The following is a 144,179-nucleotide window of genomic DNA, read 5'->3' on the forward strand; positions in this document are numbered from 1 at the left end:
TCATCATTAAGGCAAGATGAAGATAAAAATCATGACAGAAACTTAAGTAGAGAACAATGTAAAAACCAAAAAATCACAAAAACTTGAATTCTAAAATTAAATATTTAAAATTTAATAATAATAATAATAATAATAATATCTTACTTATATATTATATATTAAACTGATATATAAAAAAAAATGTTTATAAAAAATATCAATATATATATTGATTTAATTATTAAAATTTATAAATATATATATATATATATATATATATATATATATATATATATATATATATATATATATATATATATATATATATACTTTTTCATTTTATTTTATTTTTTATTTCCTTCGAATAATATTTTTAAGGGTTTATTCCAAAAGGCCTCACATCTAGTCGACTCAATTACCCTAATAGATATAAGGGGAATTGAACCTGCTATATATCGATTTAATTATTAAAAATTACAAAGATATATTGTATGCACTTATAAATTTTAACTTTTGATATTTTTTTTTTTTTTAACTTATAAAATTATATATTTTTAACTATGAAACCCACTTAGAATATAAAAAAATATTTATACCTATTAAATTTAAAAAACATCAACTATAAAAGGTATCATTTCTCATGAGCACTAGGTATAAGTGATGTATATTCAATCTTCATTATAAATCACATGAGAATGCACTCAGTAAGGTAATGTAAAATAGAGGTATTGGAAGAAAGACCTAGATGTACACTAGTAATTCACTTCTTAATAATGGAAAAAATTTATTAAATTAATTGTATGGCCTCTAAATCTTAAATCTCGTGCTTACAACTTTGAATATGAAATGAATGAATGGTTCCTGATTTGCATGTATGTCCCTTCCACTATCTTTAGAAAACACATATTGTGAGAGCTGCATGGAAGTACCTTCTATTACTTTTCAGGGAAAAAACAAAAATCATAATATGGTTGTTGAGAAAAATCTCCACAAACATGAATATATAGAATTAAATTGATAAAAGTATGCACGTCAATGAATATATAGGGTTAAATACGCAATGTGGTTGACAAAAGTATGGACACAGATTAATATATGGCATCAACAATTTGATTGAAACACCACTTGTGATCCATAAACAAATATTCTATATATATCACCTGGACTTGACTTATATTGTTTGTATTTCTCTTTACCAGAAGAGCTGCCTTTAATTCAGAAAAGTGTCTTTACTGGAAGAGCCGCCTTTAAAATTGAGAAAAGTGAAAGTATTTTATTGGCCAGAATTTAATTATATTACGAAGAGATGCATTTCGTTGACGAAAAGAGAAAAGAAACCTTTACGTATTATTTTGTGGCGATTTTTTATTAAAGGGTTTTTTTGTGTTTGGAATTGATTTATTTTTGTGTTTAAATTTTTAGAGGCATCATTTATATGTTCATAGTGCAAGAAGATACAAAACAACATGAAATCTGCAGTAGTTTCATTAGTGTAGACAGATTTCTTTTAGTAAAAGTATTTTTATAAGTGAATTATTTGTTAAAATGATTTATTATAATTTTCGAATGATTTATTATTATTTGTTATAATGATTTATTATTATAATAGATGTGTGGAATTGGGTTTTAAGAATTTTAATTCAATTATTAATAATTAAATTATTTTTTAGTAAATGTGGAATTGATTTATTATTTGTGTTTAAATTTTTAGAGGCATGTTTATGGCATAGTTACCAAATTCGAATTCGAATACGAATTCGAATTCGATTCGATACGGAAAAAATTCGATTACTTAAAATACAATACGGAAAAATTCGGAAGTAGAGATATTTCAAAATTAAATTATTTTTAAATTAAAAAAAAAATCTATATTCTAATATATATTTAAAAAAAATCATATTCTCAAATCCTAAATTTTAATATAACCCTTAAAAATAAAAAAATAACAACATTATTAATTAATAACTAAAACAACATAATTCTCTCCTTGTAGATTTAGCGTTTCCAGTAAAACACACTTTCAAAGAGTTGTTTACAGTGTAGATTTTGTTAGTCCAGATATGCATTCTACTCAATTCAAAACAGAGAGGAAGGGAGAAACATACCCCAACAGAGAGGAAGGGAGAAACACACCCCAACTTTAATTCATCATTTCGATTTTGTTACTAGTGGAAAATAGGGGAAGTATAAAATTCAAATAGAAAAAATTGGAGACTACATATTTTATAAATATTTATAAATAAGAATTTATTTTTCTTTGTTATAGGAATTTATTATTTTTAACACATATAAACTTACTATTTTTTACTATATTTTAATATATAATTTATTGTTTTTTACAACTGTAACTTTTTTAATATGCAATTTACTATTTACTATATTTTTTAATATACAAATTTCTATTTTTTATTTTATATATATATATATATTAACAAAAATCTTTATCAAATTAAATAGTAAATGTAATTTTTTTTAATATAAAAATTTATGTTTTAAACAATATAGAAATTTCTTTTTTTAAATATTAAATTTTATACTAACAATTTTTTTTATTAAATTCCATCATAATTGTAATATTAGTAACATACCATTTTACTAAATTTCATTATAATTATAATATTCTTAATATACCATTTATAGTTTATCATAATTGTAATATTCTTAACATACCATTTTACTAAATTCCATCATAACTTTAATATTCCTGACATACTTTTTTGATCCTGGGTCTGTTCAGGATAACTCTCACTAGTTACCGATTATCCTAGATTCAAAAAAAAAAATATTCCTGTAATACCTTTTACAGTTTATTATAAATTTTTTTAATATAAAATTTTTTATTTACCAAATTCCATCCATCATCATTGTAATAAGTTAATAAGTTTAACCTACCATTTAAGATTTATTATAAAAAAAAATAATATAAAAATTTTATTTAAAAAAAAACCTTACCGAATTCTAATTTCCGAATTTGCGACCAAATCGGATCGTACTGCCATATTTCCGAATTTTTATGGCCAGTACGGCCGAACTTGGTAGCTATGGTTTATAGTGCAGGAAGATACAAACAAAATGAAATTTGCAGTAGTTTCACTAGCGTAGACAGATTTCTTTTAGTAAAAGTATTTCTATAAGTGAATTATTTGTTAAAATGATTTATTATAATGTTCTAATGATTTATTATTATTTGTTATAATGATTTATTATTATAATAGATGTGTGGAATTGGGTTTTAAGAATTTAAATTTAATTATTAATAATTAAACTATTTTTTAGTAAATGTATTTTTATAACTAATTTATTTGTTAGAAATTATTTATTATTATAATAGATACGTAGAATAGGGTTTTAAGAATTTTAATTTAATTATTAATAATTATTAGGTGAATAGTAGTGATTTATTTTTTATGAAATATTTTAGGATATTTTAGTAAACTGCACAAATCAAAGGTTGAATTTTATTAGTTATGTTTTCTTTTTAATTAAATTGATTAATTAGAAAAAATGATATGAAATGTGTTTTTTTTTGGGCATGTGATATTGATAAGCCATAGTATTGGCTCATCATATTTCCCTAAAGCTTATTTAAGATTATGAATATCCATGGTAATGTCAAAAAATCTCCATAATTAATTCTCTTGCTACAAGTTTTTTTAAATGTACCACAAAGCTTATTTACCATTAAGAATCTCCATAGTAATGATCTAACATGAGGCCGAGAGGGATCAAATTTCTTCATGTGCAAAGTCTTTTAGAGTGCAAAATACAATGTGTTATTTTTTATCGTTTAAATTGTATTTTTGAATGGTAAATAGAGTATATATAGGACCAAATAAAGATTTTAACAATAAAAACTTAAATTTTTTCTATATATATAGATATATATGAGTTGATATGGACATAACTTACTTAATATAGATGTTCAAATAATTTATTTAAATCTATTGTTGAAGTATTTTTGAAAAATATAAGATTTAAATATCTGATTCACACATTTTTGTTTTACTTCTAATTACTTTACAATATATTCAATTTTTTTAATTATAAGCTACATTATTTTTCTATTTATAACATAATTTTTAATTTTAATTTTTACAAACATCCCTCATACAAAAAATAATAATAATAATAATAATAATAATAAAATTACATAAGCATAATATTAAAATTATAATGCTATTTTACATTTTATTTTTATTTTTATTTTTCTTATTATTATTATTATAATTTATTATTACAATATTAATAATAAATTACATGAATATGATATTAAAATTTATAATATTTTACTTTTTTATTTCACTATAATTATATAAATAAATATAGCAATTCCGAACTATGTGATAATGATATGATTGAATTTCATGTATTTTATGCTAACAAACCATTATAAACACACAAAACCAAATTTATGAGGAGACAAAAGACTCCTTACACTATCAATATTATAATTTTTAATTGAACTATAGTACATTCCATTACTAGAGATGTCCAATGATCGTGAATTAATTTAATTTCTAAAATTAGAACTACTCTCCATTGTTTATATTCAAAAGCCATGGTTTTCGTAATTCTAAACTCAAAATTGTTCAACAATATGGTGTACGGTCAAAACTCAATTATGAAAGTGATTCTACGTACCTTTTCATATTCTCTGGTTGTGAGGTCAAATTTTCAAGTATTTAATGTTTCGGGTTTAAGATCTCATTCATATTTAGCATTGAAAGTCATTTATTTTTTGAGTGTTAATTCAATTTGATTGACTATAGGTAGGAATATTGAATGGATATTGCTATAAATCTGGGAAAATTTTAAGGTTGAAAATTTGTTTTAAAGTTTGGAAATTTTAGTGAATTTTATTAGTCTCCAAATTACAAATTATAAATCTTTTTGTTGATATTTCTGTAAAAACATGCAAATTCCTAATAATTTTATATATAGTCTTTGTAAAATTTTGATAATTTTAAGGTAAAATAATTGTATACTATAAATTTTGGGCGAATCATTTTTAGAACAAAATTGAAAATGGCCAATTTTTTTAAGAAAAACATGGAAAATTAGCCCACTTACAAATATTAACCTTTAAGATTTTCCATGTTACAAATAATATATCAAAATCAAACTTCAATCACAAGATACAAATGTCACGCCTTAGAATGTCAGAACACAAAGTCTTTATAATATTTTGATATAAAATTATTAAAATTTCTGTAGGCTTCAAGGACATTGGGTGCTGAAGAAAAATCATATGAAGTTTCTTCTTCTTTCAATCCTTTAAGATGCTTTATTACTCGGATATTAAGGAACAATATCACTTTTAAGTTTGAAAGTATTAAAACAAACAACTTTATAAAACTTCTCATGAATTGAAAATAAAAATACTCGGATGTTAATTTTTGTAGGGTGAAAGATGCATTAGACTCCTTTGATTGTAAATTGTAATGAGCCTCTGATTCACATAGAGGTGTTAATAAATGTGAGTGGTTAATAAATTCATAACTAATGTTATTATTTTAATTTAGTTCTTATTTTTTATTCTTTTCAAACTTTGTATTCTTTATTATATAATCGTTTCTTTATTCAATTGTCTTTTAATTTTGCAATATTCTATTCTTGAAAATATTTTTTTTTGGTTAATTTTGTTATTTTCTCTTTCATTATTGGTAACATTGTTTCTACCATCTACAACAACTTTATCTTAATGGTTTTTACTAACTCTCATTTCTTCCTCTTATCCCCCTACAAATGTTTTCTATAATTCTACTTTTAAATCCCCATCTATGATGCAACTTCTATATTCCTGTTAATACTATTGAACCTTTTTTTTAATATTGGACTTTATTTTTTCCCACTACTACTCTTTTTCAGTTTTCCACTCTTCAACAATTAATCTCCATAATGATTACACTAAGTTTTTTTTGTTCCTTCCACATATTCATTACTAAATTTTTTTCATTGCTAGGATAGAAAGAAATTCAACCAAAGTTGGGGATTTTTACAAAAATCATTATGACATTTGATAACATGAGAAAATTATTCATATAATTTCTCATCATATAAAATAATAAAAGATCATCTATGTGTACATATCATTGACCAACTAATGTCCTTAGGATAAGGTTGATTATATCAAGTTTGATCACCGAAGTCAACTTAAAAAAGGTTAGACAATTTACATTTCCTAATCTTTTTTCTTGTTGATTAGTTATAATTGAGTTGGTCAAGACAACTTAATCAATCATATCTAATCAATCTAAACCCTTCAACGGGTAATCATCTTAATTGATCCATAAACTTACACCATAAATTGGGTTTAAATCCTAATAATTTGATTTTCTCCTCTATTACATCACAACTCATCATATTTTCCCTTAATATCTTCTTCACTTCTGATTTTGCAACATACTTGGTACAATAATTCTCTAGTCTTCTCCACATCATTATCCATCTCTATATCATTTCTACATTTTACAACACAAAGAATTGAGGGAACTAGTCACTTCGCTTGCACTTGCATTACAGGCATATCTATACTAACACCATCTTCTTGTAAATATTATGTTGCAACGCCATTTTTACTCTCTTTTTGCTTGCTTTCTACAATATTTATTTCCCTTACACATTCCTTTGAGAAACACAACCTTTTCATGTATCCTAATTTTTTCTTGGTGTGGGTTTACTTGAATGTATGCAAAGTGGGTACTCATTGAATGTGAATTGTAATTCTACAAGCAACTAGTTCTCACACTTCAAAATTTGAGTAAATGTATAAGGATATAAGTCAAAAATAAAATTAAAAAGTAGCTTTCTTCTTTTCCCTCCAAAAATATTTACCCCTTGGAGATGAAATCATCATCTTTAGTCCTATTGGTTCATTTAAGGTTAATTTTGTTTGTACATTTTTCATGTTGAGGTCTAATTTTGAGCTCAAATTCCCCCGAATTTCAAGGAATGAGATCATCATATTGTATCCTTCTGGCTCTTTTAAAGTTGATTTTTTTAGTACATTTTTCATTTTTAGACCTATTTCTTACTTTAAAATTTCCCTAATGAAAGACACAACATAACTAAAACACTAATTTTAATAGGTTTTTAGTGTCTAATTATATTTTAGAGGAGGTAGATTACCAAATTTTTTGTCAATTTCCATTTGGAATACTTGGAATTTAGAAGAATAAGTATCTGATATATGGAATAAGGGATGATAAGACGAGAGGTAAGAATTTGCACATTCACCTTAAAAAAATTGCAGCAAGTCTCTAATTTTCCCATGTCAATGTTGCAATATGTATGAATAAGGGAAAGAACCCCTAAACATCTAGTGTAGTAAGAGTTTATTGTAATACTAACAAATTTTTAGGTCTGCAAAGAGTACCACGAGTGAATGGATATCAAGATCTAGGGAAATATAATGTTTTAACACTCTCCCCTTCCATTTAAAAATTAGAAGAAGAATATATTCCACCTTTTGAAGGGAAAGGATAGATCTAAGAATTAGCTAGTGGGTAACCTATCTTTTAAGGAAATTATGAAGACAATCCAGTGGTTGAGCCAGTAAATTCCACATCAAATGGAAAATAAAGGCCTGTAGAAAAACCATATTTTCTAGAAGTCACCATTGTAGATGAGTAATTAGCCTCTAACATGGCCTTTGAATTCTTCCTTAAATATTTATAAAGTGAAGCCTCAACGAAGAACACTCCTCTCTCTGCTCTTCCCAACTTCCATGGGTTATCCAACAAGGATATTGACACGTTTTTCCTCAACTTTGATGTACTATCCATAAGCTATGATTGTATAAAAGATGCCAAAAAAATGAAATTATTTCGTACTACTCTTAAGGGTGTAGAATTATATTGGTTCATGGTACTTGGTGGATATACCATCGATACTTAGAATAACATGAAATAGAAATATCAAGACTACTATAAGGGGAAATATCCTAAAGAGCAAACCTTTAGAATGACCCAAAAGGAATATGATAGTTTTGAGGACTATATAGAAATATTCCATTATGACCTTTAGAGATCCAAGATCAAGTTGAACAAGGATAATTTACACACCATATTTCTAAAAGGGATGAAGGATGAGTGCATAGATATTTTAAATAACATAGGTGGAGGAGATATCTCGCAAGAAAAGTATGATTATGTTTTTAATTCTCCCTCCCACCCATTTAAACTTTATTGGGTTATGGAAGGTGTTACTTGTTGGAAACTATATAAATTTCTACAAATCTAACTCTGATACAATATAGAAATTCCTTGTAGACTAAAACTACTTATGTAATATGCTAAAATAAAAGACTTGAATCTAGTTTACTCATCAGCAAAAACAATTAGTTGATCGATAAATCACAACATAAACATGAGACAAGATTCAATCACATATGCTCGAAGATTTTAATGGGAAATAAAATGATCAGAAACCCTTCCTATATGTATTTCATTAGTCAGAAAATAGAGAAGAAATACAAAGTGTGTTCAAGCCTGAACAATCTCTGCACAAGTATATTCTACCTCACTTCCTCACAAGCTGTCTCTGGCCAATACTTAGCCAATTTTACTGCTTTCCAAGCTCCTATTTCCTTGCGTTGTTTCTCAAGGAATGATGCCCCTATTAAATAGGATTCATCCAGAACAATGCAATCCCTATAGGCCCTTCGCTGACTGCATTCACCACTTGTACAACTTAGAAAATTATACAACTGATAGTACACTACCCTTGAACTCTAATATCAACTAGGTAACTCAAATTTTATGCATGCATGAGTTAATTATGGTTGGTTTATTAGTTAGCTAGTTGAACACATGAAGTTTCACCCCACTGCTAGACCTCCTACTAGTTCGTCCAATAGTTGGAACTAGTTTAACTGACTTTAACTCAGTTTAACTAAATTAAACTATTACAAATCAAATTAAACTCACCCTAGGCTCCTAAAATTTAGGAACCACTCTACATGACTCAAGTTAGGCCCTTAACTCAAATTAACTAAGCCAAGAAAGTTAAACTAACTTAGTTAACTAGAGCAAGTTGTCTTGTGACGTAGAATTACAATTTTCTCCTTGTTTCCATTTTCAACACTCCCTCTCAACAAGAAAGGGATTCACATCTACCTCGATACAAAAACTTTGGAATGTATTGCATGAAAAACTTCTCACTGTTTATGTTGCTACTGCAACTGAAAATAATCCAAGAAAAAAGAAACTGAATCAACTGTGTCTACAATCATCTAATGGGTAAATTATGTTGTTGTTGACTCTACTATTGAGGCTCTTATTCTACTGTTAATAATCCTCTACACTCCTCAATATTTGAATGACATTGATCCTTGTGCTACTGAATACCGTGGACCCCTGTAGCAAGGTAATGATCCATGAGAAAAAAAAACTTAATGGACCCTGCCCAAATCTCTGCAATTCTTAGATTAAGGACCTACATCGGGCTAACTCACTCATGGAGGTATAGTTGCATGTTATCCCTCTACCCACTTGGATCAAACTCTCCTCCTAATAGAGGTCTCTGAATGGTCCTCTTCATCATCGTCCTCCTGGTTAGCCCAGCTGCCAACTGACTGAGGCTTCCTCTTGAGAGCTAAATCATGCTCCCTCTCAACCGCAACATCTCTAATCCCTACCTTTCTCCTAAGGGTTGTGAATGCATCTTCCTCTAATGTGTAGAGGCTCTGGATCTTGACACCAAATTGCTTTATTTTACATGAAGCAAGAGGCTTGAGGTAGGCCTTCCCATCTCTAAAGACTACCTCAATCCCTTTGTCTTCAATCCTTAATTTCTTCATTAGTTCAAGTTTCTTCGCTTCATTGTTATTTTCGAAAATCTCATTGAGAGTCTTCCACATAGAAGAGGGAGTCTCTCGATGTAGTTTCAAGCTTATGTGGTCTCACACACCCTCCATGATCATCCTCCTAGCTCTGGTTACACACATATTCCAATCTTCTAGATTCTTAGCATCAGCTGTTGTCGGTTTCTAGATATCATTATCAATGAATTCCTTCAATCCATTATCTTCTAGCATTGCCTCCATGTGGTCCTTCAAAACAACATAATTCAATATTCCCTCAAGGTAATATCGAGTCTTAGTCCATAGAAATCCATCTGGCTAGCTCTGATGAAATGATCTTACAAGTTCGATCCTCTTGCAATAACAAGTTCAAAATCTCTTCTAATTGTGATTCCTGCTCTGATACCATGTAGAAAATTCTACAAATATAGCTCTGATGCCATGTATACATTCCTTGTAGATTCAAACTTCTTATATAATATGCTAAAACAAAAGACTTGAATCTACTCTACTCAATAGCAGAAACAATTAATCAATCGAGAAATTACAACAGAAACATGAGACAAGATAATATCACACATGCTCAAAGATTTATCTAAGGGGAAAGAAACTATTCAAAACCCCTTCCTATCTATATTTCGTTAGTCAAAAAATAGAGAAGAAATACTATGCTTGTTCAAGCATGAACAATCTCTGCACAAGTATATCCTACCTCTGTTCATAACAAGTTGACTCTGGACAATACTTAGACAATTATATTGCTTGCCAAACTTCTATTTCCTTGCATTGTTTCTCAAGGAACTAGTCCCCTATTAAATAGGAAATTCCTCATCTAGAACTGTGCAATCCCTATAGGTTCTTCTCTAACTGCGTGCACCACCTATACAATTTGGAAAATTATACAACTGATTGTACACTACACTTGAACTCCAATCTCAACTAGGTAACTCAAATTTTGTGCATGCATGAGTTAATTATGGCTGATTTATCATTTAACTAGTTGAACATATGAAGTTGCACCCCACTGCTAGACCTCCTACTAGTTCCTCCAACAGTTGGAACTAGTTTAACCAACTTTAACTAAATGTAAGTGAATTAAACTATTACAACTCAGATTAAACTCAACTTAGGATCCTAAAATTTACGAACCACTATACATGACACAAGTTATGCCCTCAACTCAAATTAACTAAGCCAACTAAGTGAAACTAACTTAGTTAACTCCTACAAGTTTTCTTGTGGTGTGGAATTACAATTTTATCCTAATTTAATTCAATGGAAAATTAAATCAGGTTTTTATTCTTTCCATTTTCAATGTGAACCCAATCCCCAAGCTCTGTTATAAAGATTGTGTTAGCCAAAAGATTCATTTATGTATGTCTATGGAATTAAATTATGATGCATCACATTTATCTTATCAAGAGCTTTCTGGTGACACCATTTTCACCTTGATCTGATTCTTGGACCAAAAGTTATGCTCATTTAAATTTGATCATATTACAAGAGGCCATTTTAGCATCCTAACCATGTGAGTTCCATGAAACCCTGACAAGTCAAAAATATGGGTCTTTCCCTCAGGCCCACATCATACCGTCACAGTTATCACTGCCCATGGTGTTTGGCATCAAATAAGGGAAAGGTAGTGGTGAGAAGTGAGAAACAAGGGCAGTTTGAGGTTCCACCTTCGATCTCTGATAGGGTTTTCCAACCCCTGCCAGTGCACTCACAGGTGTTGTATCCTACAATGAATTCGGCGAAAAGTAGTGAGTGGTGGGTGATATAGTCGGTTCCACCCTCAAGGTTACATCTAGACCCCACCACTAGGTCTCTCACACATTATCAAACAACATTTGACTGAGTGTATTGGTCTCGTCTATTTTTTAAACTTAACCACTACCACCGATAGTCAGGGACCAATGTTCTTTCACATAGAACATGGTTTTTCTTAGGCGTAATTCCACCAACACTTTATCAGTGTTGTCCCACTAGTGTTCTCTTGAATTTAAAATTTGTTTCCCGATAGTGTCAATGGCATACCATACATCACAAGAAACAAATATCCTAGGATAAAGTTTATAAAGGGAAGGACAAATTCCTTGTGTTAGAAAATTTCCATCTTAAGGCAAGCTTGTCCTTGGGATTCATGGCCCAAGGCTTGAGGTCTCAACCTATCGTGGTAAATAAGGTAAATCTTTATAGAAATAGTTTGATTATGTATTCATTTACATACTATCAGAGAACATCATGTAACCATAAACACATAGCTACACATTATCCATGAGCATCATAATAGAAAACATAGTCTAGGTAAACATAAAGCCACATTCATTCATGGATATGTTAGCAAGCTTCACAACTCATAAATTCATTCATATTCATAAAACATAATATGTTTCACCATTCATACATGACAACAATCCATCACAGTCCATAAGACATTTCACATGAGAAATGTACACTTATCTATTGGTTTAAAGATGACTGACAACTAAAAGAAGGACTTCAACTCTCCACTCAACTATAGGCCAACCACACTACAATATTTCTTGCAGTTGACCATCCCCAATCTAGATCCAAAGTCTAAGGGGATGTGTATTTAGGGATATTCACACACAAGGCTTAATCATAAAACTAGGTGAAGTAGTCCATTATCCAGGTAGTTTCACTACCCCAAGGAAAGCACCACTGTGACTCTCTCTCTCTCTATTTAAAATGTAGGGATTCACCCATGATCAAATGATTTGTATCTCAGTTCAAAGAGGTGGAATCACTATTTTTTGTGATTTATCAAACATCTCGCATGGAAAGCATAATAGGGGTCCATAGTCCATTGTCTAGGTGGTTTCACATTCCCAATGCAAGCACCACAACAACCAAGATTGCCATGTCCGAGTCATTTAACAACTAGGCAAAAAGAACTAGGTGGTTTCACCTACCCAATGAAATAAATACAATGATCTATTTATACATCAAGCTCCTCACTGATCAATCATGGTTAGATGCACTATCTAGTATCCTCAACATAGTCACTAAGAACACATTCCTAATTGATATAAACAAGGTTCAATCTGCTCCCATCTTCGCTCCTTCTTGTCTTCACACCTATAGCTTGGAATATAGTTCCATCTAGTGTCTTCATCTAAAATTCCCTTATTCCATGTGTCTTGATGCTCTACGTGTTTTTTGTGTGGTACACTTCTACACCAATTACTTTTATGCTCTTCACAACTACCATAACATTGATGTTTGAATTCTCTAGACTCTTCATCTCTAATTTATTCGCATCGTTTCCCTTTTTGGAACATACCATATTTATATCTTTCCACGTTCCATGAGGAGAGCAATGGTATGTCATCATCCTGCAGTCAGGTCGCCCACTACAACTTCAATGCTTTTTAGCATTTACCAGTCCATCATTAGGTGGGTAATCATGACAATTGATTAACATTGGCATGGACTACTCATGAAACATGATAATAAAACCAAGCAACAAACAATAGGAACTCAATGAACCTCCAAGCCCACAAAAATTATTGAGAAAACCTTCCCTTAGAACTCTGGATCCATATGTCCCTCCATTCATGCCAATCATCAATTTTTTTCAACATAGATTTATATACATCTATAATTAACATGGTCGTGTTTACATAATAGGGTATTATAGAAAAAGGGTTGGTATAGAACCATCCCCTTAAAGGAACACTATCCTCAGTGTTCCATAAAAATAACAAAAAATAACCATTAAGATTCATATTCATAGTTATTACATTCATTTATACTGTAGAAAAAATGGGTAAGATACCCTCTATAGCACCCTCCTCCCACATTTACTGAATCTAACTAGTCCATTGAGGTAAACATGTGACGAATAGTTACTATGAAATGATTCAACTCCCTAAGTGTAGTTAAGGAGGTGGAACCAATGAACCAACACCTTACAGACCTCCCTCAGGTCCTAGAGGACCTCTAAGATCTAATCTACCACTCCAGGTGCCCAACCACTAAGTTAACCTATATTTTCAATGAATTAAACACCCAATAACTCCCATGAAATGGGCATGCATGTGACTAGGACCCTCCAATCGCTCCCACAATGCATGAAAAGGAGAGATTGCAACCCTTTTTAGCCAATTATCTGCCAAAGATTACAAGATTTAAGCCACTTTTTCAAGGCTAGTCTCCAAACAACGTTCTGAAACTTGATGAGATTTTCCAAGACAATAAATGACACAAAGAAAAATCCTATAACATAGAACATGATCAAGGAATTGACCTAACCAAGACTAACCATGGAAAACATTTCATCGAACACACTGTGGATATTTAATCTAGAAGTCATAGCAACATATCTAAGCATAAGGGTCTCATACTTATCTGAGATTCGTAAGGAAGCATTGATGCCTTGTCACATTAGTTGCATTACCATATATTAGGTCATATATTCATTGTTCATTCATTTATCAACCAAAATAGGATGAGATCCATACATCATAACTATCATAAAACATGCTCATAACCAGCATATAACCAACATAAATCATAAGGATACAACAGCCATAAAATCCACATATAAACCAGAACATTTACACATGAAATATCAAGGAGAAGGAACTCTTATTAATGAATGCATAAGCTAACAAATAATGGGACTTCCATGAACCACCCGACCATAGATTAGCTGAACAAAATCTTTCTTCAACCAATCATCCCCATGCCATATTCCAAGAATGAATGTGGCACTCATAAGCAAAAATCAACCAGAGCTTCCCAAGGCTGCACAAACTCACTGTCATCAATAAAACCAGGCTTTACCTCAATCCTCTTCGGATCACTAGGCCAAAACAAGCATGGATGCCACTGGATTTCTCCACCTACACTGTGAGGAATTTTCTTATCTCCTAGTCTCTAGGCTTTACCGCAATTCATAATCCGATCAAGGTATCACTAGGCCATAATTGAGACACCATCCACCAGGCTTTACCGTATATCCCACCATTCACCAGTAAGGATTCCTAGGCCCGATCAAAGGAAACTTCCTCTAGGATTTACCGTATATCCTTCCATTCATTGGTCAAAGATTCCTAGGCCCACTGATGCACACAATACCTGAATTTACCACAACCCAAATTCTGGTTCAGGGGTCACAAGGCTAGTGGCTTTAACGAAATCCATAGTCTAGAATGAGGATCACTAGGCCATGTGCTCTTTCATTAAGAGATCCACCTCACTCAGCTTTGAATCCATCTGACAATCCAACTCAACCAAAACATGAGAAACCCATGACATCATGGCTATCTGGAAATGGAAAGGCAAGGCTGAAGAACATTGTCACACCTAGAAAAACCCACGCCCATGATAGGAAGAGAAACAAGAACACACATGCATAACCATGCATGCCAAATCTAGCAAGGAAATCACACATGAAAATCGATACCTACAAGTAAACCCATTGTAGCTGCTTGATCCTTCTCTTCCTTACTTGATATTTGCTTCCTCTTTCCTTCTTTTCTTTTTCTTGACCAAACGATGAAGTACTCCAAGAAAACTCTAATTTTCCAAGAGTGTGTGAGAGAGAGAATAGGGAGATATCTCCAAAACTAAACTGACAAAAGTCTATGAACTAATCCTTAAAAATGTTTTTATCAATGAGGCCTCTAATTTCTTCATTTTCCATTAATTTTCCTTCATTTTTCTCCTTAAATGCAACATGTGACCTTTCACCTTCCCATTCTCCTAATTTACATTATTTTCAAAAATAAAATGTTAATAATTCCATTCTACCTTTCCAAAGCCTTTGTCATTGCCTTGGCCAATTTCCTTAGCCATAATAAGCGAAATTAACAACCACACTAGGATGTTTTTCCCAACATTCATCTTGGAATAAGTGTCCCATGACCTTGGTATTATTTTTTCCTTTACTAATGTTTACATGGAATTTTGACCAGGGTTGTTACAAAACCCTCCCCTTGGGGGAACACCATCCTCAGTGTTTAATGACACCTATAACTAGCAAGACCGTTGATAGCCAAACCATTCTTCCCATGGAGATTTATAGCTCATCTCGTTGCAGTATTTTTTGTGAACACTACTGAAAACATGACAGACATATTGTTTATTGGAGCTTTGTAACACAACTAATTGCAGTATTTACAATAACAACCACATTTTCTTCAACCAACAAATAACCATATTGTCTGTGGAATTTTATAAATCCATCTTGATATAATATTTACAATAATATACAGATATACACATATGCACATTTTCTCAACTAGAAAATAAAAGGATACAGTGCCTGTATTAGCAACAAGGTAATCTAAAGGCTCATAGCTCCACGCTAAAAGTAATATCAGGATTCACCTCCTTCCCAATAATTCGAAATTCCACTCCAAAAGTCAAAGTCTGCAACCATTGTCTAGCACTACAATCCTACATGGCTTGTCTTCTCAGTGAATAGTTATCGGTTCATTATTCTAGGTCACACTCCCAATGTGTATTTGATCCCATCTAGAAATGCTAATGACCAAACAAATCCATCCCCGAAATTCCCTTCTCTACAACACAATCCCTCAGGTAATTCAGTCACCCCCTTCCATGCAGTCACTCACCTTTCAAGTTCCCCAACATCCCCTATCCCAGGTGATCCATCCCTCAGAAAGGGTTCCTCACATCGGAAGGTACAAAAATGAAGGCATACCCTTGCCTCAAAACCATCATAACATTCATAGCATGCTTATGGAAATCAATGGAAACTATTAGGTACCAGTGTCCCACAATGGCCCTACTCCTGAAATGATTTAACAACATACTAATTCCTGTGCAATTCCTTTCACTGTTGTTGCTGATTCTTGCAGTAAATTTCAACCACCCAGCTGGGAATTTCATGCTTTCCTATACCAAGCACCTAAGTACCATTAGATTCAAAACAAATTGAAATAAATTAAAATCATACCTAATTGGTGGCTAATCAATAATGTACACTTGCAATCCTTTTTACTTCCTGTCACAAGAAATCAAAATAGTTGTTTGATCAAATCATCATGTATAAACATATCACATTCGATTAGTTCAAAACACAACCATCATAATCAAAATCATAGATCACTTGTAACCATCATAAAACATAATCATAGATTACATATAATCATCATTAGCCAAAATCATGGATCACATTCATAATTAAAAATAAAATAAAATATTGATACTTATCCTTTAATAGGTCCTTACTTTTGGCCTTGTTCTTTTGGTACAAACACCGGATCATTTTCCACACCTAGTACCTTTTTTTTCCTCAATCACGTGTAAAAATGCACAATGTACATCACAACACATACACCTACACTAGGTGTATAACACGACACATACACCTACACCCAATGTACAACACAACACATACATCTATACCCAATGTACAACCCCACACAATACATGTACCTACACCTAGCGTACAACACAACAAAATACATGTATTACACAACATACAACATAAACAAGAGGCATTTCATGATACCACAACTACACAATACACATACATAGTATCGTATTCCCGCAACAAAAGATGTATGACATGCACACAATACCACATGTACACCAGTACCATATGTACAACATGTACATAACACCACATGCACAATGTGTACAAAGCATCACATGTACACGGCACCACCTACACAACGCATACACAACACCACATGTACATCGCACCACCTGTAAAATGTGTACACAATACCACATGTGGACAACACAAAATGTACATGACACCACATGTACATAGCATGACACACACAACATGTACACAACACCATCTCCACACAGCACCATATGCACAACATGTACATAACGCCATATGCACACAACACCATATGTGCATAGTGCTTCATATACAACATGTACATAGCACCATAGATACACAACATTGCATATCCAACATGTGCACAACATCATATGCACACAACACCGCATATCCATCATGTGCATAGTACAATATGTACACAACACCACATATCCGACATGTACATAGCACCATCTATACCCATCATTGTGTATGCAATATACACACAACATCATATGTACACAATACTACATATGTTACATGTGCACATCACCATAGGTACAATCAATGAATATACAACATGCAAAACATATATACAACAATATTACCACACATCCAAAACCACACTATCTCTACCAAGCAACCTTGATTCTAGTGTCTCTCTGCCATCCATGCTTATCCCAACATGCCGCAAATCACACTGCTTTTATCTCACTAATGTATCCCACAACACAACATGCTCATAACAGAAACATAGTATAATCACACAATATCAACTTATAACCATATGATACTGACCTCATAGATTTGTCGGTACTACTCTTCCCTCTTGATTCCTCATAGCCAGGAACCTCTTCATGCCATTCACTTGCATAAGTAATCATTCCTCCACAAGAATGATCCCTAACAACCCTTCCAGACAGTGACATACACACACACACACAACTATATATATATATATACACATTAGCATAAAATAATCATTATCCTGTCATAAAACGACATACATACATGCATATATACATATAAATATTAGCATAAAAGAAATCATGATCCATGATGACCTTGTCAGACATACATACATACATACATACGTACATGTATACATAAATAGACATCAACACAATCATGATCACAACATAATTGCCAGATACCATATGGTCAAGGTTAAGAGAACTCCCTTTATCTGTTCACATCGTGCACAACATTGAGAACAAATTTTCCCAACATAGCCAAGGCATTTGATGCCTCAAATCTATATACTTTACCTTCATTGATTACTTTTCTCATGTATATATTACCATCATCCATTTACCACAATGGACCCAACAAGTCCAACAAAATTTCATATTCTTAACTTCAACTGCCCTTATACATGCACTAAGCTTCATCTAGGCCTTCCATTACATATCAGGTTCCATTAAGCCCTTCCTGATCTTTGTCAACTTTTCTCTTTCCCAAACCAATTTCAAATAGTCTCAAAACATAAAAGGCAAGAATAAGAAAGCTAACAAGAAGAAAACCATCAAAACAAATAGCAATACCGCATCACAAACAAAGTGGCATGATCATGCACTGGACATAAACAAAGATGCAATTAAGCACAACAAATCACAAAAGACCAAAAGAAAAAAACAAGAAACAAACACAATGAATCAATCCCCATGGTTCCCAGTGTTTCCAAGGGAAATCTCAGCCCAAGTCTTCTTCAAGATTTCATGGAAGTCTCTTGCCATGAAATTCCCTGCATCATACTACTATGCACACATAACTGTTAGCATATAAGTAGATAAAACAATATACTATTTATCTTACCTTATTATGCCAAGCATGTTTCCTTGTAATTGAACACATCCACTCCATCTCTCAAGGGACTCCAATTCTCTCGATGAACCCAACTATAACTAGAAGCTAGCTAACATATTTTTCAAATACATTTTTAGGAATATAACATATATCCACATAATGTCAAACAAAATATAGGTTAAGAAGACTTCCTATATTTAAAGCATTCATTTGTTTCGAATTGCGGTTTCCAAAAATAGCAGAATAAATCCTCAACCAGTTCCATTATTTTACCTTTTTACCTTACTACAATGAAGTCTTACTATGTACTGTCACATCACCCTGCTGTTATTTATATAAACAACTCAACTATTACCTTGTCATGCTAATACCAAGCATGTTTCCCCGCAACTGTTCACATGTGTTAGTCACATGTTCCACAAATTAAGGCATCATGTCTATGAATCTAAAATCAATATTTACCAAGTCTAACAACCATGTCATACTCAACAATCAACTCACATTCATCAGTCGTAATAGATAATGCTACAACTATCACCTACTTATACTCAAGTACATATCAATTTTCTCAACGCATATGTATTAGTACAACTATCTTAAAACAAGATCATTCCTTCATGAAATATTATAGATACATACCCATATCATGCAATTAATCAGACATTCAAACAATAGATAGACTGCATAATAAACATTCAAGCACCAAGTCGACGACATAAGCAACCTCATACCTTAATGTATCTTAGGGGAGGCTATCTTGTCTACATAATCAATCTAGATTAGCACGATATAGCTTCACAACATATCAACTCAAACATAAATAAGGTAATGATATCCACAACAATAACTAGCTAACATGTTCACATCATAAGCTCATAAAAAACTATCATTCATGCATACAATCACATATGCATAGTCAGTCTAGATTAGTACAACACACTATCACAAATACATTAACTCATACCTGAATGTCATAACCATAATCATATGCATGTGTCAATCAAAATTAGCACAAAACATAATAACATCAAGACCTTAGCTACAATGACCATAATCATCAGGCATATGATCACAACACATACAACAACAGGTTACTATCATTCATGACTATCCGACACATGTGCATATGACCACAATGATTCACTAGCATCTACCATGCATGTAACCACAACAACAATAACATGAAAAACATGTATAACTCCCTATGGCATATAACAATCCATTAACTAACATACTTGCATTCCAAACATACAATACCTATATGATGATCTTCTCTTACCCCAAATTCTAGTGTTCCGACCTCACTCTGATGGTTTGCATCTCCTGCTCTATCTCAGTCAACACATTAGCATGATAACATAGAAACAACATCATGATGACATAACTAGATACGATGACCTCACAATGCATATCTAACCTATTATTCATGCATAACCATAACTATAACAATGCATGCACAACAACCTATAGACATTTTCATGCATAGGAAATGCATATACAACTAATATGCATTCATGAAAAAAGCATCCCGACAATAGCATCATCAACTCCTACATGGAAACACAACCGTGAAAATGACCACTACCATGCATACATAAAAAGTACATAGACCACAAGCACAAGAACATATATGCAACTGACATGTATGGATGACAAACACATTCCACCCATCTAGTCCAAGTGTTGAACCATGCATTGATACCACTCTGTAACACCCTCCTCCCACATTTACCAGAGCTAATTGGTCCACCAGGGTAAACACGTGATGAAGAGTTACTATGATACGATTCAACTTCCTAAGTGCAATTAAGGAAGTGGAACCAACGAACCAACACCATACAAACTCCCTCAGGGGCTACAAGACCCTCAGGAGCTAATCTACCACCCCAAGTGCCCAACCCCTGAGTTAACCTAACCTAGCCTTTCAATGAATTAAACCCCCAGTTACTCCCATGACATGGGAATGCATGCAATTGGGACCCTCTAGTCGCTCCCACAAGGCCTACAAGGGAGAGATTGTAGTCCTTTTTAGCTAGTTTTGTGCTAGAGAGAGTGTGATTTAATCCATTTTTTCAGGGCTAGTCTCCAAACCATTGCCCAAAACTTGATGAGACTTTCCAAGTCAATAAATGACACCAATGCAAAGCCTATAACACAAAAATTGATTGAGGACTTGACCTAAACAAGCCTAACCATGACAGACATTTCATCGAACACATTATGCACATGTAATCTATAGGTCATAACAACACACCTAAGCATAGGGTCTCATACTTATCTAATATTCGTAAGGAAGCATTGATGCCTTATCACATTAGATGCATTATCATCTATTAGGTCATATATTCATTGTTCATTCATTTATCAACCAAAACATGATGAGATCCATACATCATAATTATCATAAAACATGCTGATAACCAACATATAACTAACCAAAATCATAAGGATACAATAGCCATAAAATCCACATATAAACCAATACATTTACACATGAGATATCAAGGATAAAGTACTCTTATTAATGAATTCATAAGCCAACTAGGCATGGGACTTCCACGAACCACCCAACCATAGATTGGTTGTACCAAATATTTCTTAAGTCATTCACCCATGTTCCCTATTCCAAGCATGAATGTGGGACTCATAACCAAAAATAAACCAGAGTTTCCTGAGGCTACATCTCCTCACCCTCATCATTAGAACCATTCTTTGCCGCAATCCTCTCCGGATCACTAGGCCAAAAAAAGCATGGATGCCCCCAGATTTTTCCACCTACACTGTGAGGAATTTGCATGTCTCCTAGTCTCTAGGATTTACCACAATCCACAGTCTGATCCAGGAATCACTAGGCCATAATTGAGACACCACCTCATAGGCTTTACCGTATATCTTGCCATTCACCAGCAAGGATTGCTAGGTCTGATCAAAGGAAACCACCTATAGGCTTTATTGTGTATCCTGCGATTCACCGGTCGAGGATTCCTAGGCCCACTGAGGCACGCAATACCTGGCTTTACCGCAACCCACAGTCACATTTAGGGGTCACTAGGCTAGTCGCTTTACCGCAATCCACAGTCTCATTCAGGGATCATTAGGCCATGCGTTCATTCATTCAGAGATCCACCTCACTCAACTTTGAATTCATCTGGAAATCCAGCTCAACAAAAACATGAGAACCTCATCACACCATGGGTATCCATAAATGGAAAGACAAGCCTGAAGAACACTATCACACTTTGTAAAACCCATGCCCACGACAACAAGAGAACCAATAACACACATGCATAACCATGTATGTTAAATCTAGCAAGGAAATCACACATGCAAATTGATACCTGCAAGTAAACCCAATGTAGCTACTTGATCTTGCTCTTCATTTCTTGATATTTGCTTCCTCTTTTGTTCTTTACTTTTTCTTGATCCAATGCTAAAGTTCTTGAAGAAAAACCTAAGTGTCTAACATTGAGAGAGAGAGAGAGAGAGAGAATAGAGAGAGAGTTCTAAATCTGAACTGACAAAAGTCTATGAACTGATCCTTAGAAGCTTTTTTTATCAATGAGGCCTCTAATATATTCATTTTCCATTATTTTTCCTTCAATTACCTATGAACTTTCACCTTCCATTTCTCCTAATTCCCATTATTTTCATAAATAAAATGTCAATAATGCCATTTTTTCTTTCCAAATCCTTTGCCATTTCCTTTGCCAATTTCCTTAGCCATAATAACTGAAATGAACACCCACACTAGGATGTTTTTCCCAACATTCAGCTTGGAATAAGTGTCCCATGACCTTGGTCTTATTTTTTCCTTTATTAAATTTTACATGGAATTTTGACCAAGGATGTTACACCCTCATTTGATTTGTCATTTCCTAGGTGGCTTCATTTGGTCCAAAGTGCTTCCATTGCACCTAGATCCTACTCTATTACTTAATTCCAAAGCACAATCTACCTCAGTTCTTGGATACATAGTGGTTCTAGTGGGAACTTCCCCTTGAGTTCCACCCATATCATAGACCATTCAATAATTATTAGTTCCATTTACATACTTCTTAAGAAAATAAATGTGAAAAACATTGTGTGCTTTCATTGTGGGTGGTAAGACCAATCTATAAGCCATTTTCCCCACTCTTTCAAAAATTTGAAATGGTCCACAAAATTTGGGTGCCAACTTGGCACAAGATCCCAATTTCAGTGAGCTCTTTCTTGGTCTAATGTAGAGATACACAGACTCTCCCACTTGAAATTCCTTGTGCATCTTCTGCTGATATGCATAACTCTTTTTCCTATATTGGGTTTCCTTCAATTTATGCCTAATATGGAACACATCCTACTCCATCTCTTTTAAAATGCTTGGCCCTAGGACAACCCTTTTCATTGGGCCATCCCAACTAATATGAGTTTTTCATTTTCTATCATGAAAAGCCTCAAAAGGGCTCATCCTTAGCAACTCTTAGTACCTGTCATTGTAGGAAAGTTCAACTAGTGGCATATAATATTTCGACCTCTTTGGTTGATGCATAACGTAAATCCTCAACATGTCTTGTAAAATTTGGTTCACTCTTTCATTTTTTACATTCATTTGAGGATGATATACTATGCTAAAAGATATATGAGTTCCAAAACCAACAAACAATGCCTTCTAAAAATTGGAATTAAACTTGGAATCACAATCTAAGATGATATTCTTGGGTATGCCATGCAATATGAATATTTCCTTTATGAAAATATCAGCTATGTCAATCTCCTTGTGAGTGGAATTAACAACTACAAAGTGGGTTTCCAACTCAACTTATCCACCACCACCATAATGGAATCATGTTACTTAGATGTACATGGAAATCCTATGATGAATTCCATAAATATGAATTCCCACTTCCACTTAGAAATGTGGATTGATTGTACCAATCCCACTAAGTGTCTACATTCCACTTTGACTCGCTAGCATTCATGGCACCTAAGAATGTATTCATCAACTTCTCTTTCCATAGCTCACCAATAACATATTTTATTTATGGATGTTATCATTTTTTGATAACTAGGATGTCTTGAGTAAGGTATTTTATGAAACTCGTCCAAGATGAGTTTCTTCAAGTCGCCCATATAAGGTATATACCACTTGTCTTTGAATTTCAACATTACATTTCCTATGAGCATGTAATTCTTAAACAATGGCCCTTCTGGATATTTCTACAAGTGACCTTTCACATGCTAAAAGTGCTTATCTTGTATCAATGCTTCCTTTATGTTTTCTTTAATATTAAATTCACAAGTGCTCATGGATGCCAAGTGTGTTTCTTGCAGGCTTATACTGTGCGTCTACTCCTCTATTTTCTTTTCCTTGGATGTGCTTTATTTTGAAGTCAAAATCACTAATCAAATCCAACCATTTGCCTTGTATTGCATTTAATTTGTGTTGGTCAAATAAATATCTTATCCCTCCATGGTTTGATATTAAAATAAACTTCCTCCCAATCAAGTAGTGCCTCCCCATCTTCAATGGGTGAACTATTGATGCAAGCTCTAAGTCATGAGTGATGTAATTCATCTCATGCTCATTTAATTTTCTTGACTCATCAAAGACCACCTATCCTTCCAACATCAAGAATCCACTTATTCCTTCCCTAGAGGCATTAACCCTGACCAAGAATTCCCTTTATGTGTCTGATATCCGTAAAATAGGTGCACAAATAAGCAATTGTTTAAGGTGCTCGAAAATAACTATGCACTCTTATGTCCATTGGGATTTAAATCCTTTCCTCTGCAAAGCCTCGATTGGATTCCAATATTTAAGAAATCGTGAATAAATCACCTATACTCTCTAGTCAATGCGATGAAGTATCTCACTTCAGTGACATTTCCGAGAGTAGGCCACTTTAAGTTGGACTTAATATTTTGAGAGTCCACTACGACTCCTTGTGAAAAGACATGTCCCAAGTATTAAACTTGTGATCAGAAGAAATCACATTTGTTGAGCTTGGCATAGAGCTTGTGCTCTTTCAACAACTACAATAATGCTTTGAATGTAGGCTTCTATGATTCATTATTGTATACCAAATCTCTTCCAGATAAATCACATCAAAGTTTAAGGGTCGAAGCATTTCGAACCACTTATTGTGGTTCATCATCGAGACATAAATGGATAGCTAGATTTAATAATCAAATAAATTCAGTAGAAATGTAATGGTTAAATCTCAATTGACAAAAAATAAATATTATTATAGTCAAATGAAACATTAAAGAATAAAAAAATAGTAAAACTAAAAAAAATAAAAATACAAAAACGATAAATAAAATCAATGTAATAAAAAATAAATACGAATACAAAATACTCATAATCAATAGCCTCAACAATACAATTTTTCATATGAAAGACCCATAATCAATAGCCTCAACAATACAAATTTTCAAAATAATACAGATAGAAAACTATTTATATATAAAAAAAAATAAAAACAAACAAAATAAATTACAAAATAAATTATTTTAATAGAATTAAGATTTCTATTTAACTAACTAATTTAACCATAGTTATTTATTTATATAATTCTTTATTTATTTATATAATTTTTTTTAAAGAAAAATAGTTATGAGATCCCATAATTATTTATCTTTATCTATATATATATATATATATAATTCTTTTCAAAAGAAAAACAGCTATGAGATCTCATCTCTTTATTCCAAGGTGTCGTGCCTTATTTTTTTCTCCCTCTTTTCTTTTCTTTTCTTTTCTTTTCTTTGTGGGTTCCCTCTCTTTTTGGTTAAATTTTCAATCCCTTCTCTTACTTTCCTTACATTCTCCTTTTGTTTATTTAATTGGTCCCTTGCGTAACTGATATTTTCTAATTAATTTTTTTTTGCCTTTCCCTTTTAATTCTTTCCCTCTTTTCCTTTTATTAGTGTTTCCTTCTCTTACTGAAATTTAATAAATTAACGATTAAAATTTTGATTGATTTAAATGAAGAGGTCAATTTAAAAAATTCATTTAAACTTACTGATTAATAATTTTTATTTTAATAAACAATTTTTTCATTGGTTTAAATAAATTAATTAAATAATAAACTAGATAAATTAGTTTAATTAAGTTATTTAAATAAATAAACTTGGGTTCCTTTCTTTTATTTATATATATAATTATAATTATGATTATGTTATCTTTGTTCTTCTTGAATTAGTTAGTCAAATAGAAATCTTAATTTTATTAAACTAATTTTTATTTTGTTATAAATTTTTATTTTTTCATTTATTTTTGTTATTTTTTATATATAAATATTTTTATATTAATATTATTTTGTAAATTGTGTGGTTAAGGCCATTAATTATGAGTTTTTTTTGTTTTTTTTTTTTAATTTAATTTTATTGACTTTATTTATTATTTTTATTATTATTTTTTTAAATTTTAGTTGTATTAATTTTTTTATATATTTTTAATATTTTATTTGATTATAATAATATTTATTTTTTGTGAGTTGGGATTTAATTTTTGCATCTTTATTATATTTATTTTATCTTTAGACCTAGCTATCCATCCATGTCTTGACGATGAACCTATTTAAGTGGTTCAAAACACGTTGACCCTAAAACTTCAATGTGATTTATACGAAGAGGCTTGGTATACAATAATGCTTTGAGATATTCTTCATGCTCTTCTCTAGTTTTTTAGTAGACCAAGATGTCATCCATGAATGTCAGTACAAACTTGTCCAAATATGGGTTGAGGAAACTGTTCACCAGACACAAAAATGTGGCTTGGGCGATGGTAAACCCAAATGGCGCCACCATAAACTTGTAGTGTCGATATCTTGTCTTAAAATTTGTTTTTGTGAATTTCTTCATCCTTAATAAGACTTGATGATATTTAGATATCAACTCTATCTTTGAGAACATTGTAGCTCCTCTGAGTTAATCAAACAAGTCATGAACTCAAGGAAGAGGTTATTTGTTCTCCACTATTGCTTTATTTAGTTTCCCATAGTCATTGCACGACCATAGTGTACCCGAGTTGAGTGCCAGAAATATTTGCTTCCTGTTGTACCAAGAAATAGCTGCGGAACCAACACTAAAAATTCCACGTGATGTACTCTTTCGGTCCGATGGACTCCCTACCCATTCTTCATCTGTGAAGGCACATAACTTCACTCCCTTTGTCTATCTATACCATAGTCCAAACTAGGTAGTTCCTCTAAGGTACCATAAAACATTCTTAGCTTCTCTCCAGAATATTTTGGTTGGCCTAACCATAGTTTGCCTCAGTCAGCTGATTAAATAACACATATCTAGTCATGCGTTCACAAGATACATTAGTGAACCCACCAGCTTCCAGTAAATAGTAGCATCCACTTCCTCACTTGGAGTGGCATCATCTTTCCTCTAGTTGGTCGCTAGAGGTGTCTCCAAGGGTTTGCAACTCTCCATGTGAAACCTCTGAAGTATCTCATTGGCATACTTGTCCTGAGAGAGAAGCAATTCCCCTTCACCTTGCCATACTTCCAATCCAATGAAGTAGTGCATGAGACTCATGTCTTTCATTTCAAGCTCTCTTACAAGGTCCTCCTTATAAGATCTGATCAACTTCTCATCACTAGTTAAAATAAAGTCATCAACATATAAGAAAATAATAAAAAATTTACCTTCTACCAAGATATGATAAAGGTTTACATCCGCTTCACTTTGGTGAAGCCCAAACCAGTGAGATCACTATAGATCCTAGTGTACCAAGAAGTTTGGGTTTCTTGCTTCAGACCATACAATGCTCTCTTGAGTCTATACACATGAGACTTGTGATCAAAAGTATCGAAGCCTTCTGGTTGTTTGATGTACACCTCCTCCTTATTAACTCCATTGAGGAATGTTGTTTTCACATCCATCTGGTGGATCTTCCACCCCATTAGTGTAGCTAGAGCAAGAATTGACCTGATTGATGAGTACCTTGCTATAAGAGCAAAGGCTTCCTCATAGTCAATCCCCTCAACTTGAGATTACCCCTTGGCCACAAATTTGGGCTTGTACCTTTCAATGCTTTTGTCTGCTCCATGCTTTACCTTTAATATCCATCTCGCACCCATAACTAATTTATCTACTAGTTTGGGGACCACTTCCCAAACACTGTTCTTTACAATAGATTTATATTCCTCCACCATTGAATCAACCCATATAGGTTCTCTACTACTTCCTCGAAAGAGAATGGCTAAGTCTCTACAATCTCAATCATGAGATCCATGTAGTCAATGTACCGATATAGTGACCTTCTCTGGCTGCACTAATTTGAAGGAGCACCCACATTCTCCCTCGCATCTCGTACAATCCTCTCAACTTCCCTGGTCATTTTCCTTCATGCTTGATTGGTTATCCCCAATCTCTGCTCCTCAACTTGTGGCTACTCCATAACTTTGTAAGGCTCCTCCTTTGGAGCTAAAACCCCCTCTTCTGGTGGGATCTGAAGCTCCCTCTCAAGAGATCACCACATTGCTTTGTATTCATCAATTTTGCATCCCTTTGCATAGTTTTCATTCTAAGGGATGTCAATTACACATGGTAGTTGTGGGGATTTTCTATATAACCCAGAAATACTCCTAATTCTATTGTCAACTCTAGCTTCTTCCTTGATTCTTTGGATACATGGTAGTAAACAGAGGCTGCAAAATCTTGAAGTGCAACACATCCATATTTCTCCTGAAGAAATCTTCCTCCAGTGTAATCATGGCCATAATCGGATGAGGGTTTAGAATATGAAAATAGGTTTTTGTGTTGCATTCCTCACCCACAAATGTAGAGGTAGGCCTTGATCATGCAACGTCGCCATCACTTCTCTCAAAATGCTACGATTCTTTTTCTCAACCACCCCATTCTGCTATGGTTTGTGGGGTGTTTTTAAATCTCGTCAAATGCCTTATTTTTCACATAAATTTTTAAATTCATTCGAAACATACTCACCTCCATTATCTCTCCCAAAATCCTTCACCTTTTTGCCCATTTATTTCTCAACCAGTGCCTTGAATTCTACAAACTTGGACAATGTCTCATCTTTCTTCCATATGAAGAAGATCCAACACTTTCGTGAGAAGTCATCAATAAAAATGACAAAATATTTGTTCCTGGTAGTGGATGTTGTCGACAAAGGTCCACAAACATCAGAGTGGACCCTTTCAAGGACTGCATGTGCTTTTGTGTACCGATCATGGAATGTGGATTTTGTGTACTTCACCAAAGTAAATCCTTTGCATACATCCTACTTCTAAAGTGCTCCTTTGGGGAGGCATGTGGTTATCTACTGCATGATATTCAAAGCACCATGATGAAAATGGCCAAGTCTTCTATGCCAAATTTCACCTACAATGTGGCTCTGCACCTTCTATGCCTTTGTTCTTAATGTAGTGCAATCCTCCACATCTAGCTTTTACATGTTCTTCAAATGAACTCTGATATGATTCACCTATCCAGTGGCTATGTGTCTAAGGAATTCCATTCCTTTGTTGAAGGTCACATCATAACCATGACATTCCAAAACTACAATAGAGATGAGATTTTTATTTAGGCCTGGAACGAACATGATATCCTTGATCCCGAGTGGGGAGCTTGGCTCCCTCTGAAAGGTGGCTGTACCAATCTTAGTTGTGTTATAACTTTCATCATCCCCCATCTCGATGTGCATCTGCAAATCTTTCTCCTCTAGGTCACTGAAAAAATATCTATTTCCTGTCATGTGGGATGAGGTACTCAAGTCCAAGTACCACACACTCCCATTATTGTGCTAGCCATGAATGCAATGAGAGTAAATTCAAGTTCAAACTATGATGCCAAAGCTTCAATTGTTACTCCTCCTGAGGTCTTCTTTCTTTCCTTCTTGTGTGAACACCTCATGGCATAGTGACTGAATTCATGACAATGGAAGCATTTAATTTCTTACAAATATTTCTTATTTCCCCCTTGACTGGATTCTAGTTTGGATTGGGATTTCTTCCCTTTTCCCTTCTTTTCCTTTCCAGTCAAAGAAAAGTTTTCTTCATCCTCACCCTTGGATGAATTCCTATCTCTAGTATTCTACCTTATTTCCTCCTACACCAAATCAAACCATGCGCTCCCAAATCGGTAGTTTCTCCCTCCCATTCATTGAATCTTGATAGATATGCCAACTCTTGGGAAGGCTCAAAAAGGACAAGTTTACCAAGTCTTCTTCAAGGGCACTAACATTGACCCCACCAAGTTCATCACGAAACTATGTAAATTTGCTCAGATATTGCAGAATTGTGTCACTCTTATGTATCTTGATACTTCAAAGTTTATCCTTGAGTGCCAACTTCCTATGGTCACTACTATTCTCGAAAAATTCTATCAATGCTTTTCACATCACAAATGGATTTTATTTTTCATGGAGATTTGAGACAATATGATCCCGTACTCTCTCCAATATTATTATCCTCACCTTGGCTACATCTTTCTTCCACTGAGCAAGGTTTTGGGCATCATATTCTTGTGGTTTTACAACATATGTCTTATGTATTCTAGAAACCCATTTTCATCCAATACTACCTCCATGCAGTCCTTCTGTTATCACTGAAAATGTTGTTGCCAAAAAATTTTAGCCTAGCTTAAAGACTGGGTGTTTTTGCAGCGCCTGAATTCGTTTTTTAGCAGTTTCACAGCGCTACCTATTAGGTGATTTTGTAGCGTGCTACGAAATTGAGGATTTGCTCGAGTTTTCAGTGGAGGCCCAAATCCTAGCATGCCTATTGTACATTGGCTACAACTGCTGTGGATGAGGTTGATGTGCTTAAAGGTCTAATGCTGACTAAAGGATATAACTCTGGTGTCGTTGCATACAATGCTCTGATCTATGGATTTTGCAAAACAGGTATTAAAGTATTACAACAAGCAATTGTCCATTTACTATTAGATATAATGGTGAAATGCTGTCAGCCATCAGAAAGGAAAAAATGCAATGATGCTTCTGAAAGGTCAAGAAGCATTTTGGATAATAATGGAATTGCAACTAACAGAACTGTTGTTGAGTTAAGAGGGAAAAATGGAACACTGGAATCTCTAAATAATCCTGTAGATCAACGCCTTGATGTTGGGATGGATGGAGCAAGCAGTGCAAAGCACTAACTTACTAGCAACAGTGTCTGCGGGAAAGGTTGCAGTTTGGCTTGTTTCATCACCTCTAGAATCAACTGCACAAGAGTCTTCGAGAGTGAACAATTCTAATCAAAAGCAAGAGACAAAATGGCCAGAGCAATCTGAAGAGCTGTTAGGGTTGATTGTCAATTCTCTCAAGGCACTCGATGGTGTAGTTCCCCGCGGTGGTCCAGAACCGAGACAGAGGCCACAATCAACTCAGAAAATTGCTCTTGTTTTAGATAAGGCTCCAAAACATTTGCAACCAGATATTATTGCTTTGGTGACGAAGTTGATAGTCATTTCAGAACATTCATTGGCTGCTTAAGCATTATTGGATCGACTTCAAAAACCAGATACAGAGCTTGAGCTGTGGTTACCTGTTCATGCCGCGTTAAGTAAGCTACAAAGTGGGAATGGTATCCAGGAACACATTCCGTTTCAAGTTCTGGAGTTGCTGATGGATACAAATGACAAACCCTTTGCTGTTGTGGTGAGTTTCATTTTCAAATCTGCATCCCAATGCCAGCAACTACCTGTGACGACAGTCCGTGGTAGACTAAAAACTCCGGGAGTTGTTGTATCTCCACAAGTTTTAGATGTTTTAAGAAGTACAGTTGTTAGAGGAAGAAAACATGAAGCAGCGTGAAGGATGTTTTACTGTGACACATTCTGAAGGGTTCAACATCTAAATTTCATTCGAAGAGCAGAGAATAAATCTTTCACAGTTCTCCTATCAAATTCCTAAACCACTTCATGAAAGCTATGTGAGAAAGCGCTCAGCTAGTGCTACATCTGGGACTGATGTGGGTCTAACGAAGAAAATGAAAAGCATTAGCCTTATAATTACATGTGTGTAAGTACTCTGGCCTTTTTCGGCTAGAAAATTTGATTCATGTATTTATTTCCCTTGAAAGCATTTGATGCTTTTGTAACCGGTGAACATGGACGCCACTGGAGATTGGCATATGCATACAAAAGAAATATGGAAACTGAAAATTCAGGGGTTATTGAAGACAGCAAGGAATACTGCAGTGAATTTATGCTCCAGTTGGGATTTATGAAGCTTTTTATTGGTTTGATGCTAATCAAGTTTGCTGTGATATGTAATGACAGAAGCAAGCTTCATCTTTTAAAAACTATTTAGGTTCCTAACAGCTGTACAGATGTCTGAAGAGATCATGAATCTAAGCAGAAAACGCTTCAAGATACATAGGTTCTGTTTTGACATCTACAGCAGTTTCGTAGCGCGCTACGAAACTGCTGTAGAATGTTGTTTTGTGGAAAAACAATGAATTTTGATGATGAGGTCAGCGAATGTTAAAAAGAAGGTCTCAAACACAGGAGGGAGATCATACATGGATTTCATAGCAGCTCAAATAGTGACAGGTGTAAGTTTTGAAGGGAAAGTGAAATAGTTTGTTCTTTGATAAAGTTTTCTAAAAGGCACTTTATGACCGAGTTACTAGGGTTCTGGTAGGGTTACCGGGATTTCTAGTTGGTACACCTGTTTAATCCACGAGGCATCCAGATCATATGGCATATGGTGATTATGCGTTGTTAATTGAAGGTTTAAAGAACTTGGAGTGTGGTTTTTAAATGATGAAGAGGAATGGAAGACAGGGGACCGTGGATATAGGGTGATCATTTCTATCAATTAATAAGCTGTCTATACAGCTAGCATCCGAGACCAGCTTGCTCGGTGAATGTTCCCTTAACATATCTTAGCCATAACAGAAATCATACAGCTGTCCAGCATCCAAGAAAAATCATATTACGAGGAGAAAGGAATTAGTGTTTTAGTTTGATTAGGACTTTATGTAATCATAGCTCAGCACTTTTGTAATTAATGAGTTGGTTTAGAAATAGATAAGGGTAATTAATGGTAGATCATCGAGTTCTCCCTTCATGCTTGTTGAGGAGACTCAAGATAGGGATAGTTTGGGGTTTTCCTATATATGGTGAAAACTAGGATGTAATAGAGGTTGGATATTTTATACAGAAAACAGAGTTTATTTGGGTCATTGTAAAGACTTATTGCAGTAATAGTAAAATAGTGGTTGTTTCTTCTCAAGATTCTCAATGGATTATTTTGTTCAAATGTAATGGTGGTGTTTCTCTTAATGTTCCTTTACAGCCTTGTTATAACACAATCACTCAGAATTCATATTTTATGCTCTGACTTCCTGTGTGTTTGGCAAGCTGTGGTTTTTGTGAAGTATGTTTGAACAATTAATGCAAAGAGCCTTGACTTCCATGAAATGACTGTACTTTTGTTTACTAAGTGTGTGAGACTCCATAGCCCAATGAAGACCAAATTTGATGTGTGTCCAACCAGCTTTATTTTCATAAGTGTGTGAAGAGTTAGCCCTCTGTTGTTGTGATTGATTTCTATCCAAAGTCTGTGAGAGAGCCCTCTCTGATTAGGAAGGCTAATTCCTAGTCTAAAGTCTGGTTGAAAGAGTTACATAAAATCTTACTTGGTTGCAGCCCTTAGTACTGATTTTGTGATAACACCTTCCATGCAACAAAACTAGAGGTTCCTTCCAAGACATGCTCTAGCCTTAGGCGATTGAAGGCCATCTTCTTAGCTCTGAAGAAATCATGCTACATTGATCTTCAAATTCGAACCTTTGAGAAACAACTTCAAATTTCCTGCTCTAATGTGAATCCGGATATGATATCATCTAGAAATTAGGCTATATATTTGCAACTAATCATGAAATTTTAATCAAAATCATGATTCAGATCTACACTATTGATCTACGAACATTAATTCACAATTTAGAACAAAAATATCAGACATGAAAGAAGAAATAATATGCATGCAATAATTATTTTTATATGGGGAAAGAAATATGCTAAAAACCCAAATTCCTCTTGCATTAATCAAATGAAATAGAGATGCATTACAATCACTTTTCTCAACTAAGCTCACCCTGCAAGTGCACAACCTATCTCTCTAATCACTGAAGGCCTTAACCCACACTTAGTCAAATTTTGCCTCACCTTGAGCTCCTATTTCCTTTCTCTATTCCTTGACGAATTAGCCCCCTATTATTTATAAAAATTCCCTCAATTGAATTGTACAATTCCTTTAGGTTCATCATTTGACTACATGCAACACCGGTACACTCAAGGCTAGTCTACAACTGTCGTTACACTAACTTGGAATCTTCACCTCAACTGGGTAACTCAAATTCTCTACATGCACTAGCTATTTGCAGCTAATCGATCAATTAACTGGATGATCACCAAGTTTTACTAAAGTCCCACTACTAACTGACCTTCCACTAGTTCCTCCAAAATGTTGGAACTAATTTAACTAAAAACAACATGAGATGACTTACCTTGATTGCTACAAATTAGCAACTAGACATGCAGAACTGAACTCCAACTCCTCCAACCCAAATTTAATGAGTAAATTGGATGACACAAGCCATGTCACATAAGTTAACATCAACCAAGTTGTACGCTGATGTGGAAATTCAAATTTTGTCAATTTAATCAAGGCAAAATCAAATTGATAATTTCTTGCTGCATTTTTAAACACTGTACACTATAGATCCATGACATGAAATGTTAGAAAATGGCCATGAATAATACACAATGGATCAATGTGACAAAATAGAACTATCATAGCCACCGAAAATATAATGTGGATCTATGTCACAATATACATTAGTAGGACTATGGACACATAAAAGAGAGGTGGCACAGAGTATTCCTCAAAGTACATAAATGATACGTAACTCTAATGTAGCCTGGGAAGGGTGGAATATAATAGTGAAATGTCCCTAAACTAGGGAATTCTACACAATCCTGATGGTACGAATCTATAACATGTAAATATATGTGTTAATGTCGATCATGGTAGAAACCACTTGATTACCGATCAATGAGGTGTACCATTAATAAACATGAGGGGACTCACCAAAAATGAAAATGGACCCTAAGGTACCTAGCATAGTCCACTAAGTGTGAATAAATGAGTTGAAGTCGACCACTTATGAAATTGACTGATCAGGAGTCAATGAGATAAAGGGGTAAAGCATCTATCATACCTTGGGAAACCTACCACTAAGGACTACATGATCCAAGGTACTACTAGTTCCTAGATGAAACTCCTATATAATGCACTAAATTCAACCAGAGAAGATTCATCAAAGGAGGGCCTGGATATATCCCCAATAAATTGATATGAAACAAATCAAGAGATAATGTGAGTGGATGAATTCATGAAATGATGAAGTACAACTTACATAGGTATGGTCAGCACAAAAAGGTCAACAAGGATTGCAAATGATTTACTGAGGCTAAGAATTCCCTTGAGCACATAATGACATGGAACTAAAGTAACTTGGAAGCATTAATCAATGAGGACCATTTGACATCATGAAAAAACATAGGAGGCATGTGTCTAGTGACTAGAAGAGTAACCATCCAGAGGAGTACGTAGACTCATGCATATGGTATGGCTCCCAGGAAAGCTGAAACTGAGTTGTGAGATAATGAATCAAATAGGTGCCATGTTCAAGGGAAATGGAACTAGAATTTCCATTTTTACGACTAACAAGTGAATGATTCCCCTTTCTTTTTCTCTTTTTATCCTCCTTCATGGTTTAATGAGCATGAAAGATAAGACAAGTAAGCTAAATTGTTCTTTTTTCATTCAATTTTAGAAATCCTGAAAAAGGGATAAAAGGATACTCAGTGACTTTTAGGGTTTAATGAGCATAAGAAGGACATAAAGGAAGCTTGTCCTAGAGGGACGAGTGGTATAAAGGGTAGAAATTAGTTCAAATTTGATAGAACCACCCTAAGAATAAGGAGGCAAAGAGGTTGGTGAATAATACCACTCATCACAGTGGCCCCTCCAAGAAAGGGTAAGAACACCAAGTGAAATAAAGCAATAGGCCAAGCAGAGGATGGTAAGAGTGGTAAAATCAAACCAAGGCTTATCAATGTGCACAAAATAGGAAAAAATCACAAGGTATTTAAAGTGTGGAATCCTCGTGGGATAAATCCATAGGAAGATGAGGAAAAGAAGAATGAGGCTAAGATTCTTAGTCATGGCAGGTCAAAAGGATGAATTCCAAAAAGGGATAATATCAACATTGCATTGACACCGACAAAGAATGGAGGTGCCAAACTAGGGAATCCATGTATAGGTAAGCCCTACTACCAAGTTAAGACATGCATAAGAGATATGGAATGATATCACAACCTGATTGGGTTGGACCTAAGGAACAATGAAGATGGTAATGAAAATAAATAATGCAATGAAAATGACAATATGAGATTTTCCAAGTTCAATAGAAATGCACCTAAAGTCCAATGGCTGTCAGAGTAAACATGCTAGCATATCTGATAAAAACTATTGATATAGACTAGACCCATGGTTAAATCATATAATGAAGGAAATGAAACATGAATTAGGTAAACACAAGACTAGATATTTTTCATTTTTTGGGTTTTATTTTCATTTTTATTTTTTTTGGCATATATGATATACTAGAAAAGTTCTCTCATCACACAACAAATCAAAAAAGATAAGAAACATCACTCACACTCCTATATACAATATGTATAAGCACAACTCAATATAATAGGTCATGTCAAGGCATGCCCACTACCGGGAACAAGCCAAGGATTCCTGTACATGAACTAATGGAGGAGTGGAGGTACCATATGGCACACAATGAATGGGCCATACCATAAAAAGTTGAAATTTTGAATTCTTAAAGGTTGATGATACTAGGGATAACCTAGAACCATAGTGTTATTAAGAATGCTCCAAGGACATAAAAGTGAGTGGTCTCATGATCTAGTGTAGCTCCTTGACAAGGACTATCAAGAAATAAATGGGGTATAATACACTCGTCGGTAGAAGAATATGAGTTGGGAAATTAATTGGAAAGTTTAACATTAGAAACTAAATACTTGACTCGTTCCATGGGTGTCACCTATAAGGATGGTCAAGGAGATTCCCCCTAGGTCAATTCAAGATTTGCATTTCCAAATTGTATTGTTTCCAAGTCTAGGAGAATAGATGCATGAAGAGGCATAATATCCCTAGGATTATCAATAGGTGAATCCATGACCTCTAGTATGAATTTTCAAGAAGGAGACTCATTTTCAAGGGAGCCACATGGAATAGGTGGAGTGACAACGCATGTGGGGAAAGGAGTACGATCATATTCCATATTGGGATGGAGTTTCTGACTAACATCAAGAGGTATTGATAGGATTTTTCAAGAGGAAATATCTTCCACTAAAGATGGCGTATGCTCACCATACTAATCAACTTCTTAGAGAGAAGGTGCCACCCAAGGGTTAAGATACCTATGGGGTCCAAAAGCAACAAATAAGATCATGTGCATAAGAGAAGTGATAAAAGAAGAAGGAAATTTAGGCATGAGTAAAGGAAAGACACCAAGAAAACATGGGATTTTAAACAATCTCGCACCAACACTCTCATAAGCCGATGGTCGATCTCCAAGGAATGAAACATTCTTTCCCATAGTGATAGAATTGGTTAATGACAGGTAGTAATGTAACTAATTTATCATGTCAATCTTTCCTTCATGGGGAAATAAAATCACAAGAAACACCAAAGACATGACATCAGACATGGCATAGGACCAGTTATGGCCAAGGATAAAATTATAATCTAAGGATGGATCGACAAATTAAACATCAACATAGGAAGTTCCCCCCCTAGATTGATGGAAAATGTAGGAAGAACACCATAAGTGACAAATTGATTTCCATGAAAGTCCTATAAAGTGGTACTTGACTTAACGAGTGTTGGAAAACCAATAGCTTTCTCGAATGACACTACCATGACACAGGTAGAAGACCCTTCATCCACCAAAGTGCATTATATGTCGCAATTTAAAATACACACCGAAATATCAAAGGTAACCTTATGAGAGATTCAAAACTGAGGGGAATCCAAGTCAAATGTGATTAGACTAGACTATGAGGGATCCACCCCTCCAACAGTAGTTAACAATGTGTTGCGCCACATGGGACAGGTTTAAAAAAGCTCCAAGGTATACATGGCACATGGTGCTTGGGCTAAGTCTTCAATAATACTAGAATTTTGGGCAACCCACTCATTTGGATTTACTTGCAGACAACACCCTCAAGTGGGAGATATATTGATTCCATGGGGTTATCTAGCATGAGAGGACTATTGGAAGTAGCAGGGTTTGTCGAGTCCTTAGAAGTAGAACTTGATTTGGGAGGGTCAAAGGATTTCTCTCTTGTACTCAAATTAACTTGATAATGTAACATGTGAATAGGCACATTGTTACTAGGACCATAATATTGTTTCCCCCCATTTTTCCTAGGAGTTGGTGGAGAGGCTTGCAAAACCACTTGTTGTTATGACTCGATAAGGAATGGATGAGCTAAAATGACTTGTTACTGGGTAGATTCCAATTCCATAAGGAAGTGATGAACTTAATCCATACAAGGGTTCTTGTGAGTTAAGTGTTCTCCTTGAAAAATATTGCAAGGAAAATTAATCCTTCAATGATGTTCACTAGTTCCCCCACCCTGACTAGGTTGGATTTTGATGTTCTCCTAAGAATGTTTATTCTTATATTTATTATTTATATTCCTTTTACCACTAGGTTTCCAAGTATTCTTGAGCGATGTGGAATTGGCTATAAGAACCATGATGAACTGCTCAGAAGAAGCAAGTAATTGCTGAGAGCTAGGGGCACTTATTGCAGCTTCAGAAGTGGCCATCATTTTCGCTGGTTGTGCAACTAGATGGATCATAATATCATAATAAATGGAACCAATCACACCATTACAATCTAGTCCCATATTATGTCATTGTGGAGCTGTAGAAGGTCAATGAGAATTGGGAAGTTCTAGACTAAGACTAAATCAGATCAAGATGTGGGGCACATAATATGGTCCACTCCTTGGTAGCCACCCCAATTATAGCGATATCCTTATAAATTTATGAAAAAAGGGATCAGGTGAACCAGTCTTGAAGTACATCATCAACAAGCCTAGTTGTTACTACCCTCTTGCGTCTATGCCACTCATGAATATGGTTGGAAATATGTGTGGAATTATCTTGTTTAAAGTTGGATAAAAAGTCATTCGAAGGATCTTACCTAGTAGGTGACTGAAAACTGAAATTGGTTTAGGAAATTATGTGTTAAGGAAGAAAAGTAACTATAGGATGCCCTATCAATTTTTATATACCATTTTGTGGAATCAACAATTAGTGTTCTTTGGAAGAGTCTTAACCACACATAATCATCCACCAATGAGTTAGAAGAGCACCATAAATGATACATGGTGATATGCATGGAAGGGTTCTCTCCCAGCTTCCCTTCAAACTTAGGAATATTGGATGTTAACTTGGCTCACATAGGTGGCCACCTAGAATTGTGACAGATGGGTTCATTTGTCATTTTATACGAGTTCAATAAATCTTGAGGTGTCATAAAATGAATTTGTTGTTGACTACATGAGTCATAAGGAACATAACGCCATTATGAACCATATCATCTCCCCATACCATAGTCAATGGAAGAAGAGTGTGAACCAAAGATATAATTCATCCTAGCATAATGGTATTCTGGGCTAATATATGAGGTGTAAGGATTATGCCCCAGAGGGTAATTTCCCTTGGAGAACAAAGGACCCTTATAGGGCTGGATACCAATAGGATTATACTGAGTATTAGAGAAAAATCCTCCATGTATAGAAGCACCATCATAAGAATGAGAGATCATAGGCATAGTTGTACTAATGGGGATGGTGCCCCTTAGGTATAATTGACCCCCCAAAGGAAAAAGATCCTCTAGAGTAAGGTGTCCCTCCCAATATAAAATGAGACGAAGGTTGAGAAATACTTCAAAAAATAAAATTTCTCCCAACTTAGCTAGAAGAAATAGATGACCCTCCCATCATGTTCCCATAAGTAAATATGACCATGCTAAGTGTAGTAATAATATATTTAGATGAGCTAGGAATGAATTTCCCAGCTTCTGAAGATTCACCAAGTCTTGTCCCCACTCTAAACAGAAATATAGGGGAAGGAAGAGACATAGACATAGGTGGAATATGTGAGGGGGTCATATATGTAACTGGGTGAATGCCCCAAGAAGTTGTGAGAGGTGTAGAAGGAGGTATGGATCTCTCCACACTGAGTAGTGGTAAATATGTCATTGATATAGATACTATCAATGCAAATGGTGAAGTGGCAATTATCTCCTCCATAGAAGAAGAAGTATGTTCACTAGGCATATAACGAGTAAACATGTAAAAATGTTCACTACCATCAGGATTCATTTGCACTAAAACTAGGCTAAGAGGGTTAGTCAAAGGTGGTTTATAGTGTGGCAAAGGAATTTCATCAATTACCTCAACAATTAATAAGATCTTCCTCCCTAGGATCAATATTACTCCCCCCAACATGAATATGGCCTAATTTTTCCATAATTGAAGTTAACTTATGTCTACGAGGTGGTGGAACTTCCTCTTTCAGAGAAAGGCCTAATAGTCTATGATAACATTGGTTCTTTGTTCAACCACAATGAATATATGTTTTTTGTAAAAATTAATACAATTTAGACACCCCTATGGCCAAATTATGACTCAGACAAAACAACACTCTCTATAAGAGACCTACGAGATAAGCACACACAAACCTGAGAGATAGAGAACGGATATTCTCACTCTTTGAGCCTACTTGATCAAGGCACATGTCAACAGTGAAGATATGGTTAGGAAAATTATAACAATGACATGCCTAATGACTCTTATGCCCAGGCACAAAAACTCACACTCAAATATTAGTATTGGAGCACCCACCTAGGAGAACCGAGTGAGTTCGGCTGAAATCTACCCCGAGTATAGCATAGATGACCCTCTTGTTTTCATATTATGTTAGCTTGCTAGGAAAGGCCACTATGTCTACCACTTATATCACATGCCTTGGGGGAAAATACCCAGTAATATATTCCTCAAATCGATGTGTACACCTCCCAAGTGGTCCCCAAGTGCTACAACAAACACTCCTAATAGTATCATTTGTAATATTTGTAAACCACTACACCAAGAACAATGAAGTTGGTCATGTCACCCCATTGGCCTTAATATAGGCTCATGCTTGACCTCTTGTTAGAAATTATTCCCAGGAAATGTGTAAGAACAAGTGGATTTCCCCTCCCTAATGCAAGAAGTTATGTTTTTTTAGGGCTTGGAGTAGTTAACCTCACACTCCTATTCCAAGACCCTAGCATAAGCTAACCTTGGTGTGCTACGAGAGAAAAATAAAAAATCTTGAATATATTTTATTAAGGATTAATTTTAAGGGTTATTGTTTACTCAAGACGGTAATGGTGTCAAACTTAGATGGTGTGAATGGGCTCTTTTAAGAAATAACCCTAAAGCAACTATATGACAATGCAAGGTATTTTATTTTCAATTTGATGAGGTATAGCTATAGGAGGGAATATAATCTTTTCCTTTTCAAAATGAAATCAATATACCTCACACACTCTAAAAAATCACTCTTATGAAATTCTCTAATCTTATGATGAATTAGGCCCAAGAAAACAACCCAAAGAAGTCACTTAAAAAGAGAGAAAAAATACCACCAAGCAAGAATAAAAGACACTCAAAAGCTATAAACATGGATTTTCAAACTAAATATAACTCAAAAGCAACCAAAAAGGATCTAACATACAACAAAAAGAAATTCAAATCAAGAATAAGGGGTGTATCTCAATCAATAGTAAAAACAATGATCTACACTTCATCACAAAACCAAAACCCTAATGCAAGGAAAAAACTAGAAAGAAGTGGGAATGTAAGAGAAAATTTTGAACCTAATATAATGATTAGATCCAAAACACCCAAATAAACCTTTCAAATTCATATTTGCACAACCACAACCACAATCAACAAAAACAAAAAACTCCATCGAAAGCAAGCAAAAGGAAGCATCAAAATTTAATGGAACACCCAATAATAAGAAAATAGGCAGATCAAACAAGAGGAAAAAAATAAAAATCAAATCGAAACTAGATCTGAACTATAAGAATAGGAACAAAATATATTTGAAATATGGGAGCAAGGTCTTGAGGAAAATAGGCCCAAAGCCAAGGAAAAGAAGCTTCAAGAAACTCTAAAATTGATACACAAATAGATCTAATTCAAGACAAGAAACAAAAGAAATATATAAGCTAGATATAGGTTAAAACCAATAGTAAAACATGGATCCATAAAGCTACAAAAATATCTAAAGAGGAACCCTTCAAATCAAAGAAAAATAGGCTTCAAAGGAAAACCCTAAAACAAGAAAAAAAGTAAATTGAACCCAAGAAGAAGGTACTAAACCAGAACTACACCAGATCTAGATTGTAACAAACAACCCAAGAAAAGATCTAAAATAGGAAACTAAGCTCTAAGGGAGAAGCCATAAAAATATCCTAATTTTCCCTGATTGTGGAGACACAAAATGTGAAGCAGGTAGCAACATGATAATTTACAGAGTATACATACCATGTCACTATTTATATGTGTTATGTATATCAGTTTGAGCCCACAATAGTGGAGAAAAATGAAATAAAACAATGAATCTGAGCATAATCTAAAAATATTTGAGATCAATCAATCAAATAAAGGCCTAGACAAGGTCACTTTCATATAGGGAACACCATAGAGGAAACATAAAGCCAAAACCACAAAGGGAAGAAGAGATCTAAATAAAAATAGGGCTTTAATCTCATTGAAAGCACCAATTTTGTTATGGATATGAATGCATGGCCACAAGGAGTTGTTGCACCAAGATGTTTTCCCTAAATATCACTAGATTATAAGAGCATGCAAGGAATCAAATAAGAAAAATATTTCCTCACATTTTCATACATCCATGTATATCTATTCTCTTTTATTACTACCATTTTCTAAACTTGCATATGTATATTTAAAATTAGATGACAAGTTCTTCTCTAATTACAATGGAATGACATATTTCGTATGGATTTCACTACATCCTCTTCATATTTAGTTTCATCCTCTAAAAATTAATTTTTATTTTTATGATCAATAGACTGGTCACTTATGACAAGGGAGTCTCCTTTATCGACTAACTAATTATTTGAGTACTCAATGTCTTCGATCTAGCATCTTTTTTAGTCTCATAATTTCATACATTATTAAAGTCTGGAATTGATAGTCCACTCAATATAGCCTTCTTGTCGTTTCATTATATTGGTTCTTCTTTCCATTTTCTACAGATAGCCATACATCCAAGCCAAGAACCAAAAAATAAAACTTCATTCTTACCTTCCATATTTCATAACCCAATCTATTATATAATGGTGCTCCATTTGGGGAAATGTAATCCTAGTTAGCCATTGTCACTTATGATCCACCTTCTAGTGGTTAAATTATTCCTGAAGGAACCTACTCTCACACCAATTATTGGAATTATGATTATATTAGGGGGGGGGGGGGGGGGTGTGGTGGGCGGGGGGGAGTGAATCAGTTAATGGTATATTTTAATAATTAACAAAAATATACAACAATTCAAACATTTCAACAAATAATTAGACAAGTAACACATAGGAACAGTATTTGTATGTGCAAATCCATGAAGGGGTACATCAACCTACCGTTACATGAATTTTACAGGCCAATCAGAAGGAGACACCCATACCCTTAATTTTACAAGCACCAAATTAAAGGAGGCACCAACCCCTTAAAATTTAAGGGAACCAACCTAAAGGAGGCACCACCCAAATGAAATTTATAGGAACAAACGTGAAGGAGAATCCTATCCCATAATATGCAGGCACCAACCTTCTCTGCCTAGCAGATCCCTCCTTCATCCATTTTCAAACTCATATCGACAAGATTTCTTTTCATTTTAAACATTCAAACTTATTTGATCTATGTTCCAACTCTATCTTGCACTATTCTCAGTTATTCACCTCCCAATCAGCTAGATATTCAAATGTAACTCATGCATACTTAAACGACCAACACTTTAGATTCTAACTCAATTACATATACAAACTTTGTTTCAGCTCTGTATCTCTTCTTATATGCCATATCTAATCACAAAATTCATATATGTTTTGGTATACTCTGTAACTATTGTACTCTACATTAGATTTGATCACATCATTTAGATCTACATTTTTCTCTTTAACACACGCAATATCTTTAGACATTGACCAATCTCTATATTCGCCTCTTGCACAATGAAACTCTTACATATTCAACACTCTCATCACTTAGGTTTTGCACTTAGTTACATTTTTCACACAACAACACAACTTCCTCACCTTCTACATTGCTAACTTGATTATTTCATTAGTTGATATGGGTTGCATGCATTCATTTCTCATAATTTCCACCACTCTTACGTTTTTATTTTATTCTTTTATAGTTTTGTCCCTTTATTTACCATAGGAACAAATCCATGGTTTTTACCCTTGGAATTCTAGCTTGACTAAATTGTATAGTCTTCTTGACCAAAAACAATGTGTCGCAATGTATTCATATTGATATAATTATACCTTGGATATTTCTAAATTAGACCCATTTAGACATTAATAAATTTTGCACTTGAAATGCACCAAATTTATGACCTATAAATTTAGCTCTCGAACACCAAAATTTACAGTCATGGCCCTTGAGCTTCAACCACCACATACCATATGACCTTGGTCCAGGACGAGGGGCTTAGGCCCAAAATCCCTTGTCCTTGTAGTGCAATGCAGAATTGTCATGTTTTATAACTTATCCATGTGAACATATAGAATCCTATCAATCCTTAACCTACTTGCGCTAGTCTATCTTCGATGGTCGAATGGCCATATCACTCTGTGGTGGAACCATAACCACATGAAATTGTGACTTAGATTCCTTTACATTGCATCTAAATCTAGTCCATCTAGCAATTGACCAACTTCGTGCATTGTAAAACCCTTAGATGCTTGGATATATAGGCATGGGACCTTAACATCAAATTAGAATCTAGACCAATCATGCCATGCATCCTTCCATGTGTTTTTCCACTTTTCCTTTGTATCTAATTGTTTATGCACCCAATAACATGAAAGCCATGCGTTACATGTCAACTTATCAAGTTTCCATGTTAGTGACCTATACCACCTTTATTGCCATGCATACCTACTCCTATGCATGGAGTCCACCTGCACCATTAGTTGAAAATACAATCTCATCTTATCATTAAGCCCTACTTTGCCACACTCTCAAAGGCCCAAATGCATAGATGCAAACTTTACCCTTACTTGAATCTATATTTGGGTGTTTGGTAAGGTTGTATACTCCATGCACCTCTAGATCCCTAGTCATCTTGATGGCTTTCACCTTAAGACTTCGTAAGTTGAAAAAAATCCAAAATATTTAACACTATAAAGCCTTACAAGACACCCTCCTGGTACAAATCTTAAGGCTTGCCACATCATTTTCATTTCACTAGACATCATCTACCATGTCATCTCTCTGCCACTTAAGATGCCACATCATAGCGACATCGCTACCATGTTTCAATCGAAAAGGGCCACTTGGCCACCCAAAAATGTTGAGCCCACCAGGCACATGTCATTACCACAGATTTCCATGTCATCATTCATGCCACATCACTACCACCTAGCACCATATGGATGCCAACTGGTTGCCACTTGTATGCCACATCATTCTCTACCATTTGTCAAGGGGTAAACTACCAATGTGAGGAATCCAATATTTGGTTTCTTTTGCTTAGTATTGCATGTTACTCCTCCCTCACCTCAAATGCCCGAGTAAGCAGTGTAGCCTATGTTTCAACAAATCCTGTTTTAATATGACATTTCTCCATCTAGCCTATCACTTGAATAAAAGCATCTTACATGTTTTGGACCTCATATGATTAGATACTTTCCAAACATGGAACCTTGTCTTATATGGAACTGTGCTTAGATTTCGTCACTTCAAACTAAAGTTTCTCCTCATTCCTAGGGAGTTATACTACGTTCCATATATTATTGGAAAGCCCTTTGAGAAGGCTATCTAACCAAGCAATTTTCATGTTCTTTTGAACAAGGTATCTATAGACAAAATTCCTTAAAAAATAGGCTACTATGCTACACATCCAACTGGTCTGCATTCATGACTTCAAGCCAAAAAATCTACAGTTACATTTACTGAGTGATCAATGACACTAGAAACCTTAAGCAAAAATGACATCACTACCCCTTGAACTTGACATTAATTGACATCAATAAGTAGACTTGGCATCAATCACAAAAAAAACTTCCATCAATGACAACATTATTTGTGGGGAAATAGTATTAGAATGATTCATATGCCATGAAAAGGAAAATAAAATCCAACCATAATATAACTTTAAATAATATATAGGTTTATTTGATCATTGGGCTTATGTTTACAAGAGAATTTTTATAGGCACGGGTCACAATCCTTATTGGCTTAGAGGCATCAAACAATTCTAGAATGCATTAATAAGTACATTCCTTCATCAAAATCCAATGTCTAAATTGTGTAGGGTATCACACTTTTGAAATGAAATGCATGTAAAGAATTCAATAACTCAAATGTCAGAAGTTGAAATATTAATATACAAAGAAAAGACATAAATTTGAATCTATCTATTTAACTAACATATCTAAGAAAAATGAGTTTAATGTAAACCATATAAGGGGCCATACCTAACTGACTTGTGCTACAGAAATATATAGTATGAGTACTCTATTACACATGAGATATTAGAAGAACATGACTTTTATATCAATGTATTGGTTGACATGCTTATATTATAATCCCTAGATCGGGTCTATAAGAACTCAACATGGGCACTCCATATATACTCTATTCTCAAACTATACCCTATAGATTATAGTTCAACTATATATTTTTTGACACTTGTTCTTTGTGTTACACAAGGTCTATATAGAATATGGGCAATCATGTTAATTCCATGGCCAACTCTCTTATTTTAAAGAGTGTACAAACTCATTCCAACTATTTAAACTAAAGACAAAGATATGTTGTAAAGCCGTAATATAAATGCATTAATTTTCTAATAAGGATAATAGACGCTTGTTATCATCATTTATTTTCATGACTCGTGATGCATGAAAATATAACAAAACAAACTATCAGTCGGGAACTATATACTCAAAACAAGAACTCTAGCCAAAAAACTGCAAAAAAACATGAAAAAACAACCCAAAAATGAAAATTGTTGATGTTGCATCAACAATTTTTTTTTCAGGGAAAAATTTCAACATTTTTTAAAAAATGGCAGTGAAAACTAATTTTTTTTGTGCAAGAAACACCCTGAAAACAAAGAGTGTTGATGCTAGAATAACGTCTTTTTTTTCAGAGTAAATTTTCAACATTTTTTAATAATGGAATTAAAGATAAAATATCATGACTACAAAAAACCTTAAAATTCAAATGATTTTTAGGCATGGAATTAAAGATAAAATATCACATCTCTAAAAAGCCTTAAAATTCCAACGATTTTCAAGCATGACATTAGAGATAAAATATCATGTCTCTGAAAAGCCTTAAAATTCCAACAATTTTCAGCCATGGTGTTAAAGAAAAAATACTTATAATTGTTTTCAACCATAACATTAAATATAAAACATCATCACTTAGAAAAACCTTAAAATTTTTGCAATTTTTCAACCATAGAATTAAAACCAAAGATCATGACTATAAAAAACTTAAGTTTTCAACATATTTCAACCATGGCACTATGGAAAAAATTCATGACTATAAAAACTTTAGAAATGAACACCTGAATGAAATAGTCATTATACCAAGAGTAATTTATTTTTTAAATGCTAAAAGTATAGCAATTTTAAAATCTCAACTAAAGACAACTTGACATATTGCAACAAAAATATAAAAATCAACCATCAAATTGGCACACAATGTAGGCAGACTCAACCCATTGTAATGAAAACTTAAAGACCAACCATGAAATTGACACATTGTGGGGGAAAACTCGATCCATTATAACAAAAGCTTTAAAATAAGCTATCAAATAGACACATAATGGGATCAAGTTGCTAGTCGAAACTCGACAGAAATCTTGTAGAAAAAAAATAAAATAAAACAAAATAAAAATGAAAAATACAAAAAATAAATTAAAAAGTAAAACATTAAAAAAAAAAAAGTTAAAAAATAATAAGAAGAAGTAAATAGAAATATATATTAAAACACAAAAACAATTAAAAGGAGTGACCATATATATATATATATATATATACAAAATAAACCAAACATAAAAAATGTAAATAAAAACAAAATTAACTTGTAATATATATATATATATAAAGGATAATAATACAAAAAAAAAAAATTAAAACAAACAAATAAATAAATAATACATTAAAATTAAACTAAAAACATTAAAAAAAAAACATAAAAATTAATAAAAACATTAAAAAGGAATTAAAATAAATACATTAAAATAAAAATAAAAAACATTATAAAGAAACAAATTAAAAATAATTAAAAAAGACATTTAATAAAATAAAATAAATAAAAAATCAAGGTCCCACAGGGCCTGGGGGGGGGAGAGCTGTGTGCAACCCCCCCTTGCCCAAGCTCGTAGCCCCATAGACCAATAGGAGGGCAAGGTGATTCCCAAAAATGTCCTTGCCTCGCTTAGGGCCCATGGGGTTGTAGGCTTGGGTGGGGAGGAGTTGCACATACAATTCCCCCCCACCTAAGCCCGCAACCCCATAGGCCTTAGGTGAGGCAAGGGTGATTCAGGGAATCGCCATCCCTCGCCCAAGCCACAGCCCCACGGGCCTTGGGTGGAGTAAGGCGATTCCGGGAATCAGCCTTGCCCCAACTATGGCCCTTGGGGTCGTGGGCCTGGATACGGGGATGATGCGCACAACTACCCCCCACACAGGTCCGCAGCCCCACGGGGCCTAGGCAGGACAAGGTGATTCCTGGAGTCTCCCTTGCCTCATCCAGGGAACGCGACCTCACAGGCCCTTAGTGGGGCAAATGTGATTCTGGGAATAGGCATTGCCTCACCCAAGCCTATTGCCCCACGGACCCTGGGTGAGGCAAGGCTGATTCCTGGAATCAACCTTGCCTCGCTCAGGGCCCAAGGGGACTTGGTTCTTTAATTTTTATTTATTGTTATTGTTATTTTAAGGCAACCCCCATCACTTGCAGATCCTGTTGTTCAGCATGGCATACATAAGAGTAGTACAAAACAGAGAAGGGCATAGTAACTTCTTCCAACTGTGTGACCAACGAACCGAATCTGGCTCCCCAAGCCATAAAATATTATGAGCCACAATATAAATACTGCAAACCAAATTCAAGATAGGCTTATTCACCATAAGGTCTGGAGTGGGTGTGAGCAATAGATAACCCTAGCTGCTAGTGACCCAAACCTTTATTGAGTAGCGAAGAATAAATTTTCGAACAAACATTACCATTCAAGACAGGATAATACCAAAAAACACGGACATAGTCATGGAAGCAACATGCACAGAGAAAACTGAGACTATAATAATTTGCCCATTAGCCAAGTTTCCATTATGACGCCGATCCATTTTCCTTTTACTAATATCAACATTATTAGACTTGCCTAGAACTAATTGAGCATACCACAACCAAGGGAAAAAGGGGGTGAAGACTGGATACATACCCGTAAACCATTGCCATGACTCGACAGAGTGATGACTTGTCGTGACACTTGTAGTGTTTTCCCTGTGGCGCTGGAAGTAGTGGACACCAGAATATCTCGCTTATCACCTCGCACCAAACCCAGCCACTTGGAAAATGGAAGCATTCCTTCTACTCATTACCAAAATTATGAGCTTGACAACTCCGAACATGCCCATTAAATTTCCACGGCTCATTGGCCGCTCCAATATTTTCCACTCACATGTTTGGGCGGTAAGGTGTTTGTCCTTCGTTGTTTCCATGGGTCGTCTTGATTTCATCGTAAATCTCAAGGTGATATTCTCCTCCACACACCCTGGTCGGGGAATTAATTAATCTATATTAAATAGGTTACGACAACTTAATAGATTTAAGATAGAATAAATCAAATAGAATCATTAGTTTAGATTTAATTAATAAATTTAATGGATTTATTAGAATTATTCAATTAATTAGTAGAGATTAATTATCATCTTATTATATTTATTTGATTAATTAGTGGTTATTTGGTTAATAATCAGGGTCCAAGATTTGTTGTGCTTCACCAATCATATCTATTAATGTTGTGTGTTTTTTTTTATGGCCTCTCTAATTAGTTTTTTAGAATAATGATCAATTGTTCTCCGTGCATATATGGTGTATATATTCTTTGCATTGTTCCGACCGTGTTGGTTTCTTATATTTGTCATGAATGATGTTAGCACCATGTTATTTTAGTCTGGTATGGACTAATCTAATTAATCTAATAAATATAATCAGTTGATAACTAATCTTTGCTAATTAATTAAATAAATCTAACAAATCCATTAAAATTATTAATTGAATCTAACTAAAGAATGATTTAAAGTGCCCATTTTAAAATATAAAATAACTATATTCTATTTTATTAAATGAATCTAAATAAAGGATTCTATTTTATTTATTCTATCCAATAAATCTATTAAGACAACATAACCTCGTTAATATAGATTAACTGATATTGATTTATATCATATTATGGTCGGTTAAACCTAAGATACTTCGATGGATCTCTTCATGATGACGGGATGTGATACTTAGCCTGAAATGTTGAAAAATATTAAAACCATGCAATATTCCATCCTTCTCCAATGCAAACCTGTGAGAACACAAGTAAAGATTATACATCATGAGCTTGTTGTGATCATTTTGCTTGAAAACACAAGTGAATATGGTGAAAAGGGATAGTAATAAGCCTTTAAGAGGGCCTAGAGAGGGTCAAAAGTAACACTTATAATAGTGAGAAAGTCCTCAATATAAATGCCAAACATATCCCCCACACCTTATATATTTCATGTTTTCATGAAATATGTGTCGATAGCTAATTATGGCTTTAATATTTTTTTTTTAAATATTCAAAATTGATCCAAATTGTGTCTCCAAATATCACTTCAGGACAAGGTAGCTATATCTATCATAATATTTAAATTATAAGTCGTAGCCCTATAGGGATGCCTCTGCCTTTGCTAATGTATTTTGAGTTTGACATTCAAACTTTTATTTCACCATTTCATTTGTTGGGATTTGTTTCCACTAAATCATGTCACCCCTAAAATTTTTCCCTAATACCCCTCACGTCCAAAGAAGGAATTTCCAAAATTTGGCTGCAGACAGGAAGGTTTAAATTTTAATGGCAAAATCATTTGAAAGGTGCAAATATTGTTGGGCGAGCATCACTAAATGAGTGTCAGCACAATGGTGTGGTGTGGGCACATGGAACCAGAGGCACCAACACTGGAGGAGTTATGCCCTATTAGGATCCAATGGTGGATGTGCCCAACCATCCAATGGCCCAAGGTGTTCTAAGCCATCAACCAACTGTTGAAAATGAAACAAGAAAATCCTAATTTAATTTTCCCTTGAATGAAATTATGAGAAAATTTGTAATTCCACATCACAAGACAATTTTTAAGAGTTAACTAAGTTAATTTCACTTACTTGGTCGAGTTAATTCGAATTTAGGGTCTAAATTGAGTCATGTATAGTGTTTACTACTTTATAGGAGCCTTGCATGAGTTTATTTTTAGTTGTAATTAATTAATTTAGTTTAACTGAGTTAAAGTGAGTAAAAATAGTTCCAACTATTGGACGAACTAGTAGGAGGTCTAATAGTGGGGTGTTGCTTCATGTGTTCAACCAGTTAACTGATAATTCAACCATAAATAACTCATGCATGTGTGATTTGAGAGTTACCCAGTTGAGATTGGAGTTCAAGGGCAATGTACTATCAGTTGTATAATCATCCAAATTGTACATGTGGTGCATGCAGTCAAAGGAAGGCCTATGATGGATTGCGCAATTCCAATTGAGGAATTTACCTAATTAATAGAGGATAATTCCCAAGGAAATAACACAATGAAATAGGGACTTGGGCAAGTATAAAATTGGTTAAGTATTGGCCAAGGCTTGTCTAGGAAGTAGCGAGACAGATAGAGATAGTGCAAAGGTTGCTCGGGCTTGAGCAAAGCATTGAAATATTCTCATATTTTCTGACTAATGAAATATATAGATAACAGGGGTTTTAAGCTATGGCTTTCGCCAAGAAATCATTGTGTCATGTGTTGATTGATTTTTTTTCTTGTATGCTTCATGATTTCTCGATTGATTAATTGTTTCCAAAGCTGGTAGAATAGATTCGAATCTATTGTTTTAGTAAATTACAATTAGCAGTTTGAATCTACAAGGAATTTATACATGGTATTGGAGATGAGATCACAATAGAAGTGAAGAATTCAAATTTTCGTTTGCTGGATGTCCTTCTACGGATTGAGACTCAAATATGCCCTTGAGGGTATTTTGAATTATATTGCTTGGAACGATAGGATGGAGGCAGTGTTGGAAGATAATAGGTTGAAGGAATTTTTAGATACTAATATTACTAAACCTCCAGCATTTGATGCTCAAGATCTAGTGGACTGGAAGAAGTGTGGTGAAAAATCAAGGAGGATCATATTCAAAGGATTTCGAGATCATATTGTCTCGAACCTCCACTGAAAGGAGACTCCATATGCAATGTGGCAAACATTGATAGACTTGTTTTAGAACAGTAGTGACCATGGGAAGTTGGCACTAAAGGACGATCTTTGGAAGATCAAGATGGAAAAGGGTGGCACAATACCACAGTGATTAAGCAATTTCACCCAATGTCGGGATGAGCTTGGTAGTGTTGGTGTTACAGTTTCTAAAGATGATCTGGTCATCTTAGCACTTCTATGCCTTCCCAAGAGCTAGCACAACTACTAGGATTCAGTAATTGGGAGGGAGAAGCTACCAAAATGGGAGAATTTTTTGTCCGACTTGGTGCTAGAAGAGATAAGGTGGGACAAATGAGATGGGACCTCATCCAAAGAAGTGGAAGACGACTTTGAATTAGTTAGTGAAAGAAAGTAATCCAAGGGAAAGAAGTCCCAAGGCGAGGAAGGCAGGAATAAATACTTCTCCAACATCAAGTGCTTTCGTTGTCATGAATTCGGCATTATGCCATGAAATGTTCACATAATAATGCAAGCAAGAAGGAGCCTGCAGTTGTAGCAATAGGTGAATCTATAACTGCACAATTCGAGCTTGATTTTACTCTCATTGCATGTATGGAAAGCACGATAATTGGAATAATGTGGTATCTTGACAGTGATGTCTCATTCCATATGACAGGGAATAGAAATCTCTTCAAAGAATTGGCTGAGAAATACCTCAAGTAGAACATTGAGTTTGGAGACAACGGGAGGTATAGCATGATTGGTATCGCTATTAATTTTTAGAGGGAGTCTAGCTCCCCTCTCAGACTCAAGGATATTATGTTTTTTCTAGGACTAAAGAATAATCTTTTTCCGTAGCGGTATTTGAAGACCGAGGCTATGATGTGATATTTAGCAAAGGGAACATTCTCCTTAGACACATCGTAATGAGACAGGTGAAGTAGATCAGTGTGTGAGTCAAGAACCTATAAACACTTGAGGTTGAGGATGCATGCAAACCCTTGAAGAGAAAGGAAAGGTTAGAGACTTGGTTGTTGAGAGGGAGAATGATTTACCTCTCAAAATGGAGCCTTAGAAGAAACCTCAACAAGTTGTGGAGTAGCCACAAATGGAGAAGAAGAGAGGAGACAGAGTGGAAACCTCCACTCAAGTAGAGACCTATAGTAGGGGGAAATTTCAAACTAAGTGGGTAGAGAAAGCACATACAACCATACCTCTAGGTATGAGGTGGGGCAATGTGAAGCAATAGTCCCAAGAGTTACAAAAATTTGGGCGGGGTCCATTCAGGTGTTTTTTGTCTCATGCATCATTACCTTGCTATGGAGGGCCCATAGTACTTAGTATCAAGAGGATAAATGCTAGTAATATACTGAGGAGTGTAGAGAAGTGTTGACAACAGAGAAGGAGGCTTAGTAGCAGAGTCAACAACAACACAATTTTCCTAGTAGATAGTTGCAGATTGATTCAGTGGTTACTTTTATTAATTTTTGGATGTTTTTTAGTTGCAGATGTTGCAGTAGCAACAACAACAGTCAGAAGTGCTTCATGAAATACATTCCAAAGGTGTTGGATTGGGGTAGATGTGAATCCCTTTATTGTTGAGAGGGAGCGTTCGAAATGCAATAAGAAAATCTTGATTTAATTTTCCCTTGAATTAAATTAGGAGAAAAATTGTATTTCCACATCAAAAGACAACTTGTAAGAGTTAATTCGAGTTGAAGGTCTAACTTGAGACATGTAAAGTGTCTCCTACTTTATAAGATCTCTGGTTGAGTTTATTTTGAGTTGTAATTAATTAATTTAGTTTAACTGAGTTAAAGTCAGTGAAACTAGTTCCAAATGTTGGAGGAACTTGTAGGAGGTCAAACAGTTGGGTGTTGCTTCATGTGTTCAACCAGTTAATTAATAATTCATCCATAAATAACTCATACATTTGTGATCTAAGAGTTACCAAATTGAGTTTAGAGTTCAAGGGAAGTGTACTATCAGTTGTATAATCATCCAAATTGTACGGGTGGTGCATGCAGTCAGAGGAATTCCTATGATGGATTGCACAATTCCAATTGAGGAATTTCCCTAATTAAAAGGGGATAATTCCCAAGGAAACAACACAAGGAAATAGAGACTTGGGAAAGCATAAAATTGTTTAAGCATTGGCCAGGGCATGTGTAGGAAGCAGTAAGGTAGATAGAGATAATGCAGAGGTTGTTCGTGCTTGAGAAAATAATTGTAATCTTCTCATATTTTCTGACTAATGAAATATACAGATAGCAGGGGTTTTTAGCTATGGATTTTCCAGGGAAAATTGAATTATTTCTCTTGTATGCTTCATTATTTCTCGATTGATTAATTATTTATGCGGTTGGTAGAGTAGATTCAAGTCTATTGTTTTAGTAAATTACAATTAGAAGTTTGAATCTACAAGGAATTTCTACACCAACCTGATTGATAACCATGTGGAGCAGTGTAAAGGGGGCCACGTGGGACCTTCTCATGTCCTCCATAGTGCTCCATGGTTTTCAACTGCAGTTCCACGGGTTGTGAAAAGGGGCACCACATGGCCCCTCCATATAGGCATCCCATGTTGGGCCAACACTTTACGACATCCACACCTGCCATCCCATTTAGCCTACCGACACCGTCAACCTTCTATTGAGCGCAAGGCTTCATCCCCACATATTTGTCATGCCAACATCCTACCACATCAGCCTACCACATGGCATGGCCCATGCCATGCAGACATCATCGTGATGTCATCTAAAATTTTACCTTATTCATCCTCGCCATGTGCCAAAGAATTTTTTTTATAAAAGGCCAACGATCCCATATTTTTGTTATTCTGTATAGCTCAACGTCCAACTCATCGTGTCCACCCATGGAGATATTTTTCTCATTTATGAGATATTTCAGTCCTAATTCATGATTATAATTTGTCATTTCATTTAATTTCCATGAATTCTACCTGGTAGTGGCTTCATGCATCCTAGATTTGCAAAATTGAACCTAATTTCAAACCCTAACCACATTCTCGTGAAAGAACGCACACATGAAGAGAAATTCTTCCCTACAGTAGGGAAATCTAGTTTGTAGATCCAATTGAGCTTCTAAATCTTTTAACAAGGTGAATTTTCCTTTAAATTTACTAATTCCAATCCCAATTCGCTAAAGAACCCACAGATTTGACCATTAGCATGTGGAGGACAATCCACTATTCATAGAATCCAAAAGATTATCACTCCACTATGCTAGTCAATCTCCTTCTGCCACATGGTGCATCCTCATTGGATTTTATAATCCTTGAGAATCTCTCATTTTTCCTTTTATCCTTGCATAGTCAACTAATCATTCTCAACAGGCTGTCTTGTTTCAATTGCCTCCTCATCAGCCAAAGTCCCAGTGATGTCCAGATGAAATGGAAAAGCAAATAACCAAATTTTTATGAGGGGGATGTATATTTTCAGGATCCTATGATAAATAACTATGATATGAAGATAAAAATTCAAATTGTGTAGAGTTTCGACGAAGTAAAAGGATAACATAATAATATGCATGCGTCAAATTTGGTCTTTGTCGTTGTCCCGCATGTATTCCACTTTCTAGAGATGCTGACTTGGTGTGTAAGCAGGTACTTTCTAGTCAAGAAAGTTATTTTATCATCCTAGGAAGGCAAAGAAATAATCATAGTAACACCATATTATATTGTGTACATGCTTTCATTTCCCAATAGGACAAAATTACAAAGGTTAAATAAAGAGGAAACTAAAGAAAAATGGAAATCTCTCACACTAGAGGTCCAACAACAAATGATAGCTATTTGTGTCAAAGGAGTGGTCCCTCCTTCTGGTCATCCTCCTTACCACATCATAGCTTTTGATTCCATGTCAAAGTTTTCGTTTTACATAGTTTCCCAAGTTCTAGGTCATGATAATGATGTCTATATAACCAAGACAATTGTAGGTCTCTTGGTATCCTTGTGTCATCCAACCACCAAGGTCTACACCAAATTCAATTTCCTACAATTCCTGTCATATGAAATTCACTCTCAGATGATGGATTTTGGAGAAGGAAAGTATTTTTTCTACCAAGCCTATCTAGGCCACATGTTCATCCATCAATAATATCCCTACCTATAGCACCTAAATCCCATAATGGTATATCAGTATAATACATTATTACTAGTTTATTAGTGGCTAGAAATGGTCCAAAATATAAAAAACAACTAGGGCTTCTTTGACTATATTTCTTCTTTTATGTCAATTATGTACACTCTTCTGCATGGTTTGCAAATTCCTAGAGTGCCTCCTTTCCTCAAGGAAAAATTGTAGTTTGCCCCAGATACTATAGTCAATGATTGGTACCTTTTTAAGGACTACATAGTCATTAGAATATATGGGTTTTAAGGACAACCATACCAGCTACCAAAATTCTTGACTCACATTTTTTCACTAGAGTACATCAGGTAGATATTCATAAGTGACAATGTATATTTCACTTCAAGGAAAGCAGTAGTCACATTCCACCTTCATCACAAGGTGGGACTATTTTGTGTCAATTCAAGGAATTCTCTGGAACTTGTGGAAAAGTATTAGAGGGCTTCAGTTTCCCTCAAGTTGGAGCCTATAAATATGATCCCCACGATATCAGTTATGAATTGAGAAAAGATAAGGGTCGAGAAAACTAAAAACACGATCTGAATCCTATGTTATAATATTCTGCTAACAAATTTACTTAGGATGAAGGGCATCCTACATCCGATCGAGTTAGAATTTTCTCACCTATGTGGCAAGAAGTGAGGTACTGTTGAGGGCCCTAAAATCGGGTCAGCAACAAGGGGGATACCCACCCGGTCCGAAACCTGGTTGGCAGCTCCTTGCCCGTTTGGTGTAGCGGGTCTGACTGGGGATAATGGGACCAGCTTCCCAATCTAAAGGATGTGTGTGTGTGTGTGTAGATTTTGATGATGCTAATCTAGAAGTAATTTTAAGCTAATTTAATTCTAAACTCTAAACTGACTCTATGCTACTGTAATCTAACAAAAACAAAACATCTAATCTACACTAACCCGGGGTAGAATTCTTTCATTATGCGATCTAAAAAGATTTCATACAATAACTGGTAATAAAGATCATTCAGCTATCATAAGAATATAAATCAATTAAGATAAACCATTCTGCATAAGAAGTTAGGCAAAACAGTTGTGAACAGCATATCGCATAATAAGTTATTCATATGTCAAGCACAAATAAATGACTCCACCGTACAAAAGTGCCAAATGGTAACCCACACATTCATACATTAACATATCAACAACTCAGCTGTATATCACTCTAAGAATATAAGCAGAAATTCGTCAAGAGATAAAAGTACCATTTATGACTGATTTTCACTCACAAACCTCAAGCAATAATGATTTATCTCTACTTACTTCTAACATCTACTAAGAGTACAGAAGTGAAACATCAGTAGCAGACATTAAAATGCAAACATAAATAAATCTCGATCCGTCCATTCATCAAAAACCCCCTCCGAGGGTGCAAAAGTGCATGTTCTGAGGACAAGTTTTTTGACAAATTTCTGGACCCTTCTCCAAATGCCATGAGAAGGGTTAAATACTACCAACTAATTAATCTTAATTACACCAATTCAGGAAACGGCTTCAAATGACCACCCTCTTACTAAAACAAATTTATTTCTAAAAATTGAATCTAATTTCTAACCGTTTCTGTATCTGCTCCTTAGTGCTGTAAGCAATGCAACGTTCGCCTGGAAAGAGTCGGCTGGTTGTCTTTTCCTTTCGTTCGAGCGATAAAAGTAGAAATAACAAGGGCTGGCACCTCTTTCTGACAAACTAGGAGATATTTTTGAAAATCTTTCTCTGGCTGGGTGTATTCGCTGTGTGTATACTTATTGTAACCCAGCTTTCTTTCAAACTGATTGTGCTGTTGCAATTTCGGTTTCCGGCCGTGCGAATGACTCAATGAGTTAGGGATTTCGTTGCCTGAACAATCTTCTGTATTGAAACTTGCTTCCGTTCTTTGTTCCAGGCTTTTCTGGAGCGTCTTCCCTCTTTAGCATTTTTCTTTTTGCTTTACCCAGTCTGAGCTTTAGGATCTTTTGCAAACATGCTGCTTTTGTGAGCCTTTGACTCTGAGTCTTGGATAGTCTATTTCCATCAGTATTTGTTGAGTGATACTCTGGAATACGTGGTCCTACTGCATGCGGCAACCATTTGCAAAGGCATCTCCTCTCTGTTCTCCTAGTATTGGCGCTTTCTCCTTTTCCTTAGATGTTTCCTGCATATTGATTTATATTAGTTGCTGCCTTACAGTTTACGCAAAGGAAAAGAAGAATTATGAAAAGATTGACATGAAAGCATTAAGTTCTAATGAATGCATAATCATGACACTCATAATGACTTGACTCTTTGAAAAATGCAACACAATCATTCTTGGATATTCAGGCGTACAATCATTAATTTCCCTTAAGGTGCGCACTCAATTTTGGGTTTAAAGACTATGTCGAGGAAATCTTGCGATGAGTGGTTCTATGATTCGCATCGCAGTATCGAGGATTGTGATGTCAAGAAGTGTCATCGCAGGGATTGATAGTCTCATTCATCGCAGATCGCAAATCGCAGGATCGCAGATCACAGATCGCGAGATCGCGTTTTTCATTTAACCATTGTGTGCTGCTTATGCGATGTTGTGATATGCGACGTCGCATATCGGCCGTCGGCGATTCCTTCAGAAATTTCATTTAAGGGCGCTTTCAATATATGCGATGCGATGAATTTCGCGTCGCTTCTTCGCAACTTATTTATGCGCATAGGAAACGCTTCACTCTCTCTTCGCGATGCGATCTAGCTTTAGGGAGTTAAAATACAAAAATTTTGATAAAAATATTTTTTGGATTTTTTGCTAAGGGTCCCCCTTTGCTTGGTGTTATTGCTAATATCAAACAAAGAGGGGGGTTGTTGGTGACCACAACAATGGCGATTCACTGTGAAGAACCAGTTATCTCTGCTTTTCTATTGCATTTCTACTTCCGAAATAGAAAAATTTTCGTATGTCTAAATTTTGTTATGGACAGATAGAGTACGTTACCCCTTATCCTGTCAACGATACTTTGTCTTGACCTTTTCATATTCCAATTGTCTGCTTCCTCAGGCTTAGTTCTTGCATTCATACCAGACATTACTCGGTCTTTTTAAAGATAAAATAAGGTCTTCTCTGCGTACTAGCTTTTTAAAATATGCTCATTTGTCGTAGGTAGAGCCTCTGCTGCCCGCAAGCGTCCATAGCCTCGACAGGGTTACCATATTATCCAACAATGATCCTTTTTCCTGGTTGAGGTTATTTACAACATTTCAGAGAAAAAAATCCTTTTTGACACTTTTTCCTTTTTTTATTCTCTAAAGAACAATGTCTTGGTTTGGTGGCCAAATTATAACACAGTCATTCACTTGATTTACACTTTTGCTGAACAAGCTGGCTCGTGATGAGACCCCTTGTCTTTTGATTGCAACAATCTTGAGTCGTTGCCCTGTTTTGATAGACAGTATTGGCAAAGTCAGCAAGTTATAATATCTGTGATCATGATAAGCCGGCTCGTGATGAGACCTCTTATTCTTTGAGATATAGTGTTTTCTCGGATTGTTCCTCTGAATGCTGCGATTTCCTTTAGCAGGGAGGAAGTCATTGTTTTTCCTTAAGAAAGCTCTGGACGACAATAATAGAGTTTGAAAATAGCAGCTTTACAGAGAATATTTATTTTATTATTGATGATACCTTTCATTGTGCTGACATGAAACAATTTTTTACCAAAGGTTTCTTTCATCAAAGTTTTTCTTTTAAGGTTGAAACTAACATCATATTCAGGCTAAAGTTAACTCTACTTGTCAATAATAAAAATCAGATTTTTCGAAAAGTTTTGCTATTTGTACAAGCGAAATCAAAATCTGATAGAGAATTGGTGTGCTCTTTCATGAATCCTTTTTAATGATCATTTACAACCGGTTTTATTTATAAGAAAGAGAAAAACAAATCAAAACTAAAACTATCCTACAAAAATAGAAGAATGATCTTCTATGGAAAATACATTTTAAGAATCTGTCCATTCACAGGCAAAGAATCTCTTCTACCTGCCAAATCCTGCAACACAAACGTCGATGGGCCTATGACTTCTACAATCTGAAAAGGACCAAGCCATAGCTTCTGAAATTTCGTATGTTTGCCCTTTTCTTCATGAGCCTTATCCCATTTCAAAACTAAATCTCCCATCTGAAAGTTTTTTCTGGTCATTATGCTTGAGTCAAAAGAGGATTTTATTAGCGCTTGGTGGTGAGCATGGGTTTTCTTAGCTTGTTCTCGTCGTTCTTCTAGTTTGATTATTTCCATTTGTCTCAGCTGTAAGGAGGAAGTAGGTACTTCATCGATGTATTGTACTAAAGACAAAGAGGGAATGACTAGGTGAGTTGGAAGAACCACTTCTTTCCCATAAACTAAATTAAAGGGAGAAGTGCCGATTGAAGCTTTCTTCGTAATTCTATCTGCCCATAAAGCATTTACCAGTGCTTTGTGCCAATTCTTTTGGTTTTGGTCGACTGTCTTTTTAATAATCCTGATTAGGTTCTTGTTTGTCGATTCAGCCAACCCATTACCTTGTGGATAGTAGTTGGCAGAATACTTCAGTTTGAACCCTCTTTTAAGTGCAAACTCAGTCATTGTATTTCCAGAAAAGTATGAGGCATTATCAAACATTAAGGCCGTTGGCAATCCAAACCTAGTGATGATAAATTGATCTATGAATTCAATAATGTTTTCAGAATTAGCTGTCTTGAGAGGAACTGCTTCTACCCATTTAGTAAAATAATCTGTTGCCGTGAGGATATACCTATGCTGCTTAGAAGAGTGAGGAACGATCTCACCTATTATGTCCAAGCCCCATTGGCTGAATGGTTGCTCGATGTTAACCGGCTGCAGTGGCATGGACGATTTCTTTTGTCTCCCTGCAGCAGTCTGGCAGACTTGGCATTTCCTTACGTAATTGTATGAGTCTTTGAACAGCGTGGGCCAATAATATCCTGCACGTAAAATTTTATGTGCAGTAGCTTCTCCAGCATAGTGTCCACCTACTGGTCCATTGTGGAGTTCCTGCAAAACCTTTTCGGCTTTAGTTTTCTCAAGACACCTAAGGAGTACAGAATCGTAATTTCTTTTAAACAGAACATCATTTATGAGCTGGTATTGTTTAGCTTTCAATATTAGAGCTCTTTTCTTGGTATGGTCCAGGCGTGATGGAGCATACCCGTTCTTAAGATAATAAATGGTGTTAGCATATAAGGATTCTACGTCGTTTAGGCCTACCTCATACGTATGTACCTCTTCAGATGAGTTCTCAGGAATTTGCGATGCTCCAGCTAACATCTTGCAGGAGCCTTGACCTCTTACGATGTTTGCTGACTTGATCTCAAGATCGTATTCTTGTAAAGCGGTAATCCAATTTGCTCTCTTTTCACCCACATCCTTCTGTACCAGAAGGTTTCTTACCGCTGGAAACGGTACTACGACTTTGGTATGGGCTTTAAGTAAGAAAGGTCTGAAATATTTGATCGCTTTGAAAACAGCATATGCCTGTTTCTCCACGTCTGAATAATTGAGCTCAGCACCTTGTAAGTTCGAGCTAAAGAATGCGATTGGAGCTTCCGCCTTCTCTTGATTTGCTTGAGTTAAAATCGCGGCATAAGATTTCTCTGAGGCAAAAGTGTACAAGATAAAAGATTCTGAAAAAATTGGGGTAGCTAAAGATGGAGCGTTAATGATAGCTTGTTTGATCAAGTTGAATGCTTCGTGCTCATCTTGACCCCATTTAAAATTAGAATTCTTTTTTATCATATTTTGTAAAGGAGAAATAATACGTGAAAAATCCGGGACAAACCTTTTTACAAAATTGATTTGTCCAAGGAAAGATTGCATGGCCTTTTTGTTATGGGGCATGGATATTTCGGAAATTTCTTTGATTCTGTCAGGTTCAATGTGAATACCAGATTTCGACACTATGAATCCTAGCAATTTCCCTTCACTTAATGCGGAAAAAGATTTCTTTGGGTTAAGTGAAATCCCATACCTTAAACATATTTGAAAGATTTGTTTCAAGTCTTTGAGATGGTCGCTTCGCTTCTTGGAGTACACTGTTATATCATCCAGGTAAATCACTACTGATTTATTGACTAAACCTTTAAACGTGATGTCCATGGCTCTCTGAAAGGTAGCGCCGGCATTGATCAGACCAAATGGCATCTTCCGATATGCATATGTGTCCCATTTGGTTCGGAATGTGGTTTTCAACTGATCATCCGGATGTACCAGCACTTGATTGTATCCTGAAAATCCATCCAGGAAAGACATTAATTCTGAGCTCGCTACTGCCTGTAGTATTTGCTCCATAGGTGGGAGGGGAAAATTGTCTTTTTGACAGGCTTTGTTGAGATTCCGGAAATCGATACAGATCCTAATATCTCCGTTTTTCTTTCTAACGGGCACCATATTGGACACCCATTTGGAATGTCTGACGGGGAAAATTATTCTGGCTCTCAACAACTTATTTAACTCGGTCTTTATCTGATTTTCTAAGTTGGGGTGGATTTTTCTGAGCTTCTGCTGGACAGGTTTTTCATTGTCAATCATAGGGATAGTGTGTTGAATGATAGAAGTGTTGTATGTCTTTAGCTCATCGTAATTCCATGCAAAAATGTTTTTGTATTGTCTAAGAAGACGGATATATGCTGATTTTTCTTCAGGGGCTAGGCCGTGGCCTAGATTAACGTTTTGTGGCTTCTGATCGGTCCCTAGGTTCACTAATTCATAGTTTAGAGTAGAACTGTAGAGTTTAGAATTGGCGGACCTTTTAAACCGACTTTTCAAATCATATAAGTCTTCTAACTTAACCACAGATTTAGGTATAGCATTATCAGTGCTATTTTGTTGTATTTGGTGATCATGATGGTCTTCATCAATTATTTGATTTGAGTAGGATCCTTCAGAAGTGAGGAAATTTACAATGTCAGGATCGTCGTTGAATACTCTCCAGTTGGTGATGTTGTCAAGGATGGATGGCCTAAAGATTAATTCTATTGAGAATCTATCTAGACTAAAATCTTCGGAGGGAATAAGTCTAGAAGCTACGTTAGCTAACAGGTCTGCGCTCGCATTTTGGAGTCTTGGGATTGACGAAATATTGAATGCTATGAAATGTGAAGTCAGATCTTGTACTAAAGATTGATAGTGCTTTAAATGACTCGACAGGCAATGTATGGTGTTACGTACCTGTTTGACGACAATCTCAAAATCTCCAAAGACTTGAAGATACTTAACATTCAACCCGATTGCTTTGTATAGGCCTTGCACCAAGGCTTCGTACTCTGCTGTATTGTTTGTGCAATCGAACTCAAGTCTGCATGTAAGCATGATCTTGTTTCCGTCTGGGCTAATCAGAACGCATCCTGCTCCTGCTCCCTCGTTAGATTTAGAGCCATCAAAATATAATTTCCAAAACAAAGATGTATTTACAGAGTTATCTAAAAAATTAAAACACTTTGAATCATCAGTTTGGGAAAAAATTTCAACTTGGGACAAAACTGAATTTTCTAAGTAAGGTGAGGTGTGAGCATTGAAATTGCCGAGGAAAGAATTTACCGAGTAATTGCCTATGATGTTGTTATTGTATGCTATTGCTTCATTCTCTCCTTCCAATTCCATCACTATGTATTTTTGGTGCAACTCTCGTTCAACCTTTATTTGATTCGGTTTACCGTTGTAGGGTAACCACATGTGAGACCAGTCGGTTGAGAAATATCCGTGGAGTTTTTCGGACCAATCCCTGCTAAGAATAAAACCATAGAATTCAGGGATATCAGCTACTAGAATGTCGATAACTTGGCATACCTTCGGGTTAGATGACAATCTTATGGTCACTTGATTAAGTTCACCAATCACTTCGACTTGAGATCGATCAAGTTGAACTATGCGCACTGCAGATTTTTGTGGTTGAACATTCAATTTGGCACATATTGATCTGGGTAAAATATTCGTTGAAGCACCAGAATCAACTAAGCAATTGTGCACATTTTTATTGAAAATTTCATAAGTGAGAAGAAAAGGAGGAGTATGAGATCTTGATCTTCCTCCAATCAAGGCGATGTCATTTGGATCAATCTTATTGATCGTGTTGGTTGGAGGTCTTCCCATGTTGTGGGAAGCTACGGCTGTAGGTAAAGATGTAGTAGGCACAGCATGTAATTCCTTCATCATTATTTTCTGTTGATGTTTCAATTTGCTCAACTCGTAAAGAGTGATATTAGCCCTAGTCTTTTTCATGTCATCGATAATGTTATACTCCATTTCATCCGACACTATCAGTGTTCTTGATGGAGGTGCTTGATTTGATTGGACTAGGCTAAATTGGGTCGCTCTAGTGGTTGTTTTCTTTGTTGCGACCTTATCTTTTGTTGCAGGGCTTGCGCCCTTCTATTTAGGGGTAGTTTGGGGAGGATCAAGCTGGTTTTTGCTTCGTGTGCTAACCGGGAATGCTTCTTGATCTTCTTCTTGTGGGAGGATGAAATCCCACATTCCTTGTAGTTCCACAACTTCTTCATCATCGGTCTACCCTTCAGTGGCATTCTCTTCTTCTTGTTCTTCTTCAGATTCAACGTTTGAGACAGCATTGGGTGGTCTGACATCCATGGGAGGATTTCTTTTAAAAGCTCTGTAGGGCTTTTTTGAAGAAGTTTCTGCTACTTGTTTTTTTATGTCAATCATCTCATTGGACATGGCCTTTAACACTTTTTGTAATCCTTCCAAATCGAAAGGATCTTTCGTTTGTTTCTTCTTGGTGTCTTCTTTGAAAGAGATTTTCTTAGATTTGCGTTCTTTTATTGCAGATCTCTTTTCTAGGGCTACTACGCGCTTTTCTATTGCTAACGCCTCTGTCAAGTTTTCAACTAAGGTCGTCTTGTTTGCCCTATCTACGAAGATAGCCAAGTTTGATGGTAAGGCAGTGATATACCATTCACATCTTACTTCCTCGCTGGGTTGAGAAGCAGCGGGAATTTTTTTGAGGATCTTATTGAACCGTAAATTGAAATCTTTAATGGGTTCTCTAGCCTCAACTTTAAGATTGGATAGGTCATTAATCAATGTTGCTGTTGATCTATCATCACCGAACTTGGTAAGGAATTGACTTTGAAAAATGTCCCAACTTGTGATGGACTCGGAAGGTAACGAAAAGTACCATGACCCGATTGTTCCTTGCATTGTATAGGGAAAAAGCCAGACAACAGCATCTTCGTTGGTAACTCCATTGAGATTAACAGAAAGCATGAAATTATTGATATGCTCTTCAGCTAGCATGCCTGTTTTTGGATTGAATTTAGGTAGCCATTTCTCAGGATGGCCCGGTATTGGACTCAGGGGTGGAGGCATTAAAACCGCCCCAGGGTTGTTCCATGGAGACTGGGCCATCGTTGAGCTGCTAGTTAATGAAAGTGCAGGGGATGATCCCTTATGCTGAGAAGATGAAGATATTATGATCTTTGATGATTGAAGAGGAAGGAGTGTGGAAGATGGATGGGTGATTTGGGATGAAGATGTGGGTGGTTGACTTCGCGGTGAGGGAGTTGAAATGGACGAAGTAGATGAAAGAGTCTCACTGTCAGACTCTGGTGGTGTTTTCCTTGCTCTTTTCCTTGTGGGGAGAGGAAGTTCAGTTGGCTGGATGCCAAACTTTTCACTCTTCAATCTGGTCAGGGGATGAGCAGGATTGTATTGCGAAGTCACGCTGCTTTGAGATTTATCAGACCACTGATTGAAAATAGAGAATCCCTGGAGTTTACGAATCAGAGTTTGAATTTCAGGGGGTTCAATGATAAGTTGGTCTGATATATTAGGGTATGTAGCAATGGTGGATACTCGAGCGACTTCTAACTCCGGGTTTAACCGTACTGAAGAAGTCGGGGGAGTTGATGAGGGTGATTTACTCTCAGAATGGTATTTAGATTTTGATTTAGGTGCCATTCATAGTTCGTGCCCTCTTTCTAGCGCCAAATATGTTGAGGGCCCTAAAATCGGGTCAACGACAAGGGGGATACCCACCCGGTCCAGAACCTAGTTGGCGGCTCCTTGCCCGTTTGGTGTAGCGGGTCCGACTGGGGATAATGGGACCAGCTTCCCAATCTAAAGGATGTGTGTGTGTGTGTAGATTTTGATGATGCTAATCTCGAAGTAATTTTAAGCTAATTTAATTCTAAACTCTAAACTGACTCTATGCTACTATAATCTAACAAAAACAAAACATCTAATCTACACTAACCCGGGGTAGAATTCTTTCATTATGCGATCTAAAAAGATTTCATACAATAACTGGTAATAAAGATTATTTAGCTATCATAAGAATATAAATCAATTAAGATAAACAATTCTGCATAAGAAGTTAGGCAAAACAGTTGTGAACAGCATATCGCATAATAAGTTATTCATATGTCAAGCACAAATAAATGACTCCACCGTACAAAAGTGCCAAATGGTAACCCACACATTCATACATTAACATATCAACAACTCAGCTGTATATCACTCTAAGAATATAAGCAGAAATTCGTCAAGAGATAAAAGTACCATTTATGACTGATTTTCACTCACAAACCTCAAGCAATAATGATTTATCTCTACTTACTTCTAACATCTACTAAGAGTACAGAAGTGCAACATCAGTAGCAGACATTAAAATACAAACATAAATAAATCTCGATCCGTCCATTCATCAAAAACCCCCTCCGAGGGTGCAAAAGTACATGTTCTGAGGACAAGTTTTTTGACAAATTTCCGGATCCTTCTCCAAATGCCATGAGAAGGGTTAAATACTAATAACTAACTAATCTTAATTACACCAATTTAGGAAATGGCTTCAAATGACCGCCCTTTTACTAAAACAAATTTATTTCTAAAAATTGAATCTAATTTCTAACCGTTTTTGTATCTGCTCCATAGTGCTGTAAGCAATGCAACGTTCACCTGGAAAGAGTCGGCTGGTTGTCTTTTCCTTTCGTTTGAGCGATAAAAGTAGAAATAACAAGAGTTGGCACCTCTTTCTGACAAACTAGGAGATATTTTTGAAAATCTTTCTCTGGCTGGGTGTATTCGCTGTGTGTATACTTAGTGTAACCCAGATTTCTTTCAAACTGATTGTGTTGTTGCTATTTCGGTTTCCAGCCATGCGAATGACTCAATGAGTTAGGGATTTCGTTGCCTGAACAATCTTCTGTATTGAAACTTGCTTCCGTTCTTTGTTCCAGGCTTTTCTGGAGCGTCTTCCCTCTTTAGCATTTTTCTTTTTGCTTTACCCAGTCTGAGCTTCAGGATCTTTTGCAAACATGCTGCTTTTGTGCACCTTTGACTCTGAGTCTTGGATAGTCTATTTCCATCAGTATCTGTTGAGTGATACTCTGGAATCCGCGGTCCTGCTGCATGTGGCAACCATTTGCGAAGGCATCTCCTCTCTGTTCTCCTAGTATTGGCGCTTTCTCCTTTTCCTTAGATGTTTCCTGCATATTGATTTATATTAGTTGCTGCCTTACAGTTTACACAAAGGAAAAGAAGAATTACGAAAAGATTGACATGAAAGCATTAAGTTCTAATGAATGCATAATCATGACACTCATAATGACTTGACTCTTCGAAAAACGCAACACAATCATTCTTGGATATTCAGGCGTACAATCATTAATTTCCCTTAAGGTGCGCGCTCAATTTTGGGTTTACAGACTATGTCGAGGAAATCTTGCGATGAGTGGTTCTGCGATTCGCATCGCAGTATCGAGGATTGTGATGTCAAGAAGTGTCATCGCAGGGATTGATAGTCTCATTCATCGCAAATCGCAGGATCGCAGATCGCGTTTTTCATTTAACCATTGTGTGTTGCTTATGCGATGTTGCGATATGCGACGTCGCATATCGGCCGTCGGCGATTCCTTCAGAAATTTCATTTAAGGGCGATTTCAATATATGCGATGCGATGAATTTCGCGTTGCTTCTTCGCAGCTTATTTATGCGCATAGGAAACGCTTCACTCTCTCTTCGCGATGCGATCTAGCTTTAGGGAGTTAAAATACAAAAATTTTGATAAAAATATTTTTTGGATTTTTTGCTAAGGGTCCCCCTTTGCTTGGTTTTATTGCTAATATCAAACAGAGAGGGGGGTTGTTGGTGACCACAACAGGTACTTAAGAACCCATGGAGGTTGATGAAGGAGATGATCCTAGTTGAAAGAATGCGAAGAGAGGTAAAGCAATAGTAGATGATGAATATGGAGATGATTATGAGACAAAGTAACAACCTTTGATACTATACAATAGTCAGCTGGAAACTCTGTGAAAATAGGCATTCACCATGGATACATTTCCCTCTACCATGTCAAGATCAGATATAATGGAGTCAAGAGAGGTGTCTAAGCTTGGATACGTGTCAATAGTATAAACATTCCAAGAGATAACCAAGCAAGACTCTAAGGAGAGGATGAGAGACATCAAAATAATGAAGAATCAACCGCTTCTTCCCATGTAGCTTAAGAGGACATTGGATTATGAAAAAGGAATTTTCAAGCTGGCAGTAATACAACCTAAAGTGGAGACAGCAAGACCTATGTCAGAATACCAAGTGCATCAATTGTCCTTTCTTGCAGATCACATTTTTTATAATGATATAATGGGTTTGAATTTTTAAGCTACCCACATGGTGCATAGAAAAATACATGGAACAAATGCTATTGCCAAAAAGCTACAAGATCTATACACCAAGGCTAGTAATCAATTGAAATATGAGAATATCCTCTGCATGACTAGAAAGATGAGGATTAAAACCTTAGAGGACAAAATCACACACTTGACCACATTACCTAGGGGTTTTAAGCAATATAAGGAAGTATTGGAGGAAAATGACAGAGGAATAGCCTCAATTAAGAAACAACTGAAGATTCCATATGTACATCATGTTCAAACAATTGACTTAGAATCACTAGAGAAATAGATCCAATATATGAAGGTTAAGATACATGAGGCACTAAAAAAGAAAAAGGAATACAAGGACCAAATTGTGCTACTAGAGGCACAGGTCCAAGGAATGAAAGAGAAGATAAATGAGACTTTATAGATTCAACAAACCCTGGATGATTTGATTAGGAAAGTGGAATCCTTGGCTATGTCAAAGGATGAAAAAAATCTACAAAATATATTCTTGAGTCAATACCAAGAGATAAGACAAAGGAAGAATAGATCGAGAAAACCAAAATGGATATGTACCAAGTACAAGAAAACAATGAGAAAATTGAGGCTGAATTGGAGGTCTTGAGGAGGAAGCACCCAACCAAATCCTCTTTCAAGTCAGCTAAAAGAATCATCTAGGACAATATCATGAAGACAATGAATAGGTGTTCGGATCACATGGAGTTTATCAAAAAGAATATAGAAGTTGTCAAAGTGGATCATAAGTAAGTGGATGCAGTTAAGATCATTATTGGAGTATCCCCGACCAAGGCTAGAGTGATCATAATTTTTCTTAACCATATGTCCAAGGAGGAGGTCACTAAAGAAAACCTCAACATATCCCAATTGGTAGCTAGGGTTAACAAAATGAATAGGAAACAAAAGTTGATAACACTAGTAGAAAAGAAATAAAAAGCATTGCCTAACAAGGTACAATGTTTCAAAGACAGATCTGAAGTGCTATATAAGAGAAATTTCCAACCATTTTTTGACAGGCATGGGGATTTGTATTCCGTATAATCCTTTATGAAAACATAAATGATATCAAGGAAGATCAGAAAGGATTTGGGGAGGAGGATTGTCCATTACGGGAGAAAGATATATGATAAATTTATATGGAGACTATTTTGAAATTTTATTCATGCTAAAGAGCATCTTCAAATAGCAAGGTAAAGTTGATTATGAAATGATCACAACCTTGGAAGGGACAATTTTGGATGCACAATTGTGTGATGTCCCCTTGGGAAAAGAATTGAAAGGGATGTTGGATCTATATAGGTTAGTCAGTTAAAGTGGATATACACCAATGTCATAGGTGTCATCAATAGAGGCAGGCTCATGTTCTAGGCATTTACAACTATAGCAGGCCCGACCTCAACCATAAACACCAACATTGGAATTGACACAAGTAAGGGTGACACCATTGGAAGACCAACCAAGATTGTTCATAGCCAAGCCATTTACCAATAAATATAGGGAATAATGTCATCACATAATCAAGAGAGAGAAAGATAATGCACTACATACAAATCAAATGGGCCCACCTTATAGCTAGCATATTTTTCTGGAAACTTCTAGAGGAAGTTTGTTACAATAATATTTTCTTTTTTGTAAATATTCCTAGTGGTTTTATTGATCCCACTACTAGTTTAAGGCTATGGTTTTGAGTCTTTATTGCTTATATATAGGCCTCATTTTGATGTAATTAGAAGAGAGATTTTTTTTGGTGCAGGGAAACTCTCTCAAATGTTTTCCAGAAATTGTTGCGACTTTTGAAGTTGTCTAAGGTGGAATTCTAAAGTAATTTTTGGGCTGTCAGTTCTTATTTTTTATGTAACCCATATTTATAATTTTAGTTTGCACCATACTAATACAATTTCAAGTATTTTTCATGGAAAATTATGTTGTAAACCTGGTTTGGTATGAAGCTGAAAGGGAATTGTTAGTTAAAGTAATTTATGAATTAGTATGATTGTTTACTTTAATTTCTATAGAATTCATCAAGATTTGTTGAAGAGTATGATTGGCTATTTTGATTAACTTTTACATGGAATTTTAATGAAATTGTATAATTCAAAATACTATGTTTTGCTGGGGTTGAATTCTTAATTTCTTAGCTACCCATCCAATTTTAACAATTTCAGATGAATTCTTAATGGCTCATTTGAGTTTGTTCATATATTTTCTCCATTTTCCCCTTCTTCAAACCATTTTTATTTATTTATGTCAAACTCAAAGATCATGAATGCTCTAACTGAAAGCTAGTGGAAATCCTAACCAATGAAATAATGTTGAATGGCTGCATTTTCCTTTACCTAGATTCTTATAAGAAATTTAAAATTTAAAGTAAAAATCAAAATTTGAATTGGCTAAAATTTGTTCTTTCTAATGTGTACTTGTGAAAATCCATGGTGAATGTGAATGTATGAGATGTTCAAATTTCTAAATGTGTAACAAACATTAGCTACATTATGATTAATTTTCATTGCATCATAACAAAAACTAAGGTATACTAACAAGGATCAAAAATTTGATTCGAATGGTTGAAAATGAATCTTCATGCTTCTTTACTTTCTGTGATAAATCTTATTGGGAAAGTAGACTGCATCAAACTTGAATATGAAATAAACACAAAGAATAGAAGAATTCATAGTTATTTACAGAATAACATTTTCAGTGAACAAGCATAAACCCTTAATTTAATTTACTGCATTTTTCATCACTTTTGTATTCTTATTGAAGATTGAAACCAAGAATAAATGTGCATGCACATTCAAAACTAAAGAATGCAGATATATCCTTAGCACGAGTCAAATAAACATAGATGATTTCATATAAGTTCATGGATCATAAAAAAAAAAATAGATCAAAATTATATGTTCCCAGGCTCGGCACTATAGCACGACATAGTGTGACTCTAGGGACCTAACAATATTCATGGTGAAATTTTCGTTTTTGATTGAGAAATTTCTTATTCTCGTATGCTCATTTCTCATTTCCCTCTTATACTTTTGAACTATGTCTCTCTTGTATTTCATTTTCATTCTTCCCATAGCAATATAAGAACTTGAATTCTCTCATATCTTTTTTTTTTTTTTTTCTTCTTTAATTTTGAATGGGTATAAGTATTCCTAGAGATAGAGGATATGGCCTCGTTCACTAGCTGAGGAATTATTGGTTCATGGTCAAAATATCCACTTAATGGCTTCATATGTTTTGGCTTAGTGTACATAGGAGTTATGGGCTTAGAGAACTTGATCCTAAACTTCTTAGGCCTTGTTTTTTAAAATGGATAAATACTCTTCCTTCCTGTCATGTCTAGGCTCATTCCCTACAGACTTCCATTTAGTTTTATTCTTGGAACAATGTTAGGTGGCTGGAAATGAAACTTCAAGACCCTACCTTTTTGGTTTTTAATTGGAAATTGTCCTAGTAACAAATTGAGTGACAATGGTCCCTAAGGGTTGGGTTCCTAGTTTCATTTATTTCCCTATAGGTCTATTTTTAGGGTTTATTTTAATAATACTAGAATTAGGATCTTAAATTTGATCCCTATCATGTCCAATGATGAGGACATCTTCTCCTTTATTCTCCTCATCCACAACTATCCCACTGAAATAGTTACTGTTTAAGAAATTTTCCTAGTTGGCATTCCTCTTCTTTAATTCCTCCATAATCAAAATTTTGACCAACCCATGGCGACATAGGCTTTGGCCAATGGTTGTAAGATTTGTTTAGATGTGCTTGAAAATTTTGTCGAGAATTTCCATAGATATAAAGGGAAATTCAACTTTTCATCTACCTAAAAATATAACAATAAATGAATGTGATATGAAAACATGACTCCGTACATGCCATCACATGTAAAATATTTTTTCAAAATGAAAAATATCTTCCTCTATTCCTCCTTGATCCACATCTCCAATACTCTCTTAGCCAAATTTGGATTATTTTGGTTTGCACATAGAATCCAACCCTAAACCACTTACTCAATTTTCTTCTTTTTAAACCATTGTTCACCCATTTGTGGTAAGATAATGGCTTGAGCCACTATTTACTCAAAAACTATGAGACTAGGTTACCAACTCTAATAATTTTACCATTGAAACCCTCTATAAAGGCTCAGGTTACTAGGTCATTGCACTCTCAGAATTATTGGAAAAAGGGATACCAACCAGCTGCCCAAAACTTAATCTTGCATGTGTTGAACTCTAGATATCCTTCCAACACCTCCATGCCTATGGGTTTTAATTGAAGAGGAATCTATTGAATCACTTAATTTCTTTATTTATCACTTGTCGATGAAATAAGTGCTAAAAAGGCTAACGGTACATTTTTAATGTTCATTGGGTTCTAGTCATGGCCCCTCACATGAACCCTATGTATGATTCAAGTTGAGGTGGAGGCCATCACAATGAGGGAAGGCCATGGTAGAAGCATTATTGAGTATGAGAGGCACTAACTCGATCATGATAATAGTATGGTGAGGGATCAACATAACAATGACAGTGTATAAAGGTAATAGAGAAGTGAGGGAGGTGACCACATGATTCCAAAAGGTGGTGAGCAAGGTCATAAGTATGAGGGTTGACGTATAAAATACATATGTGTATGTGTGTTAGTGGAGGGGAAATCCCAATAAATTTAATATCATAAGATAAATATCACAAGTTAATGAGCATATACGAATATATATAAAAGCTCATAGGAGTTGTTCATGCTATTTTCCCATACTTCTAGTAACCAAAGAGTTTGAAAATTGGTTTTACCTTATATTACCTAAACAAGAATTTAGGTTTTCACTTACATGTATGCTGGTATTTGAAATTTATGGATGAGAAACAAAGAATTTAAACCTTAGAACCAATGAAATATACCAAAGGAATGTTAATGCTATATTGTTAAGAGATATAAAAATAATGTTAGGTGTTGACATTGGATCTCGAACAAATAAACCTTTCCTACTTAAGAATACCTATTGGAGAGTTGAATTAGGAGGCGATGAGTATATTCGGTACCTATAACCTTTGAATTAAAATATTTTTAGCATAAAAATAAATTCATACTATGACATATATCTCAAAGGAGTGTTACAAGTCATCTGGTAGCTAATATAAAGATTCGGTATCTATTAAAATATTTACATGAATGGTGGAATCAATAAATGTTGAACGTATTGTTGGAAAAATCCAAAGGTTTTATCATATTCAAATTGATTGGAAGAATAAGTCGTTTTCCATACACCAACTCATATATAGTGAACTTAGTTGTATTTCTCCATGTAGCCTTATAAGATGAAAGTTCCTTAAGAAGACGATCTACCTAATCCTGATGGTGTACTTGAATGATCTTAGTAAATATTGATTCAATTTTTGGTGCTTAATTTGATGTTATTGAGTGAAATATTACATAATGTTTTATGTGAAATACACTTCTTAATCCATAACAATTCTCTTTTTGACTTCAACATTGGAGTAATTGGCCCTACAAAGTCTAGAGCCTATTTTTCAAAACACTCTATGAGTATCTATGATTGTAATGGAATATCATTAGATTATATTATCTGACCCACCCATTAATAGTTGCAACATCCTCAAATATACTTCTTGGAATATTTAAAAAAAAGTATGCCAATAGTACCCCGTGTGAAGGACTTTGAAGGAAGTCCTCTTGCTATAATAGTGTCCTCTGCATGGTTTTTCATTGCAGGATTTTGTTTTTGCTATGACATACACCTTCCAAATATTTTCCCACATCTTAATTTTTGGAGCCTCGTGATTTTATGATCTATCATATGAAGTTTTTTATGGTCACTTCGTGATTGTTTAATGTCTTTTCGTGTGTTTAAGCCTTCTTTCAAGATTTTAACTGTCGAAACCACTTGGTTACACATGCTTAGTTTTCAAAGAATTCGTAATCACGCCTCTTTCTTCCAAGCTCAATAGTTAATCTTTACCCTTGAAAACATGCATTTCACATATCTTGAGAATAATTCTTGTATAGTCACTATTAATAGTGATTGTGAAATGTTTGGCTATAGGCATTGCACAACTCATAGACCATTTGTAACCCCTACCAACAATGCTTTCACAATTGATAGGGATGGTGCACTACGCAATCCATACTGACCATTAATGCACAACATTATTTGACACTCTCTCTCACTCTTAGTGGAAATCGTATCATCAGTCCAATATGTACTCTTAGTTTTCTCTTCTAGGCACCTTTTTTTTTTTGCAAGTGTCACTTTCACTTTCAAGACTATTGTTTTTACTTACTCTTGCTTTCACCAGTGTCGCTTTTTCTTTTACTTTGGTTTTACATGTGTCGCACTTTAGTGCACCAATAGAGGTAGCCCTAATGCACTCTTCTACATTAGTTGACCCTATCCATCACAAGAATACATGCTAGACACTCTCCCAAATCCTAGCGCACGTTCTGGTTGCAGTCGACACTTCTGTTGTAACTTGTATTATAATTGTCACAAAGCTACATTTCCATTGTCGCACTTAGAAATAAGTGTCGCTTTGCTATCGTTTCAAGGTATGCATGTTAATTTTTGGTACTATGCAGTATTTGGATTGTGTTGATGTTATCCAAGTGAGAGATCACTATTTCAGGACTTGTTTGCATGTCTTGTTCTCTCTTGTCTCACTAGTCGAACACTTAGTCATTTCCAAAGTTTTCACCCTCCTGGAAATATGAACTTTGTAGTATTAAGCCATAGTGAAACAGACTCTGCCTCTTAGAAATGTGCATTGTGTAATCCTAAAGGACAGTTTCCTTCAATTGTACATTGAGAAACCTTGAAGTGTGGACCATCAATTTAGCTGCCTTGCCCTATCAACTGCATGGTTCATGATCCCTCCTACCCTGTATTGCACATTGCATAGTTTCAGTGGATAGTGGAGGCTCCCTCTTTCACTAAATGACCAACTACACAGTATCCTAAGCATCATCTTCAACTATTGAACATTGTGTAGTTTCAGTGTCCTCGCCTGCCTCCTTGTCTCACTAATTTTATCAACTACACAATCCCTTCATATGGTGGGCCTCCTACTACAACTTGTGTAGTTCTAGTGAGTAGTAGGTAACCTCTACATTGCTAAAACCCTCAACTAATATATTCATTGAGCATGTCCCTCAATCATTGCATATTGCACAATTACAATGGCTAGTGTCTCACTCCTGTTGACTGAAAAACCTCACTACGCAATCCCTTTCCTTGTCTTACATCCCACTACACATTGTGTAATTCCAATGGATAGTGGTACATCCCTCAATCCTTATGAAGCTAAAAGGTGCAATCCATGCCTCCTCTTCCCTGATCAATATTAATTTCTAAATCACAATCAGTAGTCACTCCACCCTTGTCTCTTGAGCTTCCCACTTCGCAGAATGATTTTCATACCTTCCCTTTGGTGTGAATTACATAGTTATACTAAGGAGTGAGGCATACCTATACCCTTGCAACTGAAAACTACAAAATACACCCAAGGAATCCTCTCCCTCTTGGTCCTTACATAGACCCATCACAGTGATCACTTTCCATGAGCAGGCATAGGTATAATAAATGATTTTCGGACTGATGTTTCCTTTTCATGAGTGGACTTCATTTGTAGGTATTATCATATCAACATGGTAGGGAGATGCTTAAGGGAATTCATCAAGGATAGGCTACAAGAGAGAACTTGTAGAGAAGAAGCATGAAAAGGACCTTCATGAAGAACCAAAAGGATCCTTGGGCCAAGAAAAAGGCATGGAAACTCATGCTGACTTGGAAGGTTATGACACTCATCTAGAACCTTTTTAGGTTTAAGATAAAGAACAACTAAATATCCATCATAAATATGTCAAATTCATAAGAGCGAGGAGAAGAGTTTTGCATTGATGAAATGAAGTCTTATGTCGCTATCGCCAAGTCATGGCTTCTCAAAGTATCATTGCAAAGTCACACGTGTCGATGTATTTTGCCACACTGCATGTGGAAAGTAATTATGTAATTTCCAAAATGAGAAAATGTAAAATGTGTGGAAGCCCAAGGGTCCCATATGGAATTTGAAAAGTCACTACAAAGTTCTAAGGTCATGTAGAAGCTCAAAGGTCACATAAGAATTTGAAAAGTTATAGTAGGAGCTCAAGAGTCATGAGGGAGTTGAAGAGTCACATGAGAGGTGGACATACACCTAATTTGTTATAAATACACCCTCATAGCTCAATAGAATAGGATTTTGTACTTTTCACCTTGGCTTATCTAATTTGGCATAGGAGAGAAGATATTTCTTTGGAGGACCAAGTGGTGACTTAATGTTCCACTATTGGGGCTAATGTGGTAGCATTGTAATTCTATAACTTGGTACTTTCACTTAATATATCAAGCTCCTAGATTCAACACACTTTCATGCATATGTCGTGAATGATTGTGAGACTATTCTTTCATTATTTATGTTTACGTTAGCATATACTAATGAAAATGAACTATTTCGTTGGCTTTGGTATGCATATTATTGAATGGGTTTTGTTTCTTTATGATCATTGTTTTCTTGTGAATTGCTTTGCAATTTAACTAACGATTCATTCCATGCTCTTGTGTGTCTCTTTTAGGATAGAACTAATACTTTTCTTCTAGAGGCACACTCTCTCTTTCCCTACTGTGAAAGTATTTTATATACATTGCAATAGTATGCATCACGTTGCCAACTTACTTACTTGTTACAAATATTGTTTGTATAATCTCTTATGCTGATAATTGTAGCCAAGGAAAATTCATAAGGATAATAACTATCGGCCTTATTTCTCAATTGGGGCTCTTACCCTAAGTTTTGGAGCCTCCTTGTGATTTTATTATTTGTCATATCAAGTTGTTCATGGTCACTTCATGATTGTTTAATGTTTTTATAATTTTTTAAGACTTCTTACGAGATTTTAACTTTCAAAACCACTTGATTGCACATGCTTAGCTTTCGATGCATTCACAAGCACACCTCTTTCTCTAAAGCTCAATAGTTAATGTTTACACTTGAAAACAAGCATTGTGCAGACATTGAAAATGAAGCTTGTGTAGTCACTAGTAACAGTGATTGTGAAATCCTTGACTATAGGCATTGCACAACTCATAGACGATGCACAACACCTACCGACAATGCTTGAGCATTGATAGGGACAGTGCACAACACAATCCATTCCGAGAATCAGTGCGCAACATTGTTGGACATTCTCCATCACTCTTAGTGGAAATTGGATCATTAGTCCAATAAGTCTTCTTAATTGTCACTTTTGGGCACCTTTTTCTTTTGCAAGTGATGCTTTCACTTTTGTGACTGTTGTTTTTGCTTGCTCTCACTTTCACAAGTGTCATTAGAGGAATTTTGAGGTCTAAAATAGGCCTCCTAAGAAAAATTTACAATCAAAATTAAAATTTATAAGAACCAATAGAATTCAAGATGATAATGTCAACCATGGGGGATGATTCACCATTTTTGGAGAAAAAAAGTAAAAAGATTAAAAAATAATAAAATAATAAAACTACTTTTTTAACTTGTATTTTCAACTTATCTCCCTAATATTTTACTCAAATTTAAAGCGAGAGTACTTGTTGGATGCAAAATTTAATTCCTCGTCCAAAGAGTACCCATGTTGCGTACTTCCAATGGACCTTGCTACATGAAAAAAAGAGTAATACATGCAAAAACGTGATTGCAATCACATTTTTCATGTATTTCTCATTTTTCATGTAGCGAAGTCCATCAAAAGTATGCAAGATGGATACTCCTTGGATGAGGGATCAAACTCTGCATCCAATAAGTGTTCCTGCTCGAAATTTTAGTAAACCCATAGGGAGATAAGTTGAAAATACGAGTTGAAAAAGTAGTTTTTTCTTTTTTCCTTCTAAAATTTAATGATGTAATCTAATATTATTTTATTATTTCCTTAGGAGGCCCATTTTAGACCTCAAAATTCCCCAAATGCACTTTCTCTTTTACTTTGCTTTTACATGTGTCACACTTTGGTGCACCACTAGAGGCAACCTTAGTGCACCCTTCTACGTTAGTTTACCCTACCCATCACAAGAATATATGCTAGGAACTCTCCCACAACCTAGCGCACTTTCTAGTTGCAGTTGAAACTTCTTTCTTAACTTGTATTATAAGTGTCACAAAGCTACGTTTCAATTGTCACACATAGAAATAAGTGTCGATTTGCTATCGTTTCAAGGTATGCATGTTGATTTTTGGTACTATGCATTATTTGGATTGTTGATGTTATCCAAGTTGAGATCACTATTTCAGGACTTTCTTGCATGTCTTGTTCTCTCTTGTCTCACTAGTCCCACACTTAGTAATTTTCAAATCTTTCACTATCTTTGTAGCTTTCTAACCTTTCGCACTCCTAGAATTGTGCATTGTGCAGTATTAAGCCATAGTAAAACATCCTCTGCCTCTTGGAACTGTGCATTGCACAGACCTAGAGGACAGTTTCCATCAAATTTACATTGAGAAACCTTGAAGTGTGGACCATCACTTTAGTTATCTTTCACTATCAAATACGTAGTTCATAATCCCTCCTACCCTGTATTGTGCATTGCATAGTTGAAATGGACAATGGAGCCTCCCTTTCTCAATAACATGCCCAACTGTGTAGTATCGTAATCGTCATATTAAACTACTGAACATTGTGTAGTTTCAGTGTCCTAACCTGCGTCTTTGTCTCAATAACTTCCTCAACTACACAATCCATTCATCTAGTCAGCCTCCTACTTCGAATGATGTAGTTCTAGTGAGAATTAGGTCACCTCTACATCACTAAAACCCTCAACTTCTCAATTCATTGATCATGTCCCTCAATCACTGCACATTGCGTAGTTTAAGTGGCTAGTGTCTCACTCCTGCTGACTAAAACACCTCACTATCTAATCCCTTTCCTTTTCTTACCTCACATTGCACATTGCACAATTCCAATGGGTAGTGGGACATCCCTCAATACTTATGAAGATCAATTGTGAAATCCATGCCTCCTCCTCCATTACCATTTTGCATTTCCAAATCAGACTCAACGATCACTCCACCCTTGTCTCCTGAACTTCCCCACTGCATAGAAGATTTGTCATACCCTCCCTTTGGTGTGAATTGCATACTTATAGTTAGCAGTGAAGCATACCTAGACCCTTGCAACTGAAAAATGCACAATACGCCCAAGAAAGCCTCTCCCTCTTAGTCCTTACATAGACCCATCACAGTGATCACTTTCCATGAGTAGGCATAGGTAGAATAGATGATTTTCAAACTGATGTTTCCTTTTCATGAGTGGAATTCATTTGTAGGTATTATCATCTCAAAATGGTAGGCTGATGCTTAAGGGAAGTGATTAAGGAGAGGCTACAAGAGAGAACTTACAGAGAAGAAGCACCAAAAGGACCTTCATGAAGAACCTGAAGGAGCCTTGGGCCAAGAAAAATATATGGAAACTCATGCAAAATTGAAAGGTTGTGACACTCATCTAGACCCTTTGTAGGGTTAAGATAAAGAACAACCAAAGATCAACCATAAACAAGTCAAAGTCATAAAAGCAAGGAGCAGAGTTTGGCATTGATGAAATGAAGTCTTATGTCACTGTCACCAAGTCATGGCTTCTCAAAGTGTCATTGCAAAGTCACATGTGTTTATGCATTTCACTACATCACATGTGGAATGTAATTATGTAATTTCCAAAATGAGAAAATTAAGTTATGGAAGACCAAGGGTCCCACATGGAATTTGAAAATTCACTAGAAACTTCTAAAGTCATGTAGAAGCTCAAAGGTCACATAGGAATTTGAAAAGTTATATTAGGAGCTCAAGAGTCATGAGGGAGGTCAAGAGTCATGTGGGAGGTGGAGAGACACCTCATTTGGTATAAATACACCCTCATAGCTCAAGAGAAGAGGACTTTGGATTTTTCACCTTAGATTCTCTAATTTGGCATAGGAGAGAATATCTTTCTTTGGAGGAGCAAGTGGTGACTTAATGTTCCACTATTGGGGCTAGTGTGCTAGCATTGTAATTGTATATCTTGGTACTTTCACTTAATATATCAAGCTCCTCCATTCGACACACTTTCATGCATATGTTGTGAATGATTGTAAGACTATTATTTCATTATTTGTGGTGTATGTTTATGTTAACACATACTAATGAAAATGAACTATTTTTTTAGCTTTGGTATGCATCTTATTGAATGTGCGTTGTTGCTTTATGATCATTGTTTTATTGTGAGCTACTGTGCAGGTTAACTAACAATTGATTTCATGTTGTTGTGTGTCCCTTTTAGTATAGTAATAATACTTTTCTTCTAGAGGCACACTCTTTCCTACTATAAAAGTACTTTATATAAATTGCAATTGTATGCATCACATTGTCAACTTACTTATTACAAAGATTGTTTGTATAATTGTTGGGGGCGAAAACCTCCCTAAGGTAAAGGTTGAAAACCTAAACAGATAGAAGGCGGAATATCAACAATAATCATATATTCAAGCAAGAAAAACTATATAAAACAATGTAAACTTTGAAATGGGAACTATAAACTCAAAACGGGAACTCTGACCAAAAAATCCTGTAAAAACATAAAAAACAGTGCTAAAAACGAAAAGTGTTGATGCTAGAATAACACCTTTTTTTTCTAGGGTAAATTTTCAACATGTTTTAAAAATGGCGGTGAAAACCAATTTTTTGTGCAAAAATTGTCCAAAAAACACGCTCAAAACGAAGTGTTGATGTTCGAATAACATTTTTTTTTCAATGGTAAATTTTGTGCTAAAAACACCCTCAAAATAGAAAGTGTTGATGTTGGGATAACAATTTTTTTTCAAGGGTAAAATTTCAACATTTCAAAATAATGGCGTAAAATATTTTATCATGACCCCGAAAAACATTAAAATTTCAAAAACACAATGAAAACATAAAATAAAATAAAATAATTAAAACAATGAAAAAAAAAAAAAAACATAACATAACATAACATAGATTAAAATATATACTAAAAACAAAACATAAAATAAAAATAAAAAAACAAAAAAATAATCAAACATCGAAAAAAAAAAAATCAATCATAAAAATGTAAAAAAAAAAAAAAAAAAAAAAAAAAAAAAAAAAACAAAAACAAAAACAAAAACAAAAACAAAAACAAAAAAAAACCTATAAAAGATAAGAATTAAAAAACTACTATATATATATATATATATATATATATATATATATATGTAAACCATAAAAAAAATTGGGAAAAGAAAAAAAAAAAAACATTAAAATAAACTATAAAATTAAGTAGGTAAAAATAGAAAAATTAAAAAAAACATTAACAAAAAACTTTAAAAAAAAAAAATGAAAATTAAAAACAAACTAGATTTAAAAAAACAAAAAAAGAAAATTAACAAAACAAAAAACAAAAAAAAATTTACTGAAATTAAGATTAAAATGTTCGTTACTTAAAAAAACAAATATAAAAATATATATAAAAAATACCAAAAGAAAATGTTCAAAAAAAAATAAATTATTTCATAAACCATAGAAGAATTTGAAAAAAAAAAAAACAAAATTAAAAAATATGTCTATATAAAATTAAGTAAAAATAGAAAAATTAAAAAAAAACATTAACAAACTATAAAAATAAAATAATAATAATAAAAATAAAATAAAACTAAAAACATTTAAAAAAAACAAAAATAAACTCATATTATAAAATAAATAAATAAATAAACATGAAAATTTTAAAAATAAATAAATAAATAAATATATATATATATATATATATATATATATATATATATATATATATATATATATATATATATATATATATATATATATATATATATATATATATATATATATATATATAAACATTTTAAGCTTATAAAAAAATATGTGTTTTTTATTTCAAAAAAATAAAAATTATTATTTTTTTATTAAACTTTCATTGTTCATTTAAAAACAAACAAATAAATATTTAATTTTTTTTACAAAAATTTGTTTTTTATTTAAAAAAAAATTATTAGAAAAAATTATTTATTTTTTAAAACAATTTTGTTTTTATTTGAAAAAAAAAATTATTCTTTTTAAACAACTTTAATTTTTTTATTTAAAAGAAATCATATTTAAAAAAATAATAATAGTTATTTAATAATTTATTTATGTTTTTTAAATAAAAAAAAAAAAAATTTCTTAAAAAAAAAATTAAAATTTTTTTATTGGTTTGTTTTTAAATAAACAATGAAATTTTAATAAAAAATCTATTTTTTTCCTTTTGAAAATGCATGTATTTTTAAAATTTACAAACAATGAAATTTTAATAATTTTTTTTTTTTTGGAAAAGACATGTATTTTTAAAATTTTCATATATATATATATATATAGATATATATATGAATGAGTTTATTTTTGTTTTTTTAATTTTTTTAAATGTTTTTAATATTGATTTTACTAGTTTTTAAATTTTTTTTGGTTAATTTTCTTTTTTTTTAATCTAGTTTGTTTTTAAATTTTTTTTTCCTAGTTTTTGTTAATGTTTTTCTTTTAATTTTTCTATTTTTACTTACTTAATTTTATATATATATTTTTTTTTAATTTTGTTTTTTTTTTCCAAATTCTTTTATGGTTTATGAAATAATATCTTTTTAACATTTTTTATTTTTTTTGTTTGTCTTTTTTATATATATTTTTATATTTGTTGTTTTCAAGTAATCAACATTTAAAAAAGAGAAATAAAACAACTTGAAAATTCGTTAAGTAATCATAATTTAAAAAAAAAAAGACATAATAAATTTTAAAGTGTGAAAAATAAGTCCTCTAAAGAAAAGGTATGTTGCATCAACACGTTGCATCTACACGTTTCAAAATCAGCATGAAAATCACTAATATTTAAAAACAAATATTTATATTTGATACATAAGAAAATTTGAAATGTCAAAAATATGCTTCCAACAAAAAGAAGTGTATTCTGCAGAATCACTTTTGAAAATTGGGTCACGTTTTTACTACCCCTACAAAATGGGTAATCTTATTGGTTATTTAAGGTGCCAAAAACTATGCTCTAAAAATAATATGTGTGCTCTGCATCGCCCCTTTTCAAAATCGTGTCAATTTTTTGCTATCTCTACGAAACGAGAACAGTATCAGTTCCCGTTTCAAAGTTTACGTTGTTATAAACTACCAAAGTTGGGTTTGATAGGAGTACCAGGAGGTCCTATGTTTGATGTTGATCCCGTAGGGTGCAAACCCTTTGCTTCCTCTAAAGTGATTAGACCTGCAACACAATTCAAAGAAGCATATATATAGCAAGTAGTTAAAAGTGTGTGCATAATAAACATGTTAGATAATCAAGCACAAACATATAAATCACGGAAAATTACACATGAATCATAAAACATGAGATCATAACATATCAGGAACAAGACAAAGCTTCTTTATTGATATCAACAAAGAGTAGTGGATATATACAACCTGATTCAACCACGGAACCAATGAAACCTTCCTCTAGATATGTCCAGGACAAGCCTAAAAGATCTCCTCTCTAGCATGTGCAAAAAGATGCCATATAATAAAGGATGAGCATTTATGTAAGGAAACAAGGGTTTCCTATGACTGGGAGTGGAGGAGGCACAAGGAAAATTATACTTGATCTAGGAAAAAAAAGGACTATAATGTTGATATCCTCTCTCTTTCCATCATTAAGACTTCCCTTGAGGTGTATAAATACCACCAGAAATCAGTTGATTCAGTTAGGCCACGAACTTTTGTAGGTGGGCTTTCGATGAAACCAATAAACCCCGCCTGAAAAATAGGATATATTTTTATTTTTTCATATTTTAAATCATATACATGGGTTCTATATTATGGTACCCACTGTGTATTCTCTTTTTAAAGGGCGAAGTCACGTATGGAATTGAAAATATTTTTTTTAAATAAATGATAAAGTATGAATGGGAAAGGGTTGGCCAAGGGCATATCAAAGCATCAAAACTACAGGAGTGTAGAATGATTCTATAATAGATACCCCTTAATATGTGAGTTCATAAGGGGTACATGATAGCCAAAATGTATTAAGTACAAAGTGAGATCATTTGAGAACCTGAGACGAGATTACCAGATTCCAACCCACTCAATACTTGTAGAAGGAATCGAAAAGAAGACTATGTTTGAGGCAGGCATACCCCTGATCAGAGATAGTAAATAATGTCTGATGATCAAATATAAAGAGGATCCAAAATGTATACATAAGTGTACATAGAAGACTAAATAATACATAGTGGATCATTTGACCATAGCCACAAAGGAACATAGTGGAGTTATGTCTCAATATCACATATAGAAGAAAATCTTATCAATGATACTCGAAGAATGTGTGATAATTGATGTTGCATAATTGATCATCATAATAGTACCAAGTCATCTAGGTGGAATAGTGGTACTATATAAAATCTGGTGTCAACATACATGATGTTGTTGTGATGAACTGCAACATATAAGGGTGGCTGGTAAAATTGGTAGGAAACTGAAGGAGCTGATAACTGAACCAAGATGCTAACACAAACCGAGGTCTTCACTAACTGTAGATGGTACATTTCTAAACGATGGGAATACATGAGCTAAAGTCGACCATGTGAGAAATCGTTTGATTAACGATCATTGATATATATCGTTAATAAATGGAAGATAACTCACTGATAGTGATGATGAGAGTCAAGGTACCACAGTACAATCTAACAAGTGAGAATAAAGGTGTTGAAGTAGAACACTTGAGAGAATCTAGCGATCAGGAGACATTGATGTATTCTCACTGTTGATAGTGAAGGAGTCTACCAATGATGACTTCAAACCCTAAGGTACTAAACAAAAGTACTCTATATCTTGTTCCCAGAGAAATGAGTTGGATTCGATGGGAAAAGATCTGTTGGAAGGAAGGCATTAAGGCATCCCACATCAACCAACGCGAGTGTAACTCGTAGGCCAATAATTTTGAAGAAATTGAATGAAAAGAGATGAATAAATTCTTATGAAGTACGTTTCTAGCGTACACAATATGTGGCTAGCGCATGATAGAAACCATCTAAACCAACCAATAATGAGAGTTGACATAGAGGCGAGGAATCCACCAGTATGGTTAAATTGAAACCAAGGTATCATATGAATCCCAATGTGTGATAATGTAAGATGACATCGAACACAAGGGAAACCACTCAGTCAAAGACCTATGATACTGATCGATGTTGAGCATAAGGTCAGCTATAAATGATGTCAATAAGACTAGGGTGTGGATCTAAGCGTACTCTCAAAGAAATTTTTCGGATTCAATTAGAGCAGACCTACCAACAAGAAGTCAATGGAGACCTTCTTAACTAGCATGAGAAAAGGACCAATTGATGTGATACTGAAGATAACATGATAGACTAGGTATGGCCGACTGAAAATGAATCAAGAGACACCACAGAATGGTCAACATAGGTTGACTTCCCTTGAACAAAATCACACCTCAAATGTGACTCTATGGCAGCATAAAATAACTTTGTATAAGTTTTCAATGTAGGAGGCATTAACAAACTCTCCACATGATTGGAACAAATAACCAACCTAAGGAGGATTGACTCAAGAACAAGGTTATGGTTCTCCTAAGGTCAAACTAAGTTCCATCCCAATGGAGGAAAGACTTATTTTGAGTGCTTTATTCAAGGGAGACATAATTGAATCTTGCTGCCATAAAATATGGAAGTAAATGTCTTGTTCCCACTCTTTTTTGGAATATATATTTTTTTTTCTTTTTGATATTTAAAGCCTAAAAAAGAATAAATGAATGGCTATATTATAGTGGAAAGAAAGAGTGTTAAAGGTAGATGCACTAGTTCCTGCAACCGAAACACACCTATGCTCAACGCAAGGTGGTGAATACTGGTTGTCAACACTCAAAGAAATGTTCTTGCCATGGATAAAGGTGTCAAGTCATAGAGGCTAATGAATGCATGGTTTGAACTTGCAGAAAGGTCATGGTCAAAAGTGGCTTATACACGAATCCAAGTGAAGCCGGCTTAAGGCCAAAAGGGTACAAGTAGTCAAGATGAAATGCAGTAGTAAAACTTAACACATGGGAGACTTTAGGGTATAAATCCAGAATGATAGTGAAGAAGAAGAGGAATGAGGCTTCATCGCAAAGTCATGAAGGGACTAAAGAGGACTCCCGAGACTAAACAATTATTGTAGCATGGGAAACATATGCTAGGGAGGATCTAACTAGGAAGCCCATGGAAGGAAAATCTCTACCACTATGCTGCGATTTTATAAGATGGTGAGTGAAAGTGGTTTGAAAGCTGCAACATAATGAGGTCGACCCTATGGAAAAATATCGCAGTATGAGGTTAAGATGCATAATGCAGTGGAAAAAGTGATATGTCCTAACCTATATGCTAGTGATGAAAATGATACCTACCACGATAGGTCTGCGATCATGGAGTCGAAGTGGTGAAAACATGTCACAAAGTCTTCATTTACCTTGGGAAATAACCTCCCCCAACACTTCAAGCCAAAAGTTAAAAAGTTCATGAGATAATAAAGTTTAAAAATTATGAACTTTATAAAAGTGGGTTTTAAAGTTTTAATATAAAAAGACATTTTGACTCACAAAAAAATCATTTTAACTTGCAAGTGTTGAGAGCTTGAGAGCTTGGGAGAAAACTTGGGAACCTCTTTTTCACGATTTCCTCAACCAATTCATCAACTGAAGCTTCTAGGTAATTTTAAATCTATAATCTCATCCATTTTATTGCATTTTGAATGAATTCAGCCGATTTTCACTGTAGGATTTTTGTTTTTAAAAATTGTTTGTGCATTATGCAGGTCGAGCCTTTGGGAACTGCGTATAGAAAGCCCTATACATGGGTTTACAAAGGAAAAGCCGCATTTATACACAATTGTCATTTAATAAAGTCATGTACATGCAGATAAGATTGAAAAATCCAATTTCTAATGGATGAATTCTCTTAAATTTGCAGGATAGAAATCGTTTGGAAAGAGAGGGAGCACAGTGATGTTGACAATGAGGTTTTAAATGATATTTTTCAATTTTTTTATGATGTCAAATATGAAAAAATAAACTTGATTGTTAGAGATGCTTGTTCATTACTAGGATCGAGAGTAAGAGCTCTTTATGATTGATCAAATGCCTTTACAGATTGATGTGGAAGATATGTACTTCATCACAGGACTTTCTCGAAAATGGGAAGTAGTCAATCTAAAAGAGATGGCTCAGGGAGGCCTTCAGGTTTCAAATTACATAGATCTCTACTGCACACCAGAGACAGATGAGGTTGGATCACAAATTCCGTTAAAAATTTTAAGGAACCTGCCAATTAAAATTATCCTCTTTACCATTTTCAGGGTAGCAGGATTGAAAACACTACATGAGGCTTCTCGACATGCCATGTTCTTGGTAGTATAGCACCTTTGTCCGAAAGTCTTTGATTGGTGCACAGGGCTCCTCACCTTCATGAAGAAGCAATTGTCTTCAGTGAGACGAAGGAAAAGGAAGCATTTTGGCTATGGGAGCATACTTTATTCCATTTTCTTTAAGAGAGTACCAGTACTCGACCCAGAGTGTCTACAATCAGTAGCAGTCCCAGGGATCCGAGGATGGCTAGATGGGTAGACTTGATCAAGTGACTTGGCGGAGGCGAAGTCACTCAAGCAGCATTTGATGAGAAGTTCTTCTTTTGGTGGGAGAAACATGTCATAGCTATAGATGACTACCCTTATGCAGGCATAGATTATCGAGAGGACCCATATCTGGCACTTCACGAGGGCTGTGCATGGAGTGACATGGGAAAAAAAAATTAGATTTTTATGTTATTTGATTTTTTTTTTGGATTTTAAATATGGTCTCAAGAAGTTAAAATTATTTTTTCGTGAAATTTTTTTTACAAGATTATTTGATCATGATGCAGATGTTGGCCCAATGAGACATGAGGGTCCACCTAGGCATAAGCATTGTGGCAGAGACACAGAAAGAGATGCAACAAAGACCAAGAGATTCCTTCATGTAGTCTTAAGGAACTTGGAGAGTTTGACTCACCGGTTTCCCATGGCACTCATAGAGAATCACCTTGAGGCCATTCAGAGACAAGTGGTAGGAGTACCATAAGAGTAGGTGCATCTCTTTTGATGGGTGGTGAATTCCATTGTATTTTTCCTTAACATTCATCCATGGTAAGGCCCACAAACTTAGATTACATGACTGATATTTTTTATGGACATGATTGGGCTTAAGCCCCAATTTTGTAGGACATTTGTCCACATTTTGTAATATTTTCGACATATTATTCCTATCTATATATAGATGGTTTCGTGATGATTTGATCATATATACAGATGATTTTATGATATTTTTTATTTTAACGTGATGAATGATTAATGTGCCAATCTAATGCTTGATTAGCTATAGAATCAACAAATGAATTTTTTGATTGTGGAATATGAATAAAAGTAATAAAATTAAATGATCTTTGTAATAATCTCACTCTCATAAATTTGTGATGTAATAAAGGATCTCTCACATGATATATGTTATTTAATTGAGACACCACTAGCTGTGAATCCAAATAAACCATAAAAGATTCAATACCAAAAGATATTTGTTCAGATAGTAAATTAATGACAACATTGTATTCAACCATATTTATAGAAGAAATACCGATACTTATGCCTCTTGAACTAACAACTAACCAGATCAGCCATTGAAACTTGCCAAAGCAGATAAAAAATACCAACATCACCGCGAGACCCATAGAAAAAAAAAAAAAAAAAAAAAACAACAACAACAACAACAGCTATGTACAATATTTACAAAACATAGCAAATATTAGGCAACAACCTAGGCATAATACTTCTTAAGATAGAGCCCATTTATGGGCTCCAACAACACATTTCCATCAAAGTCAACCAAGTTATATGCACCTTTCTTCAAGACCTTTTTAATGATAAAATAATCATACCACATGGGTTTGAACTTGTCTGCCCCCAAGGTGTCCTTATCTTGGTCATAGATCAAGACAAGGTCACCTTCAGAGAAAACCCTAGGATGCACAATATTTTCATATTGGGCCTTTACTCTCCTTTTATGAGCTTCATTCATTGTGGCTGCATCCCGACGCTGCTCATCAAGATGTTCCAAATGAATAAGGTGTTCTTCAAGACTAGATGTGTCTAGAATAAGTTCAACCACTAATTTAAGAGATGGGATCTCACATTCCATAGGGAATATTGATTCCAAACCATAAACTAGTTGAAAAGGAGTAAAACTTGTGGTGGTCTTGACAGACATCCGGTATGCCCAAAGCACAGGATATAGCATGATGTGCCAGTTGGATTTAGCTTTATTGATTGTCCTTTGCAGGATAGTTTTGAGGGATTTGTTTATGGCTTCAACCTATCCATTAGCTTGAGGATAATACAAAAACGAATGCTCTTGTCGAAATCCTAATTTTAAAGCCAACTCAAACATCATCTTATTTTGAAAATGACTTCCATGATCAGTGATAATCTCCCTTGGAATACCAAAACATGAAATTATTTGGTTTAATAGGAAAAGAGTTGGTGTCTCACCATTGTTATTGAAAGTAGGCATATCTTCAACCCACTTCGTAAAGCAGTCTACTACTACGATAACGTACTTGTGACCCCTAGCCGAGGTTGGGTTACAAGTCGTAAAATCAATACCCCACTTAGTGAAAGGACCAATGGTGATGACGGGGAAAAGCAGAGTTGGATAACATGCATTTTCCGAGCATATACCTGACAAGGATGGCACTTCTTGACTACTTCAATGCAGTCTTTGAAAATCGAGGGCCAAAAATAGCCCGCATGAAAATTTTTTGGGTTGTAGCAAGCCCAGATAGATGACCTCCACAAGCTCCACTGTGGTAGTCATTAATAACAAACTCAACTTCTTCTAGGGTTAAACAATGCCTAAGGATTGAGTCAATGTTGCGATGATACAAAGTATCATTGATAATAATATAATTTTTAGCTAGGTGACGCAATTTTCTATGTTCATCCTTCGAAAAAGTCTGAGGGAAATTCAAATTCTGGAGATATACTATGATGTCTCCATACCAAGGATCCTGTGAAGAGATTAGGAAGAGATGTTCATAAGGAAATGACTATTCATAAACAACATCCTCTTCACAAGGTAACTCTGAAATCAATTCCGAGAATACTAAATATTTTTTAGACTTGGTTGACATAAACTCGAGGCCAAATTCCTGTAAGATGACAATCCATTTATTATATTACTAAGGACAAACTGAAATGAGTTGAGTCAACCAACACAAAAGTTTTTCTAAGAATAATATAATCATAGAGTCTGTTGCCAAAGCCAATTTATCTATATGATAATACCTAAGTTCGGGACCGACTAAGCTTCCACCCAGATAATAAATCACATTATCTCTAAGAGCATCATCTTCCTGAACCAGAACCATACCAATGGTTGATTCTGCAGCAGTGAGATACAAGAGGAAATCCCTGCTATAATCTGGTGGACTCAAAAGAGGAGAAGAGGTCAATTCCTTTTTCAAAGAATCGAAGGAGCGATAAGCAAAATCATCCCAAACAAATGGAACTCCTTTCTTCAGTAATCACATAAATCCTTTTGTAATCTCAGTGTAATTTATGATAAATCTCCTTAAGAAATTGGCTTTTCCTTGGAGACTCTGAAGTTAACGAACCATCGACGAGGGAGGCAACTGAAGTATTTCCTCAACCTTGAAGGGATCAACACAAATCCCTTCATTAGACATAGTGAATCCCAATAATCGACCGATTTGACAATGAAAATGCATGTATTAGGGTTCAACTGGATCTTATAGTGAAGAAATATTTCAAAAACCAAATGCAGGTGTTTTGGATGATCCATTCTCTTTTGAGAATGAGCAGATAGGTCATCCAAATATGCTTCTATTATGTGCTTAATGTCATGGAAAGAATAAGACATGGCCCGTTGAAAAGTAGCTCCAACATTTTTTAGGCCAAAAGATATCTTCTAGTACGCAAATGTACCCTAGGGGAAAATAAATGTTGGATTATGTTGATCTTCAAGACGGATAGTTATTTGATTATATCCAGAAAAACCACCCATGAAGGAAAACACCTCATTTCCATCACACTTATCAATGATCTGATCGATAAATGGAGTGGGGAAATTATATTTAGGAGAAGCCTTATTCAAATCCCTAAAGCCGATGCATACACGGATCATTCCTTGCTTTTTATCAACGGGGACTGGATGAAACCCACCCTAAGAAAATTTTCAAACTTAGCTTTAATTGATCTATCTTTCCTAGGATTTACCGGTCGAAGCTTTTCCTGTACAGGCTTAACATTTTCATATGTCTTGATCTCATGTTGAACTATCGATGGATCAATTCCAGGCATTTCTTCATAAGACCAAGAAAACACATCTCGAAATTCCTTAAAGAGGTCAGTATAAATATTGATTTCTTTAAGGGAACATGCAACTGTGATGAAGATATTCTCGATGATATTGGGATTCATGGAAATGTTCACCGGAATGGTTTGTGAGATGTTAGACATATTACCTTCGACAAAAATCTATGATGGGGCCAAAGGATTTAGAATTCTATAAACACTTCTAGTTGAAGAAGGGTTGGAAAAATTTGATTCAACTTCATGCAAATCATGGAGAAAATATGACTGATGATGCAAAATCATCCCATAGCCTTTTTGCACCTCATTGCTTCTAATATTTCCTCATCATTTGATAATACAATGTTAAGGAAATCCATAGCCGAAGTAGAGTTAACAGTCCAAACCAGAGCCACATCACCATCCAAATCCTCTGATGGGGGAGGAATATGGAAAATTCATAATAGATTGGTATGTGATTTCTGTTTCAGATTTAGAATATGTGATTCGACCCACTTTCCCATCCTCTAATGTGGCAGTAGGGGGCCAAGGGCCAAGGATAAGAAAAATAATGAGTTCTGAATGAACCTTTTCGAGGAGTGATCCTAGAGGATGAAATGACATTAATATGAGTGGTAGGAGGAGGAATATAAAAAGTACCCATCAAAAAGGAATGCATTCCAACTCCTAAATTCTCAACGGGTTGCTTGGTATTATGTTGAAATAAGGAATTGTTGAGAGGGGGTGTGAATCAGTAATTATGAGATTTTTTTTATTTTTTTTTATTTTTTTAATGCTTACTCTTCCATATCATCTTGTTTTACTTGTGAGAGAATTCATTCACAAAAGAAGTGAACAAAATTTTCAAACATACATGTTCATACAACAATCACATGAGTAGCACACACATTTGACACAACGTTTTTCACGTGGAAACCCAGAGGGAAAAACCACCAAATTTGTTATTTTTTTAGGATGTAAATTAAGCACCCACTTAATTACATTTTTTTTTTTGAGCACCCACTCACTGGAGGCACTAACCCCTTTTAGTTAGCAAGTGCCAACTTTCCTATAGGCACCAACCTCTTCTTAGTGCAGGCACCAACTTGCTCTAGACACCGTTCTACTATTTCATACAATTTTCAAACTGAAAATAGAGGCATAAAAATTACAAGTAAATACCAAAATGGTTGATTGCAGTTTCAAATTCTACACTCTGTCTTCTATTCTCTCATGCAACAATTCTTTACTTACTACTCATAGGAAAGTCTCCTCAACACTCTTCTTTCACTATCAAGGGATCTCTGCTGACTGATCTTCAGCACTACCCTCACAATTCTCCACACAACACTCTCATTGCACTTGCTGTGGTATCACACAGTGTCCTTCTTTGTGCTTCAAACTCACTGTCTCAATGCACAATGCTCTCTTTTCAATGCTACAACAATATGCTCAACTCCCCATCTCCTCAATTGTAGGTGATGGTTTTGTTTCACTGATGCACTCTGCGCATGGAAGTCTCTATTGTTTATACTTTAGCTGCCCAAATGTACTTCAGCATGGCTTCCTTTGTTATTGTTGTGTCTCGTAGTAGTTTCTTGTCATAGTTCCAAATCAGAGATGGACCTTGTAGTTCTTTATCCTCTAATTCTACAGAGCTCCATGTTGAGAAATTAATTCTTAGATGACCTGCACACTCCTCCAAGAGCCCCATTCTCATTTAACACTCCACAGAACTTGACAGTTCACAGAGGTGACCACTCTAATTCTCATTTATCACAACCATTCATGTACATGAAGAAGTGGATTGCTTCATTCATTCACCCATATTCGTCTTTATCATAAATGTTGTCCTCGATTCCCTATTATAGAGTCTTCTACAGGTTTATCCCATTTCAATGATCAACTCCCCTGAGCCTACATTCAGTACCACAACTATCGACCCAGACATCCTTTAAATCGTTGTACTGCTTCATTAAAGAAACACCGTATTGTAACTTTACAGAGGTGGAACGTTACGATTCTTCTCAGTCCCTATATCCTCAGCTCCCTTGGTGCTTATCTCCTTGACCATTTTCCTTCTCATATGAATGGACCTATCACGGATGGCTTAGTGCTTAGGTGCTAATGCCTTCAGGCTCCTTCCGAGGGCCAAGATTCATTTGTTAATTGCTCTGTGCCCTTGGTTCTTTCGACTCCCATGACCAATAGCTAACCAAATATCTGAATCCCCTTCTATTGTAACTTTTACAAGACCCATTTGTACTGAAGTTACGAGGTTCTCATTCTCCGATATGTTGACCTCGGATATGATGTCATTCTACCATGTGGCGACTCCTTAGTGGTGACACATGTCACTCATATTTTTCCTATTAGACCACCCAATTATGTTGAAATTGCCTGTCATGTGTCCTGTCATACTACCACATCATGCTAATGTTAGATGCCACTGTGGCTTATCGAAGCCAATCTTATGATGCCATGTTTCATATCAAAGGAGAGAGAAGAGGGCCTGCCAAACCTTGTTTTTGTAACAGGATCCTTTGTTAATTTTCTCTGGCATTCCTCGACACTTTCTATTACTATCGGAACTATCGAATATCATAACTTTTAAAGGTTCCTTACTTAAGGACTTTCGATATTTCAATATCTAGTATGACGATGCCCCGATGTTCCGATGATCTGATGTGTTGATTCTCCAGAGTTTTGATATCATATATACTTTGATGCTCGATATGCTACCTGCTCTTGTATCTTTATATACGATATGCCTGATATACGATATGTTGACTGCTTCAATATTCCATCCTCCTTAAGGCATCAAACCCCTGGACTTTGGTAGACCATATCTTTTGATCCAGGAGTCAATTTTTGGACTTCTGCATATCATTGGAAATCTCTTTGACAGAAATATTTATTAGATAGGGTTCGATGTAGTTTCTGATTCCATTTTCTCCTCTGAGATGACTACAAACTCTCTTCCACACTTTTCTCCTTGACTCTCCTTCTTGTGCTTGGAAAGTTGAACTCCCAACCAGCATAGTCATTATTTTATGGCTTCTTCAGTAAGCATGCTACTGTGATGATTCTTTACATGAAGCCTATAGCTACCATGGAGTTCCATTTGGTCCATCACTGTAGTCATATTGTTATGGATTTTCCAGTAAGCCTGCTACTATGGTGATTTTCTACAAAGCACTCCAACAACCATGGGATTCCACCAGAACACCCAACCATCACATTGACCCTTGTTGACATCAATGCCAACACTAACAAAACCACCCATACACCACCAATTGTCTAATAATCTCCCCCTTTGGCATTGATGGCAATACTATAAGCTCCCCCTTTGGCTATGCATGGTCTACTCTCAAGCCAATATTCTCCCCCTTTGACATCAGTGACAAAAAATACTTCTTGAATACTCCTCCTGAACCATTGTATCCTACTATACCATGAGTTCCACATGTTGAGTAGCTTCCACCACCTACTAAAATGAAGTAATTTGGAGGGAGGAGTCACAAATCCTATCTGATGCCTGAGATATTTAAATGATTCTCTTTCCAGTGGCTTGGTAAGGATATCAGCCAGTGGTTCTTTAGTGGCCACATATTCAAGTCTAACAGTGTTGGCTGTAGCTTGTTCCCTCAAGAAATGGAACTTGATAGGAATATTATTAGTCTTTGAATGCATGACTAGATTTTTGGAGATGATGATGGCACTTGTTTTGTCAGACATTATTGGAATGGGATCAGTCATCTCTACCTAAATATATTTCAAATTTTTCTTCATCCATAAAATATGTGTACAATAGGTAGCAATAGAAATATACTCTGCTTCAGCAATCGAAAATTAAATGGAGGTTTGTTTCTTGTTGACCTATGAAACCAACCATTTTCCTAGGAAGCAAGTTGCACCAGAAGTACTCTTCCTGTCATCAAGGCTTCAAGCCCAATCTACATCCATGTAGGCCTTCAACTTGAATTCTTCACTCTCAGCATACCACATTCCATATTTTAATGTTCCTTCAAGATATTAGAAAATCCTCTTGACAACAACAACATGAATCTCATGCGGGAAAGCCTAAAATATGGCCACAAGCCCCACTACTTGCATGATATCTAGCCTTGAAGCTATCAGATACAATAAGCTTCCTATCATTGATCTATATTCAGTCTTGTTTACCAATGGTGTTCCATCTTCTTTGTACAAATTGCATCCTGTAGTCATAGGTGTGCTAATTGGTTTGCAATCTTCCATCCTAAATATCTTCAGAGTTTCCTTGAGATATTTGGATTGGGATGTAAACACTCCTTGTGGACACTAAGTAATTTTCAGACCCAGGAAGAAGGACAACTCTTCGATCATGGACATTTCAAAATTTTCTTGCATACATTTTTCAAATTGATGCCCCAATTTTTCCATATCACTGCCAAAAATCATATCGTCCACACACACAACTACTATCAATAGATGGTCTCCTTTAGACTTTACATATAGGTTACTGTCAATTGTGCCTTTTTTAAACCCTTGTTGCTGAAGGTACTTATCCAGCCCTTCCTACCAACCTGTGGGATCTTATTTCAATCCATACTGGGCCTTTTTCAGTTTGCATACAAACCCTTCATCAGAGATGATTATAAATCCTTCTGGCTACTTAATGTGAACTTCTTCTTCCAAATATCCATTGAGAAATTCAGACTTCACATCCATCTAATATACCTTGATATTCTTATGTGTGGAAAGGGTAAGAAAGATCTTGATAGCCTCCAATTGTGCTACTGGTGCAAAGGTTTCTTCAAAATCTACCCCTTCTATTTCGGAATAGCCTTTTCATACCAATCGAGATTTGTTCCTGATTACTTAACATTGTTCATTTAGTATATTTTTGAAACCCCATTTGGTTCCAATAACATTTTTCTCTCTGGGTGTTCGAAAAATCTCCCAAATGTTATTCTTTTCATTCTAATCAAGTTCTTCATTCATAGCTCTCACCCAGAACTTGTCTTCACTTGCTTGATAGAGGCTCTTGGGTTCTATCTGCGATAACAGAGTCAGATTCACATAACTTGTGATGCCAACAAGTTTCCTCCTAGTTTGGACACCATGTCTTTGATCTCCAAGTATTTGAATCTCAGGATGTTCCTTTTGTACATACCTGGAGGGTGTCTTTGGCCTTGAAGTTGTTCCTGCTTCTTTGCCTTCACTGTCTAAATTTGTTTCCTCTAGATCCGTGAACCTCAAATATGAACTTTCTTCATCATATGAGCTCATATTTATTTTGTAGGACTTTGGTTGTGAACCTACTTCATCTACTATAACATCAACCCAATTCTCAATCTTCTTTGTTCACTTGTTGTAACACTTATATCCTTTTCTTCGAGCAGAGTACCTGAGAAGTATACCTTCATCAGCACATGAATCAAAATTTCCAAGATTCTTATCATTCCTTTTGATGAAGCTCTTGCTTCCAAACACCTTGAGGTGTTTAACTGATGCAGGTCTTCCCTTCCACAACTCATAGGGAGTTTTATCACTATTAAGCCCAAGTCGAGTTCTGTTTGACAGATATACTTCTGCCTAGGCTGCTTCTCCACAAAAGTTGTGAGACACACCTGCTTCATCCAACATTTCTCTAGCCATTTCCTGGATTGTTCTGTTCTTTCTCTCTACTACTCCATTTTGTTATGAAGTTCTAACCACTGAGTGTTTCCTCCTGATGTTGTGCTCTTCACATAATTTCTCAAATTCTCTTAAGGTGCACTCTCCTCCTCTGTCTGATCTTACGAATTTTATAGTTAAGTCTTTCCCATTTTTTACTTGAGATTTAAGCTTCTTGAAATGCTTGAATGCTTCTAATTTTTCTTTTAAGATAACAATCCAAGTGGCATTGGTGAAATCAACAATGAGCAACATGAAATACCTTTATCCTTTTGAGGATTTTTCTCTATTTGGGCCACAAATGTCTCCGTGAATGAGCTCCAAAGGTCTGGATGAGGAGAATGCTTTTGACTTGAAATGAGTCCTAGTTTTCTTGCCAAAATGATATGACTTGTAGATTGAGTTATGCAGCCTTGACAGTCTCAGTAATCCTCTCACTACTCCCATCTTAGTAACCTTTACTAAACTATCAAAACTCATATACCCAAGCCTCTTGTGCCACAACCATGATTCATTTCTTTTTCTTAAACAACAGTTAACCCTAGAATCATTAAATACATATACATTATTGTGGGTTTTGATTACTTTTCTATCCTCTTTGGAGTAGAACCCCTTTTTCTTATAGAGATGTTTCTTCTAATGTGTTTGGGACTTGTTTCCAAATCTTAGATCCTCTTCCTTTTCATCCTTTTCTATATAAGGGCATTTGTACAAGAAATTTCCAACTCTTCCATAGTAAAAATAATTAAAGGGAAAGTTCTCTTTATATTTTCCTAGGCCACTCTTCAATTTTCTGGCTAGTTGAGCCAGTTCCTGATCAACTTCACAGATGGAGTAGTCTTGATGATATTTATTCTTCTTGGCCTTTCTGGATACTCTGAACGTTGCTTCTTTAAGTTAATACTTTTCTATTCCTACTCTCATCTCATAGGCTGTAAGAGTACCATGCAGCTGGTCGATCTTGATATCCTTTAAATTATCCATTTCTTCAATATCTGAGACTTTGGCATTAAATCTCATGGGTGGAGATCTTAATATTTTATGAAAAATCATGTCTTCCTTGAACTCTTTACCAAGTCCTCTAATCATATTAGTCACTTCATCAACTCTAAGGAAGTATTCTTCTATGCTTTCATTTTCACTCATTCTCAAGCTCTCAAACCTCATTTTGAAAGTTTGAAGTTTCGCCTACTTAACTTTGTCATCTCCTTCATGGCTCTGATTAAGCTTTACCCACATTTCCTTAGCAGACTTATAATGCATAACTATTACACGTTCTGATTGACTAAGGCCAAACAGAATGGCATTCTTGGCTTTAGCATTGTTCCCATATAATTTTTTACCATCTACATTAGTGGGAGGAATATCAAGGACATTGTAGTCTACTAGTACTGAAGTCCAAACATCTACTCCCAGGGACATAAGATACACTTCCATTCTTACTTTCCAAAAGGCATAGTTTGTCCCATCAAAGACTGGTATTCTACTTGAGTAATCCTCTTGACTCTCTTTCCTAGACATAATTCCTTATATATCTACCTTCCAGTGATTATACTATTGTTGAAGGAACTTGGCTCTGATACCAATTGTTGAAATAAGGAATTGTTGAGAGGGGAGGGAGGTGAATCAGTAATTATGAGATTCTTTTTCTTTCTCTGTTATGCTTACAATTCCATCTTATCCTCTTTTACTTGTGAGAGAATTCATTCACAAAATATGTGAACAACAATTTCAAACATATATGTTCATACAACAATCACATGAGCAACACACACATTTTACACAGTGTTTTTCACATGGAAACCCAGAGGGAAAAAACCACAAAATTTGTTTTTTTTTTTTTTATGATGTAAATTAAGAACTCACTTAATTACATATGTTTGTTTGTGAGAACCCACTCACCGGAGGCACCGAACCCCTTTAGTTAGCAAGCACCAACTTTCTTAGAGGCACCAAACTCTTCTTAGTGTAGGCACCGACTTGATCTAGCCATTGTTCTATTATTACATACAATTTTCAAATTGACAATAGAGGACCAAAAATTACAAGTAAATACCAAAATGGCAGGTTGCAGATTCAACTTCCGCACTCTGTCTTTTATGCTCTCATGCAGTAGTTCGTTACTTGTTGCTCACAACAACATCTCCTTAGCACTCTTCTTTCACCGTTAAGGGCTCTACGCTGACTGCTCTTTAACACTACCCTCACAATTCTCAACACAACACTCTCATTACATTTGTTTTTGTATCACACAATTTCCTCCTTTAGGCTTCTACCTCAAAGTCTCAATGCAAAATATTCTCTTCTCAACGCTACATCAATCTACTCAACTCCCCATCTCCTTAATTTCAAGTGATGATTTTGTTTCACTGAGGCACTCTGCACAAGGAAGTCTTTGTTTTCTATACTTTAGCTACCCAAATTCACTTCAACATGGATTCCCTTGTCACTCTTGCGTCTCCCAGTAGTTTCTTGTCACAGTGCCAAATTAGACATGGGCCTTGCAATTATTTATCATCTAACTGCATAGAGCTCCATGTTGAGAAATTAATTTGTAGATGACTTGAACAATCCTCTGAGAGCCCCATTCTCATTTATCTCTCCAAAGAACTTGACAGTTCACATAGTTGAACACTCTGATTCTCATTTATAATAACCATTCGTGCATGCGAATCCGCTGATTGCATCCTTCATTCACCCATATTTATCTCTGCCATAAATGTTGTCCTCAATTCCTTATTACAGAGTCTTCTACAGGTTTAGCCCATTTCAATGATCAACTCCTTTGAGCCTGCATTCAATTCCATAGCTTCCAACCCAGACATCCTTTAACTCACTATACTACTTCATCGGAGAAATTCCATATCGTAACTTTACAGAGGTGGAACAATATGATTCTTCTCAGTCTCGATATCCTCATCTCCTTGGTGCTTAGCTCCTTGAGAATTTTCCTTCTCATATGACCGAACCTATGACCGATGGCTTAGCACTTAGGTGCTAAGCCCTTCAGGCTCCTTCCGAGGTCCAAGCTTCATTTTTAAACTTCTTTGCGCCCATATTTCTTTGGACTATCATGACTAAGAGACAACCCATTATCAGAAGCCCCTTCCATCATAAATTTTCCAAGAATCATTTGTACTGGAGTTACAAGGTTCTCATTCTCAGATACGCTAACCTCCATTATGACATCATTCCACCACGTGGTGACTCCTTATTGGTGGCACGTGTCACTCAGATTTGGCCCACTAGACCACCCAATTATGTTGAAACTTCCTACCACGTGTCCCGTCGTACTGTCACGTCATGCTGAGGTCAGATGCCACTAAAGCTTCTCAGAGCCAATCTAATTTTGTCATGTGTCCTATCAAAGGAGAGAGAAGAGGCCCTTCCAAACCTTGGTTTTGTAACAAGATCCTTCGTTAATTTTATTTGGCATTCCTTGGTGCTTTTTAGTACTATCGACACTATCAAATATCGTAACTTTTAAAGGTTCCTTACTTATGAATTTTCAATATTCTGATATTTGGTATGTTGATGTCCTGATTTTTTAATGCTCTGATGTGATGATTTGGGGTTCTGATATACTATATGCTCCGATGTCCGATACTTTTCATGCTCCGGTATCCTGATAGCCAATATGATGCTTGCTCTGATATTCCATCCTCCTTAAGGCATCAAATCCTTGAACTTCGATAGACCATATCTTTTGATCCAGGAGTCCATTTTTAGACTTCCACTTGTTGGAAAGCTCGTCTAGAGAAATTTTCATTCGATAGGCCCCGATGTAGTTTTTGAGTCCATCTTCTACCTCTAAGGTGACTACAAACTCTCTACCACACTTTGTTCCTTGAGTCTCCTTCTTTTGCTTGAAAAGATGAACTCCCAACCAACATATTCATCATTTTATGGATTTTTCAATGAGCCTCCTACTGTGATGATTCTCTACATGAATCCTTCAGTTACCATGGAATTCCATCTAGTCCATCATTGTAATCATCTTTTTATGGCTTTTCCAGTGAGCCTGCTACTATGATGATTTTCTACAAAACACTCCAACAACCATGAAATTCCTCACAAACACCCAATAATCATGCTCACCCTTGTTGAAATCAATGCCAATACTAACACAACCACCCATACACCACTAATTTTCCAACAAATTCTTCACCAAGTGGATGGTAGAGTCAGATGGGATCATTAGGAGAATAATCCATTTGATCAATTGTAACAATTCTACCTTCATGAAGGAAGCATAGGATGTGAAACAACGATGAAAAAATGGAATCCATTGCATAAACCAAATTTTGACCCAATAAAATAGTATAATTGAGGTTGGCATCAACTATCTCTACCTCAATATTGACAACCTTGAATCCAACACAAACTTGAAAGGCTGGAAGAATTCCATGAGGCCTGTGAGAATGACCATCGAATGTAGTAAGGAGAATAGGGGAAGGAACAACTTTTGGAGACCTGATAGCCTTCCAACATGGCATCGACATGATGCATGTAGAAGGCCCTTCATCAACTACAGTTCGAAAGATATTCATTTTCTAATATGTAGATTTAGTTTGGAAATCCATGTGATGAGGGAGTCTATTCTTAACACTTGACATATCGAATGTAATAACGAGAGATATTTTCGGATGTACTGCTTCGATCATAGTGAACAACACACTCCTTTGTGAAGGAAAAATTAGAGTACTTCTAATGCTGACATCGCACAAGGGCTCTAAGCTAGATCTTGGACAATAGAATAGATATGAGTAACCCTAACATTGGGATTGAAAGTTGAACGGTTTGTAGAGCCTTTCAGCATCTGAAGTGTAGACTCAACTGTGGGCTTCTCCATATGGAGAGGCTCTAGGATATCAGAAGTAGCCTTAGACTTAGAAGGTTTTGGCTCACCATAATCATGTGATCCTGTAGGAACATCAACATGAGACTTTACCATATATACATTCGATGTGGATTCCCCATCCTGGTTTCCCCCTATGGGGGTTCCAATACTAGCATTAGTGCCAGAAAGCATTTGTCGCCCTTGGGGAAAAGGGTTAGTTAGCATAGCCTAGGAACTTGAAGAACCTTGCTGAGCTAACAATCATTGAGCATCCTAAATATTAGGGAAAAGATGGGTAAGATGATCCCCATTACATAACTTGCATGGAAATTTTACTTTATTTTTCGATTCCTTTTTCCCTCTCCAGTATCATTACTGGGCTTGTTCACATTCCCCTTCCCAGCATTATCTTTCTTCTTACCAAGTCCCTTCTTCTTCCCATTGGATTATTAGTCTCCTTTGGGATTCAAAGATTGGACAACATTAACTGATAAAGGTTGGGAACACATAGACATTGATGACATAGCTTGTGCCGAATAAGAAGATTGTAAAGAAAACTATTGCAATTGATTCAACAAGTTAGCAATAATACTATTGATTGATCCTACAAGTCTATTGGAATGGGGTCTCGGCTTAGGTTTTGTTAGATCGATCTTTGATTGAGGAGAATCAGGAAAAATATTAAAAAGGAATCCAGACTGAGAATAGATGATTTCTAAATATTGGGCTCTAAACATGGCCTACTCTTCAGTGAACACTCCGGAGAGTGACACGTCCTTGTTATGAAACTAGCTCAAAAAAAGATAGAAAAGAGAGATAAATGCCTTAGAATTCAGCCTCTTCGAGGGAGAAACCTCCTCTACATTACACAAATGAACAATTCTTAGACGATACAAATGACAAGACCTCCTTTCTAGATATAGGAGTCTAAGGGGTCATAATATAATCAAAGCCGACATAACAATAATAATGTAAGGGCACAATAATAACAATAGTGGGATTCTATGGGGCACAATAATAACAATATGGGGACTACATGGGCACAACAATATAATAAGGGGGTTGTACTAATAACAATAAGGCATTACACTAGTAGTATAGGGACCTAACATGCTCCTCTCCTTCAAAAAGTGTTGTCCTGAACACTTGAGTAGTTCTTGATGCTTTTGTATAAAATTCTTGTTCGTCCATGTGGAATCTTCATCCAGTAAGTTCTTCCACTTGATGAGATACTCTGAAATTGATCGATTCCATAGATGTTGGGTTCTTGTTTCTATGACTGCTCTAGGTTCCAATATTATTTTTCCTTCCTCGTCAAATTCTAGCAATATTGTTTGAACTCGGATCTTCTGCAACTTTTGAATGAGTGGCCACACTTCTTCATCCTTCTTTGATTCTTCCCTTGCTTCATTTATCCAATCTGGTTGGATTATAGAAATAGCACAAAATAATGCTTCCACATCGTCATCCTTTCTTGAGAATGCATTTGCAACAACATTTTGGTTCCTTTTTTTGTATATGATTTCAAAGTCATAACCCAACATATTTGTGACCCATTTTTTATGTTCTTCTAAAGATAATATTTGTTCTAAAAGGTATTTAAGACTATCATGATCCATTTTTACCTTGAAGTGTCTTCCCATTATGTAAGGTCGCCATTTTTTAAGTGCATGTAGTATTGCCAACATTTCCTTCTCATAAATAGCTTACTTGAGATGTAGCCGTAAAAATACCCAATCGCCTACATCAAAACTTATTTCATTGCGATGTTGACCTGCCTATTGTTTCATTCGATTCTACACCAAAGTGGCGTTATCCTTTAAAAGTTTGAGAACTTGTTGTTGATGCTCGATGTGATCTTTCACTGCTTGAATCTTTTTCTTCTTGATATGTCCTTCTATCTTGAGAGTTTGAGGAGTTGTAATTTCTTCCAATGCATTACAAGATATGGTCGGATTCATTTCTTGATGTTCGATGTGATCTTTCACTTCTTGAACATTTTTCTTCTTGATATGTCCTTCTATCTTGATATTTTGAGGAGTGGTAATTCTGGCCAATGCATTACAAGGTATGGTCGGATTCATTTCTTCTTTCTCAATGTGATCTTTAACTTCTTGAACATTTTTCTTCTTGATATGTCCTTCTATCTTGATAGTTTGAGGAGTTGTAATTCTTGCCAATGCTTTACAAGATATGGTCATATTCATTTCTTCTTTCTTTAGGGTTGGTTCCTAGTGTATATCCTCTTATTTTGATGTTTCTTGATCCTTTTCTTCCCCCTCTTCATAATCTGTGTAAAATAATTTCTTCTCAGCACACTTATGACCTTTAGTGTATTTTCTATCGCAATTGTAACAAAGCCATTTTTCTCTTTTTTCTTCCAATTGTTGTGGTGTAAACCTTGTAGGTTTTGGAAGGCTAGGAGAAAAAACACTTCCATAGTTATAGTCATGAGTGGTGGGATTCCTTGTTTCCATAATTTCACTTTCAATTTTTCTTGCCAACCTGAATGCCTTCTCCAATGAATCAGGTTCCCAAAGACGAACCTCATGTTGAATGGTATCCTTTAAAGTCCCTATGAAGACATCAATCCTTTGTTTCTCTGGAATATCATTTATCCTTATATTCAATTTTTGAAAGTCCTCAATGTGCTCTGACATTGAAGCCTTTTGTTTGAGATTTATCAATTAGCTAAGAAGGTGTTTCTCTTTGTATCCTCATAATGTGTTATTATTTCCTCCGTGAAAATTGACGATGTGACAAGTGCTTTATGAGAACAAAGCCCTTCATACCATAAAAATTGATTCGGTTCTAAATAAAAAGATGTAATACGTACCTTTTGTAACAATTTCACCTCATGTAGATCAAAATATTGCTCCATCTATAGTATCCAATTTACCGAATCCTTGCCATCAAACTTCCTCATATCACTTTTTCTTTATTTTATGACCTCGATCTTGAAGTGAATATAAATCTGTAATTTTGGATCTTTAAGTTTTGAAATTGTGGCCTGTGATATCTCTCTTAGTCCTCTTTCTAACCGCACAATTCTGATCACAATCAGATTCTCGAAGAAGGTGTTATTCCCAATCTCCTGTGATGACCTAATTATAGACTGGTTTAGTAGAGTGAAATTGTACGATGTGCCACATGTCACTGTTTCGACCTTCAGATCTGAAAAATATACACAGAAAACTGCAATACGTCCTCTTTCTGCAACTTACCAAATTTCAATATGATTCTCAGAGCACGAGTTATGATGCTTTTCCCAAGGTCACCTATTTAGAATGTAATTTGGGAGTCTGCAAAAAAACCTAACTTCCTCAGATTATATCTCCAAAAATATAGGGATACAAGATCTGAAATTCGGACCCGAGGTTCACACCGATGTCTTCTCAAATGGGTTTTTCTTGTTGCTTTTGAAACTTCAGAGCACAAACAATATAGCGACAATTCCACGATGACCTGTTTGGAGCCTCGAAACCCTAGAATCCAAAGCTCTGATACCAAATGTTATGAAACTAGCTCACAAAAAGATAGAAAAGAGAGATAAATGCCTTAGAATTCAGCCTCTTTGAGGGGGTAACCTCCTTTACATTACACAAATGAACAATTATTGGATGATACAAATGACAAGACCTCCTTTCTATATATAGGATTTTAAGGGGTCATAATATAATCAGAGCCGACATAACAATAATAATGTAAGGGCACAATAATAACAATAGTGGGATTCTATGGGGCACAATAATATAATAAGGGGGTTGTACTAATAACAATAAGGGGTTACACTAGTAGTATAGGGACCTAACATTCTTCTTACCAAGTCCCTTCTTCTTCCCATTGGATTATTGGTCTCCTTTGGGATTTGAAGATTGGACAACATTAACTGCTAAAGGTTGGGAACACATAGACATTAATGACGTAGCCTGTGCCAAATAAGAAGATTGTAAAGATAACTATTGCAATTGATTCAACAAGTTAGCAGTAATATGATTGATTGACCCTACAATTCCATTGGCATGGGGTCCCGGCTTAGGTTTTGTTAGATCAATCTTTGATTGAGGAGAATCAGGGAAAATATTGAAAAGGAATCTAGACTGAGAATAGATGATTTCTAATTGTTGGGCTCTAAACATGGCCTATTCTTCAGTGAACACTCCAGAGAGTGACACATCCTTAGAAATATCTAATTGCAAATATTTAGAAAAACATTCCAGTAGGAACTCATCAGGATATATGCCTTGATTAGCCTCTTCCTTCTATGCCACTCTTGGATGCAGTAAAAAATATGAGTTTCTTTGTCTTGTTAAAAAGTAACTAGAAGCTCAGTTCCAGTATCATATCTGACAGGCAACTGAAAATGGATTTAGAAACATAATATCCAATTCACCAAATGTAGCAAAGGTACCCCCTCTAAGATCAACACACCACTTTGAAACCTTTCCAGTTAGGGTGCGTTGGAATAATCTCAACCTAATCGAATTATCTTTCAAGGAGTTACATGAGCACCACAAATGGAACATGGTTATATGATCAGTTGGATCCTCTCCAGACTTCCCTTCAAATTTTGGAATATCATATGGAAGTTTGGTGGGGGGCGGAAGCCAATCCGAATTGTATTAGATCATATCATTTGTCAATTTTGAAATATTTGGAATGTTTAAATTTTCCAAGAATGGTAAGCGCGAAGGAATAGGAGAATTCCACCATCCAAGAGAAGAATTTCCAACATTATAAAAAGAGTATCACTGATTTGGAGAGGCACTGGATTTCCATGGGCTACTCGTAGAAGGACCTGAACCATAAGGAAATCCTTGTGTCCTAGAAGTATTTAGAGGGTATCCACCCCCTACCGTAGGGTAACCATGCATAGTGTAGTTTCCTCCTAGCGGAAAATTGAAATAAGGGGAAAGCCCCTCATCAGGATTCCATGCACTAGCTAGCAGAGGAAAGACCTATGAGGTCCCAGAAGAAGGGAAGGGAATACTCCTCTATTGACCAAATATATGGGATGAATTTTTAGCCCCTAAACCACTAACGTAAGGATTTGGCCATCCTTGACTTTCTTGGAAAGGATTAACATTCTGAGCCTGTCCTAAGTTCAAAAATGGAATGGAAGGATGAATATGACTACTTCCAAAAGTAAAACCCTAAAAATATGTTGAACCACTTGGCATAGAAGTCATAGATGTGAAAGAAACATATGGGATGGTTGAAGGAACCAAAGGAATCCGACTATATGTCATCCTAAAAGGATAAGCACCAGTGAAAGGGGCATAAGGTTGGGTGCCCCCACTCAGACCCGAATGGAGGTAGAGCCAATAACTATGATACTAGGTGTAACAATAGAGATAGAAATATTACCCCCTCCTACAACTGAAGGAGGATTTTGTACACTAGAAGTATTAGTAGCCACACTTGCACCACTAACATTGGCCATCGAAAAAGAAGGAGAGTGAACTAGGCTTATCGGCCTATGAGTTGGGGTACCCACATTATATACAACGTAAGGACTATGGGAAGGAATAGGTGTTTAAGGAGTCACGAGGGACTCACATACATCTTCAATATCAATCTCATCTTTCAATTGGAACAACACCCTAGCAAGTACTTGAGCATTTCCATCCAAATTATGAACTAAACTAGGTTCACCCTAAGAAACGAGAGCCCCTAAAGCGGGATTAATCTCTAATGCGCCAGCTACTACTGGTGGAAAATCACTAGCAAAATTGCTCCTATGCCTTATATATGAAGTCTCAGAACGTGCAGGTGAAATCCCACGAAGCCTCCTAGACCGACAAACCTGTCGATCAACCACTTTTAAATATTAAGAGAAATTTTAAAGACTCAAAAAATAAAAACCTATGGAAATCTAGGAGCAAAGAGAACTCACTAAAAAAATCGTAAAGATACAACCAAAGAAGTAGCTTCCAGGTATTTCCACTATGGGTGATTAGGAATGGACACCAAAATACAAGAAAGAAAAGATAAGGACCTTCCAAAGATAGTTGGGATAATTACGGCCCAGGCCTACCAGGGAAGGTATCAAAAATAGTTATGCTGGCCTCCAGACAATAGCCTTTGTCATTACAAGTACCTAATTTTTGCAAGGGAACCCTACAAAAGTACTATGAAAGTGATGCAACGTCTGTCTCAGGTACCACAGGCATCCCCCCACACCCCGCCCCCCATAGTCACCTATGTGGTCCCTAGGATAGGAAACTAAGGTCACCAGTTCGTAATCAGAAGCTGGGCAGAACAGTCATGGGTGAGGGATCTGACAAGTAGGATAGGGGGATATCTCTTTCCCTATCTTCAATCATCCTCGTGCTTAACTCATGTTTTATAAGAGATTTCTCAGACAACTTAACAAGTCTATATTTACACTCTTTAATCAACTTCTATGTTTCAATTTAGGGTAGCCTCTCCACGTGCCTATTCCAAGGCCCTAAATGCCCTAGAATAATTTATGTATCTATGAAAAAAAGAAAATCTAGTTCATTTTAGATTAAGTGCTTGATTTTATTGCTTTTTATTTAGGTCATGGGTAGATGAAGTGCAACTTGTGATGTTCTGACGCAAAAATAAGCCAACAGAAAACTAGGCTACATGCAAATGCAACTTCTTTTTTTTCAATTAAAAGTGATCTCTACAAGGTTCTATAAGAAATATATGAACGGAAAACTCTTTTCTTTGTCCTTTAAAAACACTCACACATTCAACATCTATCGAAAGAGACTAAAATTCCTAAAATTCAAACCACCTTAATGCATACTAAAATGCCTAAATGCAACATTCTATGGAATTCTATAAACAAACAAATGTGTTCTTTCAAAGACCAAAAGCCAAAATTTTACCAACACGGAGAAACAAATATCCAAGAAAATATCTCTGAAACGAAGCAAATTTCAACCTCAAGCAAAGATTTGCACACTTGTTGAAAATCCAAAAGGACCAAAAAACCAAAAACCAAAGAAAAGAAAGGCAAAAACAAATGTTTTTTCTCTTTTTGTTTTTAAGGACTTCAAACAAAATTTTCAATAAGGCAAAGAAATCAATTTTTTCAAGATCAAAATAAAGTGAAAATACTCCAAACTTCACAAGCCATAAACAATCTCCAAGATGACAATACTAAAGTTACTAAGAGACCTAAAAACTTGAACAACATGACCTGAAAGGTACATAAAAGATTACAAAAAATAGAAATATTTCAAAGAACCAAACTCCTTCACTAAACCAAAATTGCAAAGACCCTTCTCAAATAATAAAAAAGAAACCAAATGAGTCAAGTTAAAGAATGCAAAGTGAAGTAATGAAAAGATTGGATTATAAGCAAGTTGAGAACCAACTCACTATCCCAGAAGCATAGAATAGTCAAACACTTCACAAAGAAGGTCTAAAACCCAAACTTATGATGCAAAACTTCGAAAAAAGGAAAACCCTAGGTTGAAAGAGAGATAAAGAAATGGACACCAATAAGAAACAAGACCATTATAGACTGTAGATAACCTCATCAAAGCAGAAAAATAGGCTACACCCCTGACTAAAGGAAAATTTTGAAAAAATTCTAAATTTTCCAAATATACGCGACTATGTAATAATAGATCCATGTGTATACACGATTATTTTAGAAGAAACTAGTGTATATGCAGGTTTCTTTGGTAGAAACCACATGGGTATGCTTCTATATACAAGAAAAAAAGCGTATATGCAGAAAAAATAGGGAAAAATAAAAAATACAGACCTGATCCAGAAGATTAGACTGGCTACCCAGACTGCAAACGAGTCAACAATACTAGAAAAATCAAGAAACAAGAAAGAAAACCCTAGATCAAGGAAAAAGAAACCCTTGTAGGAAATACATGACTATTTTCCCCAGCGGAGTCGCCGGTTCTATTGGTGGGAGAAACTTCCCTAAGTAAGGGTTGAAAACCTCAACAGATCGAAGGAAGACTATCTACAAGAAGCATACATTCAAGCAAGAAAACTATATTAACTACCAAATTTGGGTTTGAGAGGAGTACCCATAGGTCCTATGTTTGATGTCGATCCTATAGGGTCCAAATGCTCTGCTTCCTCCAAAGTGATCAAACCTACAACATAGTTCAGAGAAGCATATATATACCATGTAGTTCAAAGTGCATGCATAATAAAAAATTTATATCATCAAGCATAAATATATAAATCATGACATATTCCACATAAATCATAAAAAAAATGAGATCATAATATATCAAGAACAAGACAGAGATTCTTTATTGATATAAGGAAATAGTAGTGGATAGATACAACCTAATCCGACCATGACACCAATGAAACCTTCATCTGGATCTGTCTAGCCAAAGCCTCAAAGATCACCTCTCAAGTATGTACAAAAGGATGTTATATAATGAAGGTTGAGCATCTATGCAAGGAAACAAGGGTTTCCTATGACTCAGAGTGTAGGATGTTTTCATTCTATATTTTTGAGGTTGAGGGATTAAACACATACAACAGCATCAAAATCACTTTTGAAGTTGGGATCTAGCCCTGCCATCTTTAGAGAGGGATCTCTCTATAAAATTTAGCTTTATTTTAGTGTAAATTTTAGGCTAGTTATGACTGTACTGATTGTTTTGATTTGATTGTTATAATTCCATTGGGCTATGAAGTCTATAGATTAACTTGATTTGCATAAAATTATAGAGGAGTCTCAGAGGACAAGCTAGGTTGCATTATTTGGATCGTTCAAAGTATTAAATGGATTGTGAAATAACATAAATGTAAGATTTAGTAGAAATTGAGCGGTGAAGAATTCCTTAATTTGACTTCAGAAGAAAACATGTAGATTACTAACAGCCAGAATAGGGTGCTCTAAATAACATATCTTATTCATTACAGTTTATGTTAAGTAATTAAGATTTTGAGAAATTACAAAGAAAGAAAACAATGATCAAACACATAAACTGAAGAAAAACATCATCATTTGGTACACCACATGAATCTTATGAAAATGTCCTTGTATTATTGATGCTCCAACAATTTTGAAAAATTACAATTTTGCAGAGGAAATTATATTCTGAAATCAACCCTTAATACCTCAAACAGTGAAGTATTTATGCAAATAATTACAAAATCGATGTCTTAACCGACAGTGTATTATTAGCCATACTCTAAACAATACAATTTATCTTTGGCAAAAAATAGGCAACGTAGATAGTTGCATGGAAAGGTGGCTCTGTTTTGGTGGATTTGGTTGATGAATCAATCTCAAAAATGTGTTGGGCCGATGCGCTGGCTGTCGTGTTGGATTTTGTTTTTACTGTATCTGAATTACCCTTTAATTCAGTAAATCACAAAGTTCTTCCCACCTTTTTTCATCTGGTATGGTTAATTTAATTACCCTCTGGTAAATCTCATCAACCTCAATATATTTTGAAAAAGTTGGATTCATTGTAAAAACATGTTTTACCTCATTCAAGATGTAGAAGTCATTTGCCATGGTTTCTAAAAATGCTTTGGCTTTCATAATTCATTTTATGCCACTGAACTTGACACTACTTCTGGCCATTTCCTTCATCTTCAAAACATAATCTTCTTGAGTGATTAATTTATCATTTATCACATATATGTTGGGTAGTCCTTTCTGGATTAATGTTTCAGTTCTGTTGCAAAACCTATTCACTCCCAGCTCTAGTGCTTCACATATTTCCTCCAATTGATCAATGAGGTTCCTTTTAGTCAAAACTTTCTTGACTTCCAAAAATAGTGGTAGTTGTGTCACTAATTCCTAATTATTCAAGTTCATATTTTTTTCTTTGAATTCAGGAATTTGATAATGTCGAAGGCTTCTGTGGGCATATCTCCCAACTTTTCCCTTACCTGAACAATGGTTTCTGTGGCCTTTTCTATCAATTCTTTTTGTTCGAAAATGATTTGGATAGATGGCCAAATCTCATTCATAGAGTCTAGAATACCCATCCAAATGGTTTCCTTGGCTTGGGCCTAAGTATGAAAAATTGATGTATCCTTTTCTACCTTCTGCAATCTCTCCAACCGTCTCTGAGATTTCTACACTTCAACCATATGATAGGCTTCAGCTTTGGTTTTCTATTCTTGCAGAGCTTTGAGTTGTGCATACAATGTCATGAAATCTTCTGACCAGATTGCCATATTCTCCAGTGTTTTTGTCACTTGTTCAACACTTGTAGTATGAGTGGAGGAAGTAGCTGCAGATTTTTTTCCTGTTATGAGAAGCTAAGAAATGGGTATGGCATCTAGGGGGACAATGGCCATCTTCTGACTCTGTTCTTTATCTTTTATCATCTTTTCCATTTCTTCCTCCATCTGTCTAATCTGTATATTATACTTTATGATTAGATTCATCATGTCAACCTTCTATGTTTCATCCTCTTCAATTTATTTGGTCAAGGTATCCTCTGTGTCTAGCAGCTTAAGATGCTTTCTCAATGCTGCAATATCTAGATTTTTCTTTTTGATAATATCCTCTGCAACATTTACATATTTAGGATCATATCCTATCTTGACTACCAAATATTCCAAAGATTTGATCCTATTATCCTTTTCCAAGGAGGATACCTTTTCCATTTTCAACTGAGAATGAACGTTGGCAAAATAAACCTGCAACTTAGACAATGACATAACAGTATTAATTAATGTAGAAGGAATCATCTCACCAGTCTGCTTATGCATCTCCATTTAATAAATGGGATGGATATCTTTGGTGTTGAATTCAAATGTAGTACTCTTGTAGTCTATTGATATTTTTTGATGTGGAATTTGGGCCTCAAGGAAGGCCATATGCATCTTTCCATGCTCTGTGTCAAAAAATGATAACAATCTACTCTATGATTTTGAAGTCTTCTTCCAAAACTGATTGTAGGTATTGTTCTTAAGAATCTCATTCTTAAGTTTAGTCTCTCTATACCTATCAAAAACAATATTTTCCTTCTCTCCTTGGAAATTCTGTGAATCCATATTTGTATCCTTCTAACCATGTGAAATTGAAGTTCCAGTAGGAGATGTTACAAATTTGTTGCTTGTAGGTGGTGAGTCTGTAATTATGATGGAAGCACGTTCTTCTGTCTCTTTTTCTACATCTATCCTAGGAGTCAATTTTTCCCTTTTCCTATAACTGATCCTGAATTCTTTGGCCTCACTTCTTCATTTTGATGATGATCCCTCCTCTCTGTGTCTCTTACCCATTTTCTCCAGAGGAGTGGAAGTCTATAAACTTGCAGTAGAAAACAATTGTTCTTCATATTTCTACAAAGTATTCTCTATCCATTCCAACTGATTTGCATAATTTTCTATCTTAGGCCTTGAGGTATGGATGTAGGGAGTAGTTTTGTTTTCTACCCTTAGCTTTGAAATGATACCCCAAGGGTCATAAGACCATGTAAAACTAAGGCTGAATTTCATCTCTTTAAGAAGTTTGTCTGCTTCTTCTCCTGCTGTCCTAGTATTGCATATGAATGGGCCCACCTGTGTCTTTATGCAAAATTGTGACTTCTTCTTTGCCACCACAAAATGAATGTCATCAGAATTTAACATTTGTCTGATGTATTCCAGGGCAAAAATTCTCATGGGGAGGTATTTAGGGAGTCTGTATGGTGTCAATTCGCATCCATAAACTCTGATTTCTGTGTAGTTTTGGTATAAATACCAATCTCCATCCTTGGCCTGATCTGTTAGATGTAAAATTCTTTTGATATCTTCACTAATTCCGTTTTGTATTGAGCTGTTTAGGATGTTCAATTTTGTGTTAAAATACTCTTCAATAAACTATTTGTATGAGAATTCTTGTTGCTCCTTCATGACCAATGAAGTCCAAAAAGTCACAGGTAGCAACAAAGAAGGTTCTATGTCTCATTATATGGCAAAAGCAAAAAAGTACTCAAATGAAAAAAGATAAAAAAATAATATAAAAACATCAATTAAATGAGTTGAGTTTCATACTTGTTAATTATAAAAAATAAATGCTAAATTTGTAACAAATCTAACTCACAATAAATTTTGGTAAAAGCTATAGTGAACCTATTTAATGGGTTTAGAAAATATAAATAATGTTATAAAAAGTAAATACTAAATTTGCAAATAAGTCAACTGATAGTAAATATTGGTAAAAACTATGGTTAATCACTCACAAAATATAAATAACTTTATGTAAAGTTAAATGAAATGATAAAACTCTTTAAAAATATATATAAAAATAGAAGTATAATTTCTAAACAAATAATTTTATATATTATATTTTGAATAATATAAAATACGTTATTATAATCATAATTAAAAATTTTATTATAAAAAATATAAAATATTTTTTAAAATTTTTCAAAAAATAATTTTAACATTTTGTTATATGTTATTTTCAAATTTCTATTAAAAAAAATTGATTTTATAAACTTGAAAGGGTAGTTTCTTGGGTCGCGGTTTTATATATACGAAAATATGATCATTTTTACTAGTATTTTAATAATAATTAAAAAATATGCTTACTTTTTATTTTTAAATTCGTTTAGCAATCTATAGAATGTTTACAACACATCTCTTAAAGAAATTGGAATTAAAAAGCATAAATCAATAGAGAAATGGGGGGTCGCGGTTTTGTCACTACTTAAAAATTTATGTAAAATATTAATGATACCTTTTAAAGAAAATGAATAAATTAGATAAAAATTATATATTAAATTTTAGAAAAAATATGACATGAAATTGAATTTAAATTGACATGTTTTGTCTTCTTTTACCACCACCTAGTTTTTGATGATTTTGTAAATTTAAGAGTAAACATTCCAACTCCATTTATTTTTATAAAACTTCTTTTCCACAAAAAGGGAAAAAGTGATACACATTAACATGTTTTTACCCTGCTGGTTTCCTTCATCATCTAACTTCTGCATAGAAAAACTGAACCTGTCTGCTTGATAATAAAGGAACATGTAGATTAAAATGGAAGTGTAATTAAACACTTGCTCTGTTGGAAATTTCAGAAACTGTTCATGAATGCTATCAGCCAAGAATTGATTGAAATTGAATAAAATGGATGGTTTACTGTCTGTGGAAAATATGGAAAGGAAACCTAGAATGGGCTCATCTACCCACTGATCATAATAATAACCCAAAATATATGAAATTATGGATATAATTTGTTTAGCTTGATCAGGGAAGATAGAGGAAGGGTATGGAGGGTTCTTCTTGGGTAATTGGGCATTTTCAGGCAAGAAGATCTCAAAAATTTTGGCTCTTGTAGCGAAATCAAGCTTCTGATAAAGCTGGGTGAGGGCTTCTAAGGAAAAAGGGGCACTATTTTCCACAGGGGGAGCCAACATCATCTGGTTTATGGATTGGGCAGTAATGGTAAACAGAATGTCACCAGATGGGGCCATAATAGCTCTTTGGACAGGGACATAACAGGGCTGACATTTTCTAGTGAATTTAGGGGCTTGGAAGGTCACAGGGAACATATAATAAGGAAGATTGGACTCTCAAGGTCCAATTTCATCAGTTTTGTCTGCATGCTTGTCTTCTAGCCAACATTATAGCTCTAAAAACTCACAGTCACACTGAGTTTCACTAATCTGATAATCCCTGTCGGCTAAAGGAATGTGATCTAAATCTATGGAGGGAGGGATCAATGGATTGACAAGTTTCTCCTCGGTTTTTCTCTTTGGAGGCATGATTGTATCAATGAATAATTATAGTGCGGGAAAGGAAGGCTTACCGGGAACAGTTTAAGGTTATAAGCCGCCAAGGGAAAAACACAAAGCACTGAGAATTACATCAAGTCGAGTTCAATGAGTGTTTGAAAATGGTCATTATGTAAAAGATGTAAATTTCAGAGAATGAATAGTGAACGGGAGAAAGTCGATGTTTCGAAAGATCTTAAAGGCAGAGAGGTGAAATCCGTTCTAGGTTTGGCACGAGACAAAGTTTGAATGGTTACCAAGGAAGGCAAATTGAATGTCGAACGGTTATGTTGTCGAGACAAAAATTAACTGAGAAATGACTATGCGACGTGGCGGGAGATGAGTGGTGGAGGTGACGAAGTAGGAACACGGTAAGCAGATGAGGGGAAGACAATTTTAGAGTAGGTAGAGGGTGGTAAGCAGTATCGCAAGGGGGGTGAGAAATAAGGAGAGGGCACCATGTAGGGATGGGGATCAACGGGAGAAACTGCCTCTTCGGACCCCTCCTCGACGGTAAAGGTAGGATGGAGAGTGGGGACGAAAAAAGATATGGACCATGGATCATGAGGGGGAGAGGATCTCGACATTCTGACAGCAATTTCCTTTAACGAAATACGACAAAACAAAGCATTGTCAATATTTGCCTTTGTTTCTCACTTTTAACTTAGGATAAAGGTTAGAAATATGAAATATATCAAATACTTTATCCATTCATTCCTTTTTTCTTTTTGCATTGTCATTAAAACTTATAAGAAAGGGACATAGGCATATATTTATAAAACCAACTATTTCTACCTACCCTTTAACTAAAATAACATTTTTATTCTTCTAAGGGGTGCACTTAGTCTAGCCAACCCACATTATTTTCTTTTATAAAAAATGAAAAACTATCTAAATCCTATCACTTATTTCTCCTATTGATTCAGATTAAACAGTTGAATCAATGTCATTTTCTACCTAACTATTGATTTACCAAGATTAAACTATTTTGCAAATGTTTATTTTCTAGTCTAAATTACAGAAGTTTAAACATGTTTAACATGATTATATTGTATGAATAAACAAATAACTAGTCTTCGTGGAATTTTAAACAAGCTGCACACAACCTTTATTTATTAATGATGAAGAAAACTATCTATCAGTAGTGGAATTTAGACTTGCAACACTTTCAATATTATTTCTTTTTTCTTTCTTTCTTTTGGTGGGGTTCAATATTATTTTCTTTTTTTCAATGTTTTTTGTTTTTCCTCTTTTTTATTTATACCCTCTTTTCATTTTTTTATTCTATTTTTCTTTTATTTGGAAATCATTTGCAGATTGACAATAATTTACAATATGATATTTCTGAGATAAAATACTCAATCACCTTGAGATCCTATAAATTATAGGACCCTAACACAAGAGGCATAGGGAAAATCATAATTGATCTGGGAAAAAAATGACTATAATGTCGATATCCTATCTCTTTCTATCATTAGGCCTTCCCAAGAGGTGTATAAATACCACTAGAAATCAGTTGATTCAATTAGGCCACAGGCTCCTATAGGTGGGCTTTCAGTGAAAAGCATAAACCCCGCCCGAAAAACGGGATATATTTTTATTTTTTTCATATTTTAAATCATATACACTAGTTCTGTATTATGGCACATGCATGTGTACATGCTTTTGAAAGGGAAGAGTCGCGTATGGAATTCAAAATATTTTTTTTAATAAACGATCAAGTCTGAATGGGAAAGGGTTGCCCAAGGCCATACCAGAGCATAATAACTACATGAGTGTTGAATAATCCTATAAAAATAATCTCTTATGCTAATAATTATATCCAAGGAAAATTCCTAAGGATAATAACGATCAACTTTATTCTCAATTGGGGCTCCTACTCCAAAACATGTGAGCTCTAGTTGGGAATTCATAGTGGGGAAACACCTTTGGTTGATGAATTTCCAACACTGTCAAAAATTGGTTCTAGGAGGGAGAAATGAAAGGTTCAACCTACTAAGTCTATTTTGAATCTCCCATCTTGAATGTATCATTCACGAATCATAATCCCTGGATGTTTTTCAAATAGATAAAATATTTCATTCCCCACGAAACTTATTTATAACTTGTCATAATTAAAGTTTAAAGGCGAGGGTGGAACATCCATAGTCAAGCATACATCTTCATTTCTTAAATTTTGTCATTTTTACCAAGTGGATTTTGAATATGTTTCTTGTAAATTATTCACCCTCACACTAGTAGGTTGAGTTAATCTCAGGTGTCATACCTTACCAACTACTTCCATTCATTCATTTGAACAACTTTTCAAGCAGCTCCATCAATCCTTTGATAGGGTATGATTACTGATGAGGCTCATCAATAGGTAAATTATATGGACCTTAATGCCACTTTCTAGCTTATTAAAATCATCTTTTCTCACATTTCTTTACATATTTTATTATATTTTTCTTAGTGAGAAGGGTAAAGATGAGATGTTATGTCATGTGGCCTAATGTGCATTAATTGTAGGATTTGGAGCAATTTTGGCTAATTTAAGTGCAGGAACTTGAAGTAGACAAGCAAGAGGGATTTTAGGAGATTGGATCTCCCTCCTTAACTCCTCAATCACTCGAATATTCCTCCACCAGATCTCATCAACTCGAAGTTACAAGCAACCAAGCCCACCAAGGTCATTGGCAGCCAAGCTAGTGATAGTTGAGGAGAAGTTAATCTCGAGTTTGGAAACCAAGCCTCCCTAATTTTAAGGAAGTTGTTGGTAGCTTTAGTTGTATAAATAAGAAGGCCTAGGGCCTCATTAGGATTAGACTTTTTTTGTTGTAGCCAAGAGGCATTTTCGAGCTAAGACATTGTGACTGATTACTCTTATGTATTTTTGACATTTTGATGAGAATGAGAAGCATTCCCTTGATCCAACATTGATTTGACTATGAGGGTTGAAGTTCTTGGGTTATGGCCCAAACCTAGCAGCACAGGTTCCTCTTTTTGTATGTGTATGCTTAGATTACATTCATAGCTATCTATTGAAGTGACTTTTGTTTTGCTTAATTTACAAGTATTTGGATGGTTAGTTAGTTTACTTCCATTTGTGGACATGTAGATCAATGGTACAATAGTGAAATTAAATACCTCATAAAAGCTTGTGGTAGTGGCCCCTACCTCATCTCCCTTATGGGATCATGGTTTGAGGGTTCCATTCTCACTGCCAAAAAAAAAATTATTGTTTAATCACTACATAACTTAGGATTTATTTTTTCATAGATCATTGTTTCTCAATTCATTAGAAGTACTTGAAATTTTCATTTTGGTTTCTTGAGTTTTCTATGGTTTAGAAGCACTTCCATTCATAGACTTAGCCATTAGATTAATAACTCTATTTTTCCTAAATTCAACTCATATTTTCCATATATAAATGAAGTTGTGCATAAATGAAGAAAAGAATGTATGTTGTTGCAGGAGTTTCTAATTTGCAAGGGGACCTCATCTCACCAGCCTCATCCAAGTCTCCTCCATCGACATTGCCAAAGTCCACCAAACCCTAATCCGAATTTCTGTTTTGTAGCGAAGTGGACATTTTCCTTAAGAAAGTGCAACCATCTTGAAGACTTGGATTGAGCCTTGGGTAGTGTGCACCTCCTCTATGCCTTATTCCCCCATCAGACACCTTTCCAACACTTCATTCTACCTTTCCTACCTCCCTATACCATTTCGGCCTATTCCTGTAGTAGAACTAGGACATCCTGTAGTAGTACAAGAAACACTGTAGCAGCCTATTTTAAGCCCGAATTTAGCAGAAATGGTCATCTGAGCTTAGGTTATGCCTCCACTTGGCTTTCATACCCTCAACACCATTCTAGGCCTATTTCCCCATACTTGTCTCCCCTGCCAAGGGTCAAATTGGTTAAATTAGCATTTACATTCATAAAATTGAAAATCAAAAAGGATTTTCTGCAATTTCTAGTTATTACATGAATGCAGAAGTCACAATAGTCTTAGGATAATTTCCATGATTATTTAGTCCAGATAACTAGATGTTAGATTCAAGGTTAAGTTATGTCTCCTTGGCAAGAAATATGTGTAGATACTTAGCTAGATGATTTCATGTCACTTTCTAGCTTTTTCCAATTCAACACTTTCATTTCCTAGAGTAGGCAACATTTCCTTTTTGCATTGACAATATTTTTCCCTTTGCTATGTGGTAGTCAAACTCCTTCTAGCCAATAGAAGATTGGTTTGAAAAATCCTAGTGGTCTATCGCTCTAGTTGAAAAGTGATAAGAGTAAACCATTGCATCTACTGTGTATACAACACTGTCACCTCCAAGTTTGTATGAACCCCAAGTTGATGAAGTAAAGTTCGGAGCCCTAGGAGTTGCAGCATCCTTGCTGCAATACTAGAGCTCATCACTTTTTTGCACTGTTGAAGGGGAGGTGTCTAAGTAGATGTGATTTCTTCTTTCCTTTTTGTTTTGCATCCAATAGATAGTTGTAATCTTTCATTTCTTTCCATTCTGCAAGTATTTCCATTCAACAAATAGTTAAAAATCTTTTATTTCTTTCCATTCTACAAGTAGTTCCATTCAGCAAATAGTTGCAAATCCTGCTTGCCATTCTGCAAGTAATACTAAAAAAAACCCTGAAAAAAAAAAGAAAGAAAAAAACAAATTCCATTCATGCCTCATAGGAATAGAGACAACTTAGGAAAAAATTTGCCAAATACCCCCACCGCATCTAGCTGAGGGTGATTTTCCCATCAAATAAACTAATGGAGATGCTAGGATGAAAAGAAAAATCCCCTCTACCATTCCTCACTTCCATGGTTTAACCTTAGAGGACCCATATACCTTTTTGTTTGAGTTTGTTGTCATATGCATAACTTATGATTATACCTCTAACAACTAGTAGTTGAAATTGTTCCCATCCACCCTCAAAGATGCAGCCTTGTGTTGGTTCATGGTTTTACCTTGGGACAACATCGCCACCTGGGCTCAAATGCAACAAGCCTTCAATAATAAGTACAAGGATTATTGTAGGTCCAAAGATACCAAAGAGGAAATTTTTAGAATGACCTTGGGACATGATGAGTCTTTGGAAGATTATGAGCAAAGGTTCCAATTTAGCTACAAAAGGCCTAGATGCACCCTCAATCTTGAATCACTAAAGCTAGTCCTTCTTAGAGGGACCATGGAATATCTCCTAGAAACCCTAAACATGCTGTCAGGAGGGGACATCTATCAGTTACCCTATGATGATATCAAGATAGTTTTCAAAAATCATTCTAGGGCAGCCAAAAAGAAGGGTAGGGCTAGTCAATCTTTGGCCAGTTCATCCTCCTCCAACACATCCATCAAAATTGAAATTTGGAACATGTTGGAAGACTTCAAGAGTGAAATGTTGCATACCCTTGCTCTGCAAATGGACACCATGCAGATCAAGAGGAAGTAGGAGGAAGTAGAAAGAGACCTAGTTGCCTTTTTCCCCAGATGAACCAGAAGGAACCCTAGAAATGAATGTCGAATGAATCTTATATATATCTGTTCGATGTGTGATGAGAACCACTCCACAAACAAGTTCCCTTCTTTGCCTGGATTGAAAGTTGTGTATCAAGGAACTGAAGGGGTGACTGAACAACTCTATTATATCAACCAAAGAAGGACTCAAGGACCTCAACCATACCATCAAGGCATGCAAGGGGCATCCTATTCATATTACAACCCTAACCAAAATGCATCCATTCCCCCTTGGTGCCCTTTTGGTCATCCTTCATGGTCCATACCTTCTCCCTGGTCTTTTGCACCTCAATACCATTCCCAACCTACCAATCAATAATTTCAGCCATATGCTCCTCCACAACCTCATTGGAATACACCATCCCAGGGGTGGAGGCTCCCATACAACCAATATCCAGCCTTAATGTGTCCACCTCCATCTCAACCAAAGCTCCTTCACCCTGCTCCACCTAAGCAACCTCAAAAGCCTGCTCAACCAAGTCTGAACCGGAACAACATACATGCACAATAATTCTATAGTGGGGAAACATATTACCCTGCCTATGTTGTGGAAATTCAAAAAATCAACCTCAGTTCTGGAACAGTGCTTCTAGATAATCAACCTCCATCTCCACTTGAGGAGATTGAAGAGGAAAAGGAGGAGAGTGTTCCTCAAGCCAATCCACCTCCTTTTCCTGAGAGATTAATCGATCCTATCTAGCACACCCCAGAAGAGACTAAACTTCTAGGTGAATTGAAAAACTTGTGTGTTAAAATCCCGCTCCTCCAAGCTATCAAGGATGTCCCCATCTATAACAAGTTAATCAAGGATAAATTCTTCAAACATCCTGGGAGGAAAAAGAAAGACACCCCTACCATTAATGTCATTAGACAGTTGTCTGACTTAATGTTGGGGCGAATGATTTCCTGAAGTATCTAGATCTGAGAAGTCCTATGGTAGATGTTCACATCAATGGTATCATTGTTCCCCATACCTAGATTGATATTGGGTTTTCCATTAATGTGATGACTATGGAGACTATGTTTAAGCTGAATCTCCAAGGATCATTAAGGAAGACCATAACAATCTTGCAGCTTGTAGCTTGCAGACAGGTCCACAGTAGCTCCTAAGGGAGTTGTTGAGGATGCGATGGTCTCCATTGATTCCTGGGAATACCCTGCGGACTTCCTAGTTCTCCAACTTAAGAACAAGTTCAATGGTTATCCTCTCATTCTTGGAAGGTCATGGGCAGCCACTGTTGATGCTTATATAAGCTGCAGGGTTGGGAATATGACCATTAAAAATGGGCATTTTTCCAAACAATTGGTCTTGTACCCTCCTGCTCAGCCATATCTAGAGCATGACTTACCTTTATGGTTAGAAGAGGAGGAGGAAGATGAAGTCTACTTGTTAAGGGACAAATTCCCCTAGGGTCTTTAGGTTGAAACCCTAGTAGATCAGAGGTTGTCTATATAGAGAAACACACTTTCCATACAACCATGATGCTAAGATAAGAAAACTATATGATAAGGGGCATACCTGGAAGTCCTACGTTCGAGAATAGCCTTCCAGGGTCTAAACCCTCTTGGAGTTCCTTTTGCTCCTTCAACCTGCAAAACAATCAATTCAAGAAAGTACAACAGTATATGGACTAAACATCATAAAGAAATCATCTTCATAATATAGTGAAAGATAGTTAGTTATGCAATTAAACAACCATTCATATATGAATCATAACATGGATATCATAAACATGAAGAAGATTTATGTCAGGAACAAAGACAAGTGTTTCTTTTATTATAGACAAATAAAGTACAGAAAGGAATAATTTCACCTGATTCGTCCTTTCGCAGGCTCCAAGCGGAACCGTCCTCCGGATTCGTCCAGTCTCAAGCCTTTAACAAACTCCTTCCATGACTTACTCCATGATATCTCAAGTAGTAGATAGACATCATCACACAAGGAAACAAGGGTTTCTTGTAAATGGGGGAAGTGTAGGAGGCACTAGGATCTTCAGACCTGGTCAGGGAAATCTCAGCATAATAACCTTTCTCTCTCTTCTCTCCTCCCTTAGGCCTTCCCATTGAAGCCTTTTTATACTTCTCCCAAAGTAGTTTTTTAGTTGGGAATTTGTTGGGAACAGTTGGGCCACGGCACTAACAGGTGATCAGCAGGTAAAACTCGTGATCTCCACCTGAAATTAAGGAGATTTAATTTTTGTAAGTGTTTTAAGACATATACGCGAGTTGGGTATACACAGACCCATGTATACACGCGTTTAGCTCAAGGTAATGTCGCATATAGGGAATAAAACACTGTTTTTTTTAATTTTTGGACCAAGCCTGGAAGGAGGGGTTGCCCTGGGCCATGAGTGCAGCATCATAAACCTAAAGAGTGAGATTTGGAGCTATAACTTTAAGAGATGAGGAATAAATGTTCGTCAGGAAAACTTTCCTCATAAATAGTATCCTCTCCACAAGGTAGCTCGGAAATTAGCTTGGCAAAAACCATGGATTTCTTAGACTTGGCGGATAAGAACCCAAGATCAAATTCTTATAAAATAACTATCCATTGATTATATTTGTCCCTAATCACTCGCCTACTGAGGAAAAATTGAAATGGATTGACCGCCGCTAAGACAAAAGTTTTGCGTAGCAAGATATAATTACGGAGCCGTTGGACAGCATGGATAGCTGCCAAAGCCAACTTCTCAACCAGTGAACAACAAAGTTCAGGACCTATTAAGCCTCAGCTCAAATAATAAATCACATGTTGCATGAGAGCATTGTCCTCCTGAACGAGAACCATACCAATGGTTGATTCTACTGCAGCGAGATATAAAAGGAAGTCCCTACCATAATCTGGTGGACTCAAAAACAGGGCAGAGACTAATGCCTTTTTCAAAGCATCAAACAACCGCTGCGCAAAGTCATCCCATACAAATGGAACTCCTTTGCGTAGCAAATGCATAAACCCTTTAGTGATCTCGGCATAGTTTGCTATAAACTGTCTTAGGAAATTAGCCTTCCCTTAAAGACTTTGAAGTTGTCGAATTGAGGACGGGGGAGGAAACTGAATTATTGCCTCAACCTTGAAGGGATCAACCCAAATCCCTTCATTTGACATGATGAACCCTAATAACTGATCGGATGTAACCACGAAAATGCACTTGTTGGGATTCAACCGGATTTTATAAAAACGACATCGCTCAAAAACCAATCGAAGATGACTAGGGTGATCAGTTCTCTTTCGAGAACGAGCAGCAAGATCGTCCAAGTATGCTTCAATGATATGTTTAATGTTGTGGAAAGCATATGACATGGCCCACTGGAAAGTGGCTCCGACATTTTTAAGACCAAAAGGCATCTTTCTGTATGCAAAGGTACCCCAGGGACATATAAAAGTTGTCTTATGTTGATCTTCAGGATGGATAGAGATCTAATTATAACTGGAAAAACCATCCATGAAGGAAAAAATCTCATTACCCTCACACTTGTCAATAATCTGATCGATGAATGGTGTGGGGTAATTATCTTTTGGACAGACCTTATTTAGGTCTCTAAATTCGATGCATACTCGGATTGTTCCTTGCTTTTTATCCATAGGGACTGGATTAGACACCCAATCAGTAAGAGGAATAGGGTATATGAAACCACCTTGAGCAGCTTCTCTACTTCAGCTTTAATGGCTGCTGCTTTCCTAGGATTAATCAGCCAAAGCCTTTGAGGAATTGGTTTGGCGTTTTCATATGTCTTGATCTAATGTTGAACTATAGATGGATCAATGCCAGGTATTTCTTCATAATACCAAGCGAATACATCTCGAAATTCCTTGAAAAGTTCGATGTAAACTTGAATTTCTTTAGGGGAACATTCGATTCCGATGAAGATATTCTCGATCACGTTAGGGTTCATAGAGATGTTTATAGGTATCATTTTTGAAATCACCGACATGTTACCTTTGGCACGAAAGTGTGTTGGAGCCAAAGGATTTGATACCATACAAACATCACTAGTAAAGAGCTCGGAGAACCTAGACTCTACTTCCTGCAATGGAGGAAGAAAATATGAATGATGGTGTAAGTCTTCCCAAGGTCGATCTACACCCATCATTACTTCGAGGATTGCTTCTTCAGAAGGTAAAACTATATCTAAGCAGTCCAAGGCAGAGGTAGAATCAAGGGTCCAAGCCGGGGCCACATCACCATCTAGCTCCTCCTCAGAAAAAGGAGTAGAGTGGTCGTCTATAGAGTTAACGATAGACTGATATCTAAGCTCAGCTACAGACATAGGGAATGCCATTCCATTAACTTGTCCTTCAGCTAATGTGGTCGTAGGTGAAGGCAAGGTCCAAGGGTCCGAAAAATAATGAGTTCGAAAGAACTCTTTTCGAGGAGACTCCTTAGATGATGAAATGACATTGATTCTAGCGATAGGAGAGGGAAAATCAAAGGTACCCATCAATGAGGAATACATCCCAACTCCTAGATTCTTAGTAGGTGGATGAGGGTTATCCACTAGAGGAACAGTAGAGTCAGAGATTGCTTAAGGATTGACTGGACAATAATCCAATTGATCAACCTTAATGATTTTCCCTTCATGAGGAAAGAAAATGACACGAAATAGAGTTGAAAAAATGACGTCCATTTCGTATACCCAGTTCCTTCCTAAGAGGAGATTGTAGTCCAGGTTAGCATCAATGACTTCTACTTCAATATTAATGACTTTCCCCCCAACACATATGGGAAAGGCCAAGATAATCCCATGTGGCTTATGAGAATTCCCATCAAATGCAGTCAGGACAGTGGGTGAAGGAACAGCCGAAGGCGATCCAATAGCCTTCCAGCATGACATCGACATGACGCACGTGGAAGCTCCTTCATCAATAACGGTATGAAAAATGTTAATTTTCCAGTATGTAGACTTTATTTGGAAAGCCATATGATGAGGGAGTCACTTTTTGACATTTAACATGTCGAAAGTGAGCACTAAAGAGTTAGTTGGATCAACTGCCCCAATCGCCGAAAGTAAAGCACTTCATTGAGCCAGACACGACTGGAGAACCTCTAAAGTGGACATGGCGCATGGACTCTGAGCCAGATCCTCAACAATGGAGTAGTTCTAGGCAGCCCTAGCATTAGGATTAATAGTCACGCATTTAGCGGAACCTTTCGGTATCCATGGTACAGTCTCGATAGGGGGTCACTCAATATGAAGGTCGGTATTTCCTGGAACAATTTTGTCCTTGGAAGTTTCGGCTTCACCGTAATCACGTGATTGAGTGGCCAGATGGACATTGTAACCCATCATGAAAACATTTGATGACTTTTCCCCTTCCTGGTTGCCCCCTACGGAGGTACCAGGGTTTGAACTCGCGCCAGCAAGAAGTTGCTGCCCTTGGGGAAAAGGGTTGGTTAACACAGCTTGAGAACTAGAAGTCCCTTGTTGCCCTAACAAGCATTGAGCGTCTTCAATATTGGGGCAGATATGAATTAAATGGTCTCCACTGCATAACTTGCATGGAAACTTGACTTTCTTTTTAGACTCATTTCTACCACCACCAACATTATTGCCAGGATTATTTGCATCAGTCTTCCCATCTTGACTCTTTTTCTTACCTCGTCCTTTCTTCTTCCCATTGGAATTTTGATTTCCTTTGGGGTTGGTAGATTGGACAACATTGACTGAAGAGGGTTGGGAAGATGAAGGGTTAGACAATGTGACTTGGTTGTTAGAAGCAGTTTGTAAAGACAACTGCTGCAACTGGCTCAACAAGTTCACCGCATTTGTGTCTACCGATCCAACGATACCATCTGCATGGGGACCTGGCTTCGACTTGGCTATATCAACCTTAGACCCAGGAGCATCTGGCAAGATTTTTTGAAGGATCCCAGACTGAGAGTAAATCAATTCTAATTGTTGGGCCCTAAAAATAGCTTGCTCCTCAGAATAGACTCCGGACATGGAGACATCCTTAGAGATTTCAGGTTGTAAAGATTTCAAAAACCATTCAAGACGGTATTCTGGAGGGATTTCGGCTTTAATGAGCCTCTTTCTCCATCTCCATTCCTGAATATGGTCAGAAATGTGAGTTGTCGTGTCCTGACGGAAATTGGCCAGAAGTTTAGTTCCGGCATCATAACGGACAGGCAACTAGAAATGATTTAAGAAAATATTAGCTAAGTCAGCGAAAGATGTAAAGCTGCCCCCTGGCAACTCTATATACCACTTGGCCACATTACCAGTCAAGGTGCATTGAAAAAGTCTCAACCTAATCGAGTCATCAATAAGGGAGTTTGATGAGCACCACAAATGGAATGTGGTTACATGGTCGCCTGGGTCTTCACCGCCCTTCCCTTCGAATTTTGGAATGTTTGAAGGGAGTTTGGTTGGGACCAGAGGCCAGGCCAGGTTGTATTTGATTGGATCATTTGTTAATTTTGTGAGATCTAGCAAGTTCAAAGTTGCCAGAAAAGGAAGCCTAGGAGGACCTTGGGGGTTCCACCCTGACTGGGCGGAGCTCCCAAAGTTTTGAAAAGATTGGCCTAGATTTTGAAAGGCACCAAGCTACCCGAAGTATCCAGTAGAACCAGCTGAACCAAAAGGCAAGCCTTGTGATCCAGCAAAACTCGGAGTTTGACCAACTCCGGCCGCAAAACCTCCATGACCGGCGAAGCTTCCTCCTAAAGGATTATAAGGAGTGGATAACCCCTAATAAGGATTCCAAGCAGTAGCTAAGGGAGGAATACTTCGAAATGAACTAACTGTGGAGTACGGCCCATTCCCTTGTTGGCCAAAAAATGGATTCCCAGTTCCCATGCCACTAACCGCAGGGTTAGTCCAACCTTGGAAAGGATTGTTGCTTTGTCCTATAGAAGAAAAAGGCATAGATCCTACTGTCAGGTTGGAATGTGGTATATGACCACTTTCGAAAGGAAAACCCTGGAATGAAGCCGATCCACCCATCATGGATGTGGAGGCACTAAACGGAACTGATGGAATACCCTGTGAATGGGTGCCAAAAGGGAAGAATCCAGTACTAAAAGCATTGGCTTGGGAATTTCCACTCATAGAAGGAATGGAGGTAGACCCAACAAAATATGTGCTAGCAAAAGACCCAAATAAAGATGCAGAGGGGATGGAAATGGTTCCTCCCCCTTGTACTGACGTTGGAGTCTGCATAGTTGTAGCACTTGTAGTAGAAGCCATGCTTCCAGTAGTGGTCATCGATGGTAAGTGCGTAGTGCGACCTGGACTTGACAGTCTATGTGTCAGAGTCCCAACGTATCGTAATACTTCTAGATAGCTAGAAGGTAAGGGAGAATTCGGAGCTGCTAACGACTCTTGAAATTCTTCTACTTCTATGTTATCTTCCGTCTGAAAGAGAACTTGAGAAAGAACTGGAGTGTTCCTCTCTTGTTCTGTGGAAGTACCAGGCCTATTCTGAACACTAATGTCTCTGTGAGGAGGATCAATCCCCGATGCATCAGCTACCATGGGACGAAACCCACTGGCAGTATTACCTCTGCGCCTTCTAGGAGAAGGCTCTAAACTTGGTGGTGAAAGACCACGAAGTCTTTGAGACCGTCTAGGTGATTGGTTAGCCACTTTAAATTTTTTATTAAGATCTAGCTAAAGACTCAAAAAATTGAAAGCTAGGCCAACTAGGAGCATAGAGCACACACTAAAAATTCCCTAAAAGATATCAGCCAGTCAAACAACTTTCGAGTATTTCCGCTCCAGGTGATGAGGACTGGACACCAAAATACAAGAAAGTGAAGTAAGGGGCCTTCCGAAGATAGTCTGGGATAATGACGGCCTAGTCCTATCAGTGAAGGTAACAGAGGAAGTTACGCTGACCTCCTAACAACAGCCTGCGCCGATGCAAGCCCCCAAGCTTTGCAAGGGTGCCCTCCAGTAGTACTGCTGAGAGTGATACAACGTCGACCTCAAGTGCCATGGGATTCCCCTCCGCAGCCACCTATGTAGATCCCTAGGAGTAGCAACTAAGGTTACCAACTCGTATCAGAAGCCAGGTGGAACAGTCTTGAGGTTAGATCTGACAAGTAGGAGAGGGGGTATCTCTCTTCCCTGTCTTCAAAAACCCTCGTGCTTAACTCCCAGATCCGGAGCTTTCCTGGTCTCCCTAACGCTATTGGATTTTCACTCACTATTCAGACTCCTATGTTTGACAGTTTAAATGGCCTTGGAGAGTTATCTCTCCACTCGCCTAATCCAAGGCCCTAAAATATCCTAAAACTTGTTGGTGTGTCTAACTTGACAATTATAAAAAGTTCTAGTATATTTTAATTAGTGCTTGTTTTTAAATGGGCTATTCTTTAAGTCAAGGGATAAGCGGAAGTGAAACTAGTGGTGTTTTGATGCAAAAGAAATTAATAAAAACCAAACTACATGCAAATGCACTTGTTTTTATTTTTCGATGAAAGAAATTTCTATTGGGTTCAAAGGAACTTCAAAAAAAAAAAAAACAACAAATTTTCCTTTTCTTTTCTTTTACTCATGCTTCACACTCACAAAAGTTAACAAAACTATGGATGCCTAAAAATATGTGCAACTCTATCCTAATGCAATGAGTACATGCTGATGCAAGACTTAAGACTACTCTAAATCAAGAAATGAAAGTTACTTGTTTATCAATTTCTAATTTGCCACTTAAAATGTTTAGATAGAATATGAGTTGCTACCATTCATTTCGTCTAAACACTAAAAACAAGTTTCAAGACAAACAAAAGTGCACTTTCATTCACTAAAAGGAAACTAAATCAAAAAAAAGTTCAAAAAAGCAAAACTTAGTTTTTCAAAAAGTTTTCTTCAAAAGCAAGAGCAAAAATGTCTTTTCAAAAGTGCTCTCAACAAGACTGAAACTTTATGATTGAAAAATCGGCACCAAACACTTTGCAAGCTGACAACACAAAATGGATGAAAACTCAACAACAAAGATGTGTTTCGAGATGCTTTTAACAATCAAAAGCAGCAATGAGAGGTTTGGCAACAAAGACCAAAAGATAAAAAAGACAATTTTCAAGAAAGTGTCAATCAACAACTTTCGAAAGCAAGAAAAGTAGATGGTCACAAAAATGTAGTTTTAACAAGCAAACACAAAAGGTCACCAAAACAAGATTTGACACAAAGACTGAGATCAACCTTTCTGCTCTGGCAAAACAGAGCAGCCAAGACTCCTAACAAGAAATCTTGTGTGCTTAACAAAACGATGACGCTTGCAAATAAAACCAATAAGACCAACACTTTCCAAAATCAAAGAGAATTTGAAATCAGATACTTGTTGTAAAACTAAAAACTGACACTGAAAAGTAATTGTTCAAGATTGAATCAAACCAGCAGACAGACCTTCAGAAACAAAAAGATTTAAAAAATATTGAAAATTGCAAAATATACGCGACTGTATTGATGTACAGCTGTGTGTATACGCGACTGAGCCTAAGGGAACCTGCGTATACACGGGTTTAATTAAGGAAACATGTGTATATACGCTTCTATAAACAAGAAAAACAGTGTATATAAAAGATTTCAAGAAAAAATAAAAAACAATCTGAAGAAATTGACCAAACTTATAATTCAAGTTCCTACAGGAACAGACTACACAGCAACAGCAAGCAAACAGACAGTTGAGCCCTGATTGGCTTGAATAAACACAAACTAGGAACAACAATACTATTTTCCCCAGTGGAGTCGCCAATTCTGTTAAGGGAAAAATTCCCCTAGGGTCTTTGGGTTGAAACCCTAGCAGATCATAGGTTGTCTATATAGAGAAACACACATTCCATACAGCCATGATGCTAAGATAAGCAAACTATACGATAAGGGGTGTACCTGGGGGTCCTACGTTCGAGAAGAGCCTTCCAGGGTCCAAACCCTCTTAGAGTTCCTTTTGCTCCTTCAACCTGCAAAACAATCAATTCAAGAAAGTACAATAGTATATGGACTAAACATCATAAAGAAATCATCTTCATAATATAGTGAAAGATAGTTAGCTATGCAATTAAACAACCATTCATATATGAATCATAACATGGATATCATAAACATGAAGAAGATTTATGTCAGGAACAAAGACAAGTGTTTCTTTTATTATAGACAAATAAAGTACAGAAAGGAATAATTTCACCTGATTCGTCCTTTCGCAGGCTCCAAGCAAAACCATCCTCTGGATTCATCCAGTCTCAAGCCTTTAACAAACTCCTTCCATGACTTACTCCATGATATCTCAAGTAGTAGATAGACATCACCACACAAGGAAACAAGGGTTTCCTGTAAATGCGGGAAGTGCAGGAGGCACTAGGATCTTCAGACCTGGTCAAGGAAATCTCAACATAATAACCTTTCTCTCTCTTCTCTCCTCCCTTAGCCCTTCCCATTGAGGCCTTTTTATACTTCTCCCAAAGTAGTTTTTTAGTTACGAATTCGTTGGGAACAGTTGGGCCACAGGCACTAACAGGTGATCAGCAGGTAAAACTCGCGATATCCACCCGAAATTAAGGAGATTTAATTGTTTTAAGTGTTTTAAGACATATACGTGGGTTGGGTATACACAGACCCTCGTATACACGCGTTTAGCTCAGGGCAATGTCGCATATAGGGAATAAAACACTATTTTTTTTAATTTTTGGACCAGGTCTGGAAGGAGGGGTTGCCCTGGGCCATGAGTGCAGCATCACAAAACTCAAGAGTGATATTTGGAGCTATAACACTACTCTTACCCAATTTGTACCCTAGATGATACTATAGGAGCGGGGAAACCTGATGAAGACAACCTGATTGAGAAAATCCTCCAAAATTAGCCCCCCAACATCATGTCACTTTAGGAGTTAGTAAAGAAAGTTGAAGATAACCCTTGGAATGATTTGTTCCTAGATGACTCAAGTCTTACTCATGGCAAGATGATAGAATTTGGTCTAGAAAGAACATTGAAAATCAACCACATCAAGAAGAGAAGTAATGTGACATGTTAAGAAATCATCTAGATGCTTTGCTTGGATTTATAAGGAAATGAAGGGAGTGCACCCTGCGATGTGTACTCACAACATTTACATCAAGAAAGGTTGCAAGCCAGTGCGAAAACCTCAGAGGAGAATGAACCCAACCCTCAAGGATATAGTCAAAGAAGAACTGCAGAAGTTGTTGGATGCAGGGTTCATTTACCCCATCTCAGATAGTGAGTGGGTGTCTCCTCTGGTTATGGTTCCAAAGAAAAAAGGAAGTGGAGGATCTGTGGGGACTATAGAGAGCTTAACAAAGCCACAAAAAAGGAACATTTCCCTCTACCTTTCATTGACCAAGTATTATATGGTTTGAAAGGAAATAAGTTCTTATCTTTCCTGGATGGATTTAGTGGTTACAATCTGATCCAGATCATCCAAGAGGACCAAGCTAAAACAACCTTCACCTATCATTGGGGTACCTTTTCTTATAGGGTCCTTTATTTTGGATTATGAAATGCCTCTACCACTTTTCATAGGGCAGTCCTGAGCATCTTTGTAGAGCTAGTCCACGACTCTATGGAAATTTATATGGAAGATTTCACCCCCTATGGGTGTGATTTCCTAGAGGCTCTCTCTAACTTGGGAAAAGTCTTAAAAAATGCATTGCAATGAACTTATCCCTTAGTCCTCAAAACTATGAGTTCTTGATGACTGCAGGGACTCTTCTATGTCGCTCAATATCTCAAGAAGGACTACAAGTGGACCCAAATAAAATTGCTATCATAAAGAGGGTCCCTACTCCTCAGAAGCAGAGGGATGTCAAAAGTTTCTTGGGCTTATTTGGATACTATAGGAGATTCATAAATTACTTTAGAAAAGTAGCATCACCTTTGTTTGGACTATTGGCTAAGGACTACAAATTTTTATGGTCAGAAAGCTGCCAAGAGGCCCTAGAAACCCTAAAGGACAAGTTGACTACTGCACCTATACTCTGAGGCCCAAATTGGGCTCTTCCTTTCCACGTCCATGCTGATGCCTCTGAAAAATATATAGGAGTAACTCTAGGCCAGATAGATGACATGTTACCTTATGCCATTTACTTCATCAGCAAAAGTCTGTCCAAGGCTAAATTGAACTATATTGTGACTGAGAAACAGCTCCTAGTTGTTGCCCATTCCTTGAATAAATTTAGACATTACATCACTAGTTACCAGAACTTTGTACATATTGACCATGCTTCTATTAAATATTTGATGAAAAATCCTGATGTGAATGGACGAATTATTAGATGGTTGCTTTTGTTACAACAATTTGATCTAACTATCATTGATAAGCTGGTAGAGGAAATGTAGTTATAGATTTTTTTGTCTAGACTAGCTTTGCCTGCGGGTGAGGAAGGAATGGTTGATGATCAGCTGCCAGATAAAAATTTATTTGCTATTTTAGTTCTCTCTCCTTGGTTTTCTGACATAGCCAACTACTTAGTGGTTGCACAGTTCCCTCCAAATCTTTCCTCCAGGTAAAAGAGTAGAATTATAAGAAAAAGTGCACCATTCACTTGGATTGGGGGAAATCTATTTAAGCTAGGCCCATATCAAATTCTGAGAAGATGTGTGAGGGAGGAGGAACTTTTTGACATCCTTCTGGCTTGTCATGATGGGGCTTGTGGAGGTCACTTTACAACCAAGAGGACAACCTTGAACGTACTACAAGATGGCTACTACTGGCCCACTCTCCGCCACGATGCAAGAAGATGTACCAGTCGATGTGACCGGTGCCAAAGAATGGGGAAATCTACTCCCAGGGATGAAATGCCTTTGCAACCTCAAGTGACTCTTGAGCCATTTGACAAGTGGGGCATGGATTTCATTGGGTCCATTGATCCACCATCAGGGCAGAAAAAGTACATAATTGTGTGCACTGATTACTTGACAAAGTGGGCTGAAACCAAGGCTGTCAAGGTAGCAACAAAAGATAAAGTGGTTGAGTTCTTAAGGGAGAATTTGTTTTACAAGTTTGGGTACCCTAGAGAGCTAGTCACTAATCAGGGCGCTCAATTCACCTCACCTGATTGAGAATCTATTGAGCCAGCATAAAATCAACCACAGGAAGTCGAGTTCTTACCATCCTCATGACAATGGATAGTAGAGGTTACCAACAGAGCATTGGAAAGCATTCTCACAAAGGTGGTGAGCAGAAGTAGGAAATATTGGGCTGACAGACTAGTGGAGGCCACTTTGGCCTATAATACAACTTGGAAGACAACCACTGGCTTCACCCCTTATGATTTGGTCTATGGGGAGAAGGCTCTACTCTCCATTGAGTTTGAGTACAACACTATGAGATTAGAAGCATAGTTGGATTTGGATGTTACAAGGGCACAATAAGAGAGGCTTCTCCAGCTCAATGGGTTAGATGAATTTAGGATGCAGGCCCTCCTACACATAAAGGTGACTCGAGAACAAAGAAAGGTTTGGCATGAAAAAAACATCAAAGACAAAGTTTTTCAAGAGGGTGATTGGGCTCTACTATATGACTATAGGTTCAAGGATTTCAAAGGAAAATTGGTGACTAGATGGTTGGGCCCATATGTGATAGAAAGGTTCCATGAAAATGGGGTTGTTCATATAAGAACCATTGATGAAGAAGGTATCCCCTTGCTTGTCAATGGGTACATATTGAAAGCCTACAAAATACATCTGTCAAAGGAAGATTTTGTCAGTACTATTAGTAAGGAAGTGAATGTGATTATAAGTGACTCGGATTCCAACTCACTGAATTCTTGAAGACTGTTATTTTTGAAAAAAAAAAAAAAACAATAAGGGGCCTAGGTGAAAACCTCCATGAGGCACCTGAGGCAAATTTTTGGGTTGAAAACCTCCTTGAGGCAGCACAAGAGTGAAAAAAAGGAAAATAAAAGATCCCTGGGTGAAAACCTCCCTTGAGGTTTTTAGGGAAGGCAAATAGGTTGAAAACCTCCTTTGAGGCATTTTGTGTGTCTTTCAAAGAAAACAAAAATTCTATCGCAGGGACCTCAAACCTACCCACTAATAAAATTCTGTAATTTTTGCAGGTTATCAAGGCAACAATGGACACCATGTTCAGAGAAAAGAAAGCCAAGAAACACCCCATTCTTCCTTCATTCACTTTATACCTTCCATTCCCACCATGTCTCCAACATCCATTCTATTCTCCAAACATCAAAAATGAGTTTGCAGGTAATTTTTTGACTTCTACAGGGTTTCCTGTAGTTACTACAGGATGTCCTGAAACTCTACAGGAATGAAATTTCGGTTGAGAAATGATGATGTAGGCCTGTTCTGGGTTGAAAGGGGAGACCATTGACCTCACCACATCTCACCCAACACTAACTCATGCCCATGCCACCCTCTATGTCCATGAAAAACAAAACCCACTCAAAATGAAAGAGATATATATAAAAGAGTGTCGACAATGTTGGACCTACCAACATTCAGGGGATCACCCCGGTATGAAGTCCCAACTAGACTTCACATCATTTGGTGTGGGATTCCCATCCGGTATGATGGCCCGATTTCCATTGTCTTAAGGATTTTCCTCAACTCTTGCTTGTCAGCATAGGAGAGTGGTTTTCTTTGTCTTTGAGAAGTGAGGTTTGCGTGCCTGGTGAGTGTAAGTGTCACTTGTGTAAATGGTTCTTTCACTATCGAGGGAGAGGGTGAGAGTGAGTTACAGGTCGATTGGGAATGGTCCCAACACTGCTAGGAACACACAACACAACAGGACATGCACAACTTTCGAAGGAGCAGTCCACATGGATGCGACAATCACAACATACAAGGTAAGATAACACGTATAACACTCAACAGAGCAGTCTGAATGAGTCCAACAGTTGTTACAACAAGTTTCATGTGAAAGGTCTGTTTGATGTCTGGGAGAGAAGTCCACATGGGCAAGACAATGTTAAAATCTTATACAACACATTTCCATTAATAGATTATGCATTACAACAAATGAAGCAATTCAAATGTAGAACACAGGTTAAAGCAACATGCATTATGAGTGTTAAAGATCAGTCTTACAATAGATACAATACATGTGTGAAAACGTGTTGGCCTGTTATCAGGCTTTTGAATTAAGAGAATGTCATGAGAAACATCGTTACACCATACATCACTAACCCCGAGTGCGGGGTGTTGGAGCTACTACTTACTCCTCAAAGAAAAGATTACAGACTCTCTTGGCTATGTGGGAGGAGCTGAGGTGAAAAGTCCTTTACATATACAAATGAGGGGGTATTTATAGCCAAGGTTGAAACTAACCCTTGTGGCTATTCAACTACCCTCATGACCATTTGACTTCCATGACTTTTCAACTTACATGAATCTTTGTTCAACAAGTGGGTATCTTGGACTTCCACATTACATCACATTGATTGACAGCAAACCCATAGTGGAGATGTGGGCGACATCACTCATGACGTGACTCAACATGACTTGACATGATAGTGTTGATAGATTCGTACTGTTGTTGGAGTGTATGTCAAGCTACAGTGCTGATGGGTGATGGATGCCTTCATGGTGTATCATAGCTTCACCTCTGCATGGCAAAGTGAGTGGATTCTTTGATGGTCCTTGGTTTTCTTGATGAAGCTTTAACGTGTTGTCACTTGCTTGCATGTTGGAATGCTTGACAAGCTCATCTCTTCGCGAAGGTGCATGTTTGTCACGTTCATCTATTTCACATGCATCATTCATTCATTCGTTGGTGAAGATGTCCTTCTACATGTGCTCCCTTCATTCATCCCATTCGTCGTCTTGCCATGTTTGTTGGTGTACCTGTACCTAAAGTCACTCATGATGAGACGACGTCAAATCCAAAACCTCTTAGTCTACCATGACACATGATCATTTCAGATGCAGGTGACCGGGAGAGGCAACAAGGTTTTGAAGTGGGATGATGGCTCCAGGCACTGCTGATGAAAACTATGCAAGAGTCACTAAGTGATGGAGACGGGCGATTTGAGTCGACAGTGACTGCCTGCGAGGTCTGGCTCGGCTCGAAGGCAAAATTGCACAATTCTTTTGAGGGATAGTCTGGGTTGCTAAAAGGCAAGGCAGGCATGCTCTATGCATTTTTCAGAACAAATGGGTAGTGGGGGCTAGACAACTGGATTTGCGCAATTTTCTAAAGGAATGGGTCGGGCTACATGAATGGTCATCAGGCAGGGATTACACAGTTTTTTGGGGGAACTACTCGGGAGACTAGTAGCCAAAACTACGTAATTCCCAGAGGGAATTTCTAGTTGGCTATTGGGGTCACTTGCAGCAAAAACTGTGCAATTCCCAGAGGGAACTCTGAGTTGGCTGTTGGAGTCACTCGTAGTAAAACTACGCAATTCCTAGAGGGAATTGGTAGTCTGCTACTAGGGGTTGCTAGCAAGGAAAACTGAACTAAGGCTGGTAGGTCGGCCTGCTGATCATCTCTGCACAATTTTTGAGCTGAGATGACTAATGGGCAGTGGAAAGCCTGCTCATGAAAACAACGCAATTTCTTGGATGAACAGGCGGTCGACTGTCGGGATGACTGACTGGGAAAACTGCGTAATTTTCTGAAGGAGATAGGGGCAGGCACTTCGTGTCTGTCTGACTTGTCTGCACAATTTCCTCAGTCAGTTGAGCGAGTGAAGTCAGTGGCCTCTCTGCAATTTTTGAAGGGAGTCAGTCCCAGGGTGACTATTGGGTTTGACTATCGGGAGGTCAGCATAGAAGTTGATCAGATATTGATCCAGGACCTTAATGATAGCTCAAATTTCAAAGTGTTCAAAAGAGTGTTGAACCTAAGCGGCCAGATAGATCTCATCTTTACGATTCTGGTGCTGTGAATGATTCGAAAAACCGACACCATATGAAGAAGTTATCACAATTTGAAAAGTCCAGTAAACTGCAATTTATGGACATTTGACCAAGATTAATTTGGTTTAAGCACTAAACCTTTCCTTAAGTGCCTTTCTTAAAATAGAAATTAAGCACGTGGGCAGTATCTGGAAAGTGGAAACTGGTATCTCGCACACCCTAAAGGTGGGAAGTGGTATTCCTAAATTTCACGCGATTACCCTTAACAGTCGACACGTAGCATGAGAAAACAACTTTTCTCACGTGCTCTCGACCTAATATCAATCGTGTGAGAATTTGCGTGAGATTGCGCGATAGCCATTCGATTGGACAGGTCACATCGACAGTGGAGATCATCTCGGCTAGTTGGGGAGTGGACGACGTGATATTCATTGGATCTGGAGAAATGAGATCAATGGCGCAGATTGAAGCACTTGATAAAAGGGAAAGTCAAAGAAGGATCAAGCGGGATACATAACCACCGGTTGCAAATGCTTGAAACGCAATCACATGCGGCTGCATGTTACCCAACCGCCAGATCTACACGGGATTCTCCCTAACCACCGGGGCTTATATAGCCACATATGCATGCCCAATAGTTACAATTATGTTAAGGACTACCTCTGATAGTTAGCCTGGCGGAGCGGCTAAACTTAGGTGGATATGCTAAGTTTAACTCGATTTAGGTGCGGTTCGCCAAAATTGGTGGAGTATCCCTAGGGGATATTGCATGGTTTCTTGATTGACAGAGTAAGGTTTCTTGATTGACAGAGCAATGTTTCTTGACTGATAGAGCATGGTTGCTTGATTGAAAGAGCAATAGGTTTATTGTTTGACTTGAAAGGTGTTTAAACAGTAAAAAGAATTTGATTGTTTGACTGTTTGTAGACTGACTATTCTTTGAGTTTGCGAAGGTGAAGGGAAAGCTACTGATAGCTAAGTCCAGGAGAGGACAAGAAGGAAGAAAGGCTAAAGGAATTCTCCTTACCTAAAGGACCTCAAGGCAACCCTTGAAGCACAAGAGGGTTTGTTTACAAAAGGCTGCTTGAATAAGAGTTCGACTCTACAGCCATTTAGTTTGGAAATTTTTCAATACATTCTGAAAGCTTTGTGAATTTTGTTGAAGTTGTTTTTTTCATTTTGATAATGACAACTTCTACAAGTGAGTTTTCAAAATCCTCCTCATTCACAAGATTCCTTGATGAAGAAATGAAGCGATACTTGTTCATCATGATGGATATGGTGAAACAAATGTATGAAGATGAAAAGAAGAGCACAAAACTTCGAGAGCAGTTGAATTCCATGAAGGAAGAGAAGCAATTGCTTTATGAAAAATTGCAGGAAATGGAAAACCAACTTCATATTGCAAATATGAACCTTGAAAGGATGCATGAGTTGGAGACATAGCTCCTTGTTTCCAAAGAAGCCTTAGTCAAGCATCAGCTTGAAGAAGAGGTAAACAATTCTAGTTTTTCTTCAATTTCCTCTAAGAATGTTTATGTTGGTTCTTTTGAAAAACATACAAAAGGCATAGGGTCCATGTTGATGTCAAAAATGGGCTATGAAGGAAAAGGATTGGGAAAACATGCACAAAGCATTGTTGAGCCAATAATGGTTGAGGAAAGGCCTAAGTATTTGGGTCTTGGCTATGGACAATCTTATGGAGAAAGTTCCAAACCAGCCATGAAGGCAATTGAAAAAGTTCCTAGAAGGAGTTTCATTTTAGGTTATCTACCTCAAATTTGTAAAGATTGTGTTCATGAGGAATGCAATTGTTTGAAACATGCTTTGCAAGAAGAAGGTGTTCATAAGCATGCACTCGAACAAGGGAGTTGTGAAACCTCTTCAAACATTGAAGAGATTGATGGTGTTTCGAAGGGAGCCAATTCTTCATTCAATTCACCTTCTCATGGAGGCAAAAAATGTGAAAGAGAAAGGTATAAATCTGATTTCAATCATATTCCTTTTGATCATGTTAAGCATGGTAAATTTCCACATAAGCATTGGAAAAAATTGCATGTTCCTTTTGTGGTTTGGTTAACCTTAGTGTTTCTAAATGTTGGAAGAAAATGGCCACATACATGGAACTTTTGAAGAAAAGGAGGGAAGAAGCCAAGTTCCATTGGATAAGGCAAATTATGCTATAAAGAGAATGAACATGTGTTTCACTTATTGCCATAAGCAAGGACATATTGCTGAAAAGTGTTGGACTTTGAATCCAACAACGCTTCCACAAAATTTGAAGAAGGTGGAAAAAGAGAATGGCAAGAATGGAAAGGAAGTTTCCATAATTGATGTGTTTCAGGATGATTCACATGTTGATGTCAATGTGCAGTTAAAGGAAGCACCTTTGATGTGGATTGGTAAGAAATGGTTAGAGTTCTTATCCAATTAAGGTTGCATGTCTTTTGATTTGATGCATTTCTTTGCCAATGGAATGCAAGTTGCAGGGTTTTACCAAAAATGTGAATGAAAAAGTTGAGTATGAGAATCGCTTTATTGCAGCAAAATTTTATTCATTTCAGCTTTGTAAGTACATGTACATATGATTGAGGATCTTGTACTTGTGATTGTGCTTAAGAGAAAGTTGAAGAATGGAATACATACATGAGGATGGTATGTATGAACAAAGGAATGTTGATGATTTCATTGTATTTGAACATGTATGCGTAATTAACTTGATGGTCGATTGCTTTGTTTAAACATGCATGCAATGTCATGTCGACTTGGAAAAGTTGATTTTGTCTCCAAGATTGAAAAAGGGAGATAATGATGAAGTGTTTCACAAGAGGTGGAATTCTTTCTACTTTGAAAAAGAATCGTCAAGTTCTTTTTGTACATGCTTGACTTGGAGAGTCAGTTGTTGAAAGGGTATGTTTTTGTCGACTTGTGATTTAGTTGATCATTTGTACACAAGATGTAAAGACATGATGATGATTCACATGATGTGAATTTATGCCTTCAAGTTGTTTTTTCTTTCATTATGTTGTTTCTGACAAGATGTCAGAAGAAGATTTGCAACAACAAAAGTTGCCATAGAAGTGGCTTGGTCAGAAGTGGTTTGACTTCTTGACATAGTAAAACATACTTTCATTGGTACATATGAAAATTTCAGTTAAGTATGCATATATTTGTGATGTAATCTCATGTTTGTTTGAGCCACCTTGGGTCAATGATCAAGGAAGCGATGTTTAACTACCTTCTGTAAACTTCTCAACAGAAATTCTGAATGAGTTCAAGGAAGACAGTTCTTAATAGGAGGACAAGCGCATCCAGGAAGGGAAGTGTTGACTACCTTCAAGTTTTGGTTCAAAGGCACTAGCCATGCAAGGAAAGTGTATGGAGGCTGAAAGAAGAGGGTCTTGTACTCTCATCTACTATACAGATTAGTATATCAGTATTTTGGGGTCAAAAAGATTCCTAATGGGGAGCAGTGATTATATATTGATCCAAGACCTTAATGATAGCTCAAATTTCAAAGTGTTCGAAAGAGTGTCAAACCTGAGCAACCGAATAGATCTCATCATTCTAATTCTGGCATCACGAATAGTTCGAAAAACTGACACCGTATGAAGAAGTTATCGCAATTTGAAAAGTCCAATAAACTACAATTTATGGAAATTTAACCAAGATTAATTTGGTTTAAGCGCTAAATCTTTCCTTAAGTGCCTTTCTTAGTTTACGAATTAAGAACTTGGGCAATATCTGGAAAGTGGAACTGGTATCTTGCACGCCCTAAAGGTGGGAAGCGATATTCCTAAATTTCATGTGATTACCCTTAGCGGTCGACAAGTAGCACAAGAAAACCACTTTTCTCATGCACTCTCCACCTGATATCAATTATGCAAGAATTCACGTGAGATTGTGCAACAGCCGTTCGATCCGACAGGTCACATCGACGGTGGAGATCGTCCGGGCTAGTTGGCGAGTGAATGACGCGATATCCATTGGATCTAGAGAAATGAGATCAATGGCACAGATTGAAGCACTTGATAAAAGGGAAAGTCAAAGAAGGATCTAGCAGGATATGTAACCGCTAGTTGCAAATGCTTGAAACGCAGTCACATGCGGCTACATGTTACCCGACTGCCAGATCTACGCAAGATTCTCCCTAATCGTCGGGGTTTATACAGCCACATATGCGTGCCCAACAGTTACGATTATGTTAACGGCTACCTCTGACGGTCAGCCTGGCAGAGCAGCTAAACTTAGGCAGATATGCTAAGTTTAACTGGAGTTAGCTGTAGTTCACAAAAATTGGTAGAGTATCCCTAGGGGATATTGCCTAAAGGCACTATAAGAGTAGTTTTCGAACAGAGAGAGAGAGAGTGGGTGGAAACAAGAGGCTAGCTAGGCTAATTGGAGCCTGCTGAAACTAATGGAATAGTCCAAAGAAGCTGAGGATGTCATCTTCATAGAGATTTTCATTTAGGAAGATTTTG

The sequence above is a fragment of the Pinus tabuliformis genome, chromosome 1_2 (assembly GCF_031772625.1).
Source record: "Pinus tabuliformis cultivar Carrire ecotype Pingquan chromosome 1_2, CPIR1, whole genome shotgun sequence".
NCBI classification, from domain to species: domain Eukaryota; kingdom Viridiplantae; phylum Streptophyta; class Pinopsida; order Pinales; family Pinaceae; genus Pinus; species Pinus tabuliformis.